This window comes from Anopheles cruzii, chromosome 3 (genome assembly GCF_943734635.1).
Source record: "Anopheles cruzii chromosome 3, idAnoCruzAS_RS32_06, whole genome shotgun sequence".
Classification (NCBI taxonomy): domain Eukaryota; kingdom Metazoa; phylum Arthropoda; class Insecta; order Diptera; family Culicidae; genus Anopheles; species Anopheles cruzii.
This window is the reverse complement of record NC_069145.1, coordinates 14,443,591-14,579,373: the sequence shown is the minus strand read 5'-3', so window position 1 is coordinate 14,579,373 and position 135,783 is coordinate 14,443,591. Positions and strand designations below refer to the sequence as shown.

At 50.7% G+C, this 135,783-nt stretch overlaps 20 protein-coding genes across 27 annotated transcripts; 13 read left to right on the top strand and 7 right to left on the bottom strand.

The window, feature by feature from the left end:
- Positions 1–3,731: 3,731 nt before the first annotated feature.
- Positions 3,732–4,805, bottom strand: LOC128273102 (uncharacterized). Its single transcript, XM_053011018.1, has 2 exons — positions 4,710–4,805; positions 3,732–4,622 (listed from the first exon to the last, which is right to left on the bottom strand). The coding sequence occupies exons 1-2, from the start codon at positions 4,752–4,754 to the stop codon at positions 4,281–4,283; spliced, it is 387 nt and encodes a 128-aa protein (XP_052866978.1). The 5' UTR covers positions 4,755–4,805; the 3' UTR covers positions 3,732–4,280.
- A 32,990-nt stretch (positions 4,806–37,795) lies between these two features.
- On the bottom strand, positions 37,796–44,720 carry LOC128271504 (zinc finger matrin-type protein CG9776-like). Its single transcript, XM_053009066.1, has 8 exons — positions 44,672–44,720; positions 44,045–44,590; positions 43,738–43,928; positions 41,931–42,277; positions 41,460–41,850; positions 41,218–41,366; positions 40,619–41,130; positions 37,796–40,553 (listed from the first exon to the last, which is right to left on the bottom strand). The coding sequence occupies exons 1-8, from the start codon at positions 44,718–44,720 to the stop codon at positions 37,993–37,995; spliced, it is 4,746 nt and encodes a 1,581-aa protein (XP_052865026.1). The 3' UTR covers positions 37,796–37,992.
- A 13,978-nt stretch (positions 44,721–58,698) lies between these two features.
- Positions 58,699–68,958, top strand: LOC128275335 (actin-binding Rho-activating protein-like). The gene is made up of 4 exons (XM_053013802.1): positions 58,699–58,851; positions 66,011–66,153; positions 67,066–67,225; positions 67,321–68,958. Exons 1-4 carry the CDS (start codon positions 58,798–58,800, stop codon positions 67,543–67,545), a joined length of 582 nt encoding a protein of 193 aa, XP_052869762.1. The 5' UTR covers positions 58,699–58,797; the 3' UTR covers positions 67,546–68,958.
- Positions 68,959–69,728: 770 nt separating this feature from the next.
- LOC128272795 (pre-mRNA 3'-end-processing factor FIP1) lies at positions 69,729–72,164 on the top strand. Its single transcript, XM_053010673.1, has 2 exons — positions 69,729–71,771; positions 71,844–72,164. Exons 1-2 carry the CDS (start codon positions 69,808–69,810, stop codon positions 71,977–71,979), a joined length of 2,100 nt encoding a protein of 699 aa, XP_052866633.1. The 5' UTR covers positions 69,729–69,807; the 3' UTR covers positions 71,980–72,164.
- Positions 72,165–72,891: 727 nt separating this feature from the next.
- LOC128269659 (kelch-like protein 5) lies at positions 72,892–79,447 on the top strand. Of its 2 annotated transcripts, none has more exons than XM_053007042.1 (6): positions 72,892–73,346; positions 75,037–75,097; positions 76,079–76,640; positions 76,700–77,518; positions 77,584–77,886; positions 78,680–79,447. In XM_053007042.1, exons 1-6 carry the CDS (start codon positions 73,175–73,177, stop codon positions 78,749–78,751), a joined length of 1,989 nt encoding a protein of 662 aa, XP_052863002.1. In that variant the 5' UTR covers positions 72,892–73,174; the 3' UTR covers positions 78,752–79,447. The 2 variants fall into 2 exon arrangements, with proteins under 2 accessions (XP_052863002.1, XP_052863001.1); XM_053007041.1 differs by having other exon boundaries at positions 77,584–77,907.
- A 209-nt stretch (positions 79,448–79,656) lies between these two features.
- On the bottom strand, positions 79,657–84,025 carry LOC128271320 (glutamate--cysteine ligase). The gene is made up of 5 exons (XM_053008787.1): positions 83,904–84,025; positions 82,357–82,704; positions 81,385–82,129; positions 80,543–81,301; positions 79,657–80,474 (listed from the first exon to the last, which is right to left on the bottom strand). The coding sequence occupies exons 2-5, from the start codon at positions 82,616–82,618 to the stop codon at positions 80,306–80,308; spliced, it is 1,935 nt and encodes a 644-aa protein (XP_052864747.1). The 5' UTR covers positions 82,619–82,704; positions 83,904–84,025; the 3' UTR covers positions 79,657–80,305.
- Positions 84,026–86,838: 2,813 nt separating this feature from the next.
- Positions 86,839–88,107, top strand: LOC128271882 (uncharacterized transmembrane protein DDB_G0289901-like). Its single transcript, XM_053009557.1, has one exon. It carries the CDS (start codon positions 86,986–86,988, stop codon positions 88,015–88,017), a length of 1,032 nt encoding a protein of 343 aa, XP_052865517.1. The 5' UTR covers positions 86,839–86,985; the 3' UTR covers positions 88,018–88,107.
- Positions 88,108–88,932: 825 nt separating this feature from the next.
- On the top strand, positions 88,933–89,457 carry LOC128269905 (uncharacterized). The gene has a single exon (XM_053007309.1). It carries the CDS (start codon positions 88,933–88,935, stop codon positions 89,455–89,457), a length of 525 nt encoding a protein of 174 aa, XP_052863269.1.
- A 798-nt stretch (positions 89,458–90,255) lies between these two features.
- On the top strand, positions 90,256–91,546 carry LOC128273196 (uncharacterized). The gene is made up of 2 exons (XM_053011125.1): positions 90,256–90,460; positions 90,538–91,546. Exons 1-2 carry the CDS (start codon positions 90,376–90,378, stop codon positions 91,344–91,346), a joined length of 894 nt encoding a protein of 297 aa, XP_052867085.1. The 5' UTR covers positions 90,256–90,375; the 3' UTR covers positions 91,347–91,546.
- Positions 91,547–94,980: 3,434 nt separating this feature from the next.
- On the top strand, positions 94,981–95,483 carry LOC128274007 (uncharacterized). Its single transcript, XM_053012092.1, has 2 exons — positions 94,981–95,050; positions 95,149–95,483. The coding sequence occupies exons 1-2, from the start codon at positions 94,981–94,983 to the stop codon at positions 95,481–95,483; spliced, it is 405 nt and encodes a 134-aa protein (XP_052868052.1).
- A 3,750-nt stretch (positions 95,484–99,233) lies between these two features.
- LOC128273873 (uncharacterized) lies at positions 99,234–99,950 on the top strand. Its single transcript, XM_053011934.1, has 2 exons — positions 99,234–99,343; positions 99,424–99,950. The coding sequence occupies exons 1-2, from the start codon at positions 99,283–99,285 to the stop codon at positions 99,768–99,770; spliced, it is 408 nt and encodes a 135-aa protein (XP_052867894.1). The 5' UTR covers positions 99,234–99,282; the 3' UTR covers positions 99,771–99,950.
- Positions 99,951–101,403: 1,453 nt separating this feature from the next.
- Positions 101,404–105,314, top strand: LOC128272213 (procollagen-lysine,2-oxoglutarate 5-dioxygenase). Its single transcript, XM_053009978.1, has 3 exons — positions 101,404–101,712; positions 102,907–104,723; positions 104,798–105,314. The coding sequence occupies exons 1-3, from the start codon at positions 101,619–101,621 to the stop codon at positions 105,080–105,082; spliced, it is 2,196 nt and encodes a 731-aa protein (XP_052865938.1). The 5' UTR covers positions 101,404–101,618; the 3' UTR covers positions 105,083–105,314.
- A 692-nt stretch (positions 105,315–106,006) lies between these two features.
- Positions 106,007–108,105, top strand: LOC128274350 (guanine nucleotide-binding protein subunit beta-2). The gene is made up of 6 exons (XM_053012514.1): positions 106,007–106,341; positions 106,654–107,099; positions 107,182–107,383; positions 107,457–107,586; positions 107,649–107,735; positions 107,801–108,105. The coding sequence occupies exons 1-6, from the start codon at positions 106,270–106,272 to the stop codon at positions 107,905–107,907; spliced, it is 1,044 nt and encodes a 347-aa protein (XP_052868474.1). The 5' UTR covers positions 106,007–106,269; the 3' UTR covers positions 107,908–108,105.
- Positions 108,106–108,224: 119 nt separating this feature from the next.
- Positions 108,225–111,047, bottom strand: LOC128274352 (immunoglobulin domain-containing protein oig-4-like). Of its 2 annotated transcripts, none has more exons than XM_053012516.1 (5): positions 111,014–111,047; positions 108,893–109,055; positions 108,735–108,806; positions 108,480–108,629; positions 108,225–108,414 (listed from the first exon to the last, which is right to left on the bottom strand). In XM_053012516.1, the coding sequence occupies exons 1-5, from the start codon at positions 111,043–111,045 to the stop codon at positions 108,256–108,258; spliced, it is 576 nt and encodes a 191-aa protein (XP_052868476.1). In that variant the 5' UTR covers positions 111,046–111,047; the 3' UTR covers positions 108,225–108,255. The 2 variants fall into 2 exon arrangements, with proteins under 2 accessions (XP_052868476.1, XP_052868477.1); XM_053012517.1 differs by lacking the exon at positions 111,014–111,047 and adding an exon at positions 110,908–110,930.
- On the bottom strand, positions 109,287–110,479 carry LOC128274351 (transmembrane emp24 domain-containing protein 5). The gene is made up of 2 exons (XM_053012515.1): positions 110,302–110,479; positions 109,287–110,235 (listed from the first exon to the last, which is right to left on the bottom strand). The coding sequence occupies exons 1-2, from the start codon at positions 110,302–110,304 to the stop codon at positions 109,504–109,506; spliced, it is 735 nt and encodes a 244-aa protein (XP_052868475.1). The 5' UTR covers positions 110,305–110,479; the 3' UTR covers positions 109,287–109,503.
- LOC128274353 (10 kDa heat shock protein, mitochondrial) lies at positions 109,799–115,191 on the top strand. Of its 2 annotated transcripts, none has more exons than XM_053012519.1 (2): positions 109,799–109,813; positions 114,431–115,191. In XM_053012519.1, the coding sequence occupies exons 1-2, from the start codon at positions 109,799–109,801 to the stop codon at positions 114,728–114,730; spliced, it is 315 nt and encodes a 104-aa protein (XP_052868479.1). In that variant the 3' UTR covers positions 114,731–115,191. The 2 variants fall into 2 exon arrangements, with proteins under 2 accessions (XP_052868479.1, XP_052868478.1); XM_053012518.1 differs by lacking the exon at positions 109,799–109,813 and adding an exon at positions 113,940–114,086.
- A 45-nt stretch (positions 115,192–115,236) lies between these two features.
- On the bottom strand, positions 115,237–116,934 carry LOC128272689 (regucalcin-like). Its single transcript, XM_053010554.1, has 4 exons — positions 116,667–116,934; positions 116,219–116,405; positions 115,578–116,142; positions 115,237–115,516 (listed from the first exon to the last, which is right to left on the bottom strand). The coding sequence occupies exons 1-4, from the start codon at positions 116,790–116,792 to the stop codon at positions 115,324–115,326; spliced, it is 1,071 nt and encodes a 356-aa protein (XP_052866514.1). The 5' UTR covers positions 116,793–116,934; the 3' UTR covers positions 115,237–115,323.
- Positions 116,935–117,758: 824 nt separating this feature from the next.
- On the top strand, positions 117,759–121,169 carry LOC128274227 (uncharacterized). 2 transcript variants are annotated; one of them, XM_053012347.1, is made up of 6 exons: positions 117,759–118,079; positions 118,149–118,380; positions 118,439–118,597; positions 118,657–120,162; positions 120,231–120,374; positions 120,440–121,169. In XM_053012347.1, exons 1-6 carry the CDS (start codon positions 117,968–117,970, stop codon positions 120,561–120,563), a joined length of 2,277 nt encoding a protein of 758 aa, XP_052868307.1. In that variant the 5' UTR covers positions 117,759–117,967; the 3' UTR covers positions 120,564–121,169. The 2 variants fall into 2 exon arrangements, with proteins under 2 accessions (XP_052868307.1, XP_052868306.1); XM_053012346.1 differs by having other exon boundaries at positions 117,759–118,380.
- LOC128274234 (G-protein coupled receptor moody) lies at positions 120,618–129,782 on the bottom strand. Of its 4 annotated transcripts, none has more exons than XM_053012352.1 (10): positions 129,462–129,782; positions 126,943–127,122; positions 124,282–124,422; positions 123,989–124,159; positions 123,787–123,914; positions 123,566–123,719; positions 123,149–123,492; positions 122,910–123,071; positions 122,294–122,404; positions 120,618–121,883 (listed from the first exon to the last, which is right to left on the bottom strand). In XM_053012352.1, exons 2-10 carry the CDS (start codon positions 127,080–127,082, stop codon positions 121,840–121,842), a joined length of 1,395 nt encoding a protein of 464 aa, XP_052868312.1. In that variant the 5' UTR covers positions 127,083–127,122; positions 129,462–129,782; the 3' UTR covers positions 120,618–121,839. The 4 variants fall into 4 exon arrangements, with proteins under 4 accessions (XP_052868312.1, XP_052868315.1, XP_052868313.1 ...); XM_053012353.1 differs by having other exon boundaries at positions 121,657–121,754; XM_053012354.1 differs by having other exon boundaries at positions 121,677–121,751.
- Positions 129,783–133,310: 3,528 nt separating this feature from the next.
- On the top strand, positions 133,311–135,238 carry LOC128269904 (G-protein coupled receptor moody). Its single transcript, XM_053007308.1, has 6 exons — positions 133,311–133,412; positions 133,501–133,629; positions 133,798–134,036; positions 134,111–134,259; positions 134,335–134,696; positions 134,771–135,238. The coding sequence occupies exons 1-6, from the start codon at positions 133,311–133,313 to the stop codon at positions 135,236–135,238; spliced, it is 1,449 nt and encodes a 482-aa protein (XP_052863268.1).
- The last annotated feature ends 545 nt before the right edge of the window (positions 135,239–135,783 follow it).

Sequence of the window (135,783 nt, the reverse complement as noted above, 5' to 3'; positions counted from 1 at the left end):
CTGGCTGCCGTTCTTTGTGTGCCGGGAGTGTCTTGTCCGTTAGAGAGTTCTTATTTGAATGGGTTTTCTGTGCTCTTCTTCAACCAAGTACGGCCAACTGATCGACATCATGGCTGAGATTTAGAGAGGGATTCCTTTTTTATGTGTTTCTTATTTATAATTTGAATGTTTGCACTTAGACACATAGTGTGGCTTCAATGCCACGGAACGGGATTAAACAAATGTAAAGGCTTCGAACATTAGACCAACGCTCGGCGCTTTTTTGGGTGGATTCGTTACTCGGACCGTTAATCCTAGCCAACGCTTAGCTCAGCAATCTTCCCTTATCGTGGGAAGATCGATATCGCACCGAGCATGGCAGCCGAACAAGATCGCTCTATCGGCTCTATCGGACATTGATACATGATTGTGCTAGTCATGCTGGTGCAACTATTTGAAGAATGGAATCACAGCCACGAACGGCGCGAAGTGGAAGTCGTGCCAGCGATCGAGCGAGGGAATCCTGCGGACTTTCTGCCAGCTCTCAGGTGCACACCCCATTGCTCGGAAGGCTCGCTAGACCGGAGGTGTCGGAAATAATGCGATTCGCAATAAAAGTTGAAAAGCACTCTCGCGAGCCGGGACAGGACGAGAACAAATTTCCCATCGACATGCATCCCGTGCGCCATTAATTTATTTATTTATTTCTTTTTTTTTCCATGATGCCCTGAGCTGCTCCCGATTTCGAAAAGACGATGCATTGGAATTTATGTTGCTCTTTATTATTTCACATTATTAATTGCACTTTTTCGAGCATCGGAAGCGAACGGGCGATCAGCGATCGGTAGCCCGAAATTCGTGCGGGTACTAGAGGAGTCCCGGTAGTATGCACTATTAGCACCCGGATGGCTTCCTTTCATGACCGTTGCGAACCGGCGCACGCACGCGACGGCGGTGCGCAACAAGTGCACCGCGGCGGAATGAATTATTGTGCCCCCGAGAGTGCAGAGCAGCGCAGTGTCGCCGGCCACCATAAATCATCGCCTTCGATGGCGTCCGCGAGTGAAATAGTGGCCATCGGTGGCACCAACGTCGGTTGCATTTGCGACACTTTTTAAATGAATCTTTTGCTGTAATGAGAGAAGCGTCGGTCCCACTCCGATCGCGCCGGTTTCGGTGTAACGTTGGCGCAGTGCAATCCTCCTTGCGCCCGCAGTTTTCTAATTAACCCGTACTAATGTCCCAAATGCAATTGTTTCCCCTGGGGGAAATACGCAACTTTGGTTGGAATCTTTTCTCCACACTTTTTCGTTTGTTTTATTCCTTCATCTTTCGGTACATTCAATCCTTGCACCTACAATCGTTAATTTTTTTTATTTTTCAAAACTTATTTCCTTTTCGATCGAATCGGATTTCTAATCGAAATATCGAATGCATAATTTGCACTGCCCCAAAGCACGCACTCTCAGCATGCTGAGGCCAGGCTCAAAGGCTCAAAGGGCCGGGCTCGCCCTCTAGAGCGCCTTCGTGCCATCGAAGCCCGAGCCAAAGCCCGGCAGTCTGAAGTAGGTGCGGTCAGGTAATTCGATTAAATTAACGTTATTTATCAACCCCGGCCAAGAATGAGCGGTCCCTGCGCGCGTCGGCCCTCTCGTTACTCGGTGACCGAAACGGGGCAATAATTTATGCTACAAACTAGAGCCTCACGCACCGCGGGTGTGCTCCCGGTGTTTGGGCGACTCCGGCGTTCCGTGAGCATAAAATACAAATTCCGTTCGTTTGCTGATTGCAGTGTAGGCCCGCGGTCGGTTCGCTTTTAATTGGCTACTCCCTCCGGGGACCACTGCGGCCTATTTCGATCGAGGTACAGCCAAATGGGTCATATTTTGACCGTCCCGCGATCGCGGGGGATAAATTACGCACATTTCTAACCACCACTCAGCGCATTAGAAGCCTTGCCAGTTATGCTGCAGGAAGCAGAGTGTGCCACAAATCTGAGCCTTGGCAAAGGCAATGTAATTCCCGGGCACCGTTACGATCGACAGAGGACACAACATAGTGTAAACCTTTCTCTGTCCTACGCAACGAAAATGCATTCCTGAAATGGTAATCCTGAAGCCAAAAAAAAAACAGGAAGAAAATGCTCAAGAAGTGCATTAAAAATCCGACTCGCGGCTCTCGCCGCAGAACGACGTGGCGTACGAGCCATTTCTCGCCGCGCGGACGTTCGATGAATGGTTCGAGTGGTAAGGCGCTGCAACTTGATATCTAAATTAAAAAGTTAAGCTGGCTCGTCGTCAGCACGGGCCCGGGTCCGGGCCGGCCCATTGAGTGACATCCGTCACTAATCCGTGTCTTAAGGTAATCATTTTATTGGCCAATCTTTCTGGGCCAAGCCGTTAGTGGCCGTGTCTTCGGGCACCGGGATCGGTTGCGGTTGTCTCGTTTGTCGCGTCAGCGCTCTCGTTGGTCCGCTATGTTGTGGCCGACCACTGACTGACCAGTGTGTGGTTTGTAGCGGGTGTACAGCTTTTACTTTGAGCCGAACAGATGAGCGGCAATCGATGTGTTGAGCATCGGGTGCGGGTGAAAAAAGGTTTTCGTTACGACCACCTAGCACCAGCACCTAGCGGATTGGGGGATGATTTTCTTACAGCAACGTCGTAACAGGAATCTGGTCAATCTTTAGTCAAAATATCAACCTCTGTCGTTGAGTGTCCGCGACTTCGATGGTAAAGAAAACGCATCCTAACAAGGCTGCGTTCGCTTCACGGTCACGTCCACAAGAACCGTAACCTAAGCTGGCCGGTAAAGAAAAAGAAAACTTCATAACATCTCAATCACACTCGTCAAGCACCGACACACACATAAACGGAGAACGGAGAGATTTTTTGGCCGGGCATTCTCGTCACAGCTCGTCCCGTGCGCATTTTCGTTGATCCTTCTTTACGTGGTGTCGTAAATTTGACTTCCGACAGCCAATGCGTTGCGATGGCCGAGTGATGGTTGCTGGTGGGTCTTGCAACATAAACCGATCGATCGCTGTAACTGTAACCGCAGCGTAAAGTGGAACGATCGCGGCTATGTTAATTTGCATACAATCGCTGGCGCAGGGAATAAGTCAATCACTTAGCTAAACGCCTTTTTCGAACTGGCGAAAACAGAATATGATTTGGCTTTAAGTAAAATTCCAAAATTGCAAACAAAAAATATATATACTTTTGTCCAGTTTGATGGCATAAAACATTAAGCAAAACATATTGAGAATTTAAAGAAAATGAAACTCGCGACATTAGAACTCGCCTTTGACACTCGCATTTTAGTCCCTATAGCCGGCCATATCGCGGCTCGAACTGATTTATGGCATTGTCGGTGTTGGCGCATTATTTGTACTATTATTTGTATCGCTTCATAACGAGCCAGGCGGCGCATCGTTTCCGATTGACCCGGAGGCCAACAGTCGGCCACTTGTCGGCGGATATTTTTCGATCGGACCCTGACCAAGCCCGGACACATCTCAACCCGTAAACCCCGTCCGAAAAAACCGTTCCGCCACCGTCCGACCGGTGCGTTGCCGATCACGCGAAAAGCTCGGGCGATCGTTAAAAGCGAAGGAAACTCGGCAAGGCCCAGGGTCTGTGGTTGAAAAGGGCCCCACGGAAGGGCCCCCAAAACGGGCCGTGCGTCGCGCCGAAAACGGGAACAATTTTCGTTCGGCTCATTTTATGATTATTTATTATTTGCATATACGATGTTGATTTCCGTGTTTAAAATGTATATAAATAAAAACAGCGCGCATAAATAATATTCATTAAAATTCACTTCGGTGTGTTTTATTGCCTGCACTGCGCCCGGACCGCTTTCCGCAGCGCCAGTCACCGGTCGATCGGTGTATTCTTTTTTATCTGCGGTTGTCCGTTCCCGCTCACTCGAAAGAAAGGAGGCGCAATAAGGGACACTGGAAGGGTTTATTGTTTGCTTCATAATCGTTTCCATGGGACCATTTTTACACACCGCAACGAGAGCGCTAACCGACCGCTTCGTTGGCCGACTTCCTTAGACGAGGATGAACGATACGATTTATTCTTGCGTCTTGGTTTGGTTCGGCATTCAATTTGCGCTACAAGTTGCCAGGATGGGCGCTACTGAGCCTCGCACAAGGTCCCGCTCCAGGGCACGTTTAGCTACCGTTCCGATTTTCAGGGGATTCACATTCATTTATCAAACCGTGTCACGAAAGAAAAAAACCAATCGAATTTAGTATAACTTTATGTGAGAACTGATCGAAACCATCTAAACTGTCAACCCTGTGCTCGCTCCAAGACTTTCTGTATCGCTTGCTGGCGAACCTGATCGCGGTATTGAGCCCTGAGCTCAGCTTCACTGGCCGTGGTGGTTGCAGCAGTTGTCGTAGTGCCGTCGGATGCTGCAACAGTGGTGGATGTTGTAGCCGCTTCAGTTTCGCTCTCTGTGGTTGTTGTTGTTGATTTGGACTCGGTAGTACTCCCTTCAGTTGTTGTTGCTGCAGCCGTTGTTGTCGTTGCTGCTGCCGTTGTCGTTGTTGTCCCGTAACGTGCAGCTAGACGCTGTTTAAGGATCGCCAGCCGTAGCTCTTGAATCGTGAGCGAATCCACCAGCATGACCTATTATAGGAAGAATTTACATCATTCATTCATCCATTTAATCCTCTTAATTATTGCAATCTTTTGTTCACAAAAATGACCACGTACCATGCTAAACACGACCAATAATGCTTTTACTTTACCGGAACACATTTCTCGAACGAATTGAAACCAAACTGTTAAGTTGAGTGTCTAAATTCAAGTGCAAGAGTAATTGAGGTGAAGGTTACCTTTTATACTCGGGCTCTTTCAACGTTAAGCCACGTTTGTCTAACCAGCTGGGCTAACACCAACCTCTATTATGCAGCGAATTTAGGATAATTAGTTTACCGTTTCGCAATGAAGTGTTGTTTATGCCAAACCTAACTTTCACTCTTCACAACCTCGAAACGTGACTCGGTGACGTGAGGCCGACGTGCACTCGAAACAACCGCATTGTTCTAAAACTTACGGAAAACAAACCACTACTTAACTGATTTGACCCAAATAGTGGCCAGACTTTAAACCTTTAAAACAAAAAAAATGTTAAAAAAATAAAATATGATGAAAACATATGTTGATGCAAAATAAATTAGCTCAAAATTTAGCTGAACAATTACTTCTTCAACGCCTTCTTCGATTGTACTGGTGTTACTCGGAGCTGATAGCACCTCATCCTTCGATTAAAGAGTTGCCTCCTTTTGGACGCCTGCCCGACGCACGATCAAACCACAAGATTCGATGATGTACTCAATTGATACTGTGTCTGCCTATCGATAGAGCGCACCTTGACTTTTGACACTTTCCGCCCGAAGGCAACACCAAACGGTTTCGGGCGAACAGCGCCAACGGCGAAGTCGGTCCGATGGCATCGGTCCGAAAAACAAACACAGTGCACCATAAATTTAATCAGCAACGTTGGCCCCCGCCACCTCCGGTATGCATCGCACCGGTCCCCGTTGCATAAGCCCCGACTGCCCGTTCGAACTGCGCTGTCATCACCCCCATGCGGCATCCTAAACTAACGAATCTAATGGCGTTCGTAAAGGGGAAGTTAAATTATTCCGTGGAGACCGAAAGAAACCGAACCCAAAGAAAGCCCAAAATGGGGTATCTCAAAACCCCGAAAAGGCACCCACTTCGCATCGGCGCTCCATCGAAACGATAACGATAATTTTCGAACCACAAACAAACGACCCCAGAAACATGCATTTGCTGGTCGATTTTGCGTAATTATCGTGCGTCCCCTGGAGCCGACCGCGGCCAGGGTGCGAAACCGGCCGAGGGTGGCTTCCTCGCCGATGATCGCCCGGAATCCCCATAAAACAACAGACAACGGGCCGGGTTATCGTCGGCCCGGGCGATAAACGTGGCCGCGGTACGAGTTTGGCTGGATGTTTTCCTAATTCTTCCCATCGGGACCGTTGGCACTGTTGTGACGCAGCCAACCCTCGGCGCGGTTCATTAACATTTCGTCATCTAATTATGATGACGATTTGTATGCAAATCGCGGTGATGTTTTACCCTACATTCCGACAAGTCCCGGGTGTCGGTACGTCCACCGGTGCATCGCGAGCTGCTGCAACCTTCTCCGGGAAGCCATGGACCGAAAACCTGTCTCGGGCCGACCAGTGGATCAGCGGACTCAGTGCGGACGGTTCCCGGCACACGTCCACGACTTTAACGAGCCCGGTCCGATAGGCGATTTTGCAGGTTGCGTCCGCTCGGCGTCACTCCAGTGGAGCTGCATGGAGCAACGAGAACAATCGTTAATCGGCGGCCCCACAACAAGCCATAAATTATGTCATAATTAGTTGGGCCACTCATAACCTGTAGCCAGAGTGGCCCAAGCTCATCCCGTCTCGTTACAACCAAATAGACTCCCCTCGGTGTCTGATCCTCTCCATCGGGCACCGTACCCGCTCGCCGACAGACAGATCAAGAGCCCGATCACCGATCGCCGGGTGTTATCGTGTCGTGTAACTCCCGTAGATCCTCTTCAGAGATACCGTGCCGCGCCGCGTCCGGACCGGACTGGGCCTCAAATCTAGGCCTGATGTGATGACAAATGTAACTCGCCGCCATCGTCGCCAGGTCGGACGCCCGGTTTGGCGTCCAGGTGATTTCGACAAGAAAGTGAAACACGAACCCGGCCGCAGATCCTTTGCGACCAGATCCGCCGGTGAAGATATCGACGCGCACCGCATGTTCCGTCACGCGATCTCAATCTCCTTTCGATCGGCCGCGCTTTGTGCTCGGGGCGCCCGTCGGCTAATAACACAATTTGACCGTTTTTAATTGGCATTAAATGAGCTGAAATTTTTCATAAAACTGCCGATGCTGCTGGGGTGCGAGTCCGGCGACCCCGCCGACGGACGAACAGCGGGGCGTCCGGCCGAGACCGCGATCAACGGCGCGCGCGAGGTTTTGTTTTTATTTTTACGGCCAGCGGCTGATTATTGGTTTAGTGCCCCGGATCGGGGAGTTTGTCATTTCGCTACCCTGCTGCGAGGCGGCTGCGGCGGCCAGTTTTCGATAGCGGCTACCCGCGGTGCTAACGAATTGTGTCCCCGGACTGTTTATGGCCGCCGGGTCTTGTTTGTTTAAAGATGATGAGTCCGCTCGCGGCCGTTGGGCAGCTTGTGCGCCTTGTTAGAGGCTCACTTCCGCTCGCACTATGGGTTCGGCGTGCAAAACGGGCAAAACCCGGTCCGGGTGTATAACGCTACTCTGGCGAGCGGAAGAGCTACCAAAACTGTGAACCGAAGCCACCATGCAGTCGGATTGCGCACCCACATAAAGGGACAAAGAGGGACCCCCAAAACGAACGCGCATCGCAAAGATTAATTAAAGCTCATAAATTATCGCCAAACCCGGAGCAGATTCCTGATCCCGGGTGCCAGTTTGTGGTCGGTTCGCGGTCAGCGCTCAAACCGCAGTTTTCCACCGCAAGAGGTCCACCTCCAAATGCCCCCATGAAACGATGGTCCATCGACGGCTGGACCCGGAATGGGTGTAAAATGATTTTTAATGAGCATATTCAAACAAACCAACGACACCATTCCCGATACCGATCGTTAGATCGCCCGAGTGTGTGCGTGTGTGCCCTGTTTCATTATCGTTTGTCTTTCGGTGCTCCGCTTCAATCAAAATCCGCTCCTTTTTTTACGACACCTCCTTGACACTCCCTGCTGCCTTTTCGGGGAGCTTTTCCAATGCTCAATAATTTTTGGCTGCCCATAAAAGGGGCGGCATTTCTTGCGCCATTTTGTGACGGTTCCGGTTTGTTTTCATTTTTTTCTGTGTTGTTTGGCCTGTCGCCGTCGTCGTCGTCGTTTTAACCGATTTTATTGCCCGCCAACCGAACGGCTGGCTGGCTGGCTGGCGGACACTACACTGATTAAAGCGTAAAGTAGTAAATTTGATCGCTTGTTAGCGGCTCCAGACTTCGGGGGCCCGTGGTCCGGATCTTCCCTTTCAGCGCACTGCTCTGGCTCGCTGCCACCTTTATCTCTTTTTAAGTTTTTATGTTTGTTGTGAATCAACACTCAAACATACGTTGCCCAATTGACGCTAAAATTTACGTGCGGTGCGAAAGCTGGTAGCGATGTAGAACTAATTAAAACCTTTTGTATGAAATTTATGCATGTTATTGCGGCTTTGGTCAACGATTTTTTGCAATGTGTCCTTTGGAGACAGGGTTCGAAAGTCGAAGCGATTCGAGAAATTCGTTCAAAGCGCGTTATGTTCAAAGTGTTTCTTGATTTATCCATGCGGTGAAGTTCTTATTTCGGAACCTTTGCTTTTGTACGCTACTAAAGAGAACCACACATGTTGAAGACAGTGATTGAGTAACGAGTTGACCTTTTGAAACACCTTTTTTCTTCTTTGTCTGCCAAATAAAGAAACTATCCTTAAGTAGCTGGTGATGAGTCCCTTCAAAAGCTATACGCAAATATTACGTCACAGAGTTTTGTTTCTAGTATTTTTACGAGAAAGATGTTGGCGTAGTACTTTAGCGACGGCAGCTATAACTCATTGGCGGCAGGTCAACCAAATTAACGTCCTGTTGTGCGATCACCACAGATTTTCATAAATCGTTTTCGGATGCAATTTACCAGTGACCTTTACCATTTCAATGCCACCATCCCGACATTAAAGCTTCCTGGGCCAGCTGACCACAAGGTAAAGGAACGGGCAAAGGAAAAAATTACGTTTAAAGTCCTGGGAGGAAAATGCGCTGTGCGCAGTCTCAGCCCGCCACAGTGTTGGTGTTAGTGGCGACCGTGCCATGCTGACAGCAACAAGTAGCAATGACCTTGACCATCCCTGCGTGTGCTGCGGGGACCCGGGCATTCGCAGAGGGTGCCAAAGAGGGATTCTACGTCAGGAGAAATCGATATTTCATTCTTTAAATTCTGTTCACCGCTCTCTGTCCTACTCGCTCGTCCTCTCTTTCTGTCACCGTGTCCTTGACGATAGGGGAAGTTGATATTGCCATGTTCTAGACCCGCAGCTCGCTTGTTGGTGTTGTCGCACCCTCCGCAAGTGTGCACCCAAAACAGGGCAGCCATTTTATTGACGTCATCGCGTACGTCGCGGCACTGCCTGTAAGAATTGCGACAACACAAACACAAGCCGAAACTCACTAGGCCCGGCTTCACGGACACTGGCTTGTGGTGCGGAATTTTATGAATGAACCCACACACTCCGCGGTCCGTTGTAGAGTTTGCGAATCCACTCCGAGCACCGACTGCAGTTCTCCTGAGAAATCATGGGAGGCTCTCGGAAACGACGGAACCCCTTTGCGCAATCGATACATCCATCGCAAAGGATGCTCCCGGAACAGGGGACACCTGTGTCCAGTCTAACCTACCGACCACGAAACCCGGGCTAGCACGGGTTCCGGGAACCGTGGAACTACTATTGACGTCAGAGAGTAAGAAAGGAACCAGCCCAACCCAACAGGAAGTCGGAACCAATTTACGGAACCGGCGGAAATTAAATTCAGGTGACCAAAAGCCGTACGTGACTGGTGGTTGTAATCGAACCAGCACCAGGATACACACATCCTGCACCCAGATAGAGCGTCTCTCAGCCGACACCGGAAGCCGTGTCCTGTTTCGGGACGCACTGAAGAATGGAGTGAATTGGCTGCAAACGAATTTCATTCACAAATGGCCAGTGTCCGGCGCCGGATCCAATGTTGATGTCACGATTTGTGATTCACTTACAGCTAATAATAGGACCTCCGTCACCTTGGCTGAGATGGGTTTGGTGAAGCCCATCGAGGGTTAACAAATAAGGGAATGTTTCGATTGCATTAGTTTGACATTTATCAATGCCATGAAAGTTGCTTGTTACACTATTAACAGATGATTCACAGAGAGAAACGTACAACTGTAGAACCTCTCAAAAAGGGCCATTCAGAGACTGTTTTTCAATTTTGTCATTCTTGTGAGTAACAGGAGTTCTTTTAAAGACGAAAACGGTTTATGACATTACAACAAATTATGACCAATAAACGCCAGGATTATGGCAAATAAACGTTAAATTTAACATGATTTAAATCTGATGCGTATCGGTCGACTGTATGAGGCCAGAAGCAAAAGTAGCATTGAGTAGAGGCAAGAAGCAATAATAAGCATAAATATTTTAACCACTTCCTGCTTCTCTATTCGCGTTAACCGTTTCGAAATGATCAAAATATCTTCTTTTGGAAACAGAACAACATCCAACCATCTTTACTACGGATAACATTCAATAACGCATTGCGGGAACCGTTTATGCATATTTTAATAATAAATAACCTCGGTCGGCCGTTAACTGCGCCCGGCTCTCGCCCCGACACTCTCGAGTGTCACATTTTTATGACGGCTGTTAACATTCGCCTCTCCATCTCGTCTCCCGTGCTCTTAATTTACATCCGACCGGCGCACCGAAACCTGTTCCAACACCACGCGAACCAGACCGGCCCAGGTTCCACGTGTCCACGCAGTGAAAAGCAATTGACAGTCGAAGCGCATGTCCCGTGCTATTAAGACGCTCTGGAGCATCGGAGCCACCAAACGGGCTCACCTCGGGATCCCCCGGGATCCAAACGATCCGACGGCACGAAATGCAACGAAATTTGTTTTCATCTGCATTTCTCCGACGCGCATTCCGCGGCAGCCTGTGGGTAATCCATCTTAAGGGCCGCGCGCGACGCGATGATCATCTGTGCTCCAGCCTTACCTCGGTCCTGCTGGCGGGGTTTTTGGTGGACAGATATCGACGGTCACAGACTCCAGCAGAAACCTGTCCACCATCGATGCCATCTGGCGGCCGCGGCGAAGATTGAACAGTTCGTTATGAATATTGACAGGTTGATAGATTTTACAAACGAAGCTACAAAGTTGTCATTACGTGTGCCCGGGGGCACAGTTAATGATTACGACTGCGCCCGGTCGACCTCGGAACGATCGGGAGATGAGTCCCCAAGGATCGGTGGCGGTAGCAAAATGCATCAACCTGGCACCAACAGCCAAGTTGGGGCTACAAAACTGCACGCATGCGGACTGAGCTACCAGCTACCTTTGCAGGGATGATTTATTGTGCAGCCTTCCGGACCGGGACGGCTGGGGGACACTCCGTTCCGATTCCGATGCCAGATTAGGATACATTGTTTTTGAGAGGGCCTTTCGCTGTTTCCTGTCGTCTGCCCCCGATTAATGTGCGGACGGAGAATGCATTCATCGCATTCCGGAGTGCCAGAGTGATGATTTGACGGGTTTGCAGCGCACCACGCATTTATGCAACGTGTTGTCATATCAGGAAGGTGTTTAAAACTGATCAGTAGCATTAGTGATTGTTTCATTCATGGTCAATTTAATTCGAAACGGTTTAGGAAACAATTTAGAGATTCGCTGAAAGTCGCTCTTAGATTAGTGTGCCTCCAATTACTCAAAATTGTAGCAGAGTAACAGGATCGCATGACCATTTCTAACTCCATATTTCCTCCAATGAAGGAAAGTTCGAAAGCAATGTAAAGCTCCCGAGAAAGCTTTTAGGTTCCGAATTTTGAATCAATTTAGTTGTTCCGTGTGTAAATAAATGCGCCTAAATGTAGGCAAACTGAGTTCAATGTAATATTTCGAATTATAATAAGAGTAACAATCGACTTCTATGAGTTGTGAAAGCTGTTAATACATATTTCAGAGTGCGATATTTTAATTTGTGGCTTATGCAATCTGCACTCCATACTATAAGAGTCCTTCTGCACGCTCCAGACTAAACCAATTGGAAAACCGATCACCGATCAATTGCAACCGACCACGGTCATCCAAATTATTCTAACTCCCGTCCACCGGTTCAATTCCCACCAGCTAATTGCTTGTAATGTAACGATCGATAGAAACGAGCCGATTATCGGAGCCGGTTACGGGTCCGAGCCACAGTGCCTCCACGCTCGATAAGCTCAATGTAAACCCGCACGGGCATACGTTCGGTTTCCGATAAAGCTTTCTAATGTTCGTGTCTAGCGTGTAATCCAGCCTCTCCCGGGGCGATCCACTCCCCGGAACTGCGGAACGGGCGGCGTGGCCGTGGAAATTAATTAAAATTTTTCATCAATCCAACGCCCGCCCGACGGAGTGACGGAAGCGACGGGCGCAGTGGCGGCGTCGGCGTTACGTTTGCTCACCTCGCGCAGACGCGGACGGGTCGCCGGTGTGAAATCACGACCGAAAATGGCCACGGGCAGCACGTCTCTCGCCGTCCCTACGAGAAGACTCCCAAAACGATGATTGATGCCTTTCAAAACGATCCTTCACGGTGCGCTAATTAGCGTCCCTGTGGCGGTCGAACCTGAAGAACCATCATCATCATCATCGTTTGGCCATCGGCCGGCCAAACGTTAACCAGTTGGCGATAGGTTTAACTGTTTTCCCGCCTGCCGCCGCCGGCCCGCCGGCCCGCCCTGATCCCTCAACCAAACCGGATCGGCGGCCACGGGGACCGCGACGACGACGTCGAGTAACCCAAATCAAATCCCGTCACGGGGAGTGTCACTCGACCGGGGCTCGCGGTTTGTAGCCCGAAGGCCGTTCCACGACCGACACCATTCCGCACCTGACCAACGTTCGGTGACTGAGGCGGCTAAAACAAAACCCCCCTCGCCACGATTGGGGCGGTTCGGGTTTGGGATGATGTTTACTCGCCTCCCTGTTTTCGGGAGGCGGATTCGGGAAGCGAAACGAAACCCCGGGCGTATGGGATGTGGGAACTGACGAGCTCGGAACGAGCCCCGGGAACAAGTCCATTAGACTCGCGCATCAAACCGGCCAGACAGAACGGTACGAACCCCTCAGGGGCAGGCCCAACTCCGCAGGACCCGGCAATAAGGTTTGGTGCTCGTCCGCTCTCTCTCTCTCTCTAGCGCGAGGCACCGCAAGACAGGTAATTATTCATTTGGGGGCCCCGTTTGTTGAAATATCATAATTGCGATAATTGATTGATTGATTTCCTAATGAGTATTTTAAGATCTTTATCCCGGCGCAGCGCTAATCGAGCGCGCTTGTTCGGTCTGCGGCCGTGAAGGACGCCCGAGAAATGTAACACATTCCCGGCCGATCGGAGATACGGATCTGCCGGATCGGGCGTGATCTTCGGCGACCGTAAATCGAACGGCACCGAACGCTTAGCCGCCTGCAGAGCGCCGATCGGAACCTCCCTCTTTCGAGCGATCGAACGCTGCAAACTGCAGCCCTGAATGCATCCAGCCTAATTGGAAACGTTACACCGCACTTTCGGTTGCGCGGTAGTCGCCCCCGGCGCGGCTGAAACAGGAAGCCAGCGAGCGAGACTGCCGGGAGCGTACGCCAACCACGCCCAGCGTAAAGCCCATCGTAGAGCTCCCATCAAGATCACCGATCAGCGATACGCGATGTTGAAGAGGTGTTGAAGATCTTAATGATTAAGATTCTCGCGCGCCCAGCGTAAGATCACGCAGTAATGGACTCAGAATCACGCTGATCGATCTTGCCGGCACCCAAAACCGCGCTGACTCACGGCAGACGAAACGAAAGACTCGAGCTACAAAAGCGACGAACCCCGCTGGCGGTTGCCATTTTTCAACCCGGCCACCATATCGATCCGGCGAGCGTACGGCGTACGAATTCATTTATAATGCATTGACATAAAAAAGCCGAGACTCAGCCAACGTGGTCAGATCGCCGTGCGGAATGTTGTGACTTTTGTTCACACTTTTATCCCCACGCCGGGTTCCGAGCATGGACATACGTTATACGCTTTCGCACGCTTAGTTCCATTTATTCCCCACATCTCGCCATCATCGTCATCGTCGTCGTCGCCATCGTTTGGAGTTTGGGACCACGATCGAGAGTGGCTGGCCGGAGCATATCAGGCACATAAAATATTGTAATTTGATTTGACAACAGTTTCCGGTTGATATAATGGTTCGGTGTGCGAGCGCGGTGCTGGTAATCGGGAGGGTGTGTGTCCCGAAAGTATATTGGTCAGGTTTCTTCGGCTGGTGTGTGCTCCTTCAACCGAATGGTCATCGTTGGCTGTGTTATTTATGTGCTTTCGGTGTGTGCCGTTCGTGAGGTTGATCGGCTACCAATGGCTCATATGGACATAATTTGTCGCTATTGTTTGTAGCGTGAATTCACCGATCGCAGCTCTGTTCTGCTAGTATGATTGATGTGGTTTTAAAGCTCCCTAATTTGAATGTAAATCTCTATGCGACTACCCAATAAACGGTAGAAACATTCACACGATAGGTTGTTAGTTCTCGTCCGGTAAGCTATCCGTGGGAAATACTTCTGGTTTCGCTGGCAAAAGAAGGCTTCAATTTATGTATCTTAAAGACTTGTGACAACATTAAGACCACTCTTAATGCTGTCCTTGATACTGCCGACTTACGGCTTGGCGATCTTTTCATAATGTGTTTATTTATTTTTATTATCAGAACGGCTAGAGCCGTATTAAGCAACAACTTAACTGAAATTCATGCACTGTTCGGTTTCAAACTGACGGTTTCCTCATAGAAATTGCCGCCAATAAATCGAAGTCTCTAACCACAATGCGCACAGAAAATACTTACTTGAAAGTCACTTATTCAATCGACTTTAACTTTTCTTTTTGATCGCACGACAAACATTAGAATTAAGTTAGTAACGATTCCGTTTGAATGATTCTTCGCAGCGTCAGAGCTTTTTGCGATCGTCCATCACCCACTTTCGGAGCGTACACGAATGCACATACTGCACGATGGCGTGCGTACCATTTTCGCGACGTGCCAATTACTTGTTTGACCCATCGCAAGCGCGAGCGCGTGCACGCTCAAAGCCTTTCATTATCCCGGCTAATGGTTTGTTTGTTTACGGCATTTTGAATCTAATTTCACGCCTTTTCACACGCTTCATCACTAGCCCCCACTAACGTCTGGACGCCGACCGCCGTCGGCGTCAATAAATTTTATTTTTACAACATTCCCATCACCCAAACTCACCACGTTCGCTCGCTGGCCATTAGCCCCATAGCATCATAAAGCGCGTCAGAAATCTCTGTGTCCGGATTTTTCCGGCAGCATCCCTCCCGAAACGCGAATGTTTGTTTAGACGAAACCGAAACTGCAACGGACTGGTTAATGGTTAATGGGGATCATTTACTAGCACTCGCGATTTTCTACACTCCGGCCCGGCCACGTCCCGGCCACGGTCCGACATAAGCGCATAATGTACTCGCGGTGCAATCGCGAAATCGTGATGGATTGATGAGCAAACAAATGTGCACCACGAGCGGGCCAAAGGGATAATGCGCGAAAAATAAATGTTATATAATTACACATATGATCTTCCGGGCCGCCGCCGTCGTCGTCGCGGTTGTCGTGGCAGCCGGCCGCCGGATGTGGAGGATAGCATTATCGGGACATCGACGGTGGACGATGAGCTGTGGCCATGTGGCCTTCGTTCCTTGCCACGGCACGGACCGGTGAACAATAGGCTGTTGAGCTGGACAAAATCGACAAAGTCGGTAAATTTTTTGATAACAATCTGTTAACAATGTACGAAGACTGTTTTGATTAATGGCGTCTTCTGAAATAAGAATTAGAAATAATGAAAGATGAGATTCCTTTCAAATTTCAAACTAGTCTCGCCCTCTATAAGAAGTAATAGACAAGAAAAAAATAACAAAAATATCGAGAAGACGTATGTAAATATATAACAATATTAAGCGATCGACAGAACATTCATTAAATGATGCATATCGAATACACACAATGAGACTGTAATAAAGTCTTACAAAGTGTATTCGGTGGTATAAAATGTAAATCAACAAATCGTTTAAAAGGCTTTTTCTCAACAACAACTTCTTTTTGTGTTGTGGTTGTTATACTGTTTTACTGTCAAGTGTTTTGGTATTATACTAAAACAATCGCAACAACTTGCACACTGTCCACCCGACGGTGCTCGGACGGGTCGGCCCCGGCACGGTCTTGATGCGTGCCTCGCAAACGGTGCCGGGGAATCATTTTCATTAAATGATGCCCCTCGGTCGCCAAAAACCCGACCGAAGGATGCTGCAGCAACCCAAAGAAGGCCCCGGAGCTTGTGTGATATTGAAAAATCACTTCACGGCCCTCCGACGCGGGTGGAGGCGAGCGGCGTGGCCCATACGTGGCCAGGTCCGTGGCGGGTGGCTGCGGGCTGGCACAACATACGATCGTGGCACACACACACACACGCGCGCGGGCCGCCCGCCCGCCATTGTGGCGCGCCACAAGAAGAGGGCGATAAGGTCATATGTCATATCCGATTCCGATTTCATGGCTCCAGGCGAAAAGTGGATCGATGTGATGGCTGGCGCATGCGAGACAGCGATCTTCTGCTTCCTCTTCCTCGTCTTTACCTCCTTCCTATCTTGGGCACTTGGAGTTTGGGAACCGCAAGGATCCACCGTCGCGGGACGGTGTTTGCGAGAATTATGAGTTAGCTGCACGGCGTTTGGCGCTCGCGTTGTTTGCGGAAATGATGATGACCATTTGACCGGCCGGTCCATTGTTGCTGCCCAGCGAAGAACACACACCAGGGCGGGGGTGAGGTGGGTGCCCCATTACGCCGACCATAATCGACCCCCTCGAGACGCTAATAAAGTGATTCTCGAAACGGGCGAACGGAGAGCCGGAGCAAAGCAAATAATTCACCCACCATTGCGCGCGCGTGTGTTGCTTCGATCGGTTATGTTCCCGCTTACTGCCTCGTGTTCTTCCCTCCCAGCATGACAGATTGCGCCACGAAACGCTGCCTCAAGATTCTCATCACCGAACGATCGCGACCGGGCACGGTTGGCGATCGGCCCCGTCCGGCTCAGGCAGAGCTTCATTTGTCTCAGCCCAGGCCCAGCTCGGCTGCGCAGCAGAAAGACGTTGAGCTGCGATCGCTGATGTGACGCTGGGAAGTTGATATAGTTTGGAGCCTCGGGGCGATCCCAGCAAACACTATTGGACAGCAACATTAGTTTGGTACATGAAGTCGCGACGTCTTAGAAATCTATGACTTTTATGCTGACACACTACCTATCTTATGTTGATTTTAGGAACATAAGATAATTTATCAAACAGTATTTGATTTATGGAATAACGGAGATCATCGTGTCAGTACTAAATACCGATCATTAAGTAATTGGTATGATTGTTTCTATTATTAATTTAGAATAAAATTAGTCCTTGTGATAATTGTACGTATACGATACAGAGTTTGCTTCAGAATTGAACAAAAAAGCATAAATAATACAAAGCAAGACAAAATGTGTAGCACTCATAATTTGGAATAAGAACCGTAAGCTGAATATAGGAAAAAAATTTGCAGAAAGTGAGACTACATTTTTAGACATATCATTAGCATATTTTATGTGTATGCTAAATTATGTTACTGATCGCCTGAAATCACCAGCCAAAGTGCCTGCGACCCACAGCCACATATGCTCGCTTGTACTCTCGCGGGTCAATGTTAAAAAATCATCGTCCTGCGGGCATAAGTTGGCCCCTTTCGACGGCATACGGTCAGTCAGGTATGCTTCACACCATAACTCAACCAAACACTGACCGCCGTCCCTGTTGGGACGACTCTGGGCATCAGTTCCCCATCAAAACACATCGCCCGTCTACCGTCCGGAGGGGGCCACCTTTCTCGCCGTCGAGCGGATCGGCTCAATTTGTCAAACGTGCAATTATCAATTAGCTTTCGTGGAATTGAAATCGTGATAAAACATCATTTTTTACAAAACAAACGCTAGGCCCAACGTTGGCCGGCTGGACCAACGATGGGTGCCAGCATAAATTTCCACATCGAAGACCGTCCGATCCGCGAGTCAAACAGAGAGCCAGAGAGAGAGAGCACGCAACGGGTAGCCCCCCGTGTCGAGGACGAGAACACGTTACTCATACGCGCCGTGTTGCGCAGAGCGAGGGATGCAGATTTCTGGCGGGGGACAGCATCTTGCGGCCCGGCCCTGTTGGTGGCCCGGGCGGCGGCCAACCTTCCTGCCAGCAATCTGACCTTCGATCGGTCCCGAAACACTCCGTACGGACACGGACCGAACGCGGCGCGGAGCTCGTTCAGCGATAAGTCGCTGGAAAAACATGACCCCACGGAGGTTTTCGGGGAAGCAGTTCGGGGGCAGCAGAACTGAAGCCGGACGCAGTCGGAGTCGAACTTCTCAATAAACTCTCTCGTCCGCTGTGCCTTCCGAATGAAGATGCGGCTCAAGGAAACCCAAACACACAAACGCCCGGTCCCCGGGGTCCAAGGAACGGGGCCTGAACGGGCAGCCCGATAACGTACATAATTATGCAAAGTATGTAAATAAATAAATAAATAAGAAACGGTCGCTTCGCTGACAGCTTTGACAATATTTTCTTGTAAAATAATGTCCGCCCGGTAGCGCGCGCACTCATCGCGCACTGCCCGGGTCACGACCTCGATAACGTCCCGCGGTGAGCCGGTACCCGTGCGCCCCGGGATGGTCGCCTCCACCATTGGTCCATAGGCCACCGGCATACTGGCCGGCGAAAAGGACCGCAAGTGGATGCAATGCGATTCTGCGTGGAGTGCGCAGATTGGATTTTCTCCTTCTCACGCGCGGACGGTTGCCGCGAAACTTCGAACGCTCGAAGACGACGATCATCGGCTTGGCTTATCGGCCCGGAATGATCGTGCCCGGGTGTGTTGCAGCCGGCTGCGGTTCGAACGCAGCGCTGGAGCTGGTTGGAGCGTTGAATTGGAGCTACATATGGGCGCGATTAAGATATGCCGCGATACGAGCGGAACCGCGCCGGTCGGACTTGGACTTGTTTGGCATTTTGACGTTCCTCATACTGGACGCTGATTATTTGGTGATAACCAGTAAAACGGACAGCATTATGTAAATGGTAAATTTAGTTTATCAGCCATCGAATATTTCAAATATTTCTCTAAATTTATGCAACTTCGAGCTGACGCTGGTGGCCAAGGGTGTTTGATCGTAATCGTAAAATATTTATGAAAAATTGGGATGAAATAGCATTAACAGTGCGATAAAATACTAATTGAAATTCGATAAATTGAAACCGATTTGTCAACCAATTTCTTAAATACTTTCTCAACTATCGATAGGAGATTGTTGGATGGCAAATTGCAAGTTTGATCATTGAATTTAACCTTCTCGCCGATAAACCTGAAGTTTGATTAGATTGTTTCTTAATATTGATTAGGTACAACGATTGTCGATTAAATATTATTGTAGTACTTTTATCTTTCGGTAAGCTTGTGTTTATCATGTTATGCTCATCGAATGCCTCAATCGAACAAAAAACGGTGACAGTTTAAGAAACAGAACATAAGAAATTCCTTATTCGTTGCCCAATCAGAAAATTCTTTTGTTAATTTTAAATTAAATTGCACTCGGTTTCAGCGTACACGACATTTTTATAGTTTTTTTGTCGTCGTTATCTATGTAATTTGAAGTGAGTAAAAAGTCCATATTCTTCATTCGACTTTCTCGTAAAAAAAGATCCACACAACATGTTCGTCGGAGAGCTCGCAGCGCGCAGTCACGATGCATTTTCCGCAGAACATCGCCGTGCCATTCTTTGCCTTATACGGATTCCCCGCACTCGGTGAGGGCTAGGCAACGGTGACATCGCTCAACGCCCAGTGAAAACACCCGTTCCAAGTCCGGGTTGCAGGCGTGTAAAAAAGACCCGACACAAGACACCCAGGCTCAAGTGGGCAAACCGTGGACCTCTCATCGCCGCGAAAACACCTGTCCCAGGGCGTCGAACGATGCGGCAAGCGGCACCGATTGCAGCACATCCGCTGTACAGTTGCAAGGGCGCAGTTACAAGGTGCAGCAGGAAAATCGCTACTCACCAGGGCCGTCTGCCGGCGAGTAGCAAGTGCCGTTTGTAGACAACCATGTCCGACAACGTTTAATTTGCCACCATCTTCCTTTGGCGGCAAGGATAACCGACACTCGGCACGGCATGCTCTCTCGCTTCCTTCTCGCTCACTCACTGCGACATCCATCGCTCAAGGAGTCGGTTCAAAAGATTGACCAAAATTAAAAGGCCAATCAGATAAATTTCAAGCGCACTTGCAAAACCCGCTGCCGAACCGCAGCCCACTCGAGTGGCCGGCCTTTCAGTGGCATTGTTATGCTTCGGCACCGCTCTCGGAAGCTTCTCCGTTTCTCACATAACATTACCATAATCAATTTTTCGACAGGCGACGCGCAGCTCCACTTGACATCGCAACTCACCGATCGCCCGCCAGACCCGGGTGATCGAGCGGAACGGCCAGTGAGCGAGGGAAGGAGAAGAAGTGAAAAGGGAGCGAGGTTCACACGCTCCACACCCAAAAAACACGGCCAGGGGTGGCTACTTCGCCAAACGCGGTACGAGGACAGTTCGAGAGCAGCAGCAGCGCAACACTCGGCAGCTCAAAAGGCGCTGCTTCTGCGAAGTCCCACGCTTCTGGGTCGTTGGAGTGTGCCGTTTGGCGTCGGAACATCCTCTGACCCCCTCCCCGTCCCACCAATCACGGGCTCCGTCCCTGTCATCGACTTGTCCCGCTAATCGCCTCGGCGGCGGCCGACCGCGCGCGGCCCCGGACAGTCCCAAGTCAGAGGTCAAACGGCTCTCGACGAGGACGACGACGACGATGGCTTCCAGGCGGATCGGGCGGCGTTAAAAGAGCACCGGCCCAGAGCGCCAGTGTTTCTAATGATGCAATTGACAATGATTAATGGCCATCCATAGAACAATTGAAAATTTAAATTATACCAATAAATTTCGAAATTACTCATGTGCGCGCGCGCATAATTTAAACCGGCTGAGCGAGGGCCGACGGCGGGCCGCTCGGAGATGAGCCCGCAGCGATTCGAGTGATTGGAAAGGAACGGAACGGACCGAGCGCCCCGGAAGGTTCGTCAAGATTGTCCCGGCAAACCGACGGTCGCCGATCGGTGCGCGGTCCGGTGAGGTCCGGCCACTTTACCGGAGGAGAATGTAAATTAACCTGTCGGACCCTTACGGGCCGCGGCTTCGGCTTGCGGCGGTGCACACAGTGCGAGGACGATGACCAAAAGTTTGGTGATATGAGCCTTATCTTAACAAAATATTTGAAAAAAATTATGAGCGATAAGGATGATTTAAAAACAAACAGTAAAGAAGAGTGATGATAGTGGATAAGAAACATAATAAGGAAACATGTTCATCGACTCACTGCAAAAAAAGGTTAATAATGACGAAACCCATGACTTAAAGCAATAGAAATCCTTTGTACGTTGTAGAAGTAGACAACTTAAATAAAAAAAATAAGTTTATTTGATAAAAAAATAATTTTCTTAATACTTTTTTATCTGAATATGGAAACAAGAGAAAGAAAAAATTACAAAGGATCGATAAGGATAAAAGGAATGAAAAAGTAGAACGAAACAGAACAGTGCTTAAGAAATTCGAAGCGAATGGAAAATAGAGCAGAAGAGTAAATCGATATAAAGCGCAGCATAATGTATGCTGCTCAAGTCAAGAAAAGGCTAAACATTACTCGAAGACACAACCCAGGCCAGCGAGGAGCGTCGCGGAAGTGACCTATTAGCGATGATGTAAACAGCTTGGGAAACTATCAACAATAACTGTTTCTTTCTCTCTCTCTCTCTCTCTCTCTCTCTTTCTCTCTCTCTCTCTCTCTCTCCGTTAGCTACTTCCTTCCCGAACGGTGCTTTTGGTCGGCCCCACTTCCAAAACCGACTCGGCGTCCTCCAACATTCACTGCACCGGCGAGCCGCCGCCGCCGCCGTCAAGTGTCATTTCGGATGGAGGCTCCAAAAACCCCGGGGCAAGATTCTGTTTGTTTTCCCCTTCAGTTCTTGTTTTCCGGGATGCCGAATTTGTGCTTCCTGCACCCGTCTGCCTTTGCCTGGGGCCTGGGGCCGCACCTTCGAGATGCACACGACGGCAGGCTGCGGCCAAGTGCACTCCACCCGCCCCGAAGGGCGATCATGCTTGACACAGCAGCTCCACCGGCGGCAGTGCATTGGTTACGCTTTTCGTTTTAAGACGTCCCTCATTTGCGGGGTGTAAAGTAAAGCCTATTTACCTCGCGCCGTGGCCACGGTTTGGTCATGGGAATTGTTTTAAATGGCACTGGCCGAAACGGACGCGCGGCGAGTCGTCGGCGTCGTCGACGACGAGTGCAGCATTGAAATCACCCGTCCGGCTGTCGCCAAGGCGCTCGGTCGTCAAACGAGGTTAAGACCGGTGTCCACCGGGTGGGTGTGGGGGCCTTTGATTTGAACGGTGTATGTTAATGTGCGTGAGAAAAATGGCCACATGAGGAGCTGCTGGCTTTGTTGTTGCTTCCAGTTGCCCGGTGAACCGTAACGAAACATTAAACATTTAACGGGCCCCCGTTTTTGAGGAAGTGGATTTTATGAAACATAATTGCGTAGCAATAAATGCCAACATATTATTAACAACAGCGCCTCCAGCACTAGTTCTGTTTCGCCTTCGGTAAATGAATCAATAAATTGTCTTCCCTCAGTGAACCAATTGATGGGCGCAGTGCGAGAAGATGATTTCATCTTTTTGATGCAAATGCAGCGATGCCCGGTGCGATCCGGATCGCATCGCGTGCATCGATCATTCGTCGATCAACTGCGCCGTTTCGTTGCTTCGTTTCGTGCATTAGAATCCGGCAATGGACCAGGCAAAAGTACGAAGCTCATAACAGAAAACCCGCGACACGATCGTGCACATCTGGCGCACAGTGTCGAGTCATGTTGGGGACCGGCCGGGCCGGGTCCCCGGTGGGGTTCCAGCGATCCAGCCAAACGCCACACCGCCGGCCACAATTTTGCCCGTTCGCGAAGATGAAAACGAGAAAGGTGGCGCAGAGAGTGCAGCGAGGGAAGAAAAAAGTTAATTGTCCTTCGTCTTGCATATAATTACAATAAATCTTACCGAAGCCAAGCAAAAGAAAGAATAAAAGAACAAACTCGCGCCACGAGAGACGATACCTAACGATAGCCGGTTGCCCGGTGGCGCGGTGCGGTACGCGCAATCGGCAATCATCGCGCGGGGATGGAGCGCAGAAGAAGCAAAAAACTCAGCACAGCGAGCCACTCAGGTTGACGTGGCACAGGGCGAAAGAAAAACGAGCTCGGGTGTACGTGTCATTTCCGGTCGCTTATTTATGTTATTAGCGCACGAAGCGCACGGAGCACAACAAAAAAAATGTCCCCGTCCCGCCCCGTTCGTTGAAACGCGGGGGGCTGGCCCGCGGGGAAGCAATCCCGCCCTTTTGGGGTCACCTCATGCCGCTCTAACACGCGTCGCAAACGGTGTCTAAAAGGTCCCAAAACCGCTTCGCAATCAGACTCCGGAGCAAAAAGCGAGCGCCGTACAAAAGACTTCAATCATAAGCGACGAACCTCGCAGTCAACCACTCTGGAGCTGACCGTCACATCCTTCACGAACGCCGTGCTGCACGCTATGGCTGCCGAGTACCGGTCCACTCGCAGCCAACGGAGCTCACTTCACCACCAAACACAATGCGCTACTTCATTAATCATGCTACCTAATCCCGGGCCCGTCAGCGATCGACGAGGATCGTCGTGAAGGTGTCACGCCGATGAATTCTAAACCCACCCGAGGCGGGTTGGCGGGCCCTTCCTCACGTCAGGGGTTTGGCATGGTTTGGCAGTTCGGTGTCAAACGGGTTGACCACCGATCCATTAGGGGGCCGTAGCGTGCGCGGCCGCACGAAGCAAAGCACGTCTCATCGATTTGCTGCCTCATATTTCGCGCCAAACATTGTTTGACAGTAATTGAGCGAAACATCGGTTGATTCGGCGGGCGGCAGTAGCGGCATTCGGTCGGTCAGCCGCGGTCAGCACTTTTTCTGCAAGTCAGCAAGTGGGTCCGTTGAATGGGTGGTTTGATTCATTCAGCCAGATAGTGACCGTCACCTCTGCGGCCGAACCATTCATGAAGTCCAGGAAGCATAAGCTTCAAATGGAATGGCATTCCTCTGCCGTGTGTGCGAGAAAATTGAGCTACAACATTAAAGTATGTAAATATGTATATTAACACCCCAGGGGGACCTTAATAAATGTGGTTCCAATAAAAGTGCGTTAGCAAATCAAGGTTGATCGGGGCAAATCAACGAATTGATTGGACCAGTAAACAATCAATCAAATCAGTAACGCCACAGCTTTTGCTAAGCCTACTACATTTGAAGACCAAATACAGCTAAAGACCAACTTTATTTGACACAGCCATAAATCCCTAGAGAATCACTATTATTAAGCGAAGTGCTATGCTACATTTGTCAACTGTTTCAATTTAACAACGCTTTTGAGCATTTAATTAAGGATTATTAGTAACTGATTGACTGTGGCTGATGTTAAAGGATTATTAGTGGCTGGAGTATGTTGGCCATAAGCTTCCATTAGCAAATGATCAACTGCTTTTTCAAATGCCCTTGCCAAAGCTAAACTACCAGATTACTTTACTTTTGCAGACTGATGGATGTTAGCATCATCAACGGAAATATTGCGCGAGAATTGCATTACATAAAGGAAAAACGTATACATCATTGATAAATAAATTGGTTTCATTGGTTTAGATAAATTGAATCTGTGCCAAATTAAATTCGAGCAAAGAAATTGAGAATGATAAAGTGATAAAACTCCACCTCATTCGTCTTGGGTATACCTTGACTTACATCTACAAGGCTCCATTCAAAGATTGTTTTTTTTATTACGATTAGAACGGACAGAGCCGTATCAAACACCAACTTATCGCAAGTTGATGCACTTTCCGCGTTCGAACTAACGTCTATCGCATAGAAACCGATAGAAAACGGTGCAGCGGAGCCGGATGATCTACGAACCTGAGCCCGAGCCATTCAAAGGTTAAACAATACAAATGTTTTCACACGAAATCGGCACATAATTCGTATCATTTAAGTTAAAAAAAACCACCACGGTGTCCGACATTGTGACACACAAACACTCCGATCGAGCGATACGACGACGCACGCTCAACCTTCGATGCGGCTGCGTCAGATAATATTCATGATCATGATCACACACTCGGCAAGCGGCGATAACCCCGGCGATTGCGCGCCTGCACAGGGCGCGCCACCTAGTGCCAAGTGAGTGATAAATATTAACCCAAAAGGCAACTCGCTCGCGGAGTCACTCGCGGAATCGGCGCCGGCCGCCTGTCGAAGTCGGCTGCTGACTCTCCGTCGCGGCGAACCAACCCAAAATAAAGAAAAAATTGGAAGAAAAATCACGACACGCGCTCGAGCACACGACGTTTCACGCGTTTCTGACAAGCCAACAAGAAGCCCAGCCCCAGCATCCTGCCGCCGAGAACCGCAACCGCAATACTGTGTTGGGGTGGCCCCACAGAGAGACAGGCAGAGAGACCGAGAGGCACAGAGCGCAACCCGAACGTTCCCGTGGAGCCGTGGCGGGTGTTGAGAAACACAATAAAGGTGTGTCAAAAAATTATTATTATGTCCTACGCCCCGCGCATTGGGGAGGCCCCTCCTTTCGAAGGCCACCCTCGGCCGGCCGGCAGCCGCAGCGCGGCAGCGTGTCATTTCCTGTTGCATTATTCCGTGGAGCGAACTCGCGCAGCCAACCACCTGGCTGCGACCGCGCGATTCGCGGGCTGAGTTAGTAAATGTTGTGCAGCAGCCGAAGAAGCAAAAAAGTGCAACGAAAAAGAAAACATTGTCACGTTCCGGCGACGCGAACGGAGCGGTGCACTCAAAACCAGGCCCATCCCACGCTCGGAGGATCTATTTATAATGCTAATAAAACTCCGAGCCTGTAGCGGAGTCTTTTTGTTTTTGGGACATTGCTTTGTGCGCTTACGGCACGGGCCACCGGGTCATTTGTGAGGATGCGTGATGGCCGACAGCCCCTTCCTTGTCCCTTCTTTTCCACCACCAGCCCCGTTTCGAGTTACCCAAAAATAATAAAAACATATTGTTGTAATTAATTTTAGTCGCAGCCAGCCACCGCGGGCCACCGCGGCCATAACCGGGTGTCCCGAGGGCGCCCGGAGGTCGCCAAAAAACACACACAGGGCAGTTTCGAACCTGGGCGCTGGGTCACCCCCTCAAGGCACTCCACCGCACCCGCAGTGTTCTAAAATGCAGCGGCCTCGAAATTAGCATCCCACAGACAGCGCGCGAGTTATGAGCTCCCGAGCTACCGTTGCAGGGCGGCCGAGTTCTTCGATTCGTCACAGCGACCTGGTGGGCTGGAATGGGGGCTCGTGACTCGATCGATAGGCCGCCCGATCGCTGACGGGCGGCGGCGTGGACACATTAAATTATGGATCCAATTAAAACACACTTCTCGCCCAAATTGGATTCGATACGCGTGGCCCGGTTCGCCGATCGATCGCGCTCAGGGCGCGATCCGGACGCGAATCCTCTTCGGGCGCTCGTGGTGAATGAATCCCGAAAGTGTGAGAGAGAGAGAGAAACGAAATGATGATGGCCGATGGGCAGAGAAGAAATATGCTGAAGACGCAGCCCAGCCAGCCAACCCCATGCTGCTACGCGAAGAGCCCGGTCCTGTGGGCGTCCTGTGGTGTGCACGTGCCGTCAATCATCTGCACGCTGTGTCCGCACCGCAACGCACAGCCCGGAGTGTGTGTGGGCTTCTTCAACTCGGACGGCTACGCGGTGCCGCCGGGCGACGTAGATCTCTTTAATGGAACGACCGGCGAATCGCGAAGGCATCTTCCCAATAAGACACACGCAGCAGCCACGCCAGGCGGACAGTACGCGCGCCGTTTGCATCCGCGGGCCTCAAGTCCCGACGACCCGGCGCTTCACGACTCAATTGACATCGTTCGGGTGGCCGATCGCTAGACGCGGCCGATTAGACGAGCGGGACCACCGCCGCACTGATTGACGATTATGGGCGCTGGTGTTCATAAATTTACCACCCGAGCCGAGGGCCGAGGACCGAGAGCATCTTCTCGCAAAGATGAGGAATAAACGGTGACCCAAAATAGAGAACGAAGAAGAAACGGCACTCCTAGCGGAAGTGGCTAGGGTCTTGTTTCAACTACTTCGCCGAATGAGCATTACTCAACACACTGCCGGGGTGGCCGAGACTCTTAATCGGGTCCCGAACTGTCAAAAGTCAAACCACCAAGTCCGAGGTCAGGCCGGCCAGATTTATTGTGTGTGTGTCTGTTTGGGTTTTATGGAACGCGCGTGTCTCATTGGAATCGGACACTTCCGGTCTCACACTGATCTCCAGGGGCGCTTCTAAGAAGCGCCCGCCGGATGACTAAATGCGCGCAGGCGCGAACACTTCCGATTCTCGCGCGTCGGAATTAATTGTCGGACCGGTGTGACGGCCCACGCGCGCTTCTATTAGGTAAGCGGTTTTTAATAGTCGGCTGACTCACTGGAAGCCGCTGAGAGCCAGATTCATTCGTGTGACTGCGATCTTCCACAGTTGACAACAGAAGTAAACTTTATAGTGGCGCTCTCTCCTTAGGATACTATTTGAGGTCAGCATTTTGAAGTCCATTAATTCTGGAACATCTATTGCTCGAATCTGGAACATCTATCAATTCTGGAACATCATTCCATCGAAGAGCTTCTTGATTCATTTTGACCCAATGCTCCCTTCAGAAATTCTTGAATTGTCACTTTGTCTGCTTACTTGCTAACTCGTAATCCGACTCCACTAGGAAGGCCCTGAAACTGCCTGATAACCCTAGGCCAATCAGCGCGGATTCGCAACGGAAGCCAACCCTGGGAGCATAGCGGTTCCATATCGCTCGTTCGTTCGGCTTAATTAAAAACTCGCTTCACCGAGTAAATCACATTAACGGCAAAACCTGGCGGTCCGGTCCCTGCATCCGGTGGTAAGGAACCACCTTTCGCGGAACCAAACCACGGCCCCGGGCCCAAATGAGGCAAACGTCCCGGTCGCACTCTCTCCGGGGGCCCTCGAGTGCGTTGGGAAATGGGCGTCCCTGAATGCGATATGTGTGTACCGCCAGCCCGACGACGACGACGACGACGACGCCGATGATGATGATGATGAAGATGTGAGATACTCGTTATAATTTGCAATCATGTTTACAGCTTTCGCGGACCGGAGTGGAGCGAAATGACAAAGCCCGTAAGTTAAGAAAACCGTAGCCGAGTGACGGCCGGTCGCCTCCGGGATTCGTTTCTTGTACGATTTCCGCAGCGATTCTGTGGCCGGGCCCCATTCCTGGAGGTTCGCTTTTCCTCGGCCTTCCGAGGCTTCGAGACCGGAGTCGGAGTACCGAAAGGCACGTAATGTCGCCGTCGTCGTCGCCGTCGTTGCCGTTGCTCCACTCCGGCAGCGACTGTCATCTGGCATCGTTCCACGCCCGGAAGGTCCCGGAGATTTCCGAACCGGGACCGGAACCGTTGGCGGATGAAAACGGCACAATTATCGAGTTTAATAAACGGCCCCTGTGAGCATTATCCAATTACCGGCGGCGGCGGCGACGGCGGCGATGGCGGCGGTTGTGCTCGATTGCGCCCGGGCATCCTCAGGTCGATGTCGCGGACGCGTCTTCGGTCTTCGATAAAAGTTCGCCCCCGGCGGTGGCCAGAAATCTAACGGAATGGCACCGGGGCCCGGAAAGTACCGGTGACCGGTGACCGGCGACGTTGCGCCCTGAACCGCAGCGAAATCGCCCCCAGGACAATGTACTTAAATTAAACCTCGCGCAATAATCCGCGGCGTGCGCGGCGAGCGCACGCAACCATCGGCGTCGCCGGGCATCAGCGTTATGGCCGCCATAAAGTTGAATTGAATTAGCAAAGCTCTACGTCAATGGCGGGCGGGCGACTCGCGCCGGCGTGAGGATCTCTCTCGAATTGCCGATCGCCAGCCCAATCGAAACGATCGCCACACGCAGCACCGGCGGGTCGTAAATTGGCGAAGAAATACCTTTTGGAATAAAGGACGCTTCGAAGGACATTCACTCGGCGGAGAGCTGCGGTCCACAGTCCATGGTTCTGCTATTAATAGGCGAAGGAAGTTGACACTTGGCACAAAAAAGGGGCAATCTCTTTTAGCATCCACCCTTCCCGGGGGTTCACGTGAAGCCTCACGTCACAGTTTACGATTGCTGCAAACGGCAGGCAGGCGGACCCATATCTTTGGAGCAGTGAATTTATTTAAATAATTATTCCCCAGAAACACCATTATTCTTACGCCTCGGCTTATGACACCTTGCAGACGGGGCGTGTGCCCGCGGCATTAGAGAAGTTCGTTAAACGATGCGCGAACCACGTGGCCACGGGTCCCGGACCCGCCGCTGGTCCGTAAATCATCCGCAATTGCAATCCGTTTTCGGAGCACCACGGATTCGCCAAGGACTGTCGCCACTCCGAAGGGCGTTCGGGGCTCATTTATCGTGCCGTCGGACTGCATTATGATTCACTTTACACGTTACGCCGGCTGTCGGCGTACAACAAACTCGTAAAAGAAACAATCGGTTGCCCACCGAGCAGGATCATAAAACGCGTTGAAACACCGTCAAGGTTTTATGGCGATCGCCGGACCCGAGGAGTCGGATGTCCCTCCGTCAGCCCAGGGTGGCGCAACGCAGAGCTTTGTCAAGTCGTTTTATTGTTTGTTCTACGCGTTGTTTTTGGCGGTCCGAACGGGTTGCCCAAGTGATGGCTTTTAAGGTGAACATCAAACTGCGATTCGCTTTTTTTTCCCTCCCGAGAACTGTTCGCCCTGCACTTTATGGGTCGCAAAATTGTGAATGTACCAGAATCCGGTGCTGTAACAATAACAATAATATTGTAGTTCCACATCAAGCACTTTAAATCGAGTTTTCGGGCGTGTGAAATGGCATGCTTTGAACGCTTTGACGCGGTCGTTAAACGAGGGATCGGTGGTTACAAAAAAACAAAATGTCCAATTCCTGGAAATAAAGTGCATTCACCGACGGCATCGATGTGACCGAAAATTTTAGTGCGTGCCAGTAACAGCATAATGGTCGATCGAGAGCGGAGTTAAACTCACAAACGGCTTCTTTTCCCTATTTCAAGCCGTTCAATCGTCAGTTTTTGTTCGATAAAGGACACAAGAGACGATAAAAAATGGATCCCGAACTCTGCGCTTTCAACGGAAAAAATGTCTAAACTAGGAACACTCAACACGGAAAAAGTGCAGACAAATATAATGAAGGAGTTCAAGGTTTGCCAGCATACACCAAAAGTTCGATAAGTGTCATATCATTAACTCTTCAATTTTCAAACATGAGCGGCGTCTAAGTGAATACTGAACGGAAATATCAATTGGTTTCTCATTATTAAATCCGTAAAAGAGGTACAAATGGAACTGCTCAGATCGTTGCATATTTTGCTGGTTTAGTATCGTTGTTCATCATTGTTGTCTTATGGTTATGTTATGGCAGACGGCTCATTACGCCTCACTTTGCTACTCAATGACTTAATACCATTTACAATTGAAATAGTTAACATGATGATGATTTCATCAGGCATGATTGCCTGATTTATTTTACACAATTGGAATAATAAATATCGCATTGCAAAGTAGAAATGTGATGATTGGCTCAGTAAAACCCTCATTAATTTTTCTAGCGCAAATCATAACGAACTGAGCTTGTCGAACTGAAACACTTTTCCCTGTGCGACTGTGTACGGTCTAAAGCTCTTTGGTCTCCGCTAACACAACCCGATACTCCGTTAATTCTCTTTCCGTGCTGTTAATCTTCTTCAGCAAGCATCATATACTGCCGGGGTAAGCCGTGTCGTTGGCAACATCACGATGACCTCCACCATTCTGGTTGGGTCATACCCGCACCACTCCACCACTCGCCTGTCTCGGCATCATTCGAACATTTTAATGAATGAAATTCTCCTGACTCGCACATACGCCGAACATCGAACGAGAAACGGCGAACGATAAAGTTTTTAGTTGAAAAGATCGTCGTGGAATCAAAGTGTGATAAAAAAAATCCCAAAGCACAGCATGAAACATTTCGCCGATGTGTGTGAGAATGATTCAACCGTGCGGGTTGATTATGAGTCATCCACACGAGAGAAAACATTAGCATCTAAATTCGTATAGCATCTTACGGATGATTGAATGAAAACGAGCAAAACGAGACGCTGGCTTTAATGGCAGTGGAACACCACAGGAAATGAGCATATTGTTTTATTATTTCATATTCAAACGATTCATTGGCTGTTTTGTTTATTGCCTAAAAGTATCATTAAACTCTTTGCAAGCTCCCTTCACAGAGACTCCATTCTATGGTCTCAAGTAATTTGTAATATTTTAATATCACTCACATCACTGCTAACGTTGTTTACCGTCCCTCAATCTCGAAACGAACCCCCAAACGCCGATTGATTTATGCTGAAATCTCTGTTTCGGGTACCCCGTGGTGGTGGATATCAGCCTTACGCTCGTTTCAATTCTGTGCCATTCACAAACTCGCTCCACGGGCACCCGCCCCAGCCAGCCAAAACCATGGTACCCGGACCCATACAAACACACACACACACACGCGCGTGTGCAATGCAGATATATGGCCATTTGTCAACGTTGTCTCCGACATCCGCGAGGAGGCCAACCCGCCAACCCGACCGGGCGAACTCGAAGCCGAGCGTGGTTCGAGGTTTTCATTCATAAATTTGTAGCTCCGGACGACCGCGCTCGACCGGTGTATGTGTTGGTTCCCCGTCGCGCATCCGCCACCGCCGTAAGGACCCCGGTCGCAGAGGGGCACATGGCGCACCGACGGCTCGCGATTGCGTAGGTGTCGTCGGTTTCGTCGTGCGGCACACGTCCCGAGCTCGGATGTCGGAGCTTTCGAAAGTTGGCGAAAGGCTGCAGTTACAGCCAGCGGCTTAAACATTACACACACATACACACACACACAGCGATGCCTGTTTTCCAATAGGCCACCAGAATCGGGGCCGTCTGGGACACCCGCTTGCGATGAAAATTACGGTGGCCATGTCGCTGTCTCGAAACAGGACAAGACGGTCGCGGATACGGTTTTCGACTCTCGCGGAAGAGCAGACAAACCGGGCCACATATTGGTTCCGTAGACATGGAACCGAAGAAGAAGAGGCGCAGATGTTCTTTTGCGGGCAGCATAAAGTTGGCAGGGTTACTATTTGGTGCTCTATTTCGCACAATTTCATTCATTCGCCTCTTTTGGCTTGGTGTAATGGACGGACTCGTCGCTGAAAACAAATTAAAAGCCCGACCCATCACTACGGAGATAAACGAATCGATAGGCGTAGTAGCTTCAGCAAGTTGTAAGCTGGTGCAACTCCCGATGCCGTCACTTTAACGATATTTTCATCTCTTCTAGTGGTCGTCCGATCTGAGCTATCTGGGAGCGGGTCCTATCAGGTGTTTAATCGCTGGATGTGTGCGCTAAATGTAACTCACCGGGTAATGGAACTTGTTTACGATCGATACCATTGCCACCGCGGTTGGTTGACTCTCACTAAATACCCGCCGTTCGAGGTTTGACACCGTGGCTGCTACTCCGAATGACTCGGAGGAGATCCTTCACTGCACTCCAGCGCTTCGATTAAGAGCATATGGTGACCACGCGCACTGACCACCGAGCATGCTCGGTGTCGCTGACGCAGGACGGCCGTAATGAAGTATCGGCCAACCATAATGACAATCATTACGCGTCCGTTACCGATCGCCACTTTCCTTCTCCTCCGCCTGTCTCTCTTTCGCTCTTCTCTCTCGCCGTGCCCCTAATGATAAGTCGGACGATCTCGCAGCCGGCGAAGGATCATCAGCGCTCTGGGGGCCTGTTATCAAACAAACTGGTTGTGATTCCTTCCTGCGAGCGAACCCGGTGTTCGTGTTAAATTACATACCCGCGTTGCATAATGAACGGTCAGCGATCAAACGAATTACCCGCCCCCTCCGGAACCCGCCCTCTCATGGGGCCTCTTGCTCGGCCGGCCGCAGAGCACAGAGGGGAACAAATGATGCCATATTATGTTGACGATCGAGCGCCCGGCGGATGAAAATTCATTATAATTTTCCGCTTAAATAACGCTTACAAAAATGTGACTGTGTCCACAAAGCCGCCGGCCTCGTTCCATTAGTGGTGGGGAAAGTGATCCCCCCGCACCCATGGTTTCCCGTAGCGCCATCGTTGGGGAGGTTTCCGGAATTTCCCACTCAACTGTTTTGGCTTGTAGCCGTCCGAGGGCCAACGAGATGCGACTGTTTACGTTCAGCTTAATCGGGACGAATGGTTTTCTTGGGGTTCATCAGGATTATGTCTTCATTCCGTGCCTGGGGAGGGAGGTTCAATTATTAAATTAAATGACGCCAAATTTGCTTAAGTCGTAGTGATTTATTTGGTAACGTCTTAATTAGGGTACTGCTCGCTTAATAACGATTTGCTAATAACATCATCACCGAACGATGGTACGCTTTTGGATGAGGTTACGAACCGTGGGAATCTCTTAACATAAATTAAATAAATTATCAACATTCAACTGTATGAATTGATGTTAATACACCTCATCACAAAACCATGACAATTACTCTAATTGCTTAATTCGTTCAACGTAGCATACGGATTATTCGCAAGAAGTTCCCGATCATTTCATCTACTCATGTCTGTGTTAAGCTCAGTGATAATTTACTCAATTTCGGTTTTTTTTCATAAACTACGGTTTCGTACAGTCAAGCCAACAAACACACCACCGGAAGCCCCACCATTTTCCCCCATTGATCACCTTGACGTTTGCGCGCCCCAATTGAGTTGCGAAAACAAACAATTTACCTGCCCGATGACAACGGAGAACTAGATTGTTTGTGTGTTTTGCACAACAAAAATGTGTGCATCTGTAGGCCAACGGACAGGGACACACTCCACCACCAAACGCTCCTGTCGCGCGGCGGACGCGAGCCAACAGCAAACATATCAACGTCAGTCCTACGCAACTCCTGGGACGGCGCGCACGCCATTTGGCAGCCTGACTGGGCCCGGGCCGGGACCATTCCGGACGTGCCGCTGTCATGCCCTCACGTGCGCGTGCTCTTGAGCGCTCGAAGGAACATGAATGGAGGCTTCTGAAGGTGGCTCCGGCCACAACAAGGTAGCAAACGACGCTCGCGCCAGTGACATCGGCGCGCTTGTGAGCAGTAGGTCGAGGACCCCCGCCGGAGGAGTCCGAGCCGCTCAAGTGCCGAAGAGAAAGGGGAAACCCAGCACCCAACGCCACAACACACAGTAGCGGATAGTGGCCACGGCTACCGTTAAAGGTCCGCGCCAGCAGTTTCGGACGGTGCGCTAACGTTTGGGAGCGCCCCAAACACTCATAAACTTGGAGCCACCAGGAGCCGAACTCATCCTAACGACTTCAACTCAGTTCCCCGGCTAACCGGTAGCTGCGGTGATTTGAAAGCGTTCGTTTATAGCCTATCCATGCTAATTACACGTCAACTGTCTTCGCGAAGACGTTGTTGGGTCCTTTTATGGTGGCTTAAGAGCATTACGCCGACACGCTTATCTCTGGTCGCGGAATCGCAAATTAAAACTCCACTTCGGACGAAATACGCGAGATGTTTTTTTTTTATGCCGGAAGATAGACGAATTCCGCTCGATGCTAGGCGCCATCCTCTCAACGGTAAGACTCCGCGCTTGACAGGTGGCTGACAAGTCGCTGGAGCCTGTTTTAGGGGTGCGCCGAGCCAGCGTAAGGCGCAAGGTCAAACCACACTTGACAGCGACGCGCGTTTGAGTCATCCGACCGAAAGAGTGAGTTGCGCATATGCTGCTCAAGGTACGCAACCGGCGAAGAAGAACTACAGCATGATGACTGAATGCCGCAGCAGCACCCGTGAGCTTGGGCTGGGTTTTATGCTGCCGATGTGCTTAATCCATAAAAGGGCGGCTTTTCTCAGGAAATTAATTATAATGGCGCGAATGGGCACACATTTCGTGCGATGTTTATCGCTTACCAAGAATTGAGGCTTGATTCACTGTTTGTTGTTTGAGCTTTGAATTGCACGTGTTTGATTCCGACGAATTCATAATGACGACCCAATATTCTATTTCTCAGCAAACAAAGTTACAGCGTCTCAACACAAAATAACTGAGTCAGAGAAAAAATGAAATAATGTAACCGAAACAGTAAAAATAATACTAAAATATGAAGTGAGCTCAAAAAGAAACATTTTGGACAAATTGGCGCACACAGGCGTATCTACCGGATCTACGGAGCCGCCGATAAGAAGTAAAGGACATTTAATTCCATCAAAAAGAATGTTAAGTTAAGACATTCGGTCGCGCCATCCGATCAGTGTACAACTCCAACAACCATAATAATAAAGACATACACCGAACCGAGTGAATCGAGGGCTTTTGCGAAAAATTCCGAACTACTATACCGATCCGAAACCGAAATCCACAATAAAAGCCACCCAAAAAGTGAAACATTCGGTGTTTCGACCGCCCGACACTTACTAAAGATAAAAAGTTGCTATCACTGACAAGCTTTTCACATCATCGTTTTGCGCTAATCATCAATTACTTCAAATCGTGCGCCCCGAAAAGCCATGGTGCCCTTCACCGAAAGTGCCGTAGAGCCTTCGTTTGCACCAGATTTCTTATGTTTAAAATATGCACCGCCTCGCGCCAAACGATGGGCTGGACACACGGATGGACACAAAAATACAAGGACTCGTCGCGCGTGCGGTGCGCTCGAAATGACTTCATTGCGAGCGCTCACGCAATTACTGTCACCTCTACGGGTCAGACGGGTTGGGAGCGCTCCTCTGCTGGTCGGTTAACCCAGATCGGCCCCGATCGAAGCATAGATCGTCGGCCAGCAAGTGCCGACGGGCAGACCAACGGGCCGAGATTTAATGGCATTGTTTGAACATGCGCCCGATTGCACCCTGGGCCGAGACCGAGGGACCATTTGCAATCGCGTGGTGTCCTCGTCGCTGAGTGTTGCGTCCACCGGAATCGGAATCTTATCTTCTGTCCGGAGTTTTTATGCGACAACTCGATGACAACTCGAACCTGCCAGCGTCGTCGAACGGGCTATGGACGACGGAAGGTGCTCCACTCCGATCGTGGTCGCGTAAAAATGGGATCAACTTTTGGGCGATCCACACTGGGAGCTCCCTCCGTTCGAAGCAGACGGGAACCGTATCGCGATGAGCGCACTGAGGCGCGTGTTACGATAAAGACCAGAAGGGCTAACCCCCTGGCATCCAGGGACCGTCGATATTTCTGGGTTTCCATTTTTATTGTCACCATTTCTTATCCGTCGCTCTCTGCACACCGACGGCGGGGTTTTCTGTGTGTGTGTCTCTGTTTGCGCCCCGCGTACATACGTTTCTAAATTATGCTCCGATTGTCTGTATAAATCTGCTTTCCACGAGATATGCTGGCGATCTGGGCCCTAAAAAAAAAAGCCCTAAATCCCTGAAGGCAATTTGGTCTCAAATACGTTGTAAAACTGGGCAGGTCTATAGATTGACCACGGATATGGCCCCGTGGTTTTCCAGGGTGCCTCCAGTCCACACGACACCGCAACTGGACTGCAGAGTGAGCCCGTCGTGTAGACCTAGACGATCCAATCGTCCAGATCGAAGTCCTCGCGGCTGGTTGGAGTCGGTGGATAGATTGTGCCGTAAACCTGTTCGTAGAGATAGAATCCGTAGCGTGTCGGATGCCCATCATCATCAGGGTCGCCGGCACAGGAGATTGATAATTGATAATCTGCATGAAGAAACGGAACCATTTTGGAACAAATGCAGGCCAAGCAACAATGTTGCGCCAAATGAAGCTTCTTGATGTTGACCCAATGTGGTATCGTCAAAAAGAGGTCCTTTCGGAACCGCTTACAGATGACGGAATTCGAAGCATTAGCATTAAGTTTGGTTCAATTTTATTTCGCCTCTCTCTTCATGGCGATATGGGCGATTCGTTGCGATATTAGACTTCAAATCCTTCGTAAAGGCGGATCGGATCTCACATTAATTGACAGTTATTTCCATCATTAACCCTAGAGCACCATCATCCGGTAAACTAGTGAACAGGTAAATTAGACCTAATAATAACTATAACCATAAAAAAAATTACAAATGATCTTTTACCCTTTGCAGGATATAAAACTCTTTTTATAAAATTTCCAGTTATTGAATAATAAACTAGATGAAATAAGTAACAAACAGTAATCTTGAACTAAGACAAATTAACTGATAATCTTACTGCGAAAACAATTACAATGCTTCGAAGAAAAACTCTCGCACATATAACAGAATTATCCCTCTTGCAAACAACAAAAGGGATAACAAAAGCACGAATATTAACAACATACTACAATGAGATAAATATAAAAATTTTCCTCTAGCAAAACCGCTTTTAGTACCTTTTGAATCAATTTTAGAACTACTCCTTTCTTTTAGCGAAGCTTCAAACCAAAATCGGGGATGCCGGCGATATATTTCAAATCATTCTCAGGCGAATGAAACATTTCATGTACAGTCGTTGGAAAATGAAGTTTCATAAAAACGCATTTAAAAATAAACCAACTTTCCAAAACCATGACACGAAGATACGGGTTAAAAACCTTTATTTTACTGCAACGTTGTTATAGACATTGTATTGTGTCCCCCAGAGTGATCAATTTGCATTGCATGTCGGCTTGTGGGTTCCCTTTACCTGAATCATCAACGTAGTACCGTGAAGCGGTAAGTGCAATGTGTGTCGTCTCAAGTGTAGAAGAAAAGCATCTTGTCCATCCGTTCACCGATGCAACATATAAACTGAAACCGGGTACCATTAGGAATCGTTTGATTGATCGTCTACTAGCTCCACATCAGAGGGATACGGCGGACTTTCTTCGGCGTATCCTTCCTTCCTTCTATCCTTCTCATACGTCCTTCTATTCTCATACGTCCCTTCATCCTGTTCAAAGGTAACCGAATCATCATCCTGGACCGCTTGTGCTGACCCCACCGTGAAACCGTGATCTTGAATGTCATCGTCCGATTCATCTGTTTCCTCTTCGCTTTCGCTGTCCTGATCCTCGTAACCTTTAGCATCCTGCTCAGAAGTGGCCGTATCCTCATCACCCTTTGAATCATACTGCTCGCCCTCGTGCTCGTAACTTGCGCCATCCTGATCCGAAGCAGCCGTGTCTTCACCGTCTCTAAAACCTTCCTCCGAAGCAGCCGTGTCGTCATCATCTTGGTTGTCCTGTCCAGAGCCACGGCTTCGTTCTTCTTCACTCGCGTCGGACAGCGTGGCTGTCTGCTGTTGATCGGGTTCGTCATAAACGTACTCTACAACCTCTTGCGTCACTTCCGTCGACTCCTCAACAACATCTGGCTGTTGTTCACTGTCCCGCTCGACGGTAGTATCTTCGTCGGCATACACGGTGGCATCGGTTGGTACCTCTACCGTCGCTTCGGGTGTTTCATCAGCCGTACCGTATGCTTCACCTTCACCATAAAACTCTTCAACTGTCTCGGCGGCGTCATTAGTCTCCTCCAATGTCATCTGAGTACCCTCGGCTAGCTCAGCTGCCGGCTGATGAGCGGCCAACATTTCCGGCGTGTAACTGACACCGGCAGCCATCGCCATGGCGTACGCATTGGAATCGAGAGCACCGACCGCCATCATTTGCTGGTGGTGATGGGCGTGCATCATAGCGGCCGCTCCCGATGCCGCATGCATCGCAGCACCGTACATCATGTTGTCGAGCGGCTGGTTCTGTGACTCGTCTTCCACGTAGTGACCCACCATCTCACCGGGCACAACGCCGCCCATTCCCATCGCGGCAGCAGCTGCGGCGGCCGCTGCCGCGTGATACGCAGCCGGATGCACCCCGTACTCGAGGGCGTACTGTTGATTGTACATTTCGATCGCCTCCGGCACAATCATGTGCGGTTGATCGTGATCCATCATCATCGACACGCCCATGGGCAAGATCCCCGACTGTTGCTGGTCGATCGGTGAAGGTACCATTTCCGGTGGTTTGGCGGCTTCAGCTGCGGCCGCCGCTGCCGCGGCCGCTGCCGCTGCAGCCTCCTTCGCTATTACGTCCGCGCGCTTCGGTTTATCGCCACCGTCGTAGATGATGTCCAAAGCAGCCTGAAAATCTTTTGGCAGAGGAACCGAACCATCCGGACCAACGTAAGTATCCGGGTCATCGGTGCCGTCCATGGTCGTATCGCGCTGTTCATCGGCTAACATTTCACCATTCGCGCTATCAGATCCCGCAAGCAATTGTTCTTCTGTTTCAACCCCATCATCCGTTGCTGAAACGGCAGTCGCTCCCATTTGAAACGTCTCATAGTGATACGTATCCGGCACCGCTGCCAGCTCCGTTCCGTAACCTCCTGCCTGTCCTGGATCAGTTGATACGGTAGCAGTAGGCACGTCATTCGAGTTACTACCACTGCCGGTGGCGGATGTCAAGAACGATTGGCCGGCAGTCGGCAGTGTTTGTTGGGCGCCTTGAGCAGCCGCAGCCGCAGCCGCAGCAGCAGCAGCGGCAGCGGCGGCAGCTGCAGCAAACTGAGCGACGGAGGCCGTAATTATCGGCTGTGACGAACCATCCATCGGCACCGAAGCGGCCGCAGCAGCGGCTGCAGCTTCCTCTTTCTTCGCATGATCAGCCTGTTGCTTCTTGAACACCGGCATTCTACCGATGAAGGGTAGTTTTTTGGTTGCGGATCCCTTTTCAGTGCCACCACTTGCGGATGCTCCTTTGCTCGACGAGCTCGACGTAGGCCGATTTGATTTGTCCTTCCGTTCGGTGCTGGATCGTCCGCTAGCTCGACCTCCACTGTCGGAGGATTTCGTTTGCGATTTTTGTGATTTCCGGTCATTCGCCTTCGAGACCTTCGGTTCGGGAGGGAAGTTTACCACCGGTTTCTCGATCACCCGATGCCGGCTGTCACGGCTCGATCGCGATCGGCTTCGGGACCGCGAACGAGAGCGTGAGTACGATCGCCTGCGGAAGCGTCTACCATACCCAGCGCTACCGCTACGGCTTCGGCGCCCTCTCGAGCGGCTGCGCCGTCGGTCACGACGATCACGATGGTCTCGGTGATCGCGATAGTTAATTCGATGTCCTCGATCTCGACCTCCCTGGCGGTCCGGACTCTCCCGCCGATTTCTACGATCGCGACGATCGACACTGTTCCGACGATCCCGGTCACGGTCTCGATCGCGCTCCCGGTCACGCTCCCTTTCTCGATCCCGTTCCGTGCCAGACGCAGACGGTGGAACGTTACACGCTGATGGTCCTGTTCCTGGTGCTGCTACTGGTGTTGCTGCTGCTTCTGCTGTTGGGTTGTTCCCTTGCTGAGCAGGGTGTACAACTGTCCATTTACCTGTCGACGGGGAACAGATTTGGTTAAATAATGTCAAGCCAAGCTTCCACCACGGGCTCTCATACCTAGACTAATGTCAGGATCTTGCGAACCCACCGCGCCATCACCGCCCAGAGGGGCCTGTGGTTTAACGGCAGCGGCCGCAACGGCCGCAACAGCTGCCGCCGCTACCACCTCGCGTGCGTTCACCTCTTTCGCCTTCAAAATATTACGCATGGCCGCTTGAATTGTGTTGGCGGCATCACGGTCGTCGTTCTTGGGACTCGCTTTGCTGTCCTTCTCCGACTGTGAGTCCGAATCCGATTCGGACGAATCGGAGCTGCTGGACGACGAGCTCGACGAGGCGGCGGCCCGTTTCCGCTTCTTGGATCGTTTCTTTTTCTTCTTCTCTCGCCTCTCTTCCTTGCGAGATTTCTTTTTCTTCGTACGCTTCGACGCAGAAGACGACGCTGCCGGATTTTCGTCCTTTGCCGCAGTTGAGGACGATTTTCTGTCATCGTTCGACTTTTTATTATCACCCAATGGCGGAGGAGCAGGCACGAACGATGCCGGTGCCGCACCGTCGGTGGGTCCGGCGCTTGGGTTGCTGTTGGCGAGAAGCGACCGGAAAGCATCGCTTTCCGACGGTTCGTCCTTCGGCTGCACACCGGATGAAGCGAGACGCATTTCTTCAGCCGTTGGCGGCGGAGGTGGAGCGGGAATTTCTCCATCAACCTCTCCGCCGGGTGGTGCGTCTCCGGACAGGCTTTCGTACGCTTTCTGGCGTTCCGACATCCAATCGATTTCATAATTGGTGTGCCCGTCAATGTATTTCTGGAGGAGTGTTTGACGAGAAGCGATGCGAATTAGTGTTTGTGTCAACATTTCAACAATCGAAAGATAATCGGAAGTGTAATTGGTACGTACCCCGTACGCATCCGCGTGGGTTTGTGATTTCCAGTGCCAAGAAGCACAGTCCAGATCGCCCATCCAGACGTGGCACAGCTTGCAATACCAGGCCGTCGCTGGTACGAAGAACTGTAACCCGCGTATCGGTGTGCGTTTTGTCGGTGCCTCTGGATTGACCATCGTATCGTCGGCGTCCCTTTCATCGCGCCACGGTGCCACTTCTTGTGTGTTTTCCTCCTGCTTGTCACCGGCGGTACAACGTCGGTGCTCCACCGAATGCAAGTGAACCAGATACTCTTCTGCCGTCTTCGGGAAAGCGTTGCACGGTGCACACCAGTGCAGTTCCGGGTCGTAGTGGACATAGTTAAAGGGGGCCTTTTTCTTGCGCCCTTCGGAATGCTCGAAATGACTGGTGGCGAGAGGGAAGATAACAAAAGGCAAATCGTTTCAGCAGCCGCCATCGCTCGAAAGAAAACGGGGAAAACTTACCGTTTGTCTGAATTTTTGCGCTTTCCCCGAGCGTGCATGCTTTCAAGGACTTCGTTTTTTAATCGCTCAGGCGACGGAGAGTCCGATCGTGCTCGATCGCCCTTACCGCTGCCACCCGCCGATGGTGAGCGTGATTTGTTACGATGCTTGCGTCGCTTCGTTTCCGTGTCAGTCCCATCGTGAGCCTCTGGCGACGGTGGTGCACCCGGATCCGGAATGGTGGCCAATGGCGGTACTGTCGCCCCTGGCAGTATCGGTGGCGGTGAGGGAGTTTTGTCCTTCGCTATGATGCCGTCCAGCATGTCGATCACATTTTCAATCGTGCTGATTTTGTTCAATATCTGCGACTGCAGTTGGCGACCGAACAGCGAAGAGGAGAGAGAGAAACGTAAAGCGAAAGAGAATTGGTGAGCTCAAAACCGAACTTGACCGGTCCAAGGGTGGATTGTTTGAAATTGCGTTTTAAACCTTTCTTCCATTTCGATTCCTAACCAAAACAGTAGAACAGTAGGATGCACTTTTTGGGCACCGTGTGGGGACCGTGTTGGATCACAGGATCGACGATACCTGTTAACTGCGCTGGTGGAGATTACTTTTCGGCGCACCAACACATACACACACACACAAGCACACTTGTTACACAAACGAGCGGCTTCCCTTGAAAGGGAAACTCCCGTGCAGAGAGAAAATGCGGTTCTGGGGGCGAGACGCTCTGATCCGTCCGGTCCGGGCCAGGTTGGTGCAATGCGGCAAGTATAGGAAGGACAAACAGTTGCAGTTGGTGTGGCGCTTGCACAAGCGCTGATTTGATCGATGACCCAGTAACGGTGGACCAATAGAAAGGATGAGAACAATGAATGGAATTGCGCGTGCTAGACGTTCTTCAGTTGTGTTTCCTTCCGGGACCTTGAATTTCCAAAACCGGCTCCACTTCCAAGCCATTGTGCGGCTGGGTCATCCTTCGGCAGCCAACATCGGTAGAGAGCTTACAATCTAGTTTACAATGCTTATACGAATAGGAATCGGTAAGTAGATGCAATCGCTAGCGTCAAGGCAAGTGTAGGCAGGTTCTGAAAGTTCGAAAGGCGAATTTTCGTTCATTCTCTCAATGGACAAGACTCCATAAGACGTTTTTGAGATTGCATGCTACTTTTACAAACATGATTACAAACAGTTTTCCTATTTGACATTTTTGTTTTCCTGTGCGAACAATCGCACTAACAGCAACATCCGCAAGCTGGCCGGGCTCGTACACTATGCCATTTCGCCTGCTCGGTGGTTGTTGACCCCGAACCGGCTGCGGCCGAAACCGTCCCTGGGAAGGTGCGAGAGTTCATTGACTGCACACGGGGAGCAAATGCATTACTTTATGAGGGGCGACACACGCCGGCCGCGTCGTGCACGTTCATTCCTGTCGCAATTTGCAATCTCACTCATCTTCATCTATCATCAATCAAAGGCTGTGGGAAAAGTGGAGAAATAGAGAAAACTTCTTCTGTTTGGTGGAGGGGAGGACTTGGAATAGACGAGTTCTGTATTGCCGGGCCTTCGTGCGGCCACCGGGAACTGGGAAAGGAGCGCAGAAGGGACATTAAGGGTTTGGAAGTTCTGTGTTTTGTCTCGGTTTAGATTCCCTAACATTCAACGTAGTTGTGATTGCTAATCATAGTGAACGATGTTCTTTTTTCGCTTAATTCTAGGATGATCTAGAAATTAAGATCTAGTAACCGAGTATGGTACAGAGATAGAGAGCGAGAGAGATTGAGAGAGAGATAGGCTAAATGGTCAGTGCAATTGGACAACCTACCTGCAGTTTGTCATTTTCTTTGATAAAGTTGTTGGTCGTTGGTGAGGGCGGTTCACGGCCCGAGCTCAGATCCGATCGCTGCTGTTTGAGCGTTTTCAGTTCACGCTTCAGTGCTCCGGCACGGCGCTTGTAGTCGTCGCGTTGCTTTTTCAGTGCCGCTCGCTGATTCAACAATTCGAACGTAATTGCAGCTGAAACCGAAATTATGCAACCATATGACAGTGAGCACAGGGAGATTAAAATACCGGAAAGAAGGATGCAAATCGCGCATCGTAGGGACCCGGAACGTGCCAAAATCACAAATCACCTTCTCGTTTGCGTTTCTCTTCCTCCGTTTCCTGCACGACCGGTTGGGCCGGGGGTTGTACCCATCCGACGGACTGATCGAATTCCACTCCGGTCGCAGCCATCATCATCCCACCGGTCGGATCCATCATGTATTGGCCGGCAGCTTGCCCGTAATCGTATCCTCCGTACCCACCCATTACATTTGCCATGTAGGCTCCGTTGTTGGCGTAAGCACCGTAACAGGACGGATCGTACATGTTCATCGGCACGATGTACCCACCACCACTCGGATCACCACCCATCATCCCCTGCATACCCATGCCCCCTCCAACGCCCATTCCCGGTGAAGGGGTTCTGCGGCCACGGCGCCCGCCATGTCGGCGGTGTGAGCCACGGTCGTGCGAACGACGTCTCGGGCGAAACGGCAACGGGCTACGCGAACGGTTCCGGCCCTGACCTCCGGCATGCCGACGCCGGTAAGTGGGACTCCGCGAAGGACTTCGCCGCTTATCGCCGCGGCTCACACTGCGACTGCGAGATTTGCGGTCACTTTTCTTCTTCGAACCTGCGGGCGAAAGATAACGAAAGTTGTCCACATAAGCACCGATAAAAAAAGAACGCTTGTTTGTTCGTTGCCGACGCTCACTTTTCTCGGCTGCGGGTGACTTCGCCCGTTGACTTTTGTCGTCATCCATCTTTTGCCTCCGAGTGTGTGTTGTGAAAGAGAAAAAAGTTTGTCCACCGTCAAACCGTTGTTCCCATGCACTTAAAGCATAACACGGCACCGCGCAATGTCACCAAGCGAAATGGCCAAAGTAGAACCAAGCGGAAGCTACACTTTTTACCACAAAATCAACGAAAATGAAAATCACATTTGGTACACACGCTGGTGCAATTCTTTCGGCGTAAGCTGTGCCTGTCGTATTTTGACAGTTCCCGTGAGCGCCCAGGATCCGCCGTTAAAAGTGAGTGCCTGCAAATGAGTGGCTGTCAGTGCTGCGGAAAACATCTACAGGGTGTCGTCAAAACGTCGCGATCGTTGCGACAGGGTGTGTTAAGTGAAAAACTTGTGAAAACGCATTTTCATCGGTCTCAGGAAGGCATCCTTGAAACGCTGCTTGATAGCACCAGTAAAGGTAATTGCTTGGTTTGTTGGCTAGCAAATAATGTTTGAACAAAAAACATTCCAGATTGGCAGAGTTCTACAGAGAAAACGAAAGCATAATGCAAAACGCACTATCCGCTGCATTGCGTTATGTAAAAGTGTGTACGATATTTATAAACTACCCAGGTTTGTGCTAAGCGTTCCCACACAACATTAGGAGCCAGATTCGGAGCGATTTACTGAACCTCAAACTAGACGCACGGTCAGCTCGATCCTCTGATCAAGTTTGTTTGTTTGCCAGGAAACTGTTTTTATTGCCATGTTTACGTGGTTTATTAAAAGATTGGCCACCGGTCGAAAAAGGCGCCTACGAGCAACACCAATTATGGTATGGAGATTTTCCCGCTCGAATCAAAACATGCACACCCACATTTCTCGGCCATGACGCACTGTAGCCGGCAAAGTGTAGAGCCGGGAAACTTCCGAAAACAAAACGCGGCATGTCGCGGCTGTTCGGTCGCAAAAATAGTACCGATGATTAAACCGTCGATTCGAATAGTGTTTACGGGTCAGTCAGTATGTTCAGCCTGGGAGGCAAAACGAGTGGGTTAAATCGAAACTGCAGCGTCAGCAGATTCATTCATTCATGCGCCAGTTTCGGTTTCGGCGTTACGAGATGCTCCGCTTTCGTCACTGTCAAGATTTTCATTCACCAGACCCATCTCGGTTCGGCGCGAATTTTGAAACCGGAAAAATCTCGCCCACTCGGCTGGCTTCTTCCAGCGAAAACGGCTTGTTGTTTTGCCGGGGATATAAATTAAAGGGAAAAATGGGTTGCATTTTTTGCTTTTTTAGGAGAAGGCAATTTGTACAGCGAAAGTTGTAAATATTTGTTCCGCTTTTGAGGTATCCGCGGCACGGAGCGGTGAGAAACTTCTGCCGATTGTTTTTTATTTAACAGCTTCGTCGGGCACATTCATGGCATTCCTTCGTCGATGTGATTCACTTTTCATCCAGATGGAACGGCCACAGGGTGGATGGCCTTTGTTATGAAGTGTTACCAAGAGCCGCGGCTATTGGTAGAGCCAGCTAGCCGCCACTTGCATGCCAAGGACTTCAAGATACGGAACGGTCGCGGTGTTTGACTATTACCAACATGAAGGATCTTCTGCTGATCGACCTTCGGTGGAATGAAACCATGTCTGGCCTGTGCCTGTGCCATGTGTATCTTCCATGCATTTGTAGATATAAAATGGGGCATGAAATTGAATGTCACTAACAGAGCGCGATCGACGAGGGTTGAAGAAGGACCTTGGCGGCGACGAGTGCGAGTGGAGCATTTGGTTGTCAAAATTAGTTCATCTGTTTGTTTAGAAAACGGCCAGCCATTAACGCAGTCCAGCAGTTGCAAGCCGACAAGATGTGGCAAAACTTGATTTACAGTTTAACTATGTTGTTGTAAATCAGTTGATGAACTAAGCTGCCAACGTAAAATGGAAATAAAATGCAAACTTCCGCAATGTCTTGCCGAGTTCTAGGTACTTTCAATCTTTCAAACGAATGATTTGTTTAAATATTCTCTGTATTCTCCCGTTCGATCGATGGTGGATCATTTGTTCATGTCAAATAGCCATCGGCAAACGGGAAGTTGCGCCTACCTCAAACAGCCGCACTCGTGAGAAACAATAACATTCGGAATATTTTGTGCCTGAGTCAACAATTAAAAATAGGATCGAGAAACACTGGGCCCGCGTGGCCAGGGAGCGTTCGGTTGAACAGTGAAAAATCATTTTCTTCCATCGAACAAGCACCTGTTGCGACATCAAGAAACAATCTTGCCGGGATAGCGCAACCAAACATGTTCCGGGAACGGCCACTAGATTGTCGCGACCGCGGACACACTTATTCCTCGCCAATTTAATCTGTGTCCATCGCTTTTTCTCGCACGTGGTGAGCAGCAGCGCACCATCTTGTACGATCATGTATGAAAATATGGATTCGATTTATCATCATAAAGTGGCGAAGAATTTGAAATCGTGTTTCAAAAATAATGAAAACCCGAAACACTTTGCTACGTGCCAAAGTGTGGCCGTGCGGTGTGACATGAGAAACGTGATCAAGACAGCAACAATTGCTTCCCGGGCCCGGAAGTCAACTTGGCGTTCCCATGGCTCGAATTCGGGCCCCGGACCACATTGTAAGCACTTTATGCAGATTGCTCACTTGTTGATAGCTTTTTTGTTTACCAAAACGAACGCCGATACGGAAAAAGCTTTTAGAGGTAGACGAAATAAAACAAGAAACACACCCAAAGTTATGGTTTGTAGGAAAATTAAAAAATTTAAAAAATCAGAAACAAACTCAAAAATATTCATCCTGCGAGTCACCGTTTCGATGGATAATAAGAAACCTTCAGGAAATATTAATATAGAATTCGTTTCGCTCGTTTTTGCAGTACACCGAAAAACGCCACAATTAATCAGCTATTTCTGGCCAACCCGTGACCCAATTCTGAGCACATGGTACGAGTTCAAACGTAGAGTGGCAAATAGAAAACACTTCCAGGCTGGTAGCGGGTTGCACGAAGCTAAACTATTTTCCAAAAACTAGAAGACTCTAACCTTCTCTCCCTGTCGCCCCGAAAAAAGGTGTCACATTCCAATGTTTTATGTTATTTTTATTGCATCCTTGCTACCCATCTTAACTTCCCGCCAACCGATTTGGGGGCCAGCTTCATCTTGGTGCCACTCGGTGATACTGTATTTTTCGCAGTTTTTTGACACGTTTTCAAATTCATATTTTTAACCGCCTGGCAGCGTGGCGCCAAGTATTCGATTCGAATTTGTTGTTGCTGCCGGACGCCGCTCGCCCGTAGCCGCCGATCGAGCATAGTTTCTGTCCCGTCGAGTTTGTCCCCCGTTGTCAACCGATCGTCGGAAGTGGTTAATTATAGGGTTGTATATTATAGGGTAACGCCGCATGTTGCGGCCGACCACGGTGTGTGTGTGTTGACAAATCGAAAAGAAACGCCTCGGTTCGCGCCCCACGGTTGAATTCTTCTGGCAGAAGACGCTCGGCGCTTCTCTCCTTCGACTGAATCGAATCTTTGCCGTACTTCGGCCATTTGATGGTAATGGAAATCGTTGGAAGCTGATCTGCGCGAAGTGGAAAATAAACAAACATCCGTAACCGATTCTCGGTTGTCAGGGTTGCAACCTGCTGGCCGCCCTCTTGAAATGTTCCAAGCTATCCGACACTGTCTCGTTGTCGTTCTGCGGGCGAATGGCTGGCCGAATTGAAGGACCAGACAACCGGCACCAGCCTGTACCGAAACGGGTCGGCTTTTCTTCCCGGGAAATACGCACATCTTCAAGCCGGATGCCAAACACTTTCAGTTACGACGACTGGCGCCAGCTGAAGTGGCCCCGGCTAGATTAATGACCTATGGCTGCCCCAGAACCTTCGGCACTCCTTGCCACACGGGGCGGGCCGAGCTCGGCCGAGCGTCACCCGTTTCGGGTCAGCTGGAAATTCCATTCGTCGAGCAGATCCGGCGTGGAGATCTCAAGCGCGAATGGAATCCACATGGCCCGAATGATTAAATTATTATACCCACGACGGGGCGATGGGCGGTTCGGACTTGATTGGACTTGAAGCCGGTCGGTAGAAAATCCGGATTTTACCCATCATGGCTTCGCCAGATAAATCGCTCGCTTTTGGCTCTTTCGGTCTGCCCGCCCACCCGAGATCTTCGCCGGCGACGTAAATATTAATTTAATGAAAGCTCATTTTTGAGGATCAAGAGCAACCGGGGAACACCATCATCGAAGGTTCTGCGCATTAAAACGCACGAAATGTGATATGGATGGGCATATTTTGTTTCGGGGGTTTGGATTAGAGCATCACTTGAACGAGCAATATGAGTCTGTTAAAAATGGTTTCGTTTTCGAGTCCATTAAGAGCTGCTTTGCTACACCGTTGCATATTTTAGTGCTTCAGTGTTCAGTGAGTTCCTTCGGTTCGTTCGGAGCTTATGAACCAAAAGATGTTGAAAGATGCGGCAAGTTAAACAAGTATACAATCTGTGCCATTTATGAGTCACTTAATCCAACAAGACTCGTTCATCGAAAAGTTATTTCCGCCTTTCAATTGTTTGACAGATAATTGAAGAAGAGATCGATCGAGTAGATGAGAATCAGAATTCATTAATTTGTGATGAAACACAAACGGCAAATAAAGGATTCAAGCATCAAATCAAATCTGCGGAGTTAATTTGCAGTCGATCGTTACGATCATTCCCTTTTATGGCGAACGGGCTTCCCACGATCGGTACCACCGTAAACCGTTCATCCGTCATCCGTCGCTCGTAAACGCTATTTTAACGATGACGAATGACGAATGACGAAGGCGGCGCAACAAAAACATCGCAAAACTAAACAAAAATAAATTCCAAACCAGCTGCGCTGTTGCAGCCCGGTGCGGTTGGCCACCGGGCGACGGATGACGAATGGAGTGCTTCAGCACCGGCAGCAGCATGGCCCGAATCCTCCCATCAGCAGCCCGCTTCTGATTGGATGATTGACGCAAAATGACGCAAAACCGAGTCATTGGGAGCGGTGGAGGCTCCTGGTGGCGTTGCAGTGGATGATGCTGTTTTGGACTTACAGGACGCGCCGAATGGGCGGATAGTAATTACCTTACAATAATAAACTTCCGGACGCCGGCGGACAGCGGTCGGTCAGAGGTGTAGCATTTTTACAGCATCCGCGACCCCGGTGCTGCGGAAAGTTATAGGAAGTTCCAAAAATAGGCCAAATCCTTTGACGGAGGGAATGGCGTCGTTGATGTTTTGCTTGCCCCGAGTGACGCTCCGTTCGGACGTCAGTCCACGCCAGAGTTGGTTGGGAGAGTATTTCTAGTTTATGGACTAATATGCCAAATATCACCAATATCACCTTCGAGGCATTGCATTGCTTTAGATGAACTAATATAAATAAGCATCAAGAAAGGAATCGTTGGGGTCGTTATGTTGTAGGGGAGAGAGATCCTAATATGAGACGGAATGAGCGTTACCTTTGAACTATAAATATTCAAGTACCGCTCGGGTTGACTCAAAACACCATCCCACTTTGTGCGCCATCGTGAACGCCGTCCCCGAAAACCCCGCCTCGCAGCATCGGGCAAAAATGACGGCCGTCCAAAAACTTCGACAGGTTTTTGATTTTAAACATTCACTCAAATGGCACTTTCTGGCTCACTGTCGCTCGTTTCGAACATCCCCGAGAGCCGTGAGTCACCGAAAGGGCATTCGACCGTGGCGCACTAAAAAAAACTACTAAATACAAATACACACACATACTAAGATTTTCCAACGGCCTTACCATGTCGACAGGAAAATCTGTTTGCTGCCTGTCTGACACTCTGAAATAAATGGCTTGTCCACCACGTGCGCTTCATCGAGCGGGCGTTGTGCGCGCTGAGTACGCTATGCTGGCCGCCACCCTTCAAGGTCCTTGGGCTGGCAGCAACGAGCCGTGCTGTGGTTGATGCCGTGCCCGTGAATACACATTCATTTCGCCGTGCATCCCTTGCGAATGCGAAATTAATAAAATCATAAAAGAAACCTTGTCCTTGAAGGCGAAAAAGACTCGCATTTTAATACCGATTGCTTGTCATTTCCACTTTGCGCGCTTATAATGTATTGCCGCCGTAGGTTTCCCAGAAAGAAACGAAACACTTAAACCGTGGCGGGTTTCCGGTTTTGTTTTGATTCGCGTACGAAAAACACGATCGTGGCGCCAGTTTTTGTGAATAATTCCCAAACAAGCGCCTAACAAGAGACGACGTTTCCGGGAATGTCCCGGCTCTCGAACGTAATCGGTTCCGATCGGTGTTTTGAAGGCAGCCCGCGCAGTCGTCATGATGTCGTAATGTAAACAAGAATCAGAGCGTCCGTCCGGCCGACTAGAGATTGGGGGAATTACGGTTGCAATTCGCGGGTTGTGAATCAAAGCGGTTGCTTTCCGCGACCCACGGAAACACGGACATCCTACGGCGCGCCGCGATCAGTCGGTCGGGAAAAGCGTTGCCAAACCGGTGTTCGGTTGATACTTGGGACTTTCGGCTGTCCGAGATTCATTCATGGTCTTCGCTTGGTTTGCCACGCGTTGATAAGTGAACGAAGCCATTCGAGCAAACGTGGGCCGGCAAAATATATTATTTGAAAGTTTTTAAGGCGTCCGTTAGACTGATGACCAAACACGAAACGTTGCAATCGGTGTGCTTTATGGAAGATTTGAAGTAAAATACGCAATATCCTGTGTGGCACAGGAAGAATCTTTATTTGCAGCAGCACTTATCAATCGATCACACCCAACACACACGCAAAAGAATTCAAATTTCTAACGCAAACTCAAATCAGGCGACCGCGTCGTCGGTTGGTGTAGGTGATTTAAAGTGATGGCGTTGTTTACGTTGTGCGCTGCACGAAAAATCACGAGCCGAGTTCATGGTCGGTTCTGGGCGACCGGTCGGTCGCCGATCGCTCATCATCAGCCGCCGAGCACGGGCGGATCTATGTTGGGCACAAGTCAGCTCGGCGGTGGTGGTCGAAATTCCTTCCCCGGCTGGCAGCCCCCGGGTGTGCGGAACCGTGCCGTGATCGACGACGTGTTCCGACGGGGGCAGCTGGTTTTGGCTTCTCGTCGCAGCTGATGAGACTTGCTCTCTCGGTCTCTCTCTTTCTCTCGAGTTGGCAACGGCAACGCAAGATGGATGATTTATTCAGCTCGCCATAAAGTAAGAACATTTACCTTGCGCCCCGGTCGGGCGGGATGAGGGATGTAAGGGAGGGTGCTAGCAACGTTGGTGCTATGCTCTTGCAAGTTTTGCATCCGGCTCAGAAGGACACGCAATCGGCCAGAGCTCGGCCGAGCGGCGAAACACTGGGGCGTGTGATTGACACACCGACAGCGGCCGCGGCGAGCAACGGAACCTTGGCAGTGATTTTCGGTCGCAATGAAACGGATTTACATGAGCCGAAGACGGTAACGACGATGCGCCACCACGGTCCGGCGTCCCTCCCGCGATGAGGGTGTAGCGACATTTTAACTCAACCTCTCGGGGTTGATGATATTTACCTAACCGACTTACACGACGGTCGTCGCATCCGTTTCGAGGGCGATCCGGTGTAGGTTTCGGGGCGGGGTTTTTTTTTTGTCTCGGTTCGTCCCAACCAACACACGCGAGGCCAGTGAGCCGAGTTGCGTTTTTTTCTGATTAGCCAACGAAACCACAAAAGGAAGGAAAAGCAGATGTGAAATGTAACTGTCCTGTGACGGACGGAAATTGAATGGATTTTTTGCTCTTCGGCGGGCCGGGATCTAATCCGTCGGACGGACGCGAGTCAGGCAACTGCCTCCGTTACTTGTGAAGGTCACAACGCTGAGCCGTTTGAAGACGTTGCTCATTATCGAGGTTTATTTACATGCAGCTTAATGAACACCATTTCCTGCGCTCCGACCACAGTCAGCGGATGTTCGGCGGCCGCGAGGCGGTTCGGTGTTCACGGTTTTTCCTGCAAAGCACTAGCGGCACCCTTCAGTGAGGGTAGAATTTGGTAGTTTCGTTGTGCTGCATGTGCCGCGACACTTCCTGCCACGTGGCGACTCGAGAACCACCATGCGTCTCCATCGATCGCGCGTGTGAGGGACAATTTTGAATTTATTTTACGATAGCATAACGTAGCGTCGTTGCTTGCGCTGCGAGTTTCGCGCACATTCCATGCAGCTGTTCGTTTGGCGTGATTTAATTCCCATCTATTTAATCATTCTTCATTCGTTGCCGGCTTCTCTTTTCACTTGCGAAAAGAGGACACGATCAACATTCTTTGGATGCTCCGCATTCCGCACGGAACGAATTGTGTCTTATTTATTTCGTGGTGCGCAAGATCGCGACCTTTTTCGAGGGTCTGGACGTTTCGGTGGTTTATTAGATTGTTCCGAGAAACATTGGATCTGGTTGACTGAATGACGCAAACGCCAGCAGTGCACTTTCCGAGTGCATATCGTGGAAACGAACTCTATGGACCGCCGAAAAATGAACGCGAATCCGCGAAAAGATATTATTTAGGCCAGGCGAATTCGGTGGCGCGTGCGTGCCATTTTTCTCGCTTCTAAGTAAGGTGATTTATCGGAACGCTTCAAGTCAGCTGCCAGCGAATGCCAGATTTGCCTCGGGTGGATTGATTTCCTGTGGGGCATATGATACGTTGTTTGAAAGCGAAAAAACAACTGTGCGCTCTCTCAAACTCACGCCACAGTCGTATCGTGTGCATTGTATGGTCAAACAGGCGAGACATCAAAGTTATCAACGGGCCATTAAAGTTGTATTACAAAACTACGACTCGGTTCGCCCCAGACGGAACACTCTAATGCACATTACTGTACAAGGTGAGAGTCTATTCTTTGCCAACCTCTCTCTCACTCGCTCTGGTGCTATTATTATCAGTGGGAAAGAAAATCGGGGATCGTAGTCGTTTTGGCCGGAAAGGATCCGGTAAATGTACACCCAGAAAGTGTGTTACCGACCGTTTACTGAAACCGCAACGCGTTTTGTATCCCGATAACGCGAGCGGCCAGTAAAAATTAACTCTCTCAATTTTACTATAATTTTCAACTCATAGAATTTCACTGTCGCCAGCTGTACGTGGTTCATACTTTAAGCTGTAGTTTGGGCTAGTTTTTACCAAAATGACACCTACCATACATCGATCTACTGAAGGCATTCATTGCGAAAAGCAAAAATAGTTCAAATTCTTGGCCCACTAAAACGTATTTACGGAAACAGTAAAATTTCCATCCCCGTTTCCGATTCAAAATTTCTAGCAAACGTTCAATAAATCTACATTCAATAAATGTCACCCAAACCTCATTAATGTGGAAAAATTAAGCTCGTTGTCAAACTTGCCGTGGCAGTAAAAAGATGATGCAAAACTGAAGCCAACGATCGTAAAGGTGATTTATGGGGCGCGACCTTCCGTCGGTGGCCGGCTTCTTTCGTAGAAATCGGGGTCCACGTCGCCGGCTCACGTTCGGCGATAGGGCCTATCGGCGAACATAAGAGTAGCGCCCAACGGAAAGGTGTCCTTGGACTGTGCGAAGCGGCGTGAGCTGATGGCAAAAGGACGGTCTATTGTGAGAAAGCATCAACTCACTCCGTCCCCGGTGGCCCTTGACCGCCCTTCACAGCGATCTGTTTTGCTGCTTTTGGGTGTTTTTGGGGGAATAGTTAAAGACTCACCATGCGCCGGATCATTTCGGTTCGGTGTCCATCGATCGCACGAGCGTCAGTTTTATGTAACGAAACATTCCACAGGACCGCGGACCCGCCTGACTGGCAAACACATCAATGTACGCAAACCCCCGTGCCAGGCGTTGACGATCGTGTGCGTATTTTGGTGCCGATGTTTTCCACTGATTGCCCGCCACGCCACCGGTCGGTTGACGCCATTCGACTTCCTGGCGGTGATTCTCGCGTGCTGTGTTTGCTTTCGCTCGAGCCGCACGATTTTCCGGAACGACCGCGCCAGAAAGAAGACGATGTCGGCGATGGTGTAGATTGATGCCTTCGGGAGCTTCAGCCACCGAAGGAAGCGCGTCTTTGCGTTCGTTGGCGCACTCGAAGATCCAAATTGGGTTCAAACAGAGTTTAATTAGAGAAATGGGAAAAGAATAACATCAATTACGGCACCCAGAGTAAATGAGCAATTGAGGAATGTTAAAAGAAAGAAATTGGAAGCCAAATCTTTCATTCCCAGTAAGTCGTAGCTTCAAAATGCAACAAATCTGTAAGCTACTACGAACGTCTGGCTTAAATCCTCAGCTGGTGGTAATTTCTCGCTCGGTGCCTCTTCGGTGAGATCAGCTAGAAGTGATCGATTGCGAGCTGGACTGGACAAGCACCAGACGGCCAGCGCACATCCAAATAAACGCCGAAAACCACCAAAAACAATCTCAAGTGTGTAATCCCAGTAGTCTATTGGTTTCGTTCGGCCCCAAGCAGTTACCCAAGCGAGGGTTGCTTCGATTGACATTCCTTCGGTTGGTCGGAGAAATGAGGAAAATGAGCGCCGCCGAAGACACCCAATCAAAGTGCACTGCGTACGAGCCGAATGGAAAAGCGCAATCGGAGTGGATGTGGAAATCCGATCAAAACAGAAGAAGCCGCAGCCTTGGAGCAAGCAACGCGCAAAAAGAAAACCACACACACAGACTCAAAGGCCCGTGATTCACCACCGCGCAGAAAGGTGTGTGGAACCGCGCAAAACGGGGTGGAAAACCGGGGCGAAATGAGTGAATGAAAACATAACGATGGCCCTGCCCCCGGGGGGGGGGATGGAAATGTGCGCGGGCTGTGAGAGACTTGCGAAAGAGAAAGAGCAAACGGACTGCGTCTCTCTCCTGCGCGCTCTCGGTTGCGGGAGCGCGTGCGTTGGCGCGGAAAGAAAGCGGCCGGTCAGAGGAATTTCGCGCTCGCGCACTACCTGGCGGGCCAACATTGTCCGCGGCCCCGCGGCTTACCGACGGGACGGTACGGGTGCGCACAGCATGCTGGCCACTGTTCAGTTGTCTAGCGATCATTGGAGTGATTGGAGCGACAGCAGCGCATCAGCAGCATTAGCACCAGCCAGCGGTAACGACGCAAAGTCCACGCGAGGTCCGGAAAAAGAAGTGAGCCCACAGTTCGCAGCTCGCTCCGGTTGATTGGGGAGCCTTCCACGGGAGTCACCATCGAGCAAGAGAGAGCCCGAGAGAAAGCCCACGCGAAAGAGCCCAACCCGCGAGAGGTGAATTGTGCCTTCTTGCTGACTGTACTGATCAGTCACTGTCCGAGACCGCTTGGAGTCGTACGATACGGTTACCCGCTCGACCTGCGCGAGAAGCCCTCAGTTCCGTTGAGGTTGAGTGACTAAGTGATCCGCGGACCGCGGCATAAGAGTAATTATTTGGAACGCTGGTTCCGCACAAACGTGCCTCAAATTTAGGCAAACACCACGGGAGCGTGTGAACACCGGTGATAAGTGAAGCGCCCTGTGTGTCCAGCAGCGAACTACACAAACATTCGAGACCCCCAGAGGACCCAGTCATTGGAGCGCGTTATCGGAGCGCGGTTCGAACGACTGTTTTATCGGAAGCGCGCCGTTGCGAAACCGCAGCCCGTCGCACACAGTAGACTTCCGGGAAATCGATTCCGTGACTTTGTGACTCCCGTGTTGCGTGACACGGTTGGTTAGGCTCGATTCGTCACGTCCGTTCGGGCAAAGCAAAAAGTGGCCGGCGACTTGGCAACCGGAAACGAGTCGCCCCGTAGTAGTGTTAGTGGTGAAGGCCCCGGTAGTCCCGGTGACCAAGGAGACGGCGATCGTGAAGTCGGCATTGAGGACCAGACATCGGACGGCCCACAGGATCCACAGCAGCAAGCAAGCCCTGAACTCGAGCGCATCAACAAGATGACGGACGTTGCCCACGAACTCGGCGCCCTTCGGTTGATAGTGGTAAGCACCTGGGTTTGCCAAACATTCTTGTGGGAGATTCTCGACGCACGGCCGACGGTCGATCGCCGCCAAGCTGGCTAAGCTCGAGCGGCGGCACACATAACTTAGGCCGGAGCCGGGCCTCGGGTTTCGGGGTTACAACAATTTGCGGCCAATTAATGCGCTAGCTTCCCCCGGGGCTAGCCTGGTGGCCGAACTTTGTTTGGTAAACAATCGGGCGATCGGGCGATCGCTAGTCCCGCGGCGGGTTTCGTGTGATACAGTATCCGATCCGCGGCCGGCCGCACGCTGGTCCGGTGGTGTGCTTGATTGGTTTACTCGCTGCAATCGAACACGGAACGGCACGGCACGGCACAGTCAGAGATCAGGTACGGTGCGGATGATGATGATGGCTGGGCGCGGAACTGCGCGAGCAGTAGGTCAGATTTGCCCGGCACCGAGCCATTACCGAAGCCCGCCCCGGGGGGAAGAAGGAAAGCATGGAATCACTGGGGGCCCGCACCCGGCCGAAGAAACTGGGCGGCGGAATGCAGCAACACCTCACGGGGCAGCGATGCACCCCCTTTTCGCGCCGGGTGCGCAGATTTATTGGTCAATAATTAAATAAATCGGCTCTCTCGGTGTGTGCTCCTTTTTTATGGTTCCCAGTGGACCGGTGGACCTGTTGAGTTACATCATGGACCTAGAAACACGGTTTTGCCGGTTAGTTACCCTTACTTTTGGGCAAGTAGCAGCAGTGTGTTCGGGGTGAGGTCAACACACTTCAACCGCGTGTTAGTGTTCGGTGCCCCCGTGTCCTTAAAAGCGGTTGATTTTTCCTCAAGGTCTATTAAATGTCCGAGGTTGGAATTTCGAGTAGGGTTTTCTACGTAGACTTGAGAGGAATCCCACCAAAGACGGGGTTCGGGGTGTTATCAATACTTGTTACGCAACTCGAGTATTGCCACGAAACGGTTACAATTCTTTATTGGTCTGGGCGGCATTAGCGCACTAATTGACCAGTTTCTCTTTAATATAGTCTCCGGGGTTGCCCCCAGAGTTCCGCCATAAAGCAGGTCGTTCGGCAATCAATACCCAACGGTCCCTACCTCATTACTCCACGTAAACCTCATTCACTTTCGGTGGTCCGACAATGGTTGGCATCTGCTAATGGCTGCCTCCTTCGAACGCACTTACGCCAACCGATTGGACAGTTTGACACCTTGCGCGAGAGTGTTGACGCGCAGTTGCGTTTCCGAAATTAGTAGGATCTCCGCACACACAGCCGCCTTTTCTTCTTCGTCTCTATCTCTCCGTCTCCTGGATGACCACGAAAGATCACTTACATAAGATTAGCACAACGTGGCGTCCGCCGAAACCAATAAGTGCTTAGCCGTGCTTTGGGAGGTCCAAAACTTTGGACACCCGAAGCGTTGACGTGCTCCACCACCGGAGATCCACGTCCGGATGTCGGCGGCCACACCGGGGCGTTGGCGCACAACACGGGCGCCCTGTGACGGGGGTGAGCTATTTTCATCGTCGGCTGTCCTGTGGTAGCGTTTCCTTCTTTGCAAAGTATCTACAATGTCACCTCGGCCACAGCGGTAGCAGCGAGTGCTCAAGCGGGAACAGCATGGCGGTGCCACGGCGGGAAAGAGTCTGCCACTACATAGAGGCTATAGATAGACACGGCTAGTTATCGACCTTCGCTGGGATGGCGGGTGGTTCGAAGTGGCGACGAAAAATCCGCAAAAAATCCAACATTGAGAGTCCAGTCCACGCCACGGACATCGGGCGCCCAGAGGGTAACCCAGCCAGAAGCTTGCCTCGAATATGCATGTCCCTCAAATCTTCAATTCCCTCAGCACGGGTGGCTCTAGGCGTGGGCTCTAGGCACCGAAACGCACCCGCCACAGTCGGGTGTCAGATCACTTGATCGAGACGATCCGATCAAACACGAACGACGCGATCGATCGATCGATCGATCGCAAGCTGTTGCTGAGCGGAGCCTTTGGCGTATCAGTTGCATTCTCGAGTTGCCTATAAACAGTCACCGGCGCGATCGCCAACTTGCCCCATCTCGGTGCCTAGTGTTTTGCCTGTGACCCACAAACATCCCGAACCCGCCCGAGGAATGGCTACCGAAACTCGACGATCATCGGTCACGATCCGGCTCTCGGAAACGGCGGTAAGCGCGTCCTGTAATCCGCCGACCCACAAAAATTCATCCACTCCTCCCAGCGACCCAGAATGGCCACCGTCACGTCACACCACGAGCAAACTTCTTTTGAGCGTGCCATCCCCGGTTGCTAGGCAAGTCGAAGCGTTCCCTCGTCAGCTGCTAGCTTCTAGCCGTGCGGTCGGATCCGACTTGGAGGTAGGTTGTGGTTGGGAAGCTAGAGGTCCCAGAGACAGAAGGCATCGTCTGGGTCATGGCGTGGCGTTCTCTCGGCATTTGTGATTTGTGTGGTGCACGCTGATACACGTGCGTGGTGATATAACTCTTCAGGAAGAGGCCACAAATGTGACCAGCTGATCCGGTTTTCGCGGGATCGAGTTCGGTCGGGGGTTGGGTTGCCCCGGGTTCTATTAGTAGACATCGTAGACCAAGCAGGGCCTGCGGCCAGTGTGAGGCATTATGATTCCCATTCTTGCTCCAATTCTTGGTCCCAGCTGCCACTGGTTGTCCCTTGTGGTGGTGGAAATCATTACGTCCGGTCAGGTGGTGGTAGTTTAATTAATTTTAAATCGAAAACATCCAGACTTCGGGCGGGTAGGGCCCGCTGAAGTCCGGCTGGCCGATCGTTTCTGGCACACGATCGGCATTCCATCGAGGTTATGAATAAGCTCGCCAACACCGTCGGATCCTCGCGGCCCTATTTATACACGCCACACGGCTTGGGGCGTGCGCCCAGGCGGACGAGAGCGCGCGCGCGCGCGCCTGTTCGCCCGCGTGTGTGTGTGTGTGTTTAAAATGGCCGATCGAGAACGAAGGGCTTCGAACTTGTACTTGAACTTCTCCGCTTCGGGCGGAATCGGGTGCCGTGGCGTGGCGCACCCGGTGTGGACAGATTTATCTGGTGCATTAATTAGAACCGCCAGCTCACGGACGTCCGGGCGGCGGGCCTTTCGGTGTGTCACTTCGGCTTCTGTGGGTGAACCTGGCTGGCTGGCTGTCCGACCGATCCGTTACGTTCCGTTTCTGGACGAAATCGGTGATTGATGGCTTCCTGTTGGTTGCGAAGGAGTGCGGACTTTGAAGGCCGCGCAAGATACGAGGATTCCGCAACCGCCGAGGTGGGCCGTATGTATGTTTTATGTACTAATAGCGCCTATTTTTAACACACGCTCACACGCGCCCGTTTGGCCGAGTCTGGGTAGTTGGTTCTGCGCTGCACGCGGTCCACTCGCGGTACTCGGACCTCTCAGGCGTAGCATAATTAATTAATCCTGAGCGGAAACGGAGCCGGAACACCGAGCCACCGAAGGAATGTCAAGGACACACGGGCTGCGACAGTTAGTACACGTACGACCGTGAGTTAGTGATTCATTTCTGGGGCGTAACAAAAAATTAACACATAACCACGACTTTTACTGGGCCCTCAGTTGCCCAAAAACCATGCTGCTCCCGTGTCAGGGTAAAGAAAGGGCCTCTTTCTCTCTGACGGCGGTTGACTTTGCTTTCTTTATTCGAAGCGTTGATAAATGACGCACCGTGACGCAACATGCTGACGGTGCGCCAGAGCCCCAAACGAAATTTCGGTTAATAAGTTCGGTCGGTTCGGCTGATAAACATCGGCCAACCGCCAATCGGCTGCGCAATCAACATGCAAGCGGTGCGGTTGTTGTTGTTGCGCAAGGCGCAAGTAGTGCGTGGACCCGAGTCCGGTCCATGTCCGGTCCCGGTCCGGGGATCGTGAAAGATTAATCTCGGGCCACCTTTGATTGACGCACCCGGACGGGTTGATAGCATAATTCGATGCTTCCGCCTGTGTGGGCTCATTAACGCAGCATACGCAGCCACGGCCACGGACAGTAGAGGTGCTTTTCTTCGCGGTATTCAGCGGCGATCGCCGATCGCAGGCCTGGCCCGGGGCCTTTCGTCTGCAATTGAATTGCAAAAAGGCTATCCAGCAAGAAAAGAAATCGGACGCGCGCTGTGTTGCGTGGACAGTGTGTGGGTTTTTGTTTTTTTGTTTTCGTTTGTTGGTGCTGGCGATGGCCATTGTTGTTGATCATCAATCAGCCGATCGGTCCGCCGTTTCCAAATTCATTAGCCAGATGTTAAAGGTTCCGCGAGTGCACTCGACTTTCGACACACACACGAGTGTATCGCATATTAACGTTCATTTACGCATGCGGCTAGAAAGGTTGTTTTTTCATGCTTCGGAGAAAACCTTTGGCGAGAAGAAATCACTTTTAACGACGACTTTAGCGCTTTCCATTGCTGCTTACATTTTTATCAATGCTTATGGATGGCATAAATTTCGCGTCCACTGTAAATTGTAACGCTTTATTTATCCACAAACACGTTGGTGTCCTTTGATGGCTGGCAAACAAACGTTCAGTTGCGTGACTACGTTGAAACAAAAGTGTGTTAACAGTTCAGCCAATGGCGAGCTTACTGCGTTGCCGCGAGACAAAGTGCACTTTTTGGCGAGACCTCCTTGCGGGCAGATGGCCTTAACCATGGCAGAGCGTCGAATCGAAGCCGCCTTCGATCAAGCGCACGTGCATTTCCGTTGAGTTCAGCCGCAGTCCGACAAGAAACCCTGCGAGACCGGCCGATAACCGGAAAGGAGGCTTGTTGAAATACACTTCAAGCGGAAGTACGCCTTCAGCCCCGAGCTGTCATCATTCAATCAGCACGACTTGGCAGTGACACTACCGTCCATTGTTCCAATTGAGATCGTAGGTTGCTAAGAATGTCAAATTAAAAGTATGATTGCCCGTAATCATGATGGAAAACTTGAGGTTAGGGTGTAAAGAACATTTACCCGAATGGGATCAATGCGCCTTCGATTGGTCTGTCACAACACTGAACGATACAGGGAAAAAGAGCCCCCAGAAAGCTTTATGGACTTGAGGAGTCTTACCTGAGGGCGCCCAACAACTGCCGGTATGCCGACCGCCAACGGTGGCCACTTCTAAACAGCGCCAATCACGCAAACCCCCCCAATCTTCGGCCATGCTACTTTTGCGGGTGATTTGCACCAATTCGACGGCCGGCCCCCACTGGGGACCACTTCCGGGATGCCATCGCCGGTTTTCCGCACTGTTTCGCGTGGAAAGCCCGAAAATGGCTGGCGGTCACTTCGGTGGCCAAATTTCTCCCAAAAGTGGGCTGCCACCGCCCGCCGGCGTCAAAAGCGAAAGCCAAAATTTGCAAACAGAAGAGGCCAGCAGCGGCAGACGGTTGATTAGATTAATTAGCGAATAACGGGGTCCGGACCGGGCCGGCCAAAGAGAGAAACAATGCCCAACCCCTTAGCGAAGTGATCGAGTCGAGAGACCGAGCCGGAGACGGGTGGCTTTCTTTCGCCGGATCGCGGCGATTCGGCCGGCGACCAAGACGACGACGGGGCGTGAAAGTCTGAAAGCAGCGTCGAGTGCGTGGCTGAGGGCGCTCGGTGCGCTAATCGAGCGCATCATTAGGCAATGGGCTTCAGATGGGCCAGCACCTCGTTGCATTAATATATTGTTAGCATCCCGGCCCCCAGGGGATACTCCTCACTTTCGAATGGGAGCCAAATTGACCTACAATCGAAAGTGATGCAGAGAAGAACTCCGCCTCGAAACTGCCGTTCGACCCAGTCTAAAGGTTCGCTGCTCGAGGCACACTGCTGAAGCGAAGTGCTGCTTGGAAATTAACAACATTAACATACATCTCAATTGGCACCACCGAGAGAACCCACCAATCAGCACCGAAGTGGGCGCGCACCACATTATCTGCCCGAGCCCGGTATGCTCAACATATGGTATGCATATGCTCAACAGATGCTGCAGAGCTGGGTTACTGTGGGAAAACTCTTATCGCTTGTTACACGTTTGGTGATCGTACAATTTTGCGCATTACACAATCGCTGGTGCTCCGCCGGTCGTCTGAACTACCCGATATCCAAAAGCGCCGCATTTTTATTGTCATTTCTACTAATAAAGTTCACGTATCTGGTCACTGATACGCGGCGGTGCCCATTATACTCTCACTGGCCACCTCCTCCCCAACGCTTTTCCAACCCGAATTTCGAGCGGCCCGATCGGTAGGGCTTTTCCCAGCTTTTGGCTCCGAGGGCTCGTTATCAGCGTGGATCGAAACGGTGCACTTCAGGCGCTTGGCGATGAAACCGAAATCGAAAGCTTCCGAGGCCGGCCCATCATGCGAAGAGGGCCATCGTCGATGAAGATGATGATGATGATGGTGTCCGCGAATGAATACGCGATAAATTTGGCGTTTCTTTCTTTGCCTTTCTCTGCATTTTCCCAACCTCTACTCCCTAAAACGCGCGCGGAGCACACGCAAAGAGCGCGGGAAACCCATAGTTTTGCTTTCCTCAACCACCCTTTCGACCGTACCGGGTGTGTGTGTGTGGGAATTGGTACCATATCGTTGAGTGATCTCAGAGATGAAGATGCAGCCGTACAATGGCCGAGCATGTTGCCCAATGCGCGCTTTATCTTGCATGGGGACTGTCTGCTGGGAATATCCACCGCGCAGTACACGATCGCCGCCGATTAGTGTTGATGGATCGTCATATGGTGTCGTCCATCAAGTGGTTGGATTTCAAACTACCGATTACTGGACTTTTGAAACGTCAAACTTAATGGAAATTGTATATATTTAGTAAAGGCTTTGACACTATTCCACCTCGGTGATTACGTTAATAAGCCGAATGGTCGTTTTTGGGGCTCGAAAACCCAATACGTCGTTCAAGAGAAGCCAATGCATCCACAAAGCGTGACTGCTTGGTGCTGATTTTGGTCCGGTCTCATCATCGGCCCATTTTTCTTCAAAAATGATGAGGGAGCTGCAACTGTTGATGGAGTACGCTGCTGAGGTATGTTAGCTGGTTGATCATCTTCGGAATCTAAACACTAGATAAACCCCCACCCCATAGTGGTGCATAGGACCAATGTAAGAGATCTCCACCGGAGACGGTTCCCAACTTTCGCCTTGACCTGGGATCAGATTTTGGTCCGCTGCCCTCATTTCTTGACAGAAACTACGCCGAGATGATCCCTTTGCGGGTTCCAATCCAACGCTTGCCTTCAGATTTTGTGTCTGCCATTTCGGAGTGTATCGGAGTTGAAGATCCGGATCTTGGTATTGAACTGTTGGTATTGGGTTTGTCGTTGGTAGCGGCTGGGTTCGATTCGCGACACCAGTGTGACACGGGGGTTGACGCGGGGCCAAAAACTTCGCCCGCAAAAAGCACACCGTTACAGAAAGCAACAAAGATTAGCATTGTCTCTGGTGCAGGCCAAGATCGCTCGGCGGTCGAGAAGCCGGATAAGAGAAGAAGAAGAGACTCATCGTGAGGCGCTAGAATTCCACTTTCCGCCAACGCCCTCGCACGCGGTACCGCGGCGGTCGTCCCGGTCTCGGTTCGTGTGCGCGGCGCTTCAGCTGCGTCGACCTGCTGCACCTGATGCCGTGATAGAATTCGATCTAGCTTCACCAAGGGCCACTCAGGGCTGAGGGTCACGTGAATCGTGCAGCAGAATGCGCACCAGTTCCGCAGGACGGCTCAAGAACTCCTCGAAGCCCCCCTCAGCCAGCTGTCCGCTCGAGCGGCTGACCCCGAAAGGAGCGCGCGATCAATAAAAGCTCCTCGCACCGACCGATCATCAGTTTGTGCAGTTCGATCGCTCAAGCAGTCAAGTTCGGTCTGCTCGGTTCTGGGTTCTAGAAGCCTCGTAGTTTTTCCAATAGTGCGGACCACGTGGCAGAGTGTCGGTGTCGGTAGAAGTCGAAGTGGTTGGGGCGCTACCAGGCCGCAAACGTCCAGAATGGGTGGGATCGTGTCCCGAGTGTTCCGCGGCGCACCAGAGCACACCAGCTGCCAGACGTGTCAGCGAAGTTGTTGCATCTGTCTGGACACCGGGCTCGAGCTAACGCAACGTCGCCTGCGGCGGCTGGAGCAACGCGAGGAATGGCGCCGCAGCCGGGCCGGCAGTCGAGCTAGCCGGCGGTTCCTGAGCGAGGACGAAGAGGACGAGCTGGTGGACGAGGAGGAAGAGCTGGAAGAGGAACGTCCGAGAACGCGTTCGGCCTCGCGCCGATCTCAGCGTAGACCGGCGGCGCAACGGCCACGGCCCCGTCCCCCGGCCGCTCAGTCCGAGGCGGAAGAAGAGCCTGAAGAGCCGGAGGAAGAGGAACCGCGTCCGCGTCAGCGGCCACGTCAGCGGCCGGCGGCGGCGCGCCGTCCAGCGGCACAACGTCGACGGGTTCGTCCCCAACAAGAACCGGAGGAAGAACCCGAAGAGGCGGAGGAAGGGGAGGAAGAACCTCAACCACCACCGGCTCGTCGGCGGGCTCGGCGGGCGCAACAGCAGCAGCGCCCCGCGCGTCGCCAGCGTCAACCTGCCGCTGCGCAGGAGCCGGAAGAAGAGGAAGAAGAAGAACCGGAAGAGGAAGAGCCTGCGACCAAGCGCCGTGGCCGCAGAAACCGACCAACCACTCCTCGCCCTACCCGCCGACGACCCGCCGCCGCCGCCGCCCAGGAGGAAGAGGAGGAACCGGAAGAGGATCCTGAGGAGCCCGAGGAAGAACGGCCGGCTCGGCGCCGTGGACGTCAGCGAGCACGCCAGCAGCGGCGCAGCCAGCGGCGTCGCCGCCAGGACGACAGCACCGACACGGAAGAGCTCGAGGAGGACGAAGCGATCGGTCGGGAGGCGCGGCTCCGTCGGATCGAGCGGCGCCTCCAGCTGGAGGAGGACCGAATCCGCGAGCGGATCCTGCGCGAGGGCGAACTGCGCCGCCAGCGATCCTGGCGCCGCCGGCAGCAGCAGCCACTCCATCTGTCCCTCGACCGCCGGCAGCAGCGCGATCCCGAACCGGACGTGGTGGCCGGACCGAACGTGCGCCGGCTGGTCGCGTGCTACGAGCTGAAGCGCAGCGACATCAGCGACGCCGACGCCCAGTCCCTGCACAACCTCTTCACGCAGGTGGACGACCACCCGATGCCGCGCCACTGTGGCGCCCGTTCGCCCGACCGATGCTGTACATACCGATCGTTTCAAACCTTAAATATCCCACCTCTCGTCGTTGATCGTCCTCTTCTCATTTAGCTCTACCCTCCTTCTCTTGAGTCCTTCTCTAACTTCTCGATTTCTTCTCTCCCGGACAGGACTCGCCGCTATCGTCGAAGGTGGCCCTTTTCAATCAGACCGCCCAAAGCCACCGGGAATCGCAGCTCTCGAATCCGTTCTCCGACGCACAGGCTACGCGCGGCATGGCACGGCTACAGATCAGCAAGGAGGAGTACGGCAAGTAAGTGTGGCGCGGCCAAGGCCGTTAACCCCCCCTCCCGCGAGATCCGCGAGGACGTGCTCTAATAGTCTCAAAAACGCTCACCGGCGGCCGGACGCTCACTAACCTTACGCCTAATGTTTAGGGTTCCGTGAAAACCCCTGAAGAGTTCCAAGCGAAAGCTACTAACACCCCGCCGCTCCACAAGTGCCAACTGATCGAAGGCGACTGACCGATCGCTGCGCACCTCGGACCTCGGAATACTTCGCTTCTTTTGTGCATTTGCCTTTGCTGCTGCCGCTGTCCGCCGTTGTCTGTCTGCTTGCGTGTGATGTAACCTACCGTAGCATAATCGATATTACCATAAGCAATTACTGACCACCAATCACACCCACCCCGCGGGGGGTCCGAGAAAGGAGGGCACTTCTAGGTTAGTGGAACCTTCGGACGTGGACGGTGTGCTGTGCTGCTTCGTACAGGAAAAAGGACCATCGGGCGAATCGACCGATCGAAGGAAAGTTGGACCCTGTGAAGCGTGCGCGATGGTCTAATGATACGTGCACCCGCTCTGCTCTTCAGTCGCACTTCTTCATCGCCACGAGAACTGCCAAACTAGTTCCGCAATAAAGGCGCCACACGTTCAGTGGGCTTGACACGTTTCCGTTTCCTGCTGTCCGGGCGATCGGCGATCTCTCCCCATCAGCCGACCGTCGTCTTGCATGAATCTGTGTACCCTATCGAGTATGCCAAAGTATAGCCCCTTGTATCTAGCGCATGTTATCCAACCCGTAACTAACCCCGAGTGGTGGAAATGAGTAATAAATCCGTACTTAACCTATCCGTAGTCCGTAAGGAACCAACCCAAACACGTTGTCTGATCTTCTTCTAACCTCTGAAATCCGAACCTCGTTCTCGTCCGTTCTCCGACCGTAGGCCGAAAGCCGGTAGCCTCACCGAGTACCGGGGGAAGAAGGCCAACATTCAGGTGTACCAGGAGATGCTCGAGCTGTGCCAGGTGATCGACGGTGACGGAGTGACGGTCTCGAAGAAGAATCCCGACATCAAAATGATCTACTTCGGCGAACTGTTCAATGTAGGTTTCGGACCGGGTCTGAAAGAGGCAGTTCCCGCCCCGGCAATGGTCTTACAGTTCTACACATTTCCGGTTCGATTCTTACACACCCGCAGATCTACACGCACATCAACGACAAGCTGGTGGGGTTGCTGTTGCGTGCCCGCAAACACGACCTGATCCAGTTCGAGGGCGAGTGCCTGTTCCAGCGCCGGGACGACAATGTGCCCGTCTACCTGACCAAGCCGCTCAAGCAGATCCGGGAGATTCTCGTTGGCAAGCAGACGGAAATCCGGCGCAGCTTAAGTCCCAACCCACAGCCCACCAACATGCTGCCTTGAGGGTCCATTGGAGGGAACGCGAAGCGGAAGTCGGATGCGTGTCTGTGTGTTGCCCGTGGTTTCACCTGTGATCAGGAGAGTGGGAGGGAGGGAGAGGCTAGCAAGGTTTCAGGATTTCCGATTGAGTGGGGTCGACCGCGAGGATCGCACACACGCACGCACAATTTGATATCTGTATATTTTGGGAAGCGCATGCGGAGAAAGCGCGCGTAGGTTTTAGGAAAAGAAAAAAGATACACCTGTAGTCCGTAGCCAATATGTTACCTTCGCCCCCTCTATCGTGAGTGTGTGTGTGTGTATGTGTTAGTAGCGTCGTGGCATCGTTCCAGGATGCCTGGCGAGGCCTGCCGACCCGAAACTTAATCGATCCGGAAGCTCTTATTCGTAACTCATTTCTGTTTGTGCATGTTAGACTTTACGTTCTCTTAAATCGAACATTTCCAGTTCGGCTGATTCCAGGGATGTGTATACCAAACAAAAAACAAAAAGCAAAACAAGCGGACGAAACGAACAGCAGCAATGCATGGAACCAAATAGAAGGTAACCGAGAAGTTTAGAGGCGGAGTGTACCGTTACAGGGTATCCAAATTCAGGTTGGCGCCAACCGAATCGTGGACGCGATCTTTGCTAGTAGCACTGTATCAATTGTCAGTTTCTTTCATCAATATTATCTCTCCGTTAGTAGTTTGCACGTTTATGTAGCCCTCTGTTACGATTAAGCACGCTTGGCATGCCTGTTGACTGTACGTTTTAATTGGCCTTCGTTATACCGTTGATAGATTGGTGGTTCGATTACACCTCGTATTCGAGCGATTAGAGTGAGGACAGTATTAGGGTAGTCGTTAACGGGTAGTTACAGCCCAGCGAAAAGCAGGAACTATTCGGCAGATAATACACTGTAGCAAATCGGATGGTGAAGCGGTATAGCGGACTTTTCACACACGCTCTGCCATGCGCAATTATTTGGACGAGTGCGCAATGGAGCAAAATAGATGCAAAAGCAATAAAACGGCTACTCTCATTAACCGTTACACTCCTCTGGGCGCATGAAGCGGAGGAATGTACCCCCGTTAAAGTGATAAGCGAAAGATAGCGAGTAGGGAAAACATCTCGAAAAGCACACAATACCAATAGCCGCAGAGCCCTGGCCAGAAGCACACCTCAACCCGTACGCATTATGTTGGCGGCGTTCCCACGGTAGAGAGATTAAGCGGATGCATAAAACCAAAACAATGAGTAGCAACATTATTGATACATTTTAAACTCGGGCTCGGGCTCGGGCTCGGAGACTGTGTACGTTTCACTTCCGGAAGAAAAGGCGCAAAACTCATCATAGCACGTTAGCGACGAGACGTTTTGATCGGATAAATGGAAATAGTGATAACAATAAACGGAATAAAAATCGCAACTCTATTACGAAACCATTGGTGAAAGGTTTTTTTTGTCTCGAATGCCGCGAAATCGCTTTGGCCGCGATGCCATGGGGGCCATGGGTAAAAGAAATGAGACACGAAACGTGCCACACTTGTGGTGACTCCCCCATCTAGTGGTGCGGATTTCTAAATCGTTATGATTCAGAATACTATTACACCTAATTGGATCGTGTCCGACCGATAAGCTAGCCCCGGTGCCACTCGAGTGTTGAACAAGGCACCGATAGCGGAGACCCTTTCAAGTACCGGCACGGTACCGGTCGGTCGAAACACGTGTTTATTTATTTTTTTATTATTGGAACGAACAGAGCCAGCGGATAATATTGTCTCGCGTTTTTCGGGTAATGATTGTCAATGCAAGAAAGCCGAATTTTCATTAAGCACCAACTTAAAGTTTTGCCCTCAAGTTAATGCAGTGTCTCCGATTAATCGGTGCAGCGGTATAACTTTACGTTTCCGTTCCTTTTGGCGCACATCATCAACGTTTGTTGGCCATTTGCCAGGTTTTTATTCTGTGATTCAATCCCTCAAATTTTACGAAACAGAATTTCACACAAAAATTTCAATTCAAGCACCGAGAAATGTTCCAGTCATCGTTGGACCCCTCGGTCAATCGACGAGCTGTCAACGCATTTTGACAGCTCGCCGCGGCGAAACGAAATTTATTTCGCCCGGCTGTCAGTGCGAATAGCAAACACAATTCGGAGCGCACCAAACCAAAACGGGCAACGCCGTGGAAAAAAGGTTTCGGATTGTTTTTGTGTACCGGCCAGCCGGGAAACTGAACGTGTTTTATTTGCGCGTAAAAGGAAACTCAACCTAGAGCAGCATGGCGGACGAAGGGAATGAAGATAGCTGGTTGTACGGTAATTCCCAACAGGATGGCGGGACGGGTGATGCAAGTGCGATCACCGGAAACGGCAGCTCCCCCGGGGCAGCTACTAGTGGCAAGAATCCTCTGTGGGACGTTGAGCACGAGGGGTCCGAATCCGAGAATGCAACCCGCGAAGTGCCGGCTGGTGAGGTGGATGACAAACGCCGTGGTTCCAACGAGCAGCAGGCTAGCGGTGAGACCGGCAACGAGAGCGGCCACGAGCAGCACGGATGCGATGACAATGCGATGGATTCGAGTGACCTACAGCAGCAGCAGCGCGTGGAGGGCGATACCGAAAGTCACGAGGATTCACAGATGATGGAAGACAGCAGCATGGCCGTTGACCGTGAAGAGGAAGAAAAGCAGGACAAACCCAGACGGCAAGCGGAGGCCTCCACCGGCAAAGACGACCGTGACGGGGAGAATGATGCACAGGACGGTGAGGCAGGCTCGGAAGAGGAAGGAAAGAAGAACAAGGCCACTGCGAAGGATGGTGCCGGCGACGAGAGCTCAAAGGACAAGGGCCCACTGAGTGACATGGAAAGCGATATCGATAGTGACGAGGACGACGACATCAATGTGGTGATCGGGGACATCAAGTCGGGTCCGAGCTATAACATCATCAAGCAGCGCGGACCCATCATGCCCAATCAGGGCGCAGCGAATGCGGCCGGTGTGACGGACAAAACGAAGCAGCCGGCCGGAAAGTTCAGCATAGAGGAGTTTGAAAGTGTCGGCGCCATCAACGGAGTTCCGGCGCACGAGTTCAGCATCGATTCGCTGGACGAGAAACCGTGGCGCAAGCCCGGTGCGGACATTACGGATTACTTCAACTATGGCTTCAACGAGGAAACGTGGCGATCGTACTGCGAGCGACAGAAGCGCATGCGCCAGCACGAGAGCGGCGTCGGAATGGCGGGTCTGACGATCAACAACCCGCAGGCGGCTCAGCCTTCGATGTCGATGCGTGACATGAGACGATCCGGAGGACCGATGGGTGGCGGCGATGGCCGGATGGGGCCGAGGAAGATGAACGGACCGATTGAAGTGATTGGTGGTGGTCCCGGTGGACCGATGGGTGGCCCGATGGGCGGTGGTGGAGGTCGTCGGGATGACGGCGGAATGGGCATGTCGAATCAACCGAAGGAGAACGTCATTCAGGTGATGACGGCCGATCGGCGCGAGTACAGCCGGACGGTGGTGGGTAACAAGTACGATCCGTCGATGGGCGGTCCGCCCGGGTTCGGTGGTGGTCCACCTGAGTTCTATCACCCCGAACCGGACTATTCCGATTACTACGATCCGATGCAGGAGTCACAGTGGGGCAACGACAACGGCAACTGGCAACCGTCGGGCATCAAAACGCTCACACCCGGCCCACCGATGATGCAGCCCAATATGGTGGGAATGCCTCCGCAGCAGCACCTAGAGATGATGGGTGGTGGGCCACCGGAACGGATGGTGATGCCGCCGCCGCAGCAGATGCAACCGGGCATGGTTGGGGGGCCCGGAATGGGCCCCGGTCCCGGAGGACGGATGCATCCCGGCGGCATGCCACCCGGACGCGGTGACATGCGCAATCCGAAACGCGACCCGAGGGGTGACCCGCGGGATCTACGGGAACGGGACCGCGAGCGGGAGCAGCGCGATCGACGCGATCGGGAACGGGATCGCGAGCGGGAACGCGAGCGAGAGCGCGATCGGGAACGAAAGGATCGCGAGAGAGAGCACCGGCCGGATCGGGAGATAGGTGGCCTCGTGCCGAAAGAGGAACCCGTTGAGGCACCCGCTCCGACGCCGCCGGGCGCTACATCGGGTGCACCATCTGGTGCAACACCGGCCGCACCATCGTCCGGCAGTAGTGCGCGGGACGACAAAGACAAACGCGCCACAAAAACTGATCGCCACAAAGACGCTCGGTAAGTTGCCATCGGTTCCTCGGTTTGGTTGCGAAATGCTGAACTCGTTTTTGATTTTTGCTGTTTTTTTAGTAGCCACCGCGAGCGTTCCCGAAGCCGCGAACGGTCCAAGTCTCGCCGGTCGGACCGAAGCCGTGAGCGTGACCAGTCGCGTCACAGTCGCGACAAAAAGAAATCACACCGCAAGGACAAGGAAGATGGGGAATGAAGGGCGATTGTTGTTGGGTTTGCGATGGCGTTTAGGGTAACGATAGGAAATGAGTGCGGACTAATTTACTGGTGACAAACAAACCGGAGAAGCGAAGCAGCATCATAGAAAGAGAACTATAATATACCGCTAGCGCGTAAGAATGAACTGTGTCGTTAGACTGTAAATAAAAAGCATGTCCTGTTTCTCGCACGGGAAACAGGGTCCTCCCTGGTCGTTGGGATTTCTGAATTCTTTGCAACGATTGAAACTTGATCCTGGCTAGGTTTTAAACTGGAAGGCAAAGCAGCGGAGGTTTGACAGTCAAATTGCCGCTGGCAGCACTGCCTGCTGAGGGGTTGCTGCACGCACACCGTGACGAAAGGAAAACAAAAACAAAACACTGCTTCGACCTGCAGTGTGGCCACTCTTGCGTACGGGACGCACGGTTGGTGGTACCCCTTTAATTCACGCTGGAGATACAACACAAAGAAAAGTGAAGACGCGACGCGACACGACCTTCCTGCCACTTATTTTCCGGCCATTTTCACGCGGTCACCGCTTTATGCGCCCTCCACACGCCCGTGCGTGTGTTTTGTCTTCTGTGAAAGGGTTCGGGGCCGCGAACGGGGCACTCTCGCCATTTTACTGCCCCCGTGCTGTGTGCTAAGAAAAAAGGGCAATGTAGCGCTGCGATTGGAGGTAGTCCCCCGCTAGGGGTGAGTCGTAGTGCTGCTCCCCCGCCGGTAATCCTAGAATGCGGCACCCTCCGCCGTAGCTGCAGTGTCATCGTGAAGCGGAAGCGCGCGGGCCGTGAGCTTGTGAAGAAGTAGTGAGCGAGCGTTCCGAGGATCGGCCACCAGGCTAGTCTGTGTTTGTCTTTGGTAGCGACAAGGCGTCGCACCGTGTTGTGGAGCGCATTCGCTTGAACTGAGCAAAGAGTAACAAGACTTTCCGGCGGTACGGATATCTCGAAGCAAGCCTTGGATGAGTGTGGTTGGAAACCAACAAAACCTCACCAACAGCATCGAAGGTTGTCGTTCCGAAATGCAGCCCGTGTCCCCGCGTTACTGTTGCTGATGGTTTAGTAAATGTGTTAAAACGGCTCACAAAACAGAATCAAAAGCCCTGTGTCTTAAACGGTAGTGAAACGGAACGGACAGTACAAAATCGCAGCAACCGTAGTGTAGCCCCCGTAGCGAACCACGACCGAGCAATGAGCAACGAAATGTCCTGCAAGGGAAGCCCCACATCGACTGCGAGCGCCCGCATCAGCCTCGCCACGGACGAAAGCCACTTCAGTCTGGCCAGCCTCAACTCGTCCGTTAGCCAGGACGAGTACTTCCGGTGCCCCGGTCACTCCGATCTGGTTCTGAAGCGCATGCAAGGTAAGCGCCACCGGTCTGGGTGAGCGAGGAAAAGCTGGAACAAAAGAACCTGTCCCTCTGCTCTCCTTCGGGTCAACGGACGGCCGATGGGATCCGACGATGTACAGGTTCAAGGTCTGCCCTACCGTACGGCCGGGTCCAGTCATCGCGGGCCACAGGTTTTGCTTTGCACGATCGCTTCGGTTCGGTTCGGTTTCACTACCATATCTGGCGTTGGTCGCGGTTTCGAGAGAAGTAAGGAAGTAAGCGAAGCGAGCTTATTGTTGGCGCGCCCGCGGTTGCCTAATTGTTGCACCACGTTCGAAGCGTGGTCCGCAACAAGCGACGAAGATCGTGGTTGAGTCATCGATCACCGGTGCTCGAACTCGTTGTGCAGATTTATTGGTGGTCCGGAAAGTGGGCCGCTGTCTGCTGGCAAACGCACGATCGACGGGCAGCTAATAGGTGTCGAGCGACCTACAATAGGGATTTTGAAATTACCATTAAGGTTGTTAAGTGGTTGAAAATGTGAGGAAAATAGAATGTTTCTTTACCTCATATTACTGTAATCGATTTTTTTTGTTTTTCAAATAGGTCTTTATAAAATTAGTTTACCAATAAATAGCACTACACTGGAATAATATTCATTGCCGAGAGCAAAAGCCATCAGCGGTTACTATGGAAACTGTGGGAAAAACGAAACAAACTTCTTAAAATCGTTAACCAAGCATACCAAGACACGATCATTAAAAACGATCGATCATCGAAACCAGAATGTGTGCTCTTAAACCACCCAAAACTGAAAACCTGTTTGGTTAATGTTTGGGGGATGCCCACGAAGAACTCGAGTCGGCGATCGACAAAGAAATTAAACGTACCGATTCAGTTAATTACTGTTTAAAGTAATCAGTAGTTTGTGTTGTTCAAATATTATTCCAAACCAAGGTTGGCAAATCATTGCTTTGAGGCGTTCAAATGTGTGAAGTCGGTACTTGGCACATTACTCGTTTCACACCTACTACCAGCGCGCCGGGATCAATATTTAATTGGCGGACGGAGTGCGTGTATTTATTCTATCCATTCTACACAAACATATTCTCTCGTACAAAGGCGACACTTGATTGTGCCCTAATGACTAACTTAATATTTTGCAGTGACACGTGGTTTAAATTCTGGGTTCAATTAAGTACAAAAGGCGTTTGACGGTCAACAGTAAAACATCTTTTTCCAATCACTCACACCGTCGTTGTTCGTTAAGCTAAACAACGTTTACCAGCGCAATAAAAATGAACACGCCAACAGGGATTCCACACCGGAGACAAAGACAACGGAAACCTTCCAGGGTGTCATTATCCTCCGCCGTTTGCCATTTTCCTCATCGGCGGGAAATGGTGCGCTGACCCGCGATCGCTGGCGGCAGAACCCTTCATGGGGACCGTAAACAACGAGACGCCTTTGTCGATGGCGAACACTCAGGCCCCGGTCGTCCTGGGTGCCGGGAAACCCGAAGAACGAAGAAATTCTAATTACTAATTATAATACGCGAACGTCGTGTTTTGTTGGTGCGTTGATTGCCGCTCGCGGTGGCTGCACGAGTCCCGTCCCGGCACATGTCACTCGCCGTGCACGTTTCTTTGGCTAAAAAGCAAACGCACCAAAACGACTGAATTGCCTCCCATATTAATCCCGTTTCGAAAATGTCTATTTACAGATTACCTCCAGAGCGAGAAGCTGTGCGATGTGGTGCTGATCGCTGGCGTCGATGGTCGACGGTAAGTTCCGTCCCGTTTTGCAGCGCAGATGTTTCTTCCGTGTGGACTCAAAGTGTATCCCTGCGCGAACTCTCCAGAGAGTGCCTCAAGATCATCTCATCCGGTCGATCTTAACCTTTCCCAACCGGCAGCCAGCCGGGGCGGCATTGAAAGGCGGCTTTTCTTCGTGTGTTTATAAACAAAACCTCAACAACAAGCCCTGGCTGACGAATGGCGACGGCAAGCGTGCGAACTGCGCGGAACCGTTCCTCTTCCGCGAACGAGCATTAAAATAAGAAATGCGCAACCGAAGAAGAAAGTCTACGGTGTCTGTCGGTGAGAAGACGTCGGTGTCTACAGGCACGCACCGCGCGACGTCCAACCCAGACTTCCGTCCCCGCTGATGGTTCATAAACGATGAAACGAGCTAAATTAAATTAATTTATCGCTTACCCGTTCGCTCACTCGCTCGGCGTGCAAATGGTTCGGGGCGTTAGGATTTCTACTGCCGCCGGGTGGCGAACGGGACAACAGTTATCGTCTATTAGAGGTTGCACTTGACCCGGACGCCGCACTGGGCCCTGCAACGACCAGCAAAACGCTAGAGGCGCTGCGACAAATAAGTGCTTTCTTTCATCCTGTGACGATTGCGTTTTCTGTCTGTTAACTGCACAAACAAAAAGTACAAGAACGCGACTTAAAGACGGAATCTCGTTACGTAAATGTGTTGACAAAGCAATAACATCCGTCAGAGCGTTAATGCTTTGTTTTACAGGCCACTGTCGTAAATATTCAATAGGCTGGCGATCGATGTTTATGGTATTTGTTCGTGCCGGATCGCTGACTTTGTCATCACGAAACTCGGATAATGAATGGGCAATAAAACTGATGAGTGGCCAATAATTCCGACGATTTGGGATGCGAAATTGTTTGGCAACTTGTTTTTACTGCTTGTTTGGAAAGCATTTAATCATATGTTTTATGCGTCTCTCTCCGGTATAGAATTCCCGCCCACCGACTGGTGCTGTCGGCATCTTCGGCCTACTTCAGCGCCATGTTCACCGGGCAGCTGCGCGAGAGCCAGCAGGAGGAGATCACACTGCAGGAGGTGTCCGGTGATGCGCTGAACTCGCTCGTCCAGTACTGCTACACCGGTGCGATCGAGATCCGGGAGGACACGGTCGAAACGTTGCTGGCCACCGCGTGCCTTCTGCAGCTCAGCACGATCGTCACGGCGTGCTGCAACTTTCTCGCGCGTCAATTACATCCGTCCAACTGTCTCGGGTTCTCGCTGTTCGCCGAGCAGCAGGGATGCACCGACCTATTGAAGCTGGCCACGGCCTACACCTGCCAACACTTTCAGCAGGTGTGGAAGAACCAGGAGTTCTTCATGCTCGACGTAACCCAACTGGCCAACCTGCTGCGGAGCGATGACCTGAACGTACCGAACGAGCAGGAAGTGTTCCATGCGCTCATGGCTTGGATACAGTACGATCCAGAGGCGCGCAAACGCCACATCCCGGAGCTGCTGGGTTTGATTAAGCTGCCACTGTTGCAACCATCGGTAAGTGGCCCGCGTAACGCGCCGTTGATCGCGCAATTCTAATACGACTTCTTTTTCAGTTTATAGTGGACCACGTCGAAAGCCTCTGCGAAGGGGCGAACGAATGCCAGCAGCTGGTGATGGAGGCGTTTAAGTGGCACCTGATTCCGGGCCGTCGCTCGCTGATATCGACCGCACGGACACGGCCCCGAAAGTCCACCATGGGCCGATTGTTGGCGGTCGGAGGTATGGACGGTCACAAGGGGGCCATCAGCATCGAGAGCTACGATCCGCGGTTGGATAAGTGGACGATGCTGAAGAGTATGCCGACGCGCCGCCTTCAGTTCGGGGTGGCCGTGCTTGACGATCGTCTGATCATCGTCGGTGGGCGCGACGGGCTCAAGACGCTCAACACGGTCGAAAGCTTCGACCTGGTCACGATGGCCTGGAGCCCGAACGTGCCGCCGATGGGTACGCCCCGTCACGGTCTCGGGGTGGCGTTCCTGGAGGGTCCACTGTACGCCGTCGGCGGTCACGACGGTTGGAGCTACCTGAATACGGTCGAACGCTGGGACCCGTCCGCGCGCACCTGGAGCTACGTGGCCCCGATGACGGCCATGCGATCGACCGCCGGAGTGGCCGTCCTTGGTGGGCGCCTGTACGTGGTCGGTGGCCGCGACGGAAGCTCGTGCCACCGAACGGTCGAATGTTACGATCCGCACACCAACAAGTGGACGATGCGGGCTCCGATGAACAAACGGCGCGGTGGCGTCGGAGTTGGCGTGCTGAATGGGTTTCTGTACGCACTCGGTGGCCACGATTGTCCGGCCAGTAACCCAGCCGTCTGCCGGACGGAATCCGTCGAACAGTACGATCCGACCACTGACACGTGGACGCTGGTAAGACGCGTGGGCCACAGTCCATTCGACGCAGTGTGATACATGGGCGATCGCCTTTCTTTCAGATCGCCTCGCTGAGCATCGGACGGGATGCGATCGGTGCGTGCGTGTTGGGTGACTGGTTGATCGCCGTCGGTGGCTACGACGGCAATCGCTACCTGAAGATCGTTGAGCAGTACGACCCGGAAACGAACGAGTGGACCCAGATCGACTCGGTCGTCTACAATCGGGCCGGCGCGTGTGTCGTGGCCATCCCGAACAGCTTCACTGCGGCCCCACCGCCAGTCGCCAGTGGGTCGGGTCCGGGTCCGTCGAGCACCGCCCTTGCCGTTCCTGCGTCTTCCAGTGCGAGCCTTGCGGCCGCCGGTGCTCACAACAACAGCACTACGGTTTAGTACCACCCCAACCCTGCTCGGAGTGCTCTGCGCTTTGCGTGCTGCTTGCGTTGCGTGTGCCGCTTCCAGCTCCAGTTCCTTCCCACCCCGTTGTGTTCCCTCCTCTTCCGTTAGCTTGTTTGTGAGCAGCTAAAACGCAACCATGAAAGGCTGCTTCCGGAGGACATTCCAAGTGATTCGCAGCATTCCAGCGCTATAATTTAAGCTGCTTTTCAGTATTTTGTGTTCTGTTTGCGTGTGATTCAGTGTGCTTGCGTGAGCTGCTCGAGTGATGAAGGAGGGAGTCAGTGGTTGATCGCATGCTCACCGTATGCCCCAGAGTCTCAGGATGCTAATCAGATTTCACTCGCATTGGTGCTCCCCCGAATGCTGCCTTCGTCGGGCGCGTCCGGGATCCGTGCATGAAACTAAAGAAAATCTTCGATACATTCCCGTTTTTCCTTTTTTCGGATCGCAAGCGAGGATCATTTTCCCCATCCAAGCGATCTGCTTTCCTAATGGCCCCGCAGTGTGTGTTCATGAAGTACTAGAAAGGTTTGCTTGCATCCACGCGCATCCAAAGTAACCTCCTTACTCGAATAGACTTACATCGTCACGATCGTGATGCCCGATCACCCGTGATCGATCAAGACCCAGTACTCACGGATGTGTTTTCTGTTGTTTTCTTTCGTTTGATCTTATCTTTTTCCTGTTTCGTTCTTTCCTCTTGCCCAATCTCGCGACAATCTACACCCGACACCCTGGATCGTATCGCAACCAACCGTAGGGCTGGCGCAGTTCCACCACCAACAACTACTACTATCGCAGACACTTTCGCATCTGTGATTATTATGTGTAAGGCTGGATCGTCGACGAGGGGATCGGCCGAAACGAAGCGAGACGGAACGCATGCACCACCAGCAGACGGCAGCGGGAACGAAGATTAAACAAGAAAAGTCCTTTGAATTTCTCTAAATTTTCAATCTTATTTGACAGTCTGTGATTTTAGCTTTTTATACTACGTTCCGATCACGTGCGCTGAAGATTAAGCTATATTAAAAAAAGGAAACATAAAAGCAAGACAAAAGTGATGTAGAGAAGCGCTCCCCGGTAGATGTGACGGCCTACGGAGCACGAGCAGGGAAATCAAAGAGAAGCCAAAGATTTTTGCCTACAGTTCACTAGCCTAAAGCACTGCGCGGTCGCGCGATCGACCAAACCCGCCCCTAAACAAATGCTACGCTTTTCAAGAACTAGGTTTTCTTCGGTTTTAGCAACTCGTCCCAAACAGCGGGTCGATCGCGATCGAGCTGTCCGATAGATAGATCCAGATCCTGCCAGCTTGCCGCACGGTGGTCAATTGAATTGTAGAAACGCGGCCTTCACACCGATCAACCCACTCAAACCACGGAGATATTTTTGCTATATGCGCGTAACGAGAGTGGACGAATTTTTGATGCCAATTATTCCGTTTCTGAAAACGCAAATCAAAACAAAATGTAGACACGTCAACACGTGAAATAGTCTGTAAGAGCGGGAAAGAGGAAAATAAATGGCAAACGATTTTCTAAGTGTGTATCATAAGTGCGCGGTACGCTACACGGTGGGACTTTCTTCTGTTTCGGATGTTCCGATATTCAACGACGGGTTCGAATGAAGAGGATCGCTTACCTTTCTTTACCTTAAGGTTTCCGTACAGTGAAGCATCTTTGCAACGCAATTCGGGCGTTGATCTCTAATATAAATCTGAATATATTTGTGTATAACAATGGTTTGCTTTTGCATGCTGCGTGTCCCGGATTCCCTGGTAAGTGAGTGCGAGCAAGATCGGCCGAGTAAGCCGCCATACAACAGTTAGAATGTGCTGGTCGGTGCTCTTCAGCACGCCCCTGGTCCGCCTTTCAAACGTGCACTACTTGTAAAAACAGAAATATCGGCATTAAGCCTGCATTTTACCAACAGAACTTAACGCTTTTGCTGAATAATTCATTTCTGTGGAGCGCATACAAAACACGTCAAAGAACCGATCGGAACTCCGGTTGCTTCTCCGGACAAAAAAACTTAACGAGCAAAACTTATTACAAACTAGCTAAAACAGATGGAAAACAAGTACGGCTGCCGGATACCGCTTTCCTTTATAAATGACATCGCAAACATGTACAAGTAACACATACCGGGCAAAAATGAGCCCAACTAAGTGAAAAATGCATTTATGACGAAGCCACCTCGGCCGGCCATCGCTCATAAGTGGGCTCTTCAGCCCGTACTACCCGCATCGTTTTCGGAACGACATGCCCGTTGCTGCCGGATCCCTCGATCACTTTAACACGGAACTCGAGCCAGGACGACCTCTGTGCGTACGAGAGGTTGAATGAATGCTTTGGCCCCCATATCGGCCCGCCGGCCGGCCCCTCTAACAGTGCTTCGTGAGGTGTTTCTCGATGGCAACCGGAATGCTGTCGGTGGTTTTCGAGCTGATATTGTTGCCGAGCAGTTCCGGGCAGGCGACCACACCGTCCTGAATGTCCCTCGCTTTGCGCAACAAATCGTAGCAAATGCCCTCACCGACGACGGAATCATTTCTGCAATGGGAAGACACCGACATTAGGCACTCAAATGTTTGCACCTTCGGAAACCACGCTGCACTCACTTGTACTCCGGGTGCGTGACGACCTGTTGCCGGATCCAGCTGGCGGTGGTCATTAGCTCGCCGGAGGCACGCTTCTGTATCAGCTTCAGGTACTGCTGGATGGTGCAGTGCGTATCGGCATCCACATCCATCGAGCCGAGGTAGCTGTTGATCAGTGGCACCAGCCCCGGGAACGTGCCCTTTCCGCTGATGATCTGATCGATCGTCATCAGCTCATACTCGTCATCGCCAGCGTCGACCCCATTCTGGAGCTGCGGTGCTGCTGGAACGCTGGAACCGTCCGTTGCGGCGGCCGCCGTTCCCCCGAGGGCGGTAATGTTTTTCTTGAACCAAAACTTCTCCGTCAGCACGGCGCCCCGCTTCTGCGAGGTTTGCATATTTTCGTCCACCTTGCTGATCGGAATGAGGAAATCGAGCTGGTACGAGAGTATGACACGCGTCAGCAGCACGACGAAGCACACGATCGCCGCATTCTCGAAGTCGGTCAGCTGCGCTTCGCACGGACGGAACTCGACCCGCCAGCCGATCGGTGAGTTGGGTGGCGGTGGCTTGAAGCGCATCGTCTGCCAGTTGGTCGACTGAATGTTCTCGAAGTGATCGGTATCCTCGCGATCGTTCTGGTGCACCTTCTCGCTAAACAGCGACACCGAATCGCGGATGAAGAGGTGCGCAATGTGCTGCGCCAGCAGATGATCAATGTCGCCCTCGCGGAGCCGCTTGTAGAGTGCTTCATCCAACACCAAAGGCACATCGTTGTATCTGCCAGGGGGGAGGAACGACAGAGGGGAGAATTAGTGGAGTTCGCATTTCGCGCAGCGCCATCCGAACCAAGGGTCGCTCACTTTTCACCAGCCGGTGAGAGGTACGAATCGATGGAATCGTAGCGCGATTTGTAGATCCGGAAGCGATCGTTCTTCAGCGGCGCTTCGCCCCGTTCCTCCGCCGTTCGGCAATCGACCGAAGCCGATATCACGTTCCACCGGCAGTCCACATCGGTCAGAAGCCCCCGGTACACGGGGCTGGCGGCCGTGAGGGCGAGCATTATCGGACACATCGGAGTCAGCTGATCGTAGAGGGTGCGTGCTTCGCTAATGTTGCACGCCTGGAACGTGAGCTGCAGACAGCAGCACCCCATCCCGAAGCCCATCGCATCCATGTGCACGTGGTTCGGCTTCGCCGGGATGCTTCCCTCGACCGGCGTTTTCGTATTGCGGTCGGGAAAGATCGGTAGATCGATCGATACCTTCTCACCGCGCCGCTGGCGAATGTTGCGCGTGAGCGTCTTGAACCGCGGGTGCCCCGGGAAGATGGCTTCGTCGGGGAAAAAGTTGGAACGCGCTGCACACGCCTCATCGTCCGGTGTCGGTACGGCCAGCGGAAACGTGAAGCCCGGACAACCGAGGCGCGGAAAGCTGGTGATCGACATGACCATCTCGTTGTCCGGCAGCAGGGCGGCCACCTCCATGCGCCGGTAGCGCATGTTTGCTTCCACCACGTTGAAGTGGGCTAACAGCCCCCCGTACGGCTTGCCAGGCGTTCCCTCGATCATGTACGCACCGTATTCCGGGCGCCACAGCGACTTCACACCTGCGGAAGTTAAACAAACGCAGGAAGTTACAGACACACAACGTGATCGATGGGGATCTGCTACGCGATACGGAGATGAAACCCGGGCCCACTGGACGTGTCGTTTTTATCTCCATTTTTACGGCGGACGCCACCCCTAACGGGGCAGCACGCCCGCGACACGTGAGTCACGTGTTTCGATAACGACTTTTTGTCACAATCTGTCGCCCCCCTCCCGGCGCACTTACCTTGGGGATCGGCCGCTTCTTTTTCGTTCAGTTGCGCCAGAATATCTTGCGCCCGGAGGGACACTTGAACCCGGCGTTTCTCGTCATCGAAGCGCACGATAATGTACTCAACCTCGTCGCCCCACTTCAGCACATCGCCCTGGCGGTCCTTAAGCCGCGCGAACAGATTGATAAACTGCTCGATGCCGTGCTCGCGGACATGCTGCGCCAGCGCCTTCGTTTCGTCCCACGACAGGGGACTTCCTTCGCTGAGCAAACCCATCGGGATGGGCGCGTGTGCACGAGGCGTTCGTGAAAAGAGACAACCGTGCCTCGACAAGGGCTATCAGGGAACGCGATGAACACGGTCTGTGAGGCCGTAATCGTAGCAGGAGAAAGAAAAGAACATCATTAAAAAGACGAAATTTAAACGCAATTAAAACGTTTCAAAAAAACTCCATTTTGATTCGGCTCGAAACGGTGTTCCCTCTTATCACCGTAGGCTACTACGATAATCGTTTTAATTTCACAGAATTTCTTCAAACTTAGCAATCCGGGATCGGGGCGCACACACTTGCAAGATTTCGTTCTTATCACGGGGTTCTGTCGTAAGCTGGATCGTCAGTCGCCGGAGGTTAGAATTTAACACCAGAGTTCAACGCACGCCCCTGGCCGACCGGTGGGTAATCACTCCTCTATTTAACTTGGAATTTATCGAACCACATAACCGGTCCTTTTCCCCTTCTTATCGGCACTTGAGTGAATTGAGTTGTAGCATTTTTATCATTTCTTAGCAATAGTGAATCTTTTACCAATTAACGGAATCATTCCATCATGCTCTAACGACTTCGGTGCTTTAAAGTAGTCCGTGCTTGACTGTTTCGCGTGCGGTGCGCAACAATTGGTTCCCTCAAGCAAAGCAACCAGTTGCACGCTGTTCGTGAGTGTGCGGTGTGTGTTGTGGGGTTGTTAAGAAAACATTCAAGAAATATGTCCGCAATCGGTTGCCCAGGGTTACACGCCGTGCGGTGCTGGTCTCTCGCTCTGGTTGCTGGTGTATGTACGGTGGAGAAATCGTGACATGACAATTTTCAAGTTCTCTCCTCTGGTGCTGCCTGCTGTTCCTGCTCAGATAAATCATTTGGCTCAAGAGCAGTCACTGTGACGAGTCTTTTTTGAATAAGACAAACGATTGCGAAATCGATCCACAAAACCGTTGAATTACACTTATGAGACGACGCTGATGTAGCGCAGAACATCTCAGTTGGCGGGTCAATTGCATTCCAAACTGATGCTTTTGCGACCTTCAGGCAACAACAGGGTTACGCAATCCCGCCATTGGCACACGCTCCGACACGAACCCGGCATCCGTTCGAACCGAGCAACTAAAGCATATGATCGCACCACATGCACGCAAAGGTCACTACTGGAAGCCACCAACCGAGTGGGGTCGAGTAATTCATTGGCGATGTGTTACTAAATGTTTTCACTTTCCATAACAGTTACCATCGCAACCTAACTGTGCTAAAACTACCAACATTACTATAATCTGTCGAACAAAAACTTACAAAGCAACACTAGGAACCACACCGGAACACTGTACAATCGCTGGCAAAAGGGCGTTATTGGCCGCCCGGACGTACGACTGGCTTTGCTTTCAATCTGTTTACACCATTAATGGTTTTACCACCGCTTTCAATCGGGATGCAAAGATAAGCAAAACTAAACTGCTTAGTAATCAATCTTTGAGGCGTTACTTCGTTGAACGCGTCCCGACCGAAACACGCTTCCGTTCTGCACGACGGTCCACTAAATACTAACACTAGCCGACGCGGGTCGTGGCGTTAAAACCGTCGCGGCTACCGTTATCCGTTATCTGCCCTGTGTCACTGCACCGCGCGGAAAGACGCCGATGAAGGGGGGTCGCTCCGGTGGATTGCACGCCTTTCAGCGCTCCTGGTGTTCCCCTAGGTATCCTCCGGATCGTGCAAACGCAAAGTAGTGACTACGCCTGCCGGTCCATCGCAGGGTTACTTTTAAAGCGCTCTATCGGTCGCTCTCCAAATTAGTGCAAGTAATTGATGACGAATGCGCTGAATGGTTTTGGCCGCACGACGGTCACTTGGATGGAGTGCAGCCGTTCTGCTAGGGTTCTGCTCTAATGTTCATCCCTAACGAACGCAATACGGAATGTTACGAAATTCCGGTACGGTGTGAACTCGCCCTAGTGCGGAGGCCTTTTTTTAGAAACCGGTGAATCTCGTCTTTTTCTATTTGTTTATCCTCCGCCGACACTGCGCCTTACGTCACTAGTCCTCCGGCGCCGCTGCGAGGATGTTCTGGAACGCACGGTTTGTTATCGCAGTGATCGATGGAAAAGGAGCAGAGTCTTGCGGCAAACAATCTCGCAAGTCACGATAGTGATGTCACTATTAATTTCGGACTCGAATTCACGGTGGAACCCGCTGCGCGCCGAAGGACGGACGGGAGATAACACTAGACAACAAACACGAAAACCACATGCACACTCCGGCGCGCACACGAAAGAAAGAATAGAAAAAAAAATAAGGGAGAAAAAGATTAAGGAAAGAGGACTGTCAAAAGCCAAGACAAGAACCAACTCCCAAATCAAAAGCGTTTACTCTGTGAACGAGCTCCACTTTGTTTGGGTTTTCTGCCAGATCAAGAAGACTGCAAAGTTCGATAACAATTCAACAAGTAACCTTAATTTAGTTGTGCGATGCTGAAATTGTGGTTTCTCAAACTTTAGGTTCGTTTACCAAGGTTTTAGCTTAGCGCACCGCGATCAAATAAATGAGATATGTAAAATGTTTGAATGTGTGAACGGTACTACATTGCACGCGAGTATACTAAATGTTGAACGCAAGCGCGATTGCACGCAATACGGAGCTTTGAAACTGATCTTTTAAATGTTTTTAATTCAGCTTAATTTCTACAGTCGTTTTCTTTTTATTGTTTTCTCGTAACTGAATAAGAGTTTATTGAGTCTGTTCCGATTTGACTTCATTTTGTTCATTACAAAACAAAATTAAACAGTCCCATTTGCTGTTTGGTAAGACAATTAACAGATTTTATTTCTACATTTTATATTATCAATAGCATTCGCTTAACATATTGCATATTGCATAAGCATATTGATATTCATATATTGTATCGTGAAATAATAAAAATTATTGTTTAGCGAGGTGATTAAGAAACCGGTTATGGTGTTCTAGACCTGTTGATTGTTTCTTCCCTTGCCGGCCTCCGCTGCGCACTGGTTTACAAATTCTCGCACAGCGATTGATAGAACGGGGAGACTCTCCCCACTCACGGTTGGTTTGTTTAAAATTTTGGATACCGTGAGAATGAAATAACCGGCTTTTCGAGAAAACAAATGTTTGGTGCAGTTTCCCAGACTCGGCGAGTTCAGTGTTGATTCTACTCCAGTCAGAGATCATCATTAGCGCTATAACAAAATGCTCTTAGGAAAGTTCAGCTCGATGTTCACCCTAGCCCTGGTTGTCACACTAGCTCTCGGCGTTACTACTGGAAATCCCCATCGAATGCGTAGAGGTGCGTAAACAACACTCCGTTGCGAACGCAATAGGGTTCAATCGATCTCAACCGTAAGGGCAATGTACCCATAAAAGCGGTACTTTGGTGTTTCTCTACTATCACGGCTAAGACTCCATCTTTTTTCATCCTTCAGCAAACAACTATAATGAGCCGGCTGTGCGAGAGCTTCCTCCGACGTTCAGTGTCGTTCAGCCAGAGGTGTTCTTCGTTTCCTACGGTGCCAGTAACCCCAACCCGAGAGACATAAAAATTACACCACAAACGCTACTGCATCAAGTTGCCTGAAACGAAGCTCAAGCTTCACGTCATTTTTGTGAAAAATAAAATAAAAATCAACTAACGCATGTCACTGCACAGTATACCTTTCACTGCTATTATTAATACACTGTGACTAGAATACCTTATAGGAAAAAGCACTCTATTTTAATGAACTTCATTTAAATTCTCTAGCATTTTACTGACTGAAACTCTGTTTTAGCTCATCCTATGGGCCCTGCTTCTCTCGAAGGTGAGCTGAAGTCAGTGCCAGGGCTATGAACACCGGTGGAGGTTAGGCGAGCTTCCGACCCCCAACCGGACGCGCGGTGCACTGCGGTCGTCACCAAGTGGAACCGGTTCCGGTGGTGACAGACAGTGACACCAAAACAAGTTCCGAAACCGGTAGACCAGCTTGACGGAGCATCGATCAGCCTAGATCGATCGTTTTTCGGGGCTTTCCCAGCGCCGCGACGCGCTGTGCCCGTTGATACTTCACCCGAGCCAGACAGCTGACGCGAAGGACAAGTCCAACGCGATTAAAAGGGAACTCGGAATTACCCTGGAACGGTTGCGCCGTCGTCGTCGGCGAAAGCATTGACTTCATGTAAACCTCCTATCGGCTGTGTTGGTGAAACGAGAAGCATCCACTATAAAAGCCTAGAACATGCCCCAGAGCGGTCTAGTCAGAGCGCTATCACGGCCAGCACAGCGTAGTCGAAGCGAAGTGCGATCTTCAACCAAAGTCGTCGTTTGTGTACACTTTCCGCGGAACACGTTATTTAGTCGGAACGCGATCTCCACAACATCAGCGCAATGCAAGTGCAGCGGTGGCTCGTGCGCAATGTTTTGCTTCTCTCCGTCGGTGCGATGCTGACGGTGCAAGGTTATCCGGCCGATCTCGCCCATCACGGTGGCGCAGGCGGTAGCAGCAGCAGCAGTGGCAGCAGTGCAGGAAGTTCCTCCTTTGGGGCCGGCTTCCCGGCGCTGCCCCAGTTTGCGCCGTTCGGTCCGGGTCTTCAGTCACACCAGCCTCTGGTCGCCGGCGGAGGACACCACGGCCCCGGCTGGAGTCCGGACGTGTTCGGTAAGGCCGGTGGTCATCCAGTATTCCCGGTGCACGGTGGTGGGGGCAGTTCCAGCAGCAGCTCGTCCTTCTCGAGCTCGTTCTCGTCCGCGCACGACGGTCACTCCACCAGTGGTTCCAATGCTCAGTCCCAGTCAATGAGCCACGGCGCAGGCCACGGCGGTGGTGGCACCGGTAGTAGCGCCGGTAGCAGTGCCGGATCGCAATCTACCTCGCACGGTGGGCACGGGCACGGTCTGCACGGGTACGGTGAAACCGGAAGCGTCTCCGGAGCACAGTCGAGCAGCCAAACCCTTCAGCAGCACGGCCACGATCACCATCACCACGGTGGTTCGGGAAGTGGCGCCAACGCGCAGTCCCACTCGGTGGGGCAAGAGGAGCACGGACACCACGGACTGGTCGGTGGCAGTGCGGCGGGAGCGGGAGCACAATCGCAATCGCACCAAGGTCATCATCATGGCGGTCATCAGGGGCAGACGGGCAGTTCGGCCGGAGCGCAATCACACTCGCAACAGGCCGCACCCGCTCACGGCCATGGTCATGATGTGGGGGGCAGCGCGGCTGGCGCACAGGCCCAATCGCAGTCGACCCAACATGGCCACGGACTGCCCCATGGAGTGCACCAGGGCGGCCACTCGCCGGGTCATCACTCGACCGGACACCACACCGGGGACGGCTACGGAGTCCGAGTCAGCACCAACGAATCGGAGGATGGTGCCGTGAAGAAGACCGCAAGCGAAGCCTGGGTGTGGAAGGATTAAGCGTAGCTCCGAAGCTCATATTTATATATTCTCTATGCATGACACCGAGCATGGCTCAAGAACTAAATAAATTCATACAGAGATACTATGCTAAACTAAAATGGGCAACAAGGACTTTCTATCTGACTTTTGGATGGTTGGCTGAGATGAAGCAATAATCGTAACGTAGTACTTCATAGTGGTGGGAAACCAACAAATGTCTCCATCACTGATCGCAGCATGCCGTGTGACGGCAATGCCTTGGAATCCGACATCGCATCCCTCACGTCAGATTTGCGGTCTACTATTGTTGTGAATTAACGTGACCTAATCCATGCCCATCGTCTGATAAGGGGCTCTCCCATGGGACGCTCTGGTTAGTTTTGTTTTGCAACACAAACCTTGGGCTTATCGGTACGGTGCTCCAGGACGATGTTTACGGATCAGTAGGGCACTATCAACAACCGAAAAACCCCGAACGCTAAACCCCCACTGATATGGCGTACAAGAACATATAACGCAAGACATGTCGAGAGCTTCTCAATTTTGGAAAAAGATTGTGAGAGGCTCGGAAAAGAAGGCCACAGTCGGTGTTGAAGATTGGTCCTGGAACGTTATACGTAGGCTGGTGGTGTGTCTGAAATGAACTTTCTTTTCGCTAGTGCGATGTTGTTGGCGCTGGGACTAGCCGGAAGCAGTCCAACGGGTGGTACATCCGGAGCGGCATCTAGTGCTGGAGCAGGCTCCGGAGCAAGTGCTGGAGCTGGCGGTCCCACTGGAGTAGGCTTTGGGTATCCCGGTTACGGTGGATTCCCACCCGGATTCGGGTTTAATGGAGCACCCGGGCAAGGGTTTGGATTCGGCCAAGGATTTCCTTTCGGACAGCCGTACCAACCCGGTTTCCCGATGATGGGCCCGGGAATGGCGTTCCCTGGGATGGACCCGGGACACGCGCAGGGCCTAGGAGGGTTCGGTGCCGGATCGTCGGCCGGTTCCCAGTCGTTTTCGAGCAGCGGATCGTTCGGTGGTTCCGGGAGCAGCGCAGGAAGTGGTGCCGGTGCTAGTTCGCAATCGGTTGGCCACCAGCAGCCAACGCACGGGTTCGTCGGTACCGATAGCGCCGGATCGGCACACACCGAGCACAAGCCGGGCCACGGAGGTGGTGGTATGGGGACGGCATCGAGCGCTGCCGGAAGCTCTAGCCAATCGGGTGACCACGGCCATCCCGGTCCTGGCCACACCGGTAGTGCCAGTGGTGCTGGAGCTCAGTCGCAAAGCACCTCCTCCGGTCATGGCATGGCCGCTGGAAGCGGACCCTCGTCGACCGGTGGAGGACGCCGTACGGAGGTGAACATAGGCAACGGGCCCGGCGACAACTTCGGGGTGCGCATCAGCACCGACGAGTCGGCCGACGGCACCGTCAAGAGGAGCGAAAGCGAAGCCTGGGTGTGGAAAAGCTGAGCCGGAAGTGGCACCATGGTATGACCTCACACATGCCTGTACGCACCCCGTGTAGCGCCCGACGTGCCCGATTAAGATCGATCGTGGACAGCATACCGCATCGCTGTTTCGTGTCAGTTTTTTCCATCCTCAGAAGTTTTGTTTTGCCAACGACGATCCTACTGCCATCGCGGGGTTTCTCCCCCGGCGGGGTTAGGGTTTGTTTTTGGCGCCGTCACACAACCCGAACCTCGAACTAATCTCTCGCACCCTCATTTCTCGCGCCGGATGCTGAAAAATAAAACCTCATCTCGCCAACCGAGCACACAGTCTCTGCTGCCTGTCTCTGGTGGACGGTGACAGGAAAAAAAATCTTTCCGTGCCGTGACTTTTAATTCTCATTCAATCGTGCCGTGGCCAATTTCGTGCGTAAGTCTCCTTGCCAGGAACCAGGGTCCGGTTCTTGCGGTTCTCGTGACTTGACGTCGACTTCGCCGGGCACCGGCGAGGAACGGATGTCAGGAAAAATAAAACTCTGCGCGCTGTGCCGATCTTTGGCTGTGGATTGTCAGTCGTATCTGTTTTTTTTTGTTGGTCTGTTGTTTAATCCCCCGTCGGGTTTCCGCCAGAGTCGTCCGACGCGAGAGTCCGAATCCGATAAGGTCTTCGCTCGTAGAGATCGCTACGTGTGTTGAATGGCGAGACCTGATGCTTCGGATGCTGCTGCGCACTAGGGAAGCTGGGAGTGTAGGAGAACGGCACACACGAACATCGGCCAGCCGATCGCGTTCGATGGATCGCGTTGGTTAAAAGCGGAGCGCAATGAGCGTAATTGACTCACATCGCGTGGGTTACTCTGCTGCTCGGAAGTTCGCGAACCGAATCAAGTGGTTTTCCTGGGCGCAACGTGTGCACCCAGCAGTGTAGTTCGCTAGATCGATGACCGTCACAGGTGGTTCCGGTTCCGCCGTAATGTTGTCACACGTGGTGCTGGCGTTCGTGATCGCTTTCGGCCATCATGTCGGTAAGGACTTACCGTAGCTGTGCCGCTGGAGGACCGTTGCGTGATTGGTTGTCAAACGTTGCTTATCTCCCCGGTAGCCGCTTACAGCACGTTCAACGTCAACCAGTACCCACAGGCGCAGGTGAATGCCTGGAACCAGGCGTGCCGCAGCTTCCAGGCGCAAGCATTCGCTACGCAGGCGCAGCAGAATCAGTTCTTCTCGAACATGTTCCCGGCCATACAGCTCCCGCCTCTTCCGTTCGCCGATTTGTGTTCCCAGACCGGATATGGGTACGGTGGGTCTGGGGTCGCTGCCGGGGCTGGAACTTTCGCTGGAGCCGGTGGAGGAGGTGTGAGCTCCTTCAACAATCGTTTCGGGGGTAACGATGGTGGCCATGGCGGCGTACATGGTGTTAGTGTCAGCAGTAGCACCAATGGTTTAGGCCAAGGGGGCACCGTGGTGTCCCACTACGGCAATGGAGGGTCCACCTCCAACTTCATCCCTCACGGACAGTCAGGAAACTATGGTGGCGGAGCAGGCGTTGGTTTCGGCAACCGATTCGGTGGATCGGGCCAAGGAGTCAGTGTTTCTAGCTTTGGTGGTGGCAACGGAGGTGGGTTCGCTTCCGCCAACAGATTTGGAGGGTCTTCCGATGGACACGGCGGTTCCACGTACTACGCATCGACTGGTAACGGCGGAGGCACCGTCAGCTCGTTCGGTCCCAACGGAGGAAGCTTTGCTTCGGCCTCCCGGTTCGGTGGAGGAAATGGTGGCTATGGCGGTGGCTATGGCGGTGGGTACGGCAGTGCAGGCAACGGTGTATCTGTCGGATCCAGTGTGTCCTCTACCAGCAACGGTGGTCACGGTGGATCGGTCCAGACCAGCGTCTACAAGCACCACTACTGAAGCCTTCACTCGCCATTCGCCATTAAGGAAGGTCCCATCTTAGGAGTTATCGTCGATTAATTTTATCTCACATTCAACTACTGCACCGAAGGGTGATCGGATCGCCGAAAACAGAAACAATAAAGAGTAGACATTCTCTGTTGATTGTTTTGTAAACTTTTCGCACAGCGTACAAATACTTCTTGTATCAAATTTTGTGCGAACATTAAATATTTAATACAGAAATTCAAACTAACCGATCGCCGGCCAAAGTGTGTTTTATCGACGAAGCATTCGCACGCGTAACATCGCTCTCGTAATCCCTCAATGCTTTTATAATATGAATCGTGTATTCGAATAGCCAAAACTAATAAAATCCAACAAATTACGTATTAATTCGATCAACCTAGTTCTAATCCAATCAAAAGATGGCGCGTCCATGGCGCGGCTGATAAAAATTCAGAAATTGTAAATCGGAATAAAATCCATACGCTCTCAACGCCTGCTCAGTTACGTGAACTGATGATCTTCGGCGAACGGGCCACGGTCAACGTAAAGCAAAAAATGAAAACAAAAAACATTAACACTCATAAGGAAAACAATATATTCAAAACAACACAAACTAGGCAGTGCGTGGCGCAAGGCGGCGTCCGAATGGTGCCCGGGAACCGGTTTACATTCGCGTTTAAGATGTGTGCTGAAAAAAGGAAGAACTACGATTTTATTTGTGCAAAAAATCCACGCACACCGACCGCCTGAAGATCCACACAAGCCCAGCGGGCCACGCTGAAACGGCACCCCAAGCCCGCAGAACCGGTATCCGGATCGATCGTCGATGAGAGCAAACAAGAGCTCCCTTAGAATCATCGGACGCACCGTAGATCGTAGATCCAGAAGAGGATCGTAGGAGGCGATTAATTGAAATATATTGTAGCTCCTTCCTCGGGGTGCTTTCACAGCGTCTTTCCGCGAAGTAGCGTAGCTCAAGTGTACCGCAGACGATTCTTTTTTACACCTCAATGCCCGGAAATCCCCAACCAATCTGGGGAGTCGTTCCCGATCGACTGGCACTGTTTGCTCTGCTTATTATCTGCCTGAAAGGTACAATGAATTGGACCAAAACGGCACACATCGCACAAAGCAAATGCCGAACGCTCACCGGAACCGGCACCCCGGGACTTCCCGCACAAAATTGTTGATTTTCTTGATGAAAATTCACCGCGGACCGGTTTTTTTTTGTGTGCAGCGATTCAGCGGCTGTGACTGACCCTGTGGTTTGCTTTGTCACGCCAGACACACAAGGCAACCCGGCCGCAGGATGTTCAAAATTCTGCTCCACGCTGCTTCTAATATCATTTCAAATGCACGAAACTTCTGCCGTCGGTCGCAATCCTTTCTCCCACAAAAGGTTTACTTCCGGGCCGAACAGGTTTGGGGCACATGCACTGATGAATATCCCAAAATATGGTCGTTTGCCGGTCTCACACAAGCCACCGTCTGCTGTGCCGTCAAGAACGGAGCCATGCTTCGGCATCCAAGGTTCGGGCTCGAACACCGGAACCCGCAGCCCCAAGAATGTGCGCTACCAATAAATCACACGATCTTCTCCGAGCGTAACCGAAGTCGCGATAGTGCCGTGTTTGGGCCACGACAACCTTGAGCCGGCCGCCATATTTACGTGCCGCACCATGAGTTACGTTTTACACACATCGCGATTCAAATTTGACCAGCCACAGTCCCTGGGAGACGGCCTTCGGCCCAAAACAATATCAGCGCTCAGTGGGGCGATGTTTGGCCCGTGGTCCTCGGTGTCCTCCACCTTGTTGTTCCAATATACCATAGGTTCAAAGATTCTCCACCATCGGAGGTCGCCGTTGGAAGACGTTCTTAAATATTTACAGTAGTTTTGAACTACCACGTCCTCTCCGGTTTAACTGGGGGTCGGTCGAAGGAACTATTGAATGAATATGTTAAGCGAAGGCTAAGCAATAGTTGTAAGTTTTCTTGCAAACACGAGCATTACTTAGACGTCACAGGGTCCAGAAACAATGTTCGATTCAGCCATGCCAGGAACATTCGAAAAAGGGTCCTTTGTTGGTGTTTCTTACCATAAAGTTGTACTATTTTCCATCAACCTACAGACATTTATTGGTAAATTAAGGAAAAGTTTCTTTTCAATTGATTGAACATTTTTGTGCCAAAGAAACGCCTCTCTTTGGAACAATTCCCCAATTCCCAATCTCTAGTTAAGCATTAGTACCGATACCGGTTAAGGTTTCCTAAATTGTCCATCAAGCCAGGAGGATATAACAGGGGAAAAATAAATCCGAGTAGACCGTAGAGATCAGGCTAGATCAGAGCAGAGAGTACTTCCTACATCAGGTTACCGGTTAGATCGATTTATGGCTTTGCAAAAACTTACACTTTCACAGCTTTTTTCGTTATACAATCGTCGCAAAGTGCAATTAAACACCGATCCGATGGCGCGCACAGTAACCATGGCCCAACGCAGCAGCAGCAGCAGCTTTCTCCCCAAATTCTGTCCATCCGAACCAATCGCCGAAATCGAAAAGGGTAAAAGGCAAACCGGAATAAACTAGCCCACAGGCCGTCGACTTTAGCTCGGGAAAACACGCACAATAAAAACAAACCTGGATACAAAATCCATCGAATCGAAGTAAAACCCCCAAAACTTTCGATACAAATCGTGTTCGGTATTTGCATACCCTCGTGTCCCGGCCAGCCAACCAGCCAGGCAGTTCCTATGGTGAAGCTGGGTCGTTATCGCGGCCAGGCTGTCTCGTTTGGTGACACAGCGTCCAGGAGAGGACCCGTAAGGGTGGAGGCTTCGAGCAGGTTTCCGACCGAGCATTAATCGCCCGACTCAGTGGCAGTGGCTTACTCGAAAGGTAATCCGAAAGCCGGTTATGGACGCACAAAACATCTCCCAAATAAAAGCAAAACAAATAGAACGCGGCGAGAGCGAGACTGGCTGATAAGTGAATTTGCACCGAAGACGTACTTTTAGCGCCGGAACCGCGGGCCGCCACTAATGGCCGGTCACCCACACTACGCCATCGGGAGACGATGATCACAAAGGTACACACGAGATCCACGATCGGCGTGACCTAACCTCTCCAGCGGCACAGGTTTTGACAGGGCGGGCGCTTCGGATGTTGGTCTTCAGCGACTCCGGACCTGCACGGCGCCCGACGTGCCCCGATCGTGCGAACGAAATGCAGAGTGCCTCCAACATTACCACCACCAGCGCGGCTGCGGTGATCTTCTTCGGCTTCGGCGGACTTTAGATGTGTGGGTCGGATGTCGTCCGGCTGCTGGCTGGCTGGCTGGCTGGGTCTGGAAAACTGGTCTCGGCGAACCTCCCGCCCCGACGAACCTCACCCAAACAGCGCGTCGAAGGCCCTTCGGGTGGAGGGGTGGTGGTGAGTCGGTGGAGCGGCGTGCCACGATGTGTCGCATAATGTGATAATGTGGCGACGGTCGGCGACAGTTAGTCGCCCGATATATAAAGCCATCTGTCCACCGGTGCTGCGATATTATTCGTCCAGCGCCAGCTCTACAGACAGCATCCGCCTACCGTTCGGCCATTTTTTGTTTTGTGTGTACAGTGTGCAGTGTTGCCAGCTCCCTCAAGATGAAATCCATGGTTTGTGCCCTCGTCCTGGCCGCAGTCCTGGCCGTTGCCAACAGTGCACCGTACCAAAGTGAGTGTCCCTAGCAGCGGCAGCGGGACCGGGTGTAGTCCGCCCGGAGCGAAGTGGGTTCCAGATTTCAACATCCCTTTTCCGAACTCGATTCACAGTTGCCTACCTGGTTCCGGTCGATGCTCCGGTAGTGCGAGTAGCTCGCTCGCCACAGTTCGGCGGTAGCGCGGCCAACGCAGGAGCGCAGTCCTTCAACCAGGGCGGTGGCTTCCCCGGTGGCTTCGGAGGTGGATTCTCCGGATCGGCTGCTAACGCTGCCTCGCAGTCGTTCACCCAGGGCGGCGGATTCCCCGGTGGCTTTGGCGGTGGTCTCTCCGGATCTGCTGCATCGGCCGGAGCGCAGTCGTTCTCTGGTGGTGCTGGTGGCTTCCCCGGATTCGGTGGATTCTCTGGTTCGGCCGCCAACGCCGGAGCCCAGTCCTTCAGCGGTTAAACGCACCACCTAGAGCAGCCACAACAACAACATCATCATTTAGTGTGCTGCAACCACGACGATGACGACGACGACGACGATGACAACTACGCCGGATGGGGAATCGGATTCGATATGATTCGGTGGCCTCACGCTTTGACTGACGGTCCGGATTACGTTCTAGAAATCGGTAGTCTGTACAAAATACACACACGCACGACAGACACGCGCAAAACACAAAACGGAAGCATCACATTCCGATGGCACTCATGACACTGGCCTGACCTCCGTCGCGGTTCGTTGTCCGGTGTCCGGTGTCAGCCAGTCAGAGGAGGAGTGATTCACCTGTATGGCCATCCAGCACCGTCCGCGACGACCGCGGACGCAGGAGCAACGGGCGGCAGCAGCAACGGGTGGTCGATTGTGATACGGTAAAATTATTCCGCCCGCTTACGTGTTATTTTTTAAAAGCCTTTTTTTTTACTTGATCTTCTCGCTCTCGAGGAGAAGCAACCCCAATCGTTGGTGATACTGTGTTCGAAACAATCGATAATAAATATGTCAACTTTCCGTATAACGAGTGGAGCACGAAATCGTCTCTCGTCCGAAAAGGGGATAACACCGGTGGGATCGCGCAAGGGCAATGTCTGGCTCGATGTCTGGCTCGATGTCTGGCTCGGAGCGATTCGGGTTTCGTCGCCAGCTACCTGTGGGGAGGCGTTGAAGTCTTTTATGGGTGTCAACTCGACTCGGTGACCTTCAGTTTACGACCAGAGCTAGCGCCATAACTCGGTGAACGGTGAACGATGCAGAACCCGTTGATGTTCTGTCTGACCGCTGGACAAAACAATAAAACACACTAAAGTCTGACCAATACAAAAATGTTTATTTACAATAATACACGTAATAGCTAGATTATGATTATTATGAGCATGTGTTTAGCCTGAAACGCACTGAAGATATTGTTTCAAACCCCACGAAGATACGCGCATCACAAAATGCCCACCAATAGGTGCCCTCATCCCGGAAGGGATCGTTTGTCGGCGAATAAGTCGACGAATTTGCGACCTACCACAATACTCAAGGTTGCGCTGGCGTAAAATGCGCAAAATCCGGCGATCGAGTGAATGATTGCTAAATGAGGACCATCGCGATGAGCTAATCTTTGTGCCCAGAGATCAACAATCGAATCGACTTGAGTGCCTCTGGCTCTTCATAGCATAAACATAAAAGAGGAAAAGAAACAAAGATGAAATTGATCCTATACCGCTTCAATGGCGCAAGGCAAACGGCGGACTGGTTTCGGGACGGGAAAAGCCTCACGTTGAGCATGGAAACCTGTTCGCAGTCCGAGTGCTGGGAAAACCCTGGCGCATCGCCGTAGTAAAACGTTGGCTTCTAGGTCGGGAACCATTATTTTAGATGAGCCTGTCCGATAACCATTCGCTCGAAAGGCCGTCGCTGACCGAAGCAACATAGCAAGATCGCTCTATATATTCTTTCTGGTAGATTCTTACTACACTTTAGGGAAGTTCTTGCTATAAGAAGTAGCAAGTGCGCACATTTCGTTAAAGTTAAATGATGTCTGATTGAGACATGTTGTTTTTCATGTTTCTGTACCGAGCACCATTATTTGCAACTTTCTGAGCACGAGCAGCAAGAGAAGATTAAATAGACACCATATAATAGGCAGCCGGTCGAAATGCTGGGTTGGAAGTTTTGATGTGTTTGAAGTTAGATGATACAAGGGTCAACCGAACGGTCAACTCTCCAGATCTCGGCCCCCAGCTATCTTAAATACGACTCCAATCACGCAGACGGTGGGCAAATCGTGTTCGGATGTCAACAAAGAACCGTTGAGAACTTAAGTTTGCCTATCAATGCAAAGCCTATCAAAAAATCAATCTTCGAACCGATCCTCACATAGCACGGATTGCTAAAATTAATCCCTCTTACGCAAAACTGGTATAGGAGTGGTTCAAAGACGCAAAAAAGGGTCTTTCCCCCGTTTCACGTGACAGCCACACGTTCCAGTGATCGGCCGAAGGTGTCTGCCGGCCATCAGAATGACCGCAGCGGACAGCAGAATCGCCGTTGATAGCGGTTGGCACAAAGGGCTCTCGTTGGCTCGGCTCCTTAATCCCAAACTCGAAGCTTATCCGCGGTTCCGTAGCAAATTCGCGGCCGTGATCTTGAGTTGAAGAATTGGGTCCATCAATCATCGCCACAGAGGAACCGCCGCTGATTATCGCTGCCCGGATCATGCTCGCCGTTTCTGCGAGGTCACGGTTTGAGCGTCCAGGAATTGGCGCGGGATCACGGGCTTAGCGCTTCGTTCGAAGATCGGATCGCGGTGCTGGGGATGGATGGAAAAGTGGATTGCATCGCCCTGGCAGCCCCTGCACTCCCCCTGTACAGGGTACTTCGTGCTGACTCACAGCCCGCAGCCTCCACACCAAGCGATGTTGATGATCATGGTAGATGATGATCGGCGTATCGGAAGAATGGAGATTGCGCAAAGATCCTAAAAGTGAACCCCCGACTGGCGACCCTCCAGAGCCATCCCGCTGGTCCTGGTCTTTGCAATTAGCTCGCCTCGTCAGCCGTTGGTGTGTCCTTTCGCGCAGACCCCGTTGCGCTCGTTGGCCTCATTTTGCTACCATAGTGCGGCAAGCATGTTTCGGTACTTCGGCTACAAGTACTTCGGCTGTGCGTTTCAGGCACGTTGAAGCTCTTAAGGAGGTCCGATTTTTGGGAACATCATTATAGGGCACCAATCAACCAGATCGAGAAAACATCGTGTTAACCAGTCGTCAGAAGTGTATATTTTTGTCACAATGCCTTTGTTTTGTCCAAATTTACCCCTTGGTTAGAAAAATTGTTTCTTTATTGCCGTTAGATGTCCCTAGAATGTTCGAGTAAAGTCGTTTCAGTTTTTTGTAGCGTACTTGACCTTATCACTCACAGTCGTTGTCTTTCGCTTCGCTGAAAACTTCCTATGCGACCCAGAAGTTTTTGACGGCAATAGTTTGAATGATATAAAGTTTAAACGTATTTCCTTGCGTGTTGTCTCAGTTTCGAAACACGATTGTCGCACTGTGAATTTGGCCGGGTCTGTTTACTTTCGGACCGATGGTTACTTGTTTTGGGCAATCTTTTTGGGCACTATCAGCTGTTTAACCCAAACAGTCGAATCTGGTAAGAACTGGACAAACACCATAATGATAACGGAACTGTACTTTATTCAAAATAAATTATGCAACTCAAAAAAATTGCCGATTTAAGCTCTTTTATTTTTCGTAATGCTATGCTTTTAGAGAAAAGTAGAGAAACAAATTGATAATGCCCGTGGTACTAATATTTCGTATAACAGTCAACAATCGACAGATGTGACGGCGTCGGGTATTTTTATTCAAAGAAACCAAAGAAAACTACTTTGGATATTATGAACCATGAATGTGTATTGATCACGTGCACCAGCAAAAATTTATGCTGTCCGGTTTCTGGGGGAAGCCCGTGCGGAGAGAAATGTTCCATTTCCTGGGGGGAAATCCAACAAAACTGGAAGGACTGCTCCACTCTTCCACTTTTGCGATGGACCGTTGCTTTGATTTTCATCCCCAACATTATCGCTAGCCATAAACATTGGCCAACTACTACCAGCGAAGCTGATAAGCGGAGGGTTCAGGATTCTCTGATGGCCTGTGGATGATGCACGATGGGCACCGTAGTATAAAATCGAACCGAGCCACCGTCTAAGCTATCAGTCTCGTTCTAGAACTCCCTAACCGAAGTTGTGTGACTTTTGCACTTACCAAAAATGAAGTACTTCATCTGTCTGGTGGCTTTGGTGGCGGCCGTGAGCTGTGCTCCAATGCAGGGTACGTTGCTGCCGGGCTCGTAACTCCCCCAAATGTTGGACTGACCACTGACTGTGTAAAATGTTTCTCTTCGCCAACAGAAGGTGAAAGCCGTGTCACTCGTCAGCTCCACGGCGGCGGATTCGGTGCCTCCGGTTCGGCAGCAAATGCTGGAGCACAGTCATTCAATCAGGGAGGTGGCTTCGGACACGGAGGCTTCCCCGGGCACGGTGGTGGCTTCGGAGGATTCTCTGGTTCGGCAGCCTCGGCCGGTAGCCAATCTTTCACCCAGGGAGGCGGTGGTCACGGTGGATTCGGTGGATTATCTGGTTCGGCAGCCTCGGCCGGTAGCCAGTCGTTCACCCAGGGCGGCGGATTCCCAGGTGGCTTCGGTGGTGGTCTCTCCGGATCAGCCGCCAATGCCGGCTCTCAGTCCTTCGGAGGATAAGCAGTCCACCGCCTAACGGCGCCAGTGACTGCGAGGATGAACGAGTATTAACTTCTGTCGAATGAAGCTCTTTCGACGCTCCCATCAAATGGCCACACGCTAAGGATTACGTTACGATCACGCCAGCAAACCAGTTTAAGGTGCAATGGAAAATAAATGCACAGGAGCAGTGGAAAATAAAGACACAAAATGTTAAATGTAATTTGCCGTCGTAATTATACCCCAACGCCTTCGTACAAGTCCGGCCGGCTATCTGGTTGTTCTTGACATGGTGCACCCAAGAAAGGGACTCGCTCTGTTAACAATTTACCCTGCAGCAGACAGTTTGATCCCCCTCCATCATCTGATCGCGATCTTTTCGGTCGTGTGAGTCCAAGATTTTCCTTCAACCACCAGGCATTTACCCTTCATTCGGCAAAAAATCAACTACAAGAGTGGAGCGTCATTAAAATACAATTTTGGGATGACCTCGCTCCGGGCATCTTCGCACCATAACGGGTTCGCCATTACGCAATCGAGTGAAATGTAAGTACAGACAATGAAGTCAATCTCGCAGATCGGATGGACGGACTCACTGCACGAAGAGAGGAAAAGATAAGAGACGACCTATCTGTTAATAAGGACTGATCGAGGGCAAAATACCTTCAGCTGTTTATACAATCATCAATCACCGATCACTACAACATTCGAGATTCATTATCCTGTGATATGTCACCGCATGGCGCCTTCATTCGTGTTGTTTTGTTCGCTTTCGAGGCCCCGTTTTGCTGTTCGTACGTCTGTGCCCGGTTTGTGTCGTCCGTTCATTAATCGCTTTGTTCATTCGTAACGAGTAATCTTTCTTAAAGTCAGTAAGTGCAATGGCATATCATTTTCAAACAAGAAAGCCCCAGTTCTGTTCTCCTACCGCATTGACTGTTCTTACAAGACATCTTCTTAGATCTCCACAACACGCGTATCATGCAGATTTTACAGCATTTTGTGTAAAACATGCGATAACCGTAACAGTAAGTCAAAACAAATATTGAAACGTCCCTCTAATCTGAATATTTTAAACGAGAAGCATAGAATGGGTTTACGTACCTATTCGCCTCTGCGCTTCGGCCCGGTTAGCCAAAACCAAACCAAAACAATTCACTGTTAACGTGCCCTTTGCGAACTTGATTGACCCCCGGAGTTCTCGTGATAATGGTTTGGCCACACCAAACTGTTTGTAAAAACGGTCAATGTTTTTAATTTTAAACACAAACACTTTTCGTACAAGGCTAGACGCTTGCTTGCAACTTGCACACAATCGAACTGTCATTCGTCTCCCCCGACCCCTACTCCATACAAATTCCCCATCAGTGGCGTGTTTACATACACATTACGCATCGTAAGCGAGTTGGGAGATCAACGAAAACGAACGTTGTTGCCGGCTTGTGCCCGACAACAGCGAGAGAAAATCAAATCAGTGCGTTTGCATGGTCCGGAAATAACCCAGCCTATCGCCATCTGGCTGGAGAAACGATCCTCACGCAAACACACACGAACGGACCGCGGATCGCGTCGCGGCCCGAAAGTAGTTGACCGATGCAGTTTTTCCGTTGTATGTGCGCGATCCGGTTACGGTGTGCGTTCGTTGGCCCATTCCTTGGTTTAGTGTTTCATTCCGTCACGAGCTACCCACACGGCCGGTTCTCGCGGTAGTTAGCGCGTGCGACAATCCGAGAAGCTCGCCGGTTCAGTCTGTGATTTTAACATCATTAGTTGCTTAAAACGCTTTAGCCCTGTGTTCCTGTGAGAGCAGCGTGTTTCCGGAACATTCTGGCACAAAACATCGAGCACGAACGGAAACGGCACGACCGGATGCAAGGAATGGCCGCCGTACGAGGCTGGTGGTCGATGTGCGTGGTAGTAGCCCTGGCCCTCACCTACCTGTCCTCAGTGTCTGCAGACGCTGGTAAGTCTGGTGATGGAGAAATTAAACGTGACACTTTTGAAGAAATTAATTGTTCACGACGCCACTCGACCGATCTTCGGCGGGTCAACTGATAAGCATCCAGCGTAGGTCCGCGACAATCTTGCTTCCGGAGCGCGCCTGGCAGCCGGTCCGCAAGTTGTGTTAATTTTTGGTCTAAGAATAAAAGAATACGATAGGAGAGGAAAGTTACCATACACAAGAGGACGAAGTCACGTAGGCCTACACGATCGCGCGAGAAGAAGAAATTGTCGGCAAGCCGCTGCGCAGATGAGATCATGAGATGAGAAGCGCATGGCCAACTGCTACGAAGGGGGCTACGTGCTGACGGAATGAGCTAAATTGCAGATGGTGTTCAGAAGGGTCGATGCGATCTGGAGGGGACCGGCAGCGTGCATGTTTATGTTACAATGTAGAAACCACATATGGTACATCCGAGACCGGGCCCTCTATTCGGGTCAGCAGAGTCTGGTGGATGAATTGTGGAAAATGAATTTCACACTGTGCTTGCTGCTGGGATTCAGCAGCCGCAACTGGATCGCGCATGGCAATTGATGGAATGCGTTTATGCGCGTGGTGGCTCTTTTGATTCCAACTGCGATGTGAATGCGTTCCGTGCGCCGGATACGTTTTCAACAGGCGTTTGATGAATATCCCGCCAGCATTTTCATTCTACGTTTTCAATGTATGAGCAAACGTAGATGCCGGCAGCGAAATATTAGTAATTAAGAACACCTGAATAACTTTTATGAATCAATTCAATTGAAAGATTTGATCTTTCTATTCGTTCATAAAGATAAAGATGAGCAGAATCACCTAATTAATTACTTTTGGTAAATCAGAACATTTAAATAAGATACGAAAGCTACGGTCAAGGCTTTTTCAAGGAAGAGAATCGAGGCACTTTCATAATTGTCACAGAAGTCCGTGTTGATGCCTGCTTGTAATTGTGCATATACGCGACTTAATGGACTTAATGCGTGTATGAACCGAAGTGCTAAGTTGATGATACGTTGATGGTTTAGCGTTCACAGGCATATTGAAAAAATAGTAGGTTGAATAGTACGATCACGAACGTAGATTCCGCTATCCATACTCTGGTGGCCGTAACGAGGACAGTTGTTTCGGGTTTTATAGTCATTTTGGTAATACTTTTCTACTTCTCTTTACTTCTAGAATCCGTGAAGCAGCCACTCGTGTTCACAGTGGCCAGCAACGAAACCGAAGGCTATCTTCGCTACCTCCGATCGGCGGCCCACTACGGTCTCGTCGTGAAGCCGCTCGGTCTCGGCAAACCGTGGCGCGGAGGAGACATGAAGTCCGTCGGTGGGGGATACAAAATAAACCTGCTGCGGGAAGCCCTGAAACCGTTCCGCGACGACGAGGATCGTCTCATCCTGTTTACCGACAGCTACGATGTGTTGTTTTTGGCACCGTGGGAAAAAATTCTTCAAAAGTTCCGTTCCTTCAACGCATCGATTGTGTTCGGCGCTGAAGGGTTCTGTTGGCCGGATGAGTCACTGAAGAGTTCCTACCCACCGCTCGAGGGACGCGGAATGCGGTTCTTAAACTCGGGTCTTTTCATGGGATACGCCGACAAGCTGTACAAACTGCTGAAAAGACCGGTAAAGGATAAGGAAGACGATCAACTGTACTACACGAAGGGTTATCTGGATGCGGAGTTGCGAACGGAGTTGGGCATGAAGCTCGACCACATGGCCGCTTTGTTTCAGAATCTGAACGGTGTCGAAGAGCAGGTCGCGCTCTCGTTGGTTACGACCGAGTCCGAACCGACGCTCACGAACACGGAATACAACACGAAACCAGCGATCGTGCACGGAAATGGGCCGAGTAAGCTGACACTGAACAATTACGCCAACTATCTGGCCGGTGCGTTCGTCGATGGTGTGTGCAAAGTGGTAGAGGAGAATCGCCAAAAGCTCGATGACGAAGCGAAGCTGCCGCTGGTTACGATGGCACTGTTCATTGAAAAACTGACACCGTTCCTAGAGGAATGGTTTAGTCGTATCGCGCAACTAAACTATCCCGCCGACCGGCTGGATGTTCTGGTACACTCGAGTGTAGCGTACCACGATGCGACGGTGAAGACATTCCTTGCTCAACAGGAAGGACGCTATCGGTCGCTGAAGGCAATTGACCACGAGGATGATTACAAGGAAGCGGCCGCTCGTACGTTTGCCACCAAGCACTGCGAGCAGCGTGGCTGTGATTATCTTTTCGTCGTCGACTCCGAGGGTCACCTAGACGATTCGAATGTACTGCGTGCGTTGATCGAAGCGAACCGCAACGTGATATCGCCCGTCCTGACGCGCCCCGAGAAGGTGTGGAGCAACTTCTGGGGTGCGCTAAGCAACCAGGGGTTCTATGCGCGGTCCAGCGACTATATGGATATCGTGGGTCGCAAACTGCTGGGCCTGTGGAACGTCCCGTTCGTTTCGATCGTCTATCTGATCAAACGTCGTATTCTGCCCGACATTAGTTATGAGCTACAGGAAACGGATCCAGACATGGCGATGTGTTGGCACTTCCGCTCGAAGGGCATCTTTATGCACGTGATCAACATGGAACAGTACGGTCACCTGGTGGACACCGAGTACTTCGACACGGCGCGCACCCATCCGGACTTTTACCAGCTGTTCAACAACCAACACGATTGGGAACAACGCTATCTTTCGCCGGAGTACCGGCCGCAGCTGGAGTCCTCGTTTGTTCCCCAGCAGCCCTGCCCGGACGTTTACTGGCTCGCGATCGGCACCGAGCGGTTTTGCGACGATCTGCGAGAGATCGTCGAAACGTTCGGTCAGTGGTCCGATGGGACGAACAACGACCAACGGCTACAGGGCGGATACGAAGCCGTCCCGACGCGAGACATTCACATGAATCAGGTTGGTTTGGAGCAGGTTTGGCTCAAGTTTTTGCAGCTCTATGTTCGCCCGCTGCAGGAGAAAGTGTTCACCGGCTACTTCCACGACGTGAGTACATTCCGTTTGCTGTGCCGTGCCATTTCGTTGTCTCTAAGCTCGTTCTACCAATTGTTTCCCAACAGCCACCTCGATCGCTGATGAACTTTGTCGTCCGCTACCGGCCAGACGAGCAGCCCTCGTTGCGACCCCATCACGATTCGTCAACCTACACGATCAACATTGCGCTGAATAACGCTGGGACCGACTACGAAGGTGGTGGCTGCCGGTTCTTGCGCTACAACTGCTCGGTGACTGACACGCGCAAAGGATGGCTCCTAATGCACCCGGGACGTTTGACGCACTTCCACGAAGGACTGCTGACAGTGAAAGGAACCCGGTACATTATGATTTCGTTCATCGATCCGTGAAACAACCAAATACTCGCAGGACGCCCAACAAAGCAATAGCCGTTTCCTGTGCAATCCTTCCCCACAGGAAAAGGGCGAAAACGACTGTTTTATGTGTGCCGTTCTTTTGTGTTCATTTAGTATTTTTATGTTTTGACCAGTCGCGTCGTGCCATTATATGCAGACTAATCGTCTCTACTCTGCGCCAATTGTCGCTCGAAATAGGTTGTAATAAACTAATAAAATATAATAATCCTAGCGGTACCCAGTGCGAGCGTTGCTTTGCTTTTAAAGTGCTACTTTTAAATTCAAAGCGCATATCCGAAGGTAATATGAGAATTCGAGGTAGTAGGAAAGTTTTGTGCGGTCTTGGATATTTGATATAATAAGTTAAAGATAATAGGTCCGTTCGCTCATAAGTCTGTTTTCAGCTTTTTACTGATGCCGATAACCAACATGGGAGCATTGAGAGGTTGTGTTAAGACGGTCCACTCTGGACTGTGTTGTGCAATGTGCTCTGGAGAATTCGAGGGGGCCACAACACCGAAGTCCACGATGGATAGGAAACTGAGGAACAGCAACATGTGAGCATGATGCCAAAAATGGAAACTTCTATCGGGTGCCCGCAATTCCACAACCCACTGGCACAGAAGCCTAGTAAATGCTAGTTGTTGCCACTACACCTCCGTGTTCATACTGCTTCAACGATGAGCTTTTCGAGTAGCACCTATCAAGGTCCAAGCGCACGGCCCTCGGAAGATGTCCAATATCTAAATAGCGACAGGGGAATCGGAGCCGACGGCAACGAGCAATTCGAAATAATCCTCCGTATCGCGAGGGACACACATGCGCTATCAGTTCGCTGCCGGGTCCGGCCCCTTGTTGGGAGGGAAGCAACAGAAAAAAGTGGACGAATGAAATTTAATTAGTGTATGGCCGTAAGGGGCTGCACACCGTACCGTGTTCAATGCTGCAAACGGCTGACCACGACTGTTAGTTCCATTCGATACATCGCTGCCGGAGGTAGTAGTAGCACCGTTGGAAGAAGGGCAACCGATTGATGTTCCCGGCCGTTTCACGACGTTGTGTGAAGTATTGTGCACAATCGCAAGTGTTGTTTTGCACCTAAATTGTGCCATTGTTACCATCGTGAGCGTTGGAGATCTTGTGCCACTAAGGTTGCTGGACTCGCACAGATCATCGCCATCATGCCGCCGAAAGATGATCCGGAAGTTGCGGCGTTGAAAAAGGAGATCAATGATATGATTGCCAAGTTCAAGGTACGAAAATAAGCCATACTGAGAAAAAATCGGTAATCAGGTAATACCATTTAGTTTAAACCTATAAAGTTGTAGCTTGTTTGCATCAAGTCTCTGGCGTGAGTAGATTTAATGGATCCCAAGGGATTGGTCCTCTTCGTCCTATCGAACAACGATTGGATGCGCCATGAAAAACGATTCTCAAGTCGGTCTGGCCCGGTTGGCGTATGTTTCAATCCAATTAGCCTGATGGTCTGGGCCTGATCGATAGTGTCCGTTGGCCATTCGTAACTTCCTAACACTTGGGTCGATATTTTTTTCTACTTTGCACAGGAAGAACAAAAAAAAGTCGCCGACTGTGCGCTGTTCGACAAGTGCGCCGACATGAGCGACGTGCCGAAGGTGCGCATCTCGACGAAAAAGTTTCTAAAAGGACACATCAATAAGGTCAATTCGGTGCATTTTGCCGGAGACTCGCGGCACTGCGTTACCGGTTCGCTAGACGGGAAGCTCATCATCTGGGACACGTGGACGGGAAACAAGGTTCAAGTCATACCGCTTCGGTCGGCATGGGTCATGAGTGTGGCGTACGCCGATTCTGGTAACTTTGTGGCGTGCGGTGGCATGGACAACATGTGTACGGTATACGATCTGAATAATCGCGACGCGCAAGGCAACTCGAAGATCGTGCGTGAGCTGGCCGGATACGAGGGTTTTCTCAGTTCCTGTCGGTTCCTTGATGATACACACATCATTACCGGATCGGGTGATTTGAAAATGTTAGCAACGTTTCGTGTACTTTGACCGAACAAGGCGGTCGACATCAGTTGATCTTACTGTTTTTTGTTCTGAAACCCACAGCTGCGTCTGGGATTTGCAAGTTGGCAAGAAAACATCCGAGTTTGATGCCCACGCCGGTGACGTCGTGTCGATTTCGATGAGCCCGGATAAGAATACCTACGTGACCGGTTCGGTTGATAAAACATGTAAACTTTGGGACGTGCGAGAAAACACGCCGAAGCAAACGTTCTTTGGCCATGAGGCAGATGTGAACAGTGTTAGCGTAAGTGTTTTACGGATGGAGCCCTTCGTCCGTTTTCGGTCGAATTAATCACAATCACCCCACTGCCCCTTAGTATCATCCGAGTGGATTTGGATTCGCCACTGGTTCCGAGGATAAGACAGCTCGTTTGTTTGACTTCCGATCTGATCAACAGATCGGTCACTACGAACCACCGAATCGCAACAGTGGCTTCACTTCTTGCGGTTTGTAGCAGCAACGTTTTTGACTATCAGTCAGCGGCTAATCATTTCAATTTTTTCCGTAGCTCTGTCGCTGAGTGGCCGCTACATTATGTGTGGATCCGACGACAATAATATTCACATTTGGGACACCATGAAGGGACAACACAATGGTGAGAGTCCTTTGCTAGCGAAAAATTTTCGCAATTCAAGCGAATATCATCCGACCCATTTACAGGTACACTGAGTGGCCACGAAAATCGGATTACATCGATCAGCATGGCACCGAATGGTATGGCGCTGGCATCTTGTAGCTGGGACCAGCACGTGCGCGTTTGGGTTTAGACTGCCTCGGAAAAACCACTTGTCGGCTTTGATTTACGATCGCCCCTGGTCACACACGTTTATGTTTTTGAGGCCATCCTCTAGTTGCAAAAGCTATGCCTTGTGTAGTTTGACTATCTGTTTGAATCAATTTCCACTCCCTATACTTACTAATGTAGTGAACTAAACGATAAAGTAAATAAAAAGGAAACAAACACATCACGTTCTATCATAAATATGTTTATTCGCTACTCTACACTCAGGAACTTTTACGTTTGTGCTCACACACAGCCGAAGGACAGGGGGTCTTCGGCCGTGATACCTTAGGTTGGCTCTCTGCCATAGTACCCTCAGCCGGCTCATTCTTCACTAATCGAACGCAATCGAAAAATCGGTCTTAAAACTTCGTCGATCGATTGAATACATATTATCTGCCGTACACTCGTAAACTCCGGCATCCATTTGGGTCGCCGGATCGATCTCTATCTTCGACTTTACCTTGTCCTTCCCAATGTTCCATTCGTGTACCTATGGAAAGCAATTAGTGGATGAAAAGCAATACTCATGTAACAATCATGTAACAGCGGACTAACGTGAAGATAAAGGTGGCTGAAGATCTCAACGCCATCCTTGAACCATGTAATGGTTGGTCGCGGTGTTCCACGGGCTACACACAGAAATGCAATCTTGTGTCCCAGAACGTATTCATAGTCAAAGTGTGATGCCAACGTTATCTTTGCACCCTGCAACAAGAGACAGAGAGAAAGAGAGGAGGAAAGAGATCATATGAAGAAAGTATGATACAAAAAGCGTGTCCCATTCACTGATAGTTTTACTCCCATTCTTACATTGTTATTGTTGTAGTACTGATCCGACTCTGGGTCGCGATATTTACCGGTAATTGGCAGACCGATTTGCATCTGTAAGTGAACATAGGCATAAATCAGGGGCAACGCTCCCATCCCACTCACCGCGGCATACCGGCCCACAGGCCGGATTCACTTACCCTCGATTTCGTGCGACCTCTGGCGCGTCCACGTCTGGCTGCGACATCGTCGATCGCGCTCGAGAATAGTATGATCACGATAAGGGTACAAACATAGAGCGGCACCATTGATGGCGCAATTCGTTTGCGATGCATGGTTTTGTGATTCCAACCAGGCACAGAGCTATTGAAAGAAGGTAATAATAAATGAAATTACGGACCATCGTTAATTTAGAGTTTTCCTGTTTTATTGTATCTTCCTTATCTAGTTACGTCCACTTCTTTCAATCACTTCGACAAAAAAAAACGACCGTTTCATAATAAAATTTACTATCTTCTATTTCGTTAAATGGCAAATTAGACAGAAGAAACGATCTCACAACTGTCCACGCGGATGCACAATCCATGAGACGGTGTTTGTGTCTTTGCATTCCCACTACCCTTACCCTATTTCTCGCTCGTCATATGGATGCTGTGATCGCCCGATTAGGAACCCTGATTTGCTGGATGCTCAACCTGACGCTGGATGAAGCACGATAATATCGAAAATAACTTTGGTTTAGAAGCAATTCCGTTGTTTCATGCGCTCGGATGTGGCGAGACTGTCCTCGTTACAGCTTGCCTGATTCTTGTTACAGTTTGGTCAGTAGTTTGTAGGCTCGCGAATCGACGTCGAACAATGATTTCACCATGAACACTTGCAGCACGCCGACCGCAATCATCACTAGTATCTGGAAGAACGACCACACGTTCACTTTGAAGTAATTCTCTTCGGCCACGTTCCGATCGCGTGCTTCGTGCGATCGCAGCATGTCCTGCAGCTGGCGCGCTTTGGTGAGATTATTGCGCACCCGCTTGATAGCATCCTCCATATCCTGAACCTTCATATCGTAAAACTCTTCCGGCGTCAAGCCCTCCAGCAGATCAATGTCCGCCCAGGCCGTGTCTTCCAGTTCGCCCTCGCGCTCAATGATCAATTCGAAGAAAACCGTCTTGCTGTTGTGCCGGCTGAACTCGTTGTCGAAGCAGAACTTGAACTCGCCATCGTAGTGAACCGGGTGCCGATGAATGTTGTCGGACTTTTTGTAGTCGGTAACTATCGTCCGGCCCGTCACCTCGGCCATCTCGAAGCTTATATCTAAATCTCCGTGACCTCCGTCGATCACCTGGTATTCGATGTCAATCGTCTGGCCAGCTTTGGCCTGTTCGTAGAAACAGTCAATTCTCCCCGGCTCAACATTGATCGTAATCTCTTTCTGCAGCGCGGAGAGATGCATTGGAAGCCCTGCAACGATGAGCGCGATGAGCACACGCGACCATGATAAGACCATTGCCGAGCGATAGTGGTATCTTCGAGGATTGTCCTAAAAAGGAGCGCAAGGTGATTAACGCAATCTCACGGTAAAAAACTTGAACGTTGATTCACTGACCATGCTTAGGCCTGAGACAGTTGCAAGTAAGGTTTGCACAAATCCCACTGTCGGCACCGAAGCCGAGATCAGTAATTAATGGACGGACGGAATGGACTTCCGAACGATGCTGGTACTGCGGGTTTATATATTTTCGCCTACCTTCGCCAAAGAATGCATTCTTATTTTCATCGCTACCAAACTGTCACCGGCGGCAACAAAAACTGAGCCTCCTGGTTGAAGTCCTAGTTGGCGTTGCTGGTCACCCTTTTCCACGAAATGCAAAACACAGCTGTCAAACCGTTAGAACGCGCGTTAGACACACACTTGCACACACACATACACTAATGCAACTTTCCGTTGCACCGTGACTATTGCGAATCGCCCCAATTTGGATTTATTCAAATTTCCAACGACACTCGGTGCGACACAGGATGATGACCGTGAAGGACACAAGACACAGGTCAAAATTTATGACGAACACTGGCGAATTTGATTCGTTGCTTATCTTAGTTTACATCAGAAATTTACAACTGCTACAGAAAAACGTCAAATGATTCTCATAACGCATGTTGTTCCACTGCCTACTGGTATATCGACGGGATATGCTTACAACAATTAGCTTACCAAGCAAGGGCGTTTGCAACGGATGTCCGAACGGATGTTTTGGTTCGGCTCGACACAAGGACGAACGGTTTTGAGAATTTAAATTCAACCAAACTGGTATACGCACACACAAGTTTTAGTTATCAAGCCAGGCCGCATAGATCATTCTCTGATCGTGGTCAACGGTTGTCTGCAGACTACATCGCAGATGCTATTCCTGGACTGGAAAGTACACTTACGCCAGGAGCGCACACGGCGTGCGCCCAGGGTCGATAACAAATTGAATCAGTGTTAGATTATATGTGAGATTATCCAATTGACGGTAATCGAATGCGCCACGACGTTTGGTGCCGGCTTCAATCTTACGGAAAGACGATGCTGCGCCGTTTCGTCCGGATACCTTTCGTAAGCCAACTGTAGCGCCGATCAGATGTCAGCCTTCCGCAGAGGACAACTAATGGCCGGTTGAGGCACGCTTTGCCTGGTGCGCACCAAGTTCTCTGCTGTGTTTTAATCGAACGAGGAAACCCCAAAGCAGTGAAACCATTTGCCTTATAATAGTATATTTTTCTATCAGTTTCTTTTTGCCTTTCAATTGCGTGTTTCATTCATTACCGGGAGTCCCCGACAGACGAAAGCGCACCTTATTCTGTGGGGAAGACAGAGGAACAGCCTACACTCGCTCATTAACTTTAGCAGGTTTGGGCTCTGCGGTATAAAGTATTTCGTTGTCTTGTTGAATTCTGCAATTGGGGCCGTTATGAAACAGTATATCGCAAAGAGCACCGTTAATCGTAGGTACTTACGAAAAAGTATCGCCTTTAGAGCCACGGTATCGAGGTTGGAGATGTTTTGTTTGCTGTACTTCGGATTAGTCGATGGAATCCAGTTGCCCAATAGCAAAACAGAGTATATGTCGGTGTACAGGTCAGTCAGCACCCAGAGCGCTCCGATTATCGCCGGACAGCGGGCTGCATTGTAGTACATGTGACTGCCGAGCAGCTCCGTAAATAGACCGTTCGAGTATAGGCGCACCGAGTCACAGCCGAAAAGGAACGTAACACAGTTGATGTCCCGCTGCAGTAATGTTTCTCCGTTCATAAATTGCATTCCGCTGCCGTGCCCGTTGTAACTAAAGTTCAACACAAAACCGTTAAGACTCTTCTATATTACATGATAAAACGAAGCACACCGTACCAGACAACATCCGATTGATCGAGCATCTCAACAAACTCCGATTCGGTCGGTGGCTGATCAACAAGCTGCTGAAAGTCCGGATACCACTCCCTGTAAAACATCTGCAAACGTAAACTCATCCTCTCGAGGTTTTTATCTGTAAAATAGGAAACATTAGTGTTCATGCGCCTTGAGCTTCGGAGCTCTACGTGCCTGGATTAATGATAGCGCAGCACTTCTGTGTCCGTATGTAAAGATAGCCATTCTTGATCCGTTTCTTGTGCACGCGGAACAACTCGTCCAGCTGACAGAAACTACCGAAGCGGCAAAACTCGTTCGTCGGATGCAGCATTTCCCACGGGAAGCCATCAAGCCACTCGTCCACTACCAGCAGCACCGGGAAACATTCGAATTGGTTTCGTTTGCTCTTGAACTTGTGAGCCTTTATATCGATCAGAAAATCGTATAACGACCCAATTGCCGAGTCGTCTAAATCGAGTTCTACACTGCAACACAATCGGTAAATATCAAATCCCTCCAGCAAGTCCAGCCTGCGTGCCACGAGCGACACCAGTCGTTGCGTTTTCTTGTTCATTCGGTGCTGGATGCAGTAATCCTCTATTCGGTTGTAGATCTCGGCTTCGAGCGACTGGTCCGCTTGTGAGCGAAATTTTCCGCACAGCATATTTGTCCATGGCCCAAGCCATCGTTTTACGCGGTCGATCGAGGAAGCTATCACTTCCTCCGCGGCCTCGTTCCGTATACCCTTGCTTCCTCCTGCACTTATCGCTTCACTAGAAACCCCATTTCGTACCTCTCGAGCGATCGAGGTGATGTGTTCGAAGAAGCTTTCAAACTTTAATCCCGGCTCATCAGCGGGTGGATCGAGACAAACTAGAAGCGGTTCCGATAGAGCTTCATCGACGGGGTCACTGCAACGGAATACGGTCAACCAAACGGGTGCCGGTGCCTGCAGATTCTCCTCATACGAGAGGCTGGTTGAGCGTGGGTTAAAGGCTTTCGAAATTTGTATCACCGTCCACTGTTCGGGTAGTTCGCGACACGCTTTGCACAGCTTATCGTATTCCGCAGCCACCGAGGCTATTCGAGATTCCGATTGTTTTTTCAATCCCTTTGTTATGCTATCAATACACTCACCTAAAAAAAAACGTAAACAAAATCACGAGTTGGTGGAAGCCTTCCGTGGCTTTCGGCCGAGGCATTACCTATGTCTTTACATTGCCGATATTGTTGCGAAAATTGCAGACGCTTCGAGGTACCAAGAGATTGCGTTTGAAAGTATATTGCAGCACGTTCATCACCGGCAGCCAGTGCCTCGCTTGCTCGTAGTTTAAGATCCACTAAAATTAGGATAAGTTCAACAACAATGGAAGTAGGTACGTTAGAATGTTTCAATTACGGTTCATAAGTCCTGTGTTGTGTTGTATAGACTTTAAAGATGATGGCATTATGATTTTTAAAGGTTTTTAAATACAATAAACACTAAAACTATAAGCAAGAAACTGAAACGGATAGCTTGTTAACGACTGTTTGTAGCTTCGAAGCACAATCGCATCGTACACGATGACATTTTCCATACATCTATAACTGCGGGTTCGATACTGCACCAAACAACAGGCGAAAACTTCATGAGAAAATCGAAATATATCATTATAAAATATCTTCTGAACCCAATATAAAATGAATGATTACGGAAAGTCGCTTCAACGATCCATTTAGTAAAAACTGTTCCTCTCCAAGAGATATTTTGTACCTTTGTCCGAAAGAATAGTTTCTAGAATAATCTAGGCAAACTCGAACTTATCTAGACGACTCCGGCGCCGCCTCAATTTGCTATCAGCCACTGTCAATTCATTCCTCGTGCTGTTAATGGTTAATGGTGTGAATTTCCAGTTTGCCGGTGATCTTTTCGGAGCAAAGTATTTAGCGCTCAACGATAATCTGGTGTGACTGCAGATTATTTATCACTGCCTCAAGAGTAAAAGTAGCACCGAAGCAAAATGGTACGTACCGAGGGGTGGATTTTGCCGGCGTGGGATCCATCCTCCATTAGGGAAAATTAGGCTGGCACGGTTGGGAGACCTCCATGCTGCAATTCTTTTGGCTTTATTTCATCATGCAACATGTTCTGATTGCAATCGGCCTCAAATGGATCGAAGTTTGTTCGATTGCTTCGTCCTTTGACCCCTTATGTGCCCCCGTTTCGCTGGAACAATAAGCCGGGTTCAGATTCCTCTTACGTAATCATCCTCCGTGGGCCTGGAACATGCTCATCTCATTGACAGCATTCCGTGTGGCGGAAGTAATCGCATATGTCTTATCATCGTTCTTCTCAATCTTGCTCTAGGCCACGAAACGTCTGCTGCCCCTATTGGACCGCGTTCTTATTCTCCGCGCGGAGGCACTCACTAAAACGAAGAGTGGACTCGTGATCCCAGAGAAAGCACAGTCGAAGGTGCTGGAAGGCACAGTGGTCGCGGTTGGGCCCGGTGCGCGTAACACCCAGACCGGCGAGCATGTGCCGCTGGCCGTGAAGGTCGGCGAGAAGGTGCTGTTGCCCGAGTACGGTGGCACCAAGGTTGAACTGGGCGACACCAAAGAATATCATCTCTTCCGGGAAGCCGACATTCTGGCGAAGATCGAATAAGAGCACTACCAACGGGTGCGCTGCGGAACAAACAAAAAGACACGGTCGGAGAAAGGAACATAAGCCGCAGACAAGTAGCGGCACACACAGTGAAATGGGAGGAAAATCTACCGGTTGTTAATGATTGTGAGGAGTTCGTTCGTTGGAAGGGCCTAGCAACAGGTGACGATGTTGCGACCCGCCCGTGGTTTTCGCTTTTCTGCCGCTCGGATCGTGTCGTGGACCACCAAAGGCATGTCGAATGCCGGTGAGGGGCTTCGCTTTGGTGCTCCTGTTACACGATCCGTGATCGGGTTGAACCCTCCCGCCCATCATCGAATGCTACTCGTTTGATCGTCAAGTTGAAATGCTAGGACGCTTGATCTTTCAAACGTAGCAGGCGAAGGGCGACGGAAAACGGTTAGTCAAGTAGGATCGCGAATGATTTCAACAATCTTTAATAAAAAAGCAAATCGATTAATAACAACACAACCAACCGATTAACTTGTTACAGCAAACTGTATTGAAAGAAAGCAGACATTTTATTGGCATGCTGCAAAAAGTGACGATTTGTACACCAAAGCTAGTGCACCGACGCAAGGACGGAAAGTGTTTCAAACAATCATTTTGTACATTGGTTTTCCCTTGACGCCTAGACCGGTTACTTTGAAAAGTGCGCCCGCCGGCGCCGGTTTGTCTCCGTTCAGCGAGGTAGTAACGAACAGTTCGTCCAAGTTAGGACCTCCGAACGCTGCCGACGTCACCTGTTCCGCAGGAATTTTTATCTCCTGCACTACCTGTCGCGAACTGGAAAAAGAATTTCCAGTTTAGAGTATCATGGAAAAAATAGGCAATTGTAATCACTTACGTTTTATCAATCTTCATCACCTTCGAACCACCCCAGGTCGCAACATACAGGTTACCGTCGGCATCGCTGGTCATACCGTCGGCCACGTAATTCGGGTTGCTTCCATTGATTCGAAGATCGAAGAACACCGACTCATTCCGCAGATCACCGTTTTCATCCACATCATACGCCTTCACGTCCCGGGCTGCCGAGTCGATGTAATACATGCGCTGCGCGTTGTTTGGCTCATCCCAGGTCAGCCCGTTGGAAATGCTGATATTTTTCTTCTGCACCACCATCGTACCGTGGTCGTAGCGGAAAAATTGGCCCTCGTGCTGCTCTAACAGATCGCCCAGCTTTTCCAGGCGCATCGTACCGGCGTACAGACGACCGGAAGGGTCTACCTTGCCATCGTTGAACCGCACATGAACCTGTGTTTCACCCAAATCGGCCAGCGTGCGGAGACGAGTGGCCTGTTCTGCCCGACCGTCCCATCGAATTAACGAGACACGGTTATTGTCACCGACGACAAAATGTTCTGGCTGTCCGGCAACTAGAACGATGAACGAGATCGAGCCAGCTCCATCTACGATCAACGGAAAGTACGATCAGTCACCTTTCGTACCGTTCAACAATTACACGAGCGCGGTTTCCATACTTACCGAGGCTGGCACTGTAGGTGCGATTTTCTGCGTAGTCGTAGCGAAGTACCGCCGGCGTTAAAATGTCCACATAGTACAGACTCTTGCTATCGCTGTCCCATACGGGGCCTTCCCCTAAAATTGAGCGAGGGCTCGGTAGCTGCTCTACCTTATAGGTGTTATCTCCAGCAGACATCGTATCTGTTTGCTAGTGGAAATAATAACGTATCACACTTTCAATAAACAATAAACTTTCGTGATCGACAGCGGCTGCACAGCAAAACAGCCGGTGTGCTGTAAGTGATTTGCCCTTCAAACGTTTCTGCGAGCACTTTTAGATTGTTTCTCGTTTGCGGTGCAAGAAGTACTGACAAATTTCATATCTACAGACCAATTAATAATACTATGATTACCAACGTCCAGATAGGAACCGATAACCGTGACCTGAACTGAGCTGATAAACTGTTACCTTCAAGAGCTGCCCTTGAACGATAGCGAATGCACTGAACCACAGCAAAAGACAAATTGCACACGAAGAGGATGCTGCTCGTCGCTCGTGTTGCGATCGTGTGATCGTGGCAGCCGATGCTAACATGGTGGTTTGCGATAAAGTACTTCGGGCCGTAATTCAATCGAATTCCGAGGAATCAACTATAGATTACAAGCGATGTTTTAGGACAAAATTCTCTTCGTGCGGTAGGCCCAATTTTAGCAAGATATCGCAAGCCTTTCGCGGTCGCGGACGAATGAGGACTGATCGAGAACCTGATCATTCGAATCGCGGAATGTGGTCGTCAAGGTCGTCATGCTATGCGGCATTTTACTTGGAATCTGTGCTTAGGCGTGAAACAATCTCTTGACATTGTGGTTGAAATGGATTTCTATTGTTTGACATTCGCGGTTTATTTTTAAAGAGGCTTAATTGTTTTAGTTTTGTTCGATTGGCGTAACTATAGGTTTTGGTGATACAACACCGTACAAAACAGCAAAAAGCTAAATTGATTCGTAGAATGCTACGATGGAAAGAAGTGAGTTAGGATTCCACTGGAATTGTGCGTTGTTATGCGTTAAAAACAAAAAAAAAATGAAAAACTAAAAATAAAAATTCCAACCCTTTAGGAATGTCCGTCGCTGTAACGATCAATTTTTAAATCAATTTCGAAAAACAACTTCGATAATCAGGGTTGGCACACTGCAGAACCTTTGACAGCTGCACTAACTAACACTAACACTCCACCTTTGGCATGCTTCTTCGCAGTTAAAGCGAAACGGGCCCTAACAACAATAATAATTCCGACCACTTAATTCGTTCCGTGTTGAATTCAAGAAAGATTGCGAACGTTGACGATCGGCTCGATTCCGCGATTCCGGTTGCGGAAGTTCCGGCAGCGATGGCAACCCCGTCTTGCCATTGCCTATTGCGCATGGGTTCATTCGTGTGGACAAAAATACGTGCTCGAGAATGTGACCACTGCACGTGAAGAGTGGGGAAAATCCGAGATTAAATGCTTGAAGTACGCGGAACCTGCGGTTGACAAAGATACGGTTTCGTGCACTGGGTGGAAAGAACGCTTATTGCGATAAGCACGAAGGAAGACAACCTTCGAAAGATTGTTGATATTATGTAATATTTGTTGTGTCCTCCGCAAACTCAAACTCAGGCCCAAAGGCCCGAAAACGTTGAACTTTTGAACTGGATACCCAAATCCTCGGTGTTTCCCGGTAACCTCATAGATTAATAGATAGGGTCCTCCATCTCTCGACACGACAATGGAGCAATTTTCACACGATCTTACACTGGCGCTCGAGGAGACTTCGCGCACCAACTCCAACAAGGTTCGCTGGGGTGTCCGGAGGCGTACACGCTCCACGGGCAATCTACGTAAGTGCACAGGATGTCGCCGAAACCGTCGGCAAAACGAAACTAGCTCCGAGTTTCTTTTTCCTGCAGCATGTGCCCCTCAACCGACGGAGGACAGCTCCAGCAGCCCGACGGATCCACCCCCCAGCAACAATGTCGTGATGAACCAGGCCGACTCACCGTGTCTCAGTGGAAGCAATAATCTGGTCCAGAGCGACTCGGACGATCGACATTCCGTGGCGTTCGCTTTCAAGCTACGCCAGACGCCTCTGTCGGGCAACTTTGAGTCGGATTCGCTGAACGAAAACTTCAGCCCCGCCAGGTAAGGATAGTCACTCACTCAAGGCTTGTCAGATTCGAGATTTTCGATCGCATTTCAGACCCAACATGCGCCGCAAGCGAAAGTACAAACGGATGGCGGTGGAGTACGAAACGACACCGTCCACGCCACATATAGGTGGCGCCGGAAGTGCACTGTTTCCGGTGGCCGGAACAGTGAAGAAGCGCGTCTTTAAACACTCGTGCCCGGATAACTTCAGGTAAGGTTAGACGTGAAAATGCAATGAGGAGATCCTGCTAACCCTTTTGTGCCTCGCAGGAGCGCCATGCTGTTTTGTGGCAAACGAAAACGCGGCCAGCGCGACCGCTCCGGAATGGATTACGATTTCTGCAAGCAGCATTCCAGCAGTGTACCACGCCAGCGGGGCGTGGCGGAGTTTTTCGGCCTGAAAGGTCCCTCGTACAGCGAGTATCGGAGCCGAAATCGGGCCGCATCCTTTTCCGCCAGCCTAATGAAGTGCGAGCGGATTCTGCCACTGACCAAAACCGTTGTCTCAAAGATCGAACGAATATCGGCCGACCGCGATCGGGAGCGGTCAACGATTTTGGGTCAATCGGTGATCCCCCCGGGCCCTTCCGTCACTGGGAGTGAGTTTAATTTCTCGATTCCTATGCAGCAGCACAAATTCCTCGATACCCCTGGCAATCCGTCACAAGCGGCGGTGGTGGTAGCAATGGGCGGTCCGATTATTGGACCTCCTTCCGGAGAGCAGGTAGTGGGTGGCCAGCATCAGAAGCAGCAGGAAGGCCCTCTAGTTCTGCCGTCTCCATTCGTACCGCTGGTCGTTAGCCAACCGACGACAGTTGCTTCCCTGGTAGCCACAACTGTCCCGTCACTGGTTCCGGATGATTCCGTCAACCCGCAGCAGTTGACGGGTGTGTCGAAACCGATCAGCGTGCCGTTGCTCGGTGCATTTGGTGTACCAGTATCGGCCGCAACACCGGTAATTCCTGTGCAGCAACCGTCAATCGACCGTACGACGGAGATTGCGAAGGCAATCGATCTTCAACCAGCGTTCGAAGCAAAGCAGCATCCTTTTCGCACATCCCAAGGTATGCTGCAACTAACGGCAAAATCGAAAGTCTTAACGGCAACAGAACCGATGGCCGCTACGGGCAGCAGCTATCCGAAGGAAAAGCATCGCCACCGGAAATCAAAGTACAATCGCAAGAAGCAAATACTGATGATGTCAGGTCCGGAGGGTCACGGTCAGCTGATGGATTGCGGTGGCCAAGTGAACGATTTTCTCAGCTCCAGTTCACTTAGTTCGAGCGATTCGGAAGCGGTACTGGCAAACGAAACCGACCACGAAGGAGACGACGAATTGACCGATTGGCCCGGAAACGAGGCGATGATCACGTTCGCCTCGAAGCACGATTTCCGCAAAGCATACCATAGTACGGGCCAGCGGGGGCTCTCTATCGCGTCTGGACGCCCTTTTTTGCCACAGATAAGTCAGCAGGACGATCTTGCCGATGATGACACGCTGATGTCGGCCGATGAAATGCTGAGCGCGGCCAACGTACCACCAACTGGCACGTTGAGCGGCGGAGGCCTTGGCGGTCTTGGCGGTCTCGCAGGAGCTACGCTACCGATCGCGATCGGAGCAACCGTGCAGGGGGTCGATCCACACTTTCTAGTCAACAACGTGGGGACCCCAACGCTGGCGAACGAGATACGCGAGATCAGAGCCGGCTGCCGAAGGATTCGCGAAGAGCGACCCGGATTTTCCATCATATCCAGCGTGAACGAATTGCTTTCGAGGTAACGACACTTATTTACGCGATTTTGTGATCATTTGTCTCACAGTGACTTTGCGGTTTTAATGGCAGATTTCTGCAAGATGATCAGCAACGCGAGCTAACACTGCACGATGTTAACGAGGCCGAGCATGACAAGCTGCAAAACCTGTGCAAACTGTACTCCTTGAACGCCCGACAACTCGCCGACAGCGTGCTGGTGCTGAGCAAGACGAGGTAAGCAGGGCTGGAAATCGACCGAAAGGCACTAGATTTACGAAACGGCTCGTATCATTCCACAGCAACACGATGCAATCGGTGCGCATTGATCAGTCCAATCTACCGAAGCGGCTCGGCGATTTCAAACGGCGATGCTACGGGGCTAGCGCCGAACCATTGCAGTTTCACGACGGCGGAACGAGCTAAGCACACACAGCAGGACACGGAGACAAGCGTGTCCAGTAGACTATTGCGTCCATCAGAAGGTTTCGTTTATTTTGTTAGGTTTTTCCAGAGTTTTTTTAAATGTCATTTCCTTTGTTCTGGGATGCAGCCTGCGTACGTATTCTTGTCTTTGCGGAAGGTTGCGGTTTGCATTTTGGGCACCTACACGCTCCACTACAAAACAAAATTAAAAACGGAGTCAGAATTATGTTGTGGTACCAGATGGAGCGAAGCGAGTTAAATTAAATAATAAGAGTTTTGTGGCTTCTTATTGCAAGAAACTAAAATTATATATAGAGGGACAGAGAGAGCGAGACAAAAAGAGTAAGTGTCTTGTGGTAATAGGTACCGTGTACAGTTTTACCGTTTAGCTATTACAATTGTTCTAAGAATCTTGAACGCTACTTTAAAGAATCGGCCATTATATTTTTTACAACGCTTCGACGCTGCGACGCTGAGCTGCGCCGCTAACGCTAGTTGTGCTCTGGTCTCGTCAGACACGCTAGTCACCGTATGCAGTAATACAAATGAGCAGGAATGTAAACGCTTGAAAAATAAATAAATTCAACCATAACGTATGATGATGGTATAAACTCTTGCAACAAGTGTGTGTCGTTTGCCTTTGTACTTTAGTCAATTTTCGAAAAGTAGCATTACAGTATTACATTCGGTCTTTATTTACGGAATTGTTGTAATTCATATGTACATTTCGCGTATCGGTAGGATGCAGGTAGGATTGAAAGAACTTAAAATGAATAACTTAGTCCTACCCACGAACGGAAAAAAGGTCACGGAACACACGGTGGTCGTGTGTATTATGTCCTTTTGGAAATTCTTTGGATTTAATTCCTAATCCTTCAGTTTACGACCATCGCCGCTGACTATCGCTCGCTTATCGCCGATAGCTTTCACCTCTGTTTTGGCATCGTTTTGGGGTCCTTAAATGTGAGTCTTAGATAAAAAAAAAACATAACTCTAGTGTCGAATATCGCTAGAGAACGCGACATTGTCGTGATGCGTGTGTATTGTTGTATGGCCACCTGTAGAGATGATGAGGAGTTTGCGATCGTATCCAATCGTCGTCGACCCAACAATCGTCAGCATTGTGTTGATGGTCCGCGCTTTGGCGTTTGTTTTTGGTACCTTCTTTCTTTCTTGATGGCCGCTAGTCTGCTAGGGAACAAATAGATACTTTTCAGTCCGTGGTGAAAACGTGGTCATGTTGCGCTTCCCTTCCTCTCTCTCTTCTTCAGCGCTTCTAACTATCTTGAATGGCGACCAAATGCTGTGGGTGCGGCGAATCTGCAAACAAACGGTACCGTAACCGGATTCCGAGAAAATGAAATTAATGCCAATGAAGTGCGTGCAAGGACGATGGCGTTCTAAAGTGGCCGATGCGGTACGTTATCGAAAAAGATGGAAATAGGGTTACGTGTGTATGGTGAATGATGCGATTGCAGTTACTACGGCGTTAAGGTTACAAATTGAAAGCATTTCTTAGAAAGCGGATGAAATTCCAATGAGGCAAAGCAATATATGCATTCAGCGATAGAACAAGCAAAGAATAATAATAAAATAAGCACATCAGGGTTTCTTAAGTGTGCACGTAAATTATGCACTGCTAAGAAGTGCAAAGAATTGCGAGAAGAATTAAGGCAAGCAAGAACTGAAAGCGCTACGGAAGGAGGATCAAACCGATCCGATCCTATTACCTTGGCGCTGCCGGGAAGCTGGGAGGTCCGGCGACTCCGACTCGACTATTGAAACTTGGGACACCATGGTACGACTGTGGTTGTAGCTGTACCCTATGTCTTTCCATTTCTCTAAATAAAATGCACACAAGTAAAAACGAAAACGGGATCTAAGTCACGGGGCGTCTTGAAGCAATATGATTACACGGACGGCATCTTTCGTAAGGCGAACTCGCAGGCGGAAGTTGCACCTTGGGTCACACTCGACGGGAAGGTGGAAAATAGCCATTAACCTACGCGAAGGCCAACAGGGCAGGCGAGAGACATTGACATAACATTAACAGCACGCCCCGTTCTATCGGCGACCAGATAATTGAACAATAAACCATCCGTCTTTACGTGCGCAAGCAAGCAGCACACACATTTCAGGGACGCACGGCAAAAGTGGCGCAATCGCGCGTAAAAGCAGTCCCGCTTGGCGGCGATGATGCTTTCAACCCCTTTCGTTGTAAAATGTCCACCGAGTGAAAGGGTTTTGATGAATCAAAGGTTTTTTTGAAGGAGGTATTCTCCAGTAATTTTCTAAGGTAAAATGGTAAACGTTTCGCGCATCCCGAGTCCACCAGATTGGGCTTACCTCCGACACTGCTGCCACCGTGCGTGAACGCCAGCAGCCGGGGAGTCCTGCAGAAGAGCACGGTTTTGTACGCCTGCCGGTACTGCTTGTTCATGATGACGTAGATGATGGGGTTGATGCAAGCGGACAGATACAGCATAATGTAGCCGATGATGTGAAGCACTGCGGGAAGGCAATGGAAAAGAAAAGCTTCTTAAATCAGCACCCCACACTTCGTTGCAACATAAGAACACACATACCCGGTATCGATACGTTCTTATCGACGATTTTCGATATCGTTATCGGCAGATAGCACATGACGAATGACAGAAAGATCGCCAGAACCATCTTCGTGATGCGCCATTCGTTGCGCTTCGCTTTGGCGTCCCGATTGTCGCTGGCCGTCGTCGTCCCGCCCGGAGCGCCCCGTGTGCCGCCCACCTTCACCGCCGACGAACCGGCCGTGTAGCTGATCGAGTTGTTGTTGGCCGAGCTGGAACTTCCTCCGGAGCCGGCCGACAGTGGGGCGGCCGGATCAGCCGATCGGAGATTGTTCGGAATGTTGCACTGCGATTTGGAATGGTTCTTCATCCGCTTCTCGGATCTGAGGCGAGAGGGATTGGTTTAGAAGATGGGCTCTTTTCGAAGGGGGCAGAGACAGCATGAGTGATCCTTACTTATGAACGACCCAGAAGATGCGGCTGTAGCATATCACGATGATGATGCACGGAATGAGAAAGGCGATGATAAACATTGCCGTTTTGCTGCTGCGTCCTTCGTCGTCCGGCAGGATGGAGCACGTGCCGAGCTGGTGGTTGTAGCCGAATTTACCTGCAACAAAATGATCGTCTTATACAAGTTCCACTGGACGCTGGTGGCATAAAAACTGTATGCCTACCCCAGACACCGAGTAACGTTGGAATCTGGAAGCCATAGGAAAACAGCCAACAGACGGAGATCATCACCATGATCCAGGTTGTTTTGTACACCTTGGAGTAGATGTTGTAGTGCGCTATCATGATGTAGCTGCGGGCAATGAACGATAACCGTAAGTTGAAGAACCACGCGTGGCAGCAACCCGCCCCTTTCCGAAAGCATACCGATTGATGGTGATCATCGTGATGCACAGCAGTGAAACCCCTACGCTGCCATACTGCATAAACGTTACCAATGTGCAGAGTGTCTCGCCGAGGCTCCAGGTGCCCTGGATGAACCGTATCGCGTTGAACGGCAGCACCACCAGACAGAACAAACAGTCCGCGACGCACAAGCTGTTGGGCCGAAAGAAAATACAAGGAATCGATTACACTTTCGATCGCCATCGATCCTCTCAGACGTCAAAGACTGAGAAGGAAAGGATATCTACTCCGGTTCGACGCCTAACACAACACACCTGATGATAAAGGCAGCCGCTACGTTCCGCACCTTGGGACACTTGAGAAGCGCCAGAATGGTGAGCAGATTTCCGGCGATCCCCGTTATCATGATGAGTATGGTGGCTGTCGCTGCGAACGTGAGTAATGCCCGGGAGAACCTGTAAAAGGGATGACACACGGTCGGTGACTAATGTGATATACGAAAAAGCGGCAACCGGAAACACGTTGCCCGAAGAAGCCTTAAATTCTTCGAAATTTAAACTCAAGATCGAGTGCATCCCCTTCGTTGGTTAGCTGAATGAAAACTTCGAGAAAAAAGAGTCGCTCAGTTAGTGAAACCCGAAACTGAATCAATAAACGATCGATTTTCATTAGTCGTTACGAACTGCACCAATGGACTGCATGAGGTTCCCGGGAGGAAGCCATGATTCAACACAAATACCGACAATCTACAGAGCCCAAAACATGAGAACTCTTCCCGAAGACGCATTACGTGCACACGGCGATCATTATGTGGAAACACGCTGTCTACCACAAGACCGCTCGAAGACAACCAGCAAACGGACTCCGGAAGGATGCAGGCGACACTGGACCGGTCGGTCTGCCGTAGTCGATTTATTTATAAACAAAACCTCATGAGCGGTAACGGGGTTGCGTTCGGGCGGCTGGAAGCAACTACACAAATATAGACGGACACTTTAGGCTTTTTATTTTTGTGCCAGCCGCCCAGACTGGGTTGACGGTGAAGCCGTTCAACGCATAATGTAGGCCATAAACTAGAGAAAATAGTCCAGCCATCATGTCGAGGTTCTTAACCTGAGAAAGAGCAACAAATATGTAAAACCGAAAATGGTATCGGAAAAACCAATTCCAACCTCGCGCGAAACGTAATTTGCGTAATAATAATTCATCTTCTGAGCACCATGATTGAAAAACGGAATGAAAAGTGAGAATGTCCCATTCAAAGCCATTTGCTTCTATATTTAGCACCAGTGGTTTTAAATGACACCAGCCTTCGTGGTAAATGCTCCGTTTAAACCACGTGAACGTCTCTAAGCCGGAGCAAGAGATACTTAAATGCCATGTCTACTAAACCCCGGACTGGAAAGACTATCCAGTTACCGCCAGCACCTTTTTAGGCGGATGTTTTAAGTCGATACTCGAGTAACGAGAGCGGCCGCCGAACGACGATTTGCACCGGCTCTGGTTGAAGCTCCGGTGACGCACACGATCGCTGAACGGAACTGATCCAACTTTCATAACCGTTCATAAGCCAGCGCGGAAAGTTGGGGATGGTTCGCGGAATGCTTCACGGAATTTGTGTCTAGCTTAGACTGAATTGTTGTAGAACTTGAGCCTGGATTTGAAACGACCTTGCGCCTACATTGTATGTGCCAGATATGGTATCGTTTATTCTCCCCAGTCGAAACGGCAGCCTGAGCCCGAGTCCCCCGAGAAAGGGTGCCATTTAGCGGCCGAGTGTAAGTCCGTTCGTCGAACGAGCCCGCGGCATGAGTCAGCAGCAACGGGGGCTAAGCATCACAACGGTGATCTCGTGAGGCATATTGTTGTTTGTTGTTGGAGTCTCGTAAGATCGAAGGAATGCTGCTCGTGTGTGCGGCGTGCCGATTTGTCATCGATGGGTTCCACTGAACGATCAGTCACCGGAGAAGCCTTCCGAACGGTGATGAAGCGAGTGATCTTCCACGAAACAAAAACGACGAATTTGCGATGCTGAGTTGCGCGCTGGCACAACATTGGGCTTTAATAAGTGATCATTACTAGCCATAAAGCCAAAGGGCAATAGCAACATAGGGGAGAGGACTCTGTTTATCACTGCGCACAGACGCTAGCCATGCAGATCAGTGCTAGGGGAAATGATTAGCACCCTCCGAGGTTTCTATTCGCTAGATTGAACCGCGTTCTTGTTTTGTCACTTGTGGTTAGCAGAATTTGCGCCCATCACACAACAGTTTGCCACGCATTACGGTGGACACAGCGGAAGTTCCATAAAATTTAACCACCGATCTCCTCTCCTCTGCGGAACGCTCTCTCTCTCTCACCCTCTCTCTTCCTGTCTCTCTGCGCCGTTGCACAAATTTTCATTGCTTATTTCCTTTTTCAATGAGGAAGACCCTGGCGCTCGTTCAACTCACCCGGTCCGCGGCCCGTTTCGGGGTTTTCGGTTTTATTTATTTTGCTCACGAGAACGGCGGTGAATCCCGCCGAGGTTTAGCTTATTTGGCCGTGATTTCCCTCCCTGATACGCACGCATCAGTGGCGGTCTATGAATGAGCATCATTTCGCCATCCACTCCATCCAGTGCTTGCGTCCGACCGACCGACCGGTGGGCGGAACTTGCCGTTTGCATTCGCTGCAAACCGCGACCGCGATTATTTATAAACTATACAGTGAACGGCCGTCAGTATGCAAGGGGATTTAAACATTAAAACCCCCGTGCGCAACATCAAACAGCAAAGCATGATCCTCGCCGAGCGGCAGGTTAAAGGTTTTCGTGTACTACGCCACTGGAGATCCTAAAACTTTGCCGATGATGAAATCCGTTCGCCACTGTGTTCTGACGGCCAAAGGCAATAAACTCTTCACTCGCGTTTGACACCCGATCCGTTCGAATATGGTTCCCATCAAGCGCCGTTTCCTGCCGACGGCTGGCTTACCTGCTAGTTTCGTCCGGAAAGTTACTGTCCGTTTCGTCCGACGAGGACGTGAACCCGTCGGAACCGGAAGAGCCGTTGCTGTTCCAGTGGCCATCGTCGAACCCGAAACTCGGTAGCGTCCTATTGATCGTTTCAGTCATGCTGGCGGTGATGATGGGGGCGAGCGTTAGACTCTGAAGTCTGCCGGCGGGAAAGTAATCAAGAAAAGAAATAAAATACAGTGAAAATCGGTTCAGCCAAAAGGAAAATTTGAAAACCAAAGAAACATGTGCGAATGATCGCCAGTAGGTGGAGCGCCCAACCCTCGGGGTTGGTGGACATAAACCACACAAAAATTTACAAATAAACAGATTTCGTAACCGCAACCGTGTTCCTGTCCGTTTACTAGCCACACTCTTCCGGCTCCGATCCGAGTGCCGTGTGCTGCGATTGATAGTGTGGCGTTTTTCGGGAGGCAAAAGCATAAGTGCGCGATGCGATAATCCGTGACGACGACGGGGCCGTCCCCGTTTTCTCATCGATCGTGCAGAAACATGGTACACAAGTTTGACGAGCCAGCGGAGCTGTAATTAGTCGTAATTGATAGAAACATCGCAGTTCAAGGGAATCAAAGGGTTTCAAAGTTGCCCTTTCGAAAAGGAATAATATGTGGTGGGCCCGCTGCCGGACGGACGTGCGCCAGAGAATGCAGTCACTGGAGGATGCTACTGGAGCCGTCCGTTGGTGATAGCGGTAATCAGAATAATTTATTAGACGGAGCACTGAAGCGATCCCTGTCCGTGAGGAAGGTTCTTCTCTCGCCATGGCATCAAGAAATGTGACAACCACTGGGCTAATTGGAATAGAAACACAAAGCCATCGTTGTTCGCTGGGGTTGACGTGACGCCGTCGAAAAGTGTAACCAAACTGAGCGCCACCCAACGCCCATTTTTTTTCTCACTCTAAGGGCATTAGCAAACCGCAGACGCAGCGGATCCGTTCTGCTTCCTTCGGCAACAACGACCAACAGCCCGTAATCCAAACACGAAACAAAACGATGGATGGATCTTTCCCTTCGATACACCAGACGGCGGCGCAAGCAGGGGGCTCGCTGCGCCCGGGCATCATCAAAATAAAACATAAGAACGGCCAAACTAAATATTGCTTGCCCTTTGTCTCCTCGGGCGGCCGATTAACAATGTTAGCCTCGTTTGGAAGCTGTGGCACGGTTTTAGCTTCAACTGTGGGCCCATTGCGGTCGCAGCCGTATCGCACCCGATCGGTCACTCTTGGGCGGGGGCGCACCAAACCGAACTCTCATTCGATCAATGAAATTAAATGCAATTAACACCAATTAAAAAAGGTCACCGATGACCAACGGTCGGCAGAAGTGCTCGCAACGAACGCGACGCATCATCCGGGGGTCCTGAAAAACGCTGCCGGACATCGTTGATCGAAGAGGCGCAACGATTCCGCTCTTAGCAAAGCTGAGTCTGCGAAGAAAGATTACTCGGGTGTGGCCATAACTTGATCATGGTTGCCTTTTCTTCATCCACCCATTCAATGTAAGTTCAGGCGAAGCAGGCATGACTCACAGCATTATGGACCGCGCGCGATGTAACCTCGACGGTGCAGCCATGTGTAGGTCCCCTCTACACAGGTGTGCGATTGGCACGTCTTTCAACCATTCGTTGTGACCGATGAGTCAAACGTTGCCGCGGTTGCACATACGCCGTACCGATTGACTCGTGAGCCCCAAGACCTTCGGCGGAACTAGGTGTACAGTTTTTTAGCGGAATTCGAAAACAAAACAAGCACAATTGCTCAAAACAAACGCCATTGACAACGGCCGCTCCGAACAACCGGATCGGGGTGGCAGATTTCGATTCGCTCCTTCCGCGGTCGCTTGCCGATGTACCCCGTTCGTTCGATGGTTGGTTCCGGTTTCTAGCTATCGGGAGCAATATCCTGCTAATGGCGCGATCGCTGTAAATTGAATTATTGCACACCACGTCGACGATCGATGTCGATCGCCAAAGCACCCCGGGTGGGTGTCGTGGTGGTGGGCTAACTCCATTACACTTTACCCCGTTTTGGGGGGCTACCACCGTGTACCACCTTCAGGCACGCACCTAGTGGGTTTGTTTGCGTAGTACGATCAAGTGTTTTCACTACACCTCGTGTTCCAGCGATGTACAACAATCAGCTGTTCAGGTTGCCGGCGGACCAGGGCTTATCGAATGGAACCGCCGTGATCGCAAACGTTCCTTTTTTCTCCGCCCGCAGCCGCGAACCCGTGAATCGCACGTTGCGCGTGCTCTCTCGCGGTTCGTACAACACATGAACTGTGGTTGTGGGCTGCAGATATTGTTGCCAGAAAAGTTGTAAACACGATCGTTTCTAGCGTGTCATTTTGAGTGTTTAAAGCCACCTGCGGATCAACAGACGAGAAGGTGTAGAGTCAGGTAGGCCGAGGGGAACGCAAAGGATTTGTGCCTCCTCTTCGGGTCACGCTTTAGTAGTGTCATTTGGGATCTTACCTTTGGTCAGTTTCTGGACTCCTACTCCTAATGTCTTATCTCTTTATCCTGGATCGTCTTAAATTCTCCAAGAAACACTGTCACTCAGTGTTCGGGAAGCAATTAACGACAATGCCTTCACCAGAACCGTGTCGGTATTATGCGGCTTTCGTTACACACACCCGTTCCTTAATATTGTGCCACATACACGGAAGGTTCTTGCCTTTCTTTCCAGTACCTGGGTGGCATAACGCACAGCGCTGTTAGGTTAGGGGCCGAATTTATCTTCCCCTCGCCAGAAACCGCCTTTTTCGCACGGTCGCGAGGTCTTCGGGTCGGCACACCCTTTCGGTGTGTCTGCTTGCGAAATGTGCGTCCTTTCCCTTGGGCCCCGAATCAAATCGCGGCTTTGCTGGTCTAAACTGGATGCATACACATTCACTCACGTGCGGCAGATTCCGATTCCTATCCGGTGTTCTGTGCACTTTTTCACTACACTGCCGTTCTTGGACCCACGAGTACGAGACTTTCTGTGTGAGTGTTTGCGGTTCTGTTTCCGGTGCTACCGGCGCGTTCCATTACGCATCATCGCCATCGTCGACAGTGCCCAGCTTTTGCAGCAATATTTGGCCAACCTTGAGGCAGGCAAAGTACACCACGGTCAGCACAATCAGACGGTAGCTAAACACGCTCATCGTCGACGCCGTCGCCGTTCTGTCCCCGGCTACGTCGGGGTCCTTGATCGCCCGTGAACCACAGCGCCAGAGCGGTTCGATGGTTTGCACTTTCGGTTGACGTTCGATTTCTATTCAATACTTTTGTGTAACACAATCCTTTGCTGCACTAGAACTTTAAGTTCAAAACGGATTCCGTAGGCCACATGGTTGCCCAGTGTCGTCGCTCCGTCTCTTTCTCGCCGGCAGATCAAATATTTGTGTCTAGTGGCCAATCTCACCACCACAGCCAACCACAAATCTTTGTGTACGATCACCGTTCCAATTTCTTATCACTATCGCTGCCCAATCATCTAACGCACATGACGATGATGATGAATGCGAGCGGCACCAACGTCTCCGATGATTTGACGGGGCGTTGCTGGTGGAAATGTACACATCTTCGAGGGAACGGCAGCAGCAGCAAAGGCAAAAAGAAATCTTAAACAAACCGAACCCACCAGCAATCCGTCGTCACTCGCGCGCGTTATCTTTGTCGCTGGCCGGCACTCTAAAACGCGCGCGCACTGGAATGTATATTGGACGCACTCCGCGAACCGTCCGCCTTGTTCGGCCGCTAAACGGAAAATGTCGAAAACACATGCACGAAGACTAAAACGCGGTTGCGCGGTCCGCTTCGGGTTAACTCGCGTTCCGATCGGGATCTCCGGTTCGTGTTCACGGTGGCAAAAAACTGGCAAAACAATCGCTGCACGATGTACGATGTTGGTGTGTATTGGTACTTGGTGCGGCGCACTATGGAGAAAAGGCGGTCATAAACCAACTTTAGAAAGTGATGATTTATATTTTCCTAAAATAGATAAGTCAGCTATGACCAATCCGATTTTTTAGCCTTCACCTGTCAAAGTCGAAAGACTGATAAAAATTACTCTTCAAAACCAACTATTATCAGCTACTTTTACGCGATCGTTAGCACAGTTCTGCAATGCTAGGGCGCCTATATTACGGACCATCAGAAAGGTAATGTATCCTTCTTTGATATGAAAAAATCAAATATTCACGTTAGGCATTGCTTGTACGTTTTTATCGGGAATAAGTATTGAAGTATATACAGTTTATCAACTTTGGTAATGCAGCAAAATTATTCCGAGGCCTTGCGCAACTATACTAGACACTACAATTAAAATTTAGGTAATTTTAAATTAACACATACAAAACGTTAACAAAAGTTCGTAGATTCTTCCTAAAACACAATATGTCCACCTGTTTCATACAAATTTCCCATAGTGATACACACGCACCTCGCTGCTGTAGTGGTGATTGTTTTCCGGCTGGCCGCATCCCAGCTGCAACGATTCTGTGCGATCCTTCCTCCAAATATCCTTCCTCGCACCTTTTGCCGGCCGCCACTGTCTGACGTCACGGCTGGCAAGAAAAGAACGGAAGACCAAAAGATGCACCGAAGGATGAAATGTTTTTCGCCCCTCCGAATCAGCTCATCCGTTTTGGCGATCATCGATTTTAATGGCTATGTTTTGCGTTCTTCCCGACAAGAAAACGAAATAGGAAAATTGCTTCAAAAAGGAATGGATGCAGCTTCTGCTTCTTCGTGGTTCGGTGTAATTATCATTTCCTTTCGTTGTATTCACAGCTTGCCTAGATCGTTACTCCGGCGATCGAAAGTATCGGGCCGCATACGCATTATAGTACACGGAGATATATCTATCTCGAGTATACTATCGTAAAACATTAAATTAGTCAGCTTGATGCAATCACATCACATGAAAAGGGTTAATCTATATTGATCTGGCATTGCAAAATGCGTTTATTTTCCTTCCTCGTGTTATGTAGGCCAAAAAAAACAAGTCATAAAATGTGCGGTCATTTTGGAAAAGAGTAAAAACTTTCAATTTTCAAACATCTTGCATACAACAGAAAAGTTCAACTGCCAATTGGCAGTTCAAATCGCGCATTGACGGTTTGCGTGCATCGTGGTCTCGTTCCCAGGAATTTCGCTTTCGTCCAGGACCAAGGCCACAAACGAGGTACGGCACGGCACACCAGCTGGTCGAGGACTCTGCCCTCGCCCCCGTCCCAGCCCGGCGGCAGTCCAGCAGCGATACGAGCGTGCCGAACGAAGTGTTTCTTCATCCCTATGGCCGGCTAAATTAGTTTACATTACAAAAGTAAAGTAAACACTGGCGGTGGCGGTGCATGCGTGCGTGTGCCTTGGTGTGGCGTATCCGCGGTCAACCGGACACACGCTGGACACACAGTAGGGTAGTAGACGATATCGGATCGTTCGCGTTGGTCGTCGTGTCGTGGCCGCTCACCGGAATTGTGCGATACGCCAGAAGGGGTAGTTCTTTTGGGCGAGCCGTTCCAGTCAGTTTTCCCGACGAGGTCCGCCAGAGAACCGCGAGTCCGCCACTCGCGCACGTTTGATCCGAACCGAATGGGAAATCTTTGTCTTTTCCACCCAGTGCGGTGATTGCTTTGGTTTTCGGTTGCCGAATAATTTCAGTGTGTGCTTTGTTTTTTTTTTCCCTTGTGCCGTGCGTTCTGTAAAGAAACAACACACACAAACCACGCAGCAGGCGGGAGCGGCTGCAACAACAACAACAACAACAACGAAAAGAAACATAAACCCGCAGCAGAAGAAGAAACCGACTTGTTGAGCGCATAAATTGATTCTATTTTTATATGCTGTTTGGCTATTTGTTGCTGTTTTTCTCACAAACCATCCCCCGTCAACCGCAGCCGTTCTTCGGCGGCTGTTCCGGTGCCTCCCGTTGCCCTTCCAGCCGCAAGGCAGCAGCAGCAGCAAGTAGCCCTCCGCGGGGTTTTTTGATCATTTCGGCCGTTAGTGTTTCGTCGTAGTGGTCCACAAGATTGGCTTCGTGCCGCGTGAGTCTGAGCGACGGCAGCTGGATTGAAGAGCGCGATTCCGGACAACAACGGACGCTGGTGGTTTGAAATGTGAAACGGTGAAAATGCAGGACGCCAGCCAGCAACAATAGTGCTCAGAAAGTGCGACCCGAGTGCAAACTGCCCAAAGTGTCCTTCGTGCCTCGTGAATATTGCTGGAGAAAAGCTTGATTTACCTCCGTTTGAGTTTGATACTTGGTCTGGACATCCCTGAGCGTCCCCTCACCAGAATGGTCCGTAATGCCGTATACTAGGTTACTGACACACGATGGACCTGTTCGATGCAGGTGAGAGCAGCCTACTTTATCCGTACGTCGTGGAGCATAACTTCTCGGACGGTGCATCGACATACAATGGTAAACATAGCGGTGTATGACGCACTCACGCGGTCGGTTGCGCGCGCCTCTGTAACGTCGTGTTTCCCTCGTTTCTTTCCCGGCTTTAAAGGATCCACCGAGGCCATCCCGCTCTACACCGGGTATCCGCGGCTGCTGCTCAATATTGCGACGGTGACGTGTATCGCTTACATGGTGGTTGGCGTTCCCGGCAACCTGCTAACGATAGTGGCCCTGGTAAAGAGCAAGAAAGTACGTGCACGCTGACGGGGTGGTGAACGATTGGTGAAGTTTGCCAGGAGTGGAGCGCCGAGTGCTGTGCACACAGAAATGCTGTTCACACCAGGAGCGGCAGGATTACCTAGAGCCAGTCGGCCGCTACTGTCGGGCTAAAGATTCGCACCATTTCTCCCATTCCAGACACGCAATGCAACGGCCGTTTTCATCATGAATTTATCGTTCTCCGATTTGCTGTTTTGTTGCTTCAATCTGCCTTTGGCCGCGAGCACCTTTTGGCATCAGGCGTGGCTGTACGGGGATCTCTTCTGCCGCCTGCTGCCCATGATGCGCTATGGGTTGCTGGCCGTTTCACTGTTCACCATTCTGGCCATTACTATCAACCGCTACATTATGATCGGTCATCAGCGGTTGTATCAAAGGTAGGCCGCATTGGTAGTTAGAAGTAGAACTGGCACTGGGCAGTACTTGAGTCGGTTTTTTGTTGTTGTTTCAGAGTTTATAAAACGAAGCACCTGTGCTTAATGGTGGCCTTCACCTGGATACTTGGGTTCGGGTCACTACTGCCAACGTGGCTGGAAAAGTGGGGAAAATTTGGGTTAGATGGGGTTATCCATTCGTGTTCTATACTGCCCGACAGTCAACGTAAGTAGTGCCGTCATGGGCATGCCGAGCCTCATACCGCGATGTAGTTGGAAACACTATTGCACTCTCTTGCAGGTCACTCACCGAAACAGTTTCTGTTCCTGATCGCCTTCGCCCTGCCCTGTCTGTCGATCATAGTGTGTTACGCGAGAATTTTTTACATCGTCCGCAGCACGGCACTACGCACGCAGGATCAGGCGAGCGACAATCTGGAGGACAGCTTGGAAGATCTGTCAACCGGTGTGAGCAATCAGCAGCTGGCGGAAAACTGCGACACAAGTCAGATCGTCCCACGGCCGCTATCGTACACCAATTTCGGCCCGGACTCGGACTGGCGTTTCATCGATTCCAGTACGGACAACGAGATCTTCTGTGATGCCACGGATGGGGCCGATCGGCCGAAGAGTGCTGAAACGGATGACCGCCGCACTTCAAGGGTGATAGATTCCTTCAGTGCACGCCAGCTACGGTCGCGGTATTGGGTAACGGAACGATTTTAGTCTAATTTTAGATCCAGCCACAAACCCCCAAAAGTGCGGTAGATGGAATTGTTAAACCGCGAAACCAACGGTATGCCGCAGCATCCGGCCCCGGGGTGCGGCGGAACGCAAGCAACTTGAACGCGCGGAAGCGCAGAAGACATCTCAACACTTCCGGTGCATCGATCATGAGTGCGGGCAAAATGTCCGCCAAGGACCGGAAGCTGCTCCAGATGATTCTGGTGATTTTCGTCGCGTTTCTCATCTGCTATCTGCCCATCACGGTCGTGAAGCTGTTCCGGCCCAGCCTGCAGATACTGAACGTGATGTCCTATCTGCTGATCTACCTGACCACCTGCATCAATCCGATCATTTACGTGGTAATGTCCAGAGAGTACCGGCAAGCGTACTCGGACCTTGTGCTGTGTCGTCCGTACGAGAAAGCCAAGGCAAAGCCACCGAAGACCGCCAATGTGATGCGCGTTGCCTCGAAGCGTTAGTATACGATCGAACCGTTAGCTGGTGAGCTCTATGTCGAATGTTGTCCTCTGTCTCGTTGTTTTAGATGTTAGCGATTCGTTATTTGTTGTTATCCGTTTTGTACTACGCGCAATATCAGTACTTCGTTAAACATGTTATTTTATTCTTTCAAACAAACGGTTTAAATTTGACTGAAACAATACTAGTCGCACAATAGAATTTTTAGTTCTAGTCAGTGAATACTTCAAATGACCACTACTGGTCACCACACCACGATCTGTTGCATGTGAAATTTATACGTAAAACTGTGCTGGTAATAACACACTGGAAAGAGTTATATTTTATTATGCAGAAAGAAATTTGGAATTAAAAAGGCTAGAACGGACCAAAAACTACGCAAAATATGATCACAAACATTGCACCGTGGGGAATTTATATGGAAGAGGCGGACATATTTGACATAGGTTTTGGTGTTAGGAAGAATCTACTGCATTCATTCCTTTTTGAAGCTATTTTCCTATTTCATTGCCCTGTCAGACAGAACATAGCCATTAAAGTCGATGAT

Excerpts from the sequence above, each read along its gene's own strand:
- LOC128273102 (XM_053011018.1), bottom strand. The coding sequence starts at position 4,754 with ATGTGTTCCGGTAAAGTAAAAGCATTATTGGTCGTGTTTAGCATG. Across the intron at positions 4,623-4,709 it reads TATTGGTCGTGTTTAGCATG|GTCATGCTGGTGGATTCGCT; the intron begins GTACGTGGTCAT and ends TTCCTATAATAG.
- LOC128272213 (XM_053009978.1), top strand. The coding sequence starts at position 101,619 with ATGCAAGGAATGGCCGCCGTACGAGGCTGGTGGTCGATGTGCGTGGTA. Across the intron at positions 101,713-102,906 it reads CTCAGTGTCTGCAGACGCTG|AATCCGTGAAGCAGCCACTC; the intron begins GTAAGTCTGGTG and ends CTTTACTTCTAG. Across the intron at positions 104,724-104,797 it reads TCACCGGCTACTTCCACGAC|CCACCTCGATCGCTGATGAA; the intron begins GTGAGTACATTC and ends GTTTCCCAACAG.
- LOC128271882 (XM_053009557.1), top strand. The coding sequence starts at position 86,986 with ATGCAAGTGCAGCGGTGGCTCGTGCGCAATGTTTTGCTTCTCTCCGTC.
- LOC128275335 (XM_053013802.1), top strand. The coding sequence starts at position 58,798 with ATGGCTACCGAAACTCGACGATCATCGGTCACGATCCGGCTCTCGGAA. Across the intron at positions 58,852-66,010 it reads TCCGGCTCTCGGAAACGGCG|GACTCGCCGCTATCGTCGAA; the intron begins GTAAGCGCGTCC and ends TCTCCCGGACAG. Across the intron at positions 67,226-67,320 it reads ACTTCGGCGAACTGTTCAAT|ATCTACACGCACATCAACGA; the intron begins GTAGGTTTCGGA and ends ACACACCCGCAG.
- LOC128269904 (XM_053007308.1), top strand. The coding sequence starts at position 133,311 with ATGGACCTGTTCGATGCAGGTGAGAGCAGCCTACTTTATCCGTACGTC. Across the intron at positions 134,260-134,334 it reads TATACTGCCCGACAGTCAAC|GTCACTCACCGAAACAGTTT; the intron begins GTAAGTAGTGCC and ends ACTCTCTTGCAG. Across the intron at positions 134,697-134,770 it reads ATGACCGCCGCACTTCAAGG|ATCCAGCCACAAACCCCCAA; the intron begins GTGATAGATTCC and ends GTCTAATTTTAG.
- LOC128271320 (XM_053008787.1), bottom strand. The coding sequence starts at position 82,618 with ATGGGTTTGCTCAGCGAAGGAAGTCCCCTGTCGTGGGACGAAACGAAG. Across the intron at positions 81,302-81,384 it reads CTCTCACCGGCTGGTGAAAA|ATACAACGATGTGCCTTTGG; the intron begins GTGAGCGACCCT and ends CCCCCCTGGCAG. Across the intron at positions 80,475-80,542 it reads GTCACGCACCCGGAGTACAA|AAATGATTCCGTCGTCGGTG; the intron begins GTGAGTGCAGCG and ends TTCCCATTGCAG.
- LOC128274007 (XM_053012092.1), top strand. The coding sequence starts at position 94,981 with ATGAAATCCATGGTTTGTGCCCTCGTCCTGGCCGCAGTCCTGGCCGTT. Across the intron at positions 95,051-95,148 it reads CAACAGTGCACCGTACCAAA|TTGCCTACCTGGTTCCGGTC; the intron begins GTGAGTGTCCCT and ends CTCGATTCACAG.
- LOC128272795 (XM_053010673.1), top strand. The coding sequence starts at position 69,808 with ATGGCGGACGAAGGGAATGAAGATAGCTGGTTGTACGGTAATTCCCAA. Across the intron at positions 71,772-71,843 it reads GATCGCCACAAAGACGCTCG|TAGCCACCGCGAGCGTTCCC; the intron begins GTAAGTTGCCAT and ends CTGTTTTTTTAG.
- LOC128271504 (XM_053009066.1), bottom strand. The coding sequence starts at position 44,720 with ATGGATGACGACAAAAGTCAACGGGCGAAGTCACCCGCAGCCGAGAAA. Across the intron at positions 42,278-43,737 it reads AAGAAAATGACAAACTGCAG|TCGCAGATATTGAACAAAAT; the intron begins GTAGGTTGTCCA and ends CGCCAACTGCAG. Across the intron at positions 41,367-41,459 it reads CCCACGCGGATGCGTACGGG|AAATACATTGACGGGCACAC; the intron begins GTACGTACCAAT and ends ACACTCCTCCAG.
- LOC128274350 (XM_053012514.1), top strand. The coding sequence starts at position 106,270 with ATGCCGCCGAAAGATGATCCGGAAGTTGCGGCGTTGAAAAAGGAGATC. Across the intron at positions 107,100-107,181 it reads GGATCGGGTGATTTGAAAAT|CTGCGTCTGGGATTTGCAAG; the intron begins GTTAGCAACGTT and ends TGAAACCCACAG. Across the intron at positions 107,736-107,800 it reads CATGAAGGGACAACACAATG|GTACACTGAGTGGCCACGAA; the intron begins GTGAGAGTCCTT and ends ACCCATTTACAG.
- LOC128274227 (XM_053012346.1), top strand. The coding sequence starts at position 117,968 with ATGGAGCAATTTTCACACGATCTTACACTGGCGCTCGAGGAGACTTCG. Across the intron at positions 118,381-118,438 it reads GAAAACTTCAGCCCCGCCAG|ACCCAACATGCGCCGCAAGC; the intron begins GTAAGGATAGTC and ends ATCGCATTTCAG. Across the intron at positions 118,598-118,656 it reads TCGTGCCCGGATAACTTCAG|GAGCGCCATGCTGTTTTGTG; the intron begins GTAAGGTTAGAC and ends TGTGCCTCGCAG.
- LOC128273196 (XM_053011125.1), top strand. The coding sequence starts at position 90,376 with ATGACCGTCACAGGTGGTTCCGGTTCCGCCGTAATGTTGTCACACGTG. Across the intron at positions 90,461-90,537 it reads CGCTTTCGGCCATCATGTCG|CCGCTTACAGCACGTTCAAC; the intron begins GTAAGGACTTAC and ends TCTCCCCGGTAG.
- LOC128274352 (XM_053012516.1), bottom strand. The coding sequence starts at position 111,045 with ATGCGGCCTGGCTTGATAACTAAAACTTGTGT. Across the intron at positions 109,056-111,013 it reads TTGATAACTAAAACTTGTGT|CTCTGTGCCTGGTTGGAATC; the intron begins GTGCGTATACCA and ends TTCTTTCAATAG. Across the intron at positions 108,807-108,892 it reads GAGGTCGCACGAAATCGAGG|ATGCAAATCGGTCTGCCAAT; the intron begins GTAAGTGAATCC and ends GTTCACTTACAG.
- LOC128272689 (XM_053010554.1), bottom strand. The coding sequence starts at position 116,792 with ATGTTAGCATCGGCTGCCACGATCACACGATCGCAACACGAGCGACGA. Across the intron at positions 116,143-116,218 it reads CACCTACAGTGCCAGCCTCG|ATGGAGCTGGCTCGATCTCG; the intron begins GTAAGTATGGAA and ends CGTTGATCGTAG. Across the intron at positions 115,517-115,577 it reads GTGATGAAGATTGATAAAAC|TTCGCGACAGGTAGTGCAGG; the intron begins GTAAGTGATTAC and ends TTCTTTTTCCAG.
- LOC128274234 (XM_053012352.1), bottom strand. The coding sequence starts at position 127,082 with ATGACTGAAACGATCAATAGGACGCTACCGAGTTTCGGGTTCGACGAT. Across the intron at positions 124,160-124,281 it reads GCGGCTGCCTTTATCATCAG|CTTGTGCGTCGCGGACTGTT; the intron begins GTGTGTTGTGTT and ends TCGGCCCAACAG. Across the intron at positions 122,405-122,909 it reads CGGTGGCAGCAGTGTCGGAG|AGAAATGGAAAGACATAGGG; the intron begins GTAAGCCCAATC and ends CATTTTATTTAG.
- LOC128273873 (XM_053011934.1), top strand. The coding sequence starts at position 99,283 with ATGAAGTACTTCATCTGTCTGGTGGCTTTGGTGGCGGCCGTGAGCTGT. Across the intron at positions 99,344-99,423 it reads GAGCTGTGCTCCAATGCAGG|AAGGTGAAAGCCGTGTCACT; the intron begins GTACGTTGCTGC and ends CTTCGCCAACAG.
- LOC128269905 (XM_053007309.1), top strand. The coding sequence starts at position 88,933 with ATGGACCCGGGACACGCGCAGGGCCTAGGAGGGTTCGGTGCCGGATCG.
- LOC128269659 (XM_053007041.1), top strand. The coding sequence starts at position 73,175 with ATGAGCAACGAAATGTCCTGCAAGGGAAGCCCCACATCGACTGCGAGC. Across the intron at positions 75,098-76,078 it reads GCTGGCGTCGATGGTCGACG|AATTCCCGCCCACCGACTGG; the intron begins GTAAGTTCCGTC and ends TCTCCGGTATAG. Across the intron at positions 77,908-78,679 it reads CTCACAACAACAGCACTACG|GGCTGGCGCAGTTCCACCAC; the intron begins GTTTAGTACCAC and ends AACCAACCGTAG.